This window comes from Zootoca vivipara, chromosome 1 (genome assembly GCF_965207765.1).
Source record: "Zootoca vivipara chromosome 1, rZooViv2.hap1.1, whole genome shotgun sequence".
Taxonomy (NCBI): domain Eukaryota; kingdom Metazoa; phylum Chordata; class Lepidosauria; order Squamata; family Lacertidae; genus Zootoca; species Zootoca vivipara.
Window position 1 is genome coordinate 55,797,993 of NC_142582.1, and position 131,381 is coordinate 55,929,373.

The 131,381-nt window shown below is 43.9% G+C and overlaps 3 protein-coding genes across 4 annotated transcripts; 2 read left to right on the top strand and 1 right to left on the bottom strand.

Moving 5' to 3' along the window:
* Positions 1-24,242: 24,242 nt before the first annotated feature.
* On the top strand, positions 24,243-40,778 carry LOC118089041 (acyl-CoA (8-3)-desaturase). The gene is made up of 12 exons (XM_035123400.3): positions 24,243-24,575; positions 30,188-30,298; positions 31,469-31,666; positions 33,810-33,911; positions 34,203-34,331; positions 34,566-34,623; positions 35,449-35,525; positions 36,290-36,387; positions 37,393-37,489; positions 37,739-37,818; positions 38,163-38,288; positions 39,340-40,778. The coding sequence occupies exons 1-12, from the start codon at positions 24,354-24,356 to the stop codon at positions 39,389-39,391; spliced, it is 1,350 nt and encodes a 449-aa protein (XP_034979291.2). The 5' UTR covers positions 24,243-24,353; the 3' UTR covers positions 39,392-40,778.
* A 13,989-nt stretch (positions 40,779-54,767) lies between these two features.
* LOC118089033 (acyl-CoA (8-3)-desaturase) lies at positions 54,768-84,209 on the bottom strand. Of its 2 annotated transcripts, XM_035123387.3 has the most exons (12): positions 83,634-84,209; positions 76,720-76,830; positions 74,609-74,806; positions 73,618-73,719; positions 73,342-73,470; positions 66,091-66,151; positions 65,139-65,215; positions 63,217-63,314; positions 61,052-61,148; positions 60,212-60,291; positions 59,138-59,263; positions 54,768-57,776 (listed from the first exon to the last, which is right to left on the bottom strand). In XM_035123387.3, exons 1-12 carry the CDS (start codon positions 83,820-83,822, stop codon positions 57,725-57,727), a joined length of 1,320 nt encoding a protein of 439 aa, XP_034979278.1. In that variant the 5' UTR covers positions 83,823-84,209; the 3' UTR covers positions 54,768-57,724. The 2 variants fall into 2 exon arrangements, with proteins under 2 accessions (XP_034979278.1, XP_060132906.1); XM_060276923.2 differs by lacking the exon at positions 74,609-74,806 and having other exon boundaries at positions 83,634-83,938.
* Positions 84,210-92,249: 8,040 nt separating this feature from the next.
* On the top strand, positions 92,250-120,350 carry LOC118089026 (acyl-CoA 6-desaturase-like). The gene is made up of 12 exons (XM_035123373.3): positions 92,250-92,774; positions 99,845-99,955; positions 103,653-103,850; positions 104,393-104,494; positions 106,515-106,640; positions 109,816-109,876; positions 111,036-111,112; positions 111,320-111,417; positions 113,078-113,174; positions 114,192-114,271; positions 115,004-115,129; positions 116,483-120,350. Exons 1-12 carry the CDS (start codon positions 92,568-92,570, stop codon positions 116,532-116,534), a joined length of 1,335 nt encoding a protein of 444 aa, XP_034979264.1. The 5' UTR covers positions 92,250-92,567; the 3' UTR covers positions 116,535-120,350.
* Positions 120,351-131,381: the final 11,031 nt, after the last annotated feature.

The following is a 131,381-nucleotide window of genomic DNA, read 5'->3' on the forward strand; positions in this document are numbered from 1 at the left end:
ATCCCCGAGCAACCTCCCTCCTAGTCCCGCCTTCCCCTTGACTGTTAGAAAAAGGAGGAGGAAAAGGCCCGGCCCGGGACAGCAGGAGACATCAAGGCAAGTGGCCTTTTTGTTGCCTTTGTTAAGCAGCACAGCGCCAGGGACTGGGCCAGGGGCTTTGGGCTTAGCAGGTCCAGATCTCAAACCACTGTCAGCTTGGATACAAAAAGCTTGAAGTTTCATTGTTATCATATACATATACTTTCTTTGTGTTTATTTGCTTCCTATTCAAGAGAATTACTTTATATTTAGTCAATATAGGCACAGAGTTAAAATTTTTAATGTTTTCTAATGGTGGTGTGCCTCGTGATTTTTTTTCATGAATCAAGTGTGCCTTTGCCCAAAAAAGGTTGAAAAACACTGTCTTAATGAGGCTTGGCGTAGAAGACCAATTATAAGTGTTAAGAAGAAGAAGAAGAAAGAACATACCAATCCTCCATAATCCAAACACCATGATGAGAATCTCTTTGAAGTCTGTTCTTAAACGCCAAGGACTGTACAATTCTGCAGGTTTTTCCTCAGTCTTCTTCGGTCCAGACTATGTCTGTTTGTTGTCCAAATCTGATTATTTTATCAAACAGATATTTCCAGCTATGAGAGTGGCTTCGGAGAGTGCCGGCCGTGTCGTGCTCTGGGACCCAGTGTCCTGCCTCTTGCACATTGCAAGCTAGCAATCTCGGACAATCTGCGGGTCTACGAGACAGTCCTCCCCCACCCTGGGGAGTCTGCCACGGCTAATTACCCCCATATCAGCCCTGAATTACTGGCACTGCTGGGGTCTGATCGTATGGGAGTCAGCCATTTCTCACCGCCAGAAACAGGAAGCCCCTACATTGGCGACATTCTTGAACATTGGATCTGATTTTTACCCAGATCCCTTGGGATATCAAAGTGCGTGCATGCATGCATGCATGCATGCTTCCCCCCCCTTCTGTCTCAGGCAAAATGGCAGGTAAGTGACCAGAGAAGTTGGTGATCACAGTATTTTCCCAAATGTTGCTGACCCCTGAGGTAGAGTTTATGTTCCTTAGGAAGGAACCTGTTTTTCTTATGTTCCTCTGTAAAACACCACCTTTATAATATATTAAATAACCCGAGTCTTAGCCTCTCTTCAATGGCAAATTTGGCCCAATGGGGACTGTGTGGTGCAGTGGTGGCTTCAGGGTAGGACTTTTGGGCAGATCTCCAAAACACTGTAATAGAATGAGCAAGAGAACTCTGAAATGCAGCAGAGCTGGCTTACTGCCTTTCAAAGTAGAAGAAGCAATGCAAGTTACGATCTAAATAAGAGCATTATAACCAAATAAGCTCATTAAGTCCATAGTCTAGAATTACCTAACTATGCCACTGGTGCTGCTGCATGCTATCTTTGCCTGAGATCCATTCCCATCAAACAAATATTCTCAGGTGTCTCACCTGTCGTATTTGACCCAACGCTATACCACCTTTGCTTTGGGCTAGCTGTTTTGTGTTACCATGAGTCAAACACTCTTTGTAATGCTTTCATTCTAATTTTGCAACAGTAATTGCTTGAGTAATGCTAGCCGTCGAACCTATTTCTAAACAAAGGATGTAATGTATTTGGATTTTTGAAATAGCCTTTGGAAAGTATTTCAAAAGAAGGGATTTTGAAATTGGCAGGAATAAATCAGCGATGTGACTTGCTGCACAAAGCAGACTCATCCTAGCAGTGTGGGAAGCTCTGTTGCCAAACATGTAATACTTCTCATATATGTGCAGAAATATGGGCCTTAGTTCTTTTCCAGTGAGTTGTTGCCCTGACCAGGGGTACTTTGTTCTGTTTGTCTCCCTATCATAGCAGCAGAATATAGGGATAATAATAATAATAATAATAATAATAATAATAATAATAATAATTTATTATTTATACCCCACCCATCTGGCTGGGTTTCCCCAGCCACTCTGGGCGGCTTCCAACCGAATATTAAAACAGTACAGCATTAAACATTAAAAACTTCCCTAAACAGTTGTCTTCTAAAAGTAAAATAGTTACTTATTACCTTGACATCTGCTGCGAGGGCGTTCCACAGGGTGGGTGCCACTACCGAGAAGGCCCTCTGTCTGGTTCCCTGTAACCTCACTTCTCGCAATGAGGGAACTGCCAGAAGGCCCTCGGTGCTGGATCTCAATGTCCGGGCTGAATGGTGGGGGTGGAGACGCTCCTTCAGGTATACAGGACTGAGGCCGTTTAGGGAGAGATCATCCTTCTTTCTAGTTTGGGTAGGTGAATTTCAGGCTGGTGGCATTAGTACAGAAGTGGCGCTGGAAAGACTAAGGGGGTGTAGAGGGAAGCTATGTCTAGGATTGTAGCTACCTGTGGGAAGAAGGAGAGTTTGGAAGCTGTGTTCCACCAAGTCACTCACTGTGGGTGCAGTCCTTAAGATAATGTGGAGAGGTGCAAATGGTTAGCATTTTCTTTCCCCTTCGCATATGATAATTAATTTAAAACATGTCATATGGATTCCAGTTTGTTAATCAGGCAACGCTATAGAAAGAAAATCCTAGCTACTTCAAACATTGTGAGAAAGGAAGCCATGGAGAGTGCCTGCTTCTCTACAGTGGCTGGAAATTCTTTTTAAACATTAACTAACACTTTGAAGTGACTAAGGTGTTTTGAACTAAATTTAAAAGATAATCTCTAGCTACTGCTGCAGAATAACAGTGATGGTGAAGGCTCTCTCCAAAGCCATGTCACCCAGAATGCCTCACTCTGCGGAGGTACTGTACCCTTTTCTTCAGAGTGAGGGAGAGAGGAGGGGGATGCAGCAAGACCATCAGTGCTGCTCCTGTGCTGACAGCAAAACGCTTTAAAAGTAAGGGGTGGGGAGGAAGGGCTGTGGTAGCAGCGCCACACCATGTTTTGCACCAGCCTTCTTTAATGACAAGCTGCTGAATCTTCCCTCGTTTCCGCAGCTATAAAGGACGCAGAAGACCTGCAATGCTCCTGTTTGGAATTCTGGCCCCTCTATTCCATTCCTCTCTAACTCAGCGCAAATAAGCACATAAGCGGCTTCAAGTAACAGAAAGAAGCATCACATTTTCACAGGTCAGGCTCTGCTACAGAGCGATTTCCCCTTTAGCTGCTTCTTCTGTCTGAGCCACCACTAATTATTGTCCTCCAGACAGAGACTTAATGTTCAGGTATCGCAAATGCCCACTGGCAACAGGTGTTTTTAAGCTTAACAGGGTTTTTTCTTCTTCAAAAAGCCTACACAAACAACCTTTCTTAAAACATCTTTTGATATAAATGAGGAGACAGTATCCTTTCTTGCAGAATAATCCAACGCGTCAGTCAAGTCCCTTATGATGCGGTGGTGTTGCCCAAGTGTTCCTGTGAGATGACTTTCTTATGCTTCGCATCACAGGCTACTGGACCCCCCTGAACCCATACAAGCCTTTCAGCCCCCCATCACTGTTTCAGTCCATCTCTATCAACCACAGTCACTCCCAGAACTTTGCCACCAGTCCCCACTCACTGGATGCCCTTCACAGACTCAAGACACTTTCTTCTTCCTGCCTAGCCCACCATTCCACTTCTCTTCTCTTTCTCAAAACTCTGATCCCCTTGGCCACAGTTGCCCAAACGGTCCAGAATCTCCAACTAATCCCTTAATTAAAAAAAGCACCCTTGTTTTCCCCAGGCAACTAGACTTTTGAAATATATGAAAAACCAAAACAGGAACATTGAACAAAGTTTTTGTCACAGAACATGAATATGCATGCATTTTCTGTAGCACACTGCCTGAAGAGAGCTGGAGCTACATTGCTGAGCCTGGATATTAAAGGCTCCCCTCCCTTTATAGTTGTCTCTGCAGGATTACAGTGAGAATAGGAGCACCACGCCCTTTTCGTTCGCCCAACGGAAGTAAGGAATGTTGTTTCTGCACCCACTAGTGAAAGGAGGACTTGGTGATTGCTGGAAAATATTTTTTTCATTGATGAGAGAGTGATTCGTGTATATATCTTCTTCCATAATTCTGTCCCAGTATTTATTAAAGACTATCTTTGACAGCACTAAGGGCTACCCACAACTCAGTTCTTAATCTTGATTAATTATTGCCAATCAAGTAATTGTTAATAGTCTTCACATTTTATTTCACTTTTTCCCAGGGCTGTTCATATTAATTCCTATAAAATTCTCCTTAAATGGTTTATCAAATTGAGCCTGCAACTTGTTGAGTGCATTTAGTTGGCTGGGGCAAAGGTTGCAATCATGTACCCACTTACCTGGAATAAAGGCCCATTGAACTCAATAGGACTTACTTCTGAGCAGGTATGTATAAAGGACTGGGCTGGACATCACCATTACCAGGGCCGGCTCTAAGGCAAGGCTGGGTGGTGCAAGGCGCCAGGGTGCCTGGCTGCCAAGGGGGCGCCGTGCTGCTGTGCCCGCAGCGGCCGTGCTGCACCCGCCAGACAGCTGCGCTGGGAAACAGGGCAGGGGGGGTCGCCGGAGGGATCTTCGCACCACGGTGCCAGGGCGCCAGATACGCTTAAGACGGCCCTGACCATTACTTTGTAACAAATCATAAAGACAATGTTGGAACAAATCAGCCACAACTCTTTGAATTATTCCTTTAGATTTTCATCTTTTAATTAAATGCTTGATTGGCTTTTACCCCGGGGTTATCAGTCCTCTCTGCTAGTGTTATATATGCTTTCTATGTTATTGCACTCTTTGAATTACAATTCTTGGGTCAGATTTCTTCATCTATTTCCCATGTTCATTAGTTGCTCCATATCTCTGGAAACCATTGCCACTGCCGCAGGGCACACACACACACACCCCGCCGCGTCCTCCCCATTTGTGGAAGATAACAATTTATTGGTTTGGTTCTGATTCTGGGGTGGATGTAAGTGGAGTTGTTCCAGCTTGGTTCCGTTGCAAGCCAACAAAACAGTTAGGCAAACATCTAGAAGAAGCTGGCACATAGAAGAAACTATCACTAATGATATTACTGTGCTCATTGGCACAGGGAGCCTTAGAGGCAGGGAGTTGTTATAGGAATTCTAAGAGCTCAAATACAGAACCAATGTTGATAATTGCACATGGTAAAACACACATGCCTAATTGTCAGATACTCATCGCTGAGGGATGGCTGATGGGCATCCTGATAATAATAATAATAATTTATTATTTATACCCCACCCATCTGGCTGGGTTTCCCCAGCCACTCTGGGTGGCTTCCAACAGAAATATTAAAATACAATAATTTATTAAACATTAAAAGCTTCCCTAAACAGATGTCCTTCAGATGTCCTCTAAAAGTCTGGTGGTTGTTTTTCTCTTTGACATCTGGTGGGAGGGCGTTCCACAGGGCGGGTGCCACATCTTATCAAATGCTAATGTTTTATGTAAACTGTACCTGGAACTAGGTATGTAAAACTGCTTAAATCTTCAGGAATATCACACCTTGGCTTCCCTGAGCCACAGTAACCCCGCCTTATGTGTGGTGTAATTTCTGGCTCTTTGTAGTGGGGACGTCCTTCTTCTCCACCCCAAAATGCAAACCCTTAAAAGAGATGCTTCTTCTTGGTTCTTCTGGGTCTCCCTTGCCTCCTTGCTAGGAGGGGAGGGAACTATGTTGCAACAGAAAAATAAAGATCTACCTTGCTCTCACTGCATCCTGCCTCCATCCATTCATCTCTGACCAATCATGGACTTAGGGGACTCAGTCCCCTTGGGGAGTTGGGCAGCAAAAGCCAACAACCCCTATTTTTCTATATCAGAGTAATCCATGAAAGAGAGGGAAATATAGAGATATGGGAATACAGTTTACTATAACTTAACCTCAGACTCCGTTTCCATTGTATGGGCTTAATCTTGAAACCAAAGAACTAATAATAATAGTGAACCCTGAATATGAACAGAGTGCCTTTCTTTGATTAGTTCATAAGCTCACATCACACCATTAAAATGGGAAGCTATTAGGTATTTAATATGACTTCCTGGCAGGCTTGTGTCCTGTAGGATGCACTGGGGGACACATGGGGAAAACATGGGATAAGCCTAGAATAACCAAGCCTCTCAAGGGACAAGAGTAGTGCTGCTAATACCTTCAGTAGAGAGGTATTTTGTCGGGCTCGGGTTCCCTCAGACCGTTTTTAGATAACTCATGGAAAGGACTAAAACTTTGAGAGCTATTTGTGAAAGTTTGCAAAGGCCTAGCAAACTGGGAGGAAGCTCCAGCTGTGGCAAAGTGCTGCAGCTAGACTGTTGGTGGGGACAGACTACTCCCCTGAACAAAATAATAATACATGACTCTGGTGCTTAAAAGCTAGCAGGACAAGTCTGAGGTGCTTGTTTTAATTTACAAGGCCTGTAACAACTTGGGTCCAGAGTACCTTAAGAATTGCTTGATGTTTCATGTTGTTGTTTAGTCGTTTAGTCGTGTCCGACTCTTCGTGACCCCATGGACCATAGCACGCCAGGCACTCCTGTCTTGCACTGCCTCCCGCAGTTTGGTCAGACTCATGTTCGTAGCTTCGAGAACACTGTCCAACCATCTCGTCCTCTGTCATCCCCTTCTCCTAGTGCCCTCCATCTTTCCCATCAGGGTCTTTTTCAGGGTCTTTTGGGCAAGGATGTTTCATAACCTTGCCCAATCACTGAGTGCTTTCGGGGAGTTGCTGTTAGTGGTCCCCATAGTTCAGATACACGGCTCTCAACCCCCAGGAGGTGCTGTGGGCCCAGTTCCTTGGAGCTCCCTACTGGCTGAGGAAATGATGATGATGATGATGATTTTATATCCCACCCATCTGGCTGGGTTTCCCCAGCCACTCTGGGCAGCTTCCAGCACATATAAAAACAATACAATATAAGACAACCTCCACCCTGCTGAACTTCCAGCCCTTGGTGATGGTTTTTCTATTTCAGCAAATATTTTAAATCAGATTATCTTAATAGTTTTAAGAGATGTTATGCTGTATCTGTTTTGCATCCCTCTTGGATACCACTTAGAAACTCTGGGTATTAAGTGGCATGTAAACTATTCAGTTCAATTAAATAAATAAAATCTCACCATCACTAAAATAACTTCTCATTTTCTAAAAGCTGAAACAAACCTAACAAAAGGGCTGCTTCATTTCTGGTGTGACTACGGCCTGATTTCTTGCAAGAATTTTTGTACATTAACCTGCACCCAACAATACACATTAGGTGGACTGATTTGGCAGGTGATGTCTCTTGCCTTTATTCGAAAGTGAAGGCTTGCATCACTTTATTCTTATGAATAATTTTATCAAGGGCGGAGGATGGTTGGATGCATTTAAGAATGCTTTGCAGGTGTTTTTTTTATAGTTTTCAAAAAGAAGCCATGGATTAAAATCACCACCTCTTAATATGTAAGCACATGCAACATATGAAGCAATATACTAAGCACTTTATGTTTTGAAAGATAAAGCTCAGCCTGCAGGCACTGAATCCAAATCAGATGCATTTATTTAAATGAAGGCAATTAAATTGGTGGTCTAAATTATCAAAGAAATAAGACCAATGTGAAGCTCCTTTTCCAGTTTTGGAGAATTGTGTTATCAATACTTTATACATTTTAAGGAGGGGAAATCCCTTAAACTGTGGTATCAAAAGCTGTGTTTAGTGCAGGCATCCCCAAACTTTGGCCCTCCAGATGTTTTGGACTACAATTCCCATCTTCCCCGACCACTGGTCCTGTTAGCTAGGGATCATGGGAGTTGTAGGCCAAAACATCTGGAGGGCCACAGTTTGGGGATGCCTGGTTTAGTGCATAGATGCTCACCTCTGAACATTGCTCATGTTGTAGTCCAGCAACATCTGGAGGGCCTTTTCCCAATGAGTGACCACTATGCATCTACAAATTAAGCGGATTTAGTAATTCCATCTTCTCGACAGCAGTATGCAACTCACAAAAATTGTTTGGCCATCATCAGGGATGGGGGAGAAAATTGATTCAGTTTGCATTCAAGGGCAATTCACATTTTCCAAAACAAAGTGAGAACCAGAACACAGCCATCCTTCAAAATTGACATGTTTTCGAATTTTGCAACGTAGTTCTCCAGCCAAGAAAGTTTCAATTTCTCCACCCTCGTCCTGCCCATTACTGATGACAAAACCAGTTTTGAACTGAGACAGCTTCCTTGGATTTAGGAGAAAGAAGAGCTGGGTGTCATCAGGATATTGGTGGCATTGAACCCCGAAACTCTGGACAACTCTCCCAGCATGCATGGGGGACAAAACAACATGCTGAAGGACCCCACAGGCCCTTAATGCAAGAGGATCTTGCAAGTGAGCATACCACAACTCATATTTAAAAGATGGTGGGAGGGACATTTTATTACATAAAATTGGAACATATATTACACAGAGGAGGGGGTGCCTCTTCAGAAAGAGCATACCTAGTGTGACACATGTGTGCATCTTCCCCCAAAAAAGAGAGATAGTAACCTTTTAGAAGAAGATTGGTTGACATGAGCCTTTTGAGTAATGACATGTTACTACTCCCTACTAAGATTAATTGGAATACTCTCATTGGTTTCAGTGTGGTATAGAGAACAATTTAGACTTCTCAAAAAGCCCTTGTCAAAGACTTCCAGATCGGTGGTCTATGATCTTTGGGGAGGAGAGTGAAAGAAAGAAAGCCTTTTCTATGTACTATACTGAAATAAGTTTTCATAGTTTTGCTTTCTTGGTCCTGCACATAAGTTATAGGCGATTTAGGTTCTTGTACAGCACTCTTCGGTTAGAACATTTTAAGTTCCTATACATATTAGAGAATATATTATTTTGACACTGTGATTGCATTCATGTGCACATTTTTTTTATAATAGGCTCCATTGAACTCAGTTGGACTTCCGGTTAAACTTGCATAGGATTGGGCTACACAGTGGGGTGGGGGGAGATGTGCTGAACTGAGTCTTTGACCCAGGTGGAAGTTAGTCTAGATTTGCCCCTTGAGAGGGGGAGAATATTCTGTTGGGGAAGCAGAAAACCTTGCACTGCATACCATTGATGGGGCACTTGGTTGTATATGACCCAATTTCATTTTCATGAATTAAACTCTAACCACTGCATAGTGGCTCTCTGTTGTCCTGTTGTGCAATGCTTCACTTTCCCCATCAGAATAAATCGAGGGCATTCACTTATATGGCAGGAATAAATGCATGCAATAAATGCAAGCAACTGAGACTCGGTCGAGATGGAAGATAAACTTTTCCCCTCCCTCTATTCACAGCTCCTGGAGTGAGAGTCAGGTCTTGCTTCCTCTAAACTAAATCCTCAGCTGGGACCTGTTTAGTTTGTCCCCTGATCAACTGCAGCAGCTCAGGGGAATTAAACCGCACCTACCCGGAGTTCTGTTTCTTAAGTCACATTGCAATGGCATACATTGAGAGACTCTTGGAAAGCTGGCATACCTGCCAAGTTGCTGTCAGAGAAATAGGGGACCGGGCCGGAAATAGCAGACCGGAAGTAGAGCTGCCGCCATTTTGGAACTGGGCAGAGCAGCATCAAAAGTCGCTTCTGAGTATGCTCCGCCCAGTTCCAAAATGGCCGCCGCGCCAGAATAAACCACGAAAAAACAAAAAAATCCATTTTTTCAGCTAGGAACAGCTGGAAAAATGGGGATTTCCCGGGGAAAACGGGAGACTTGGCAGCTATGAAAGCTGGGAACTGGCTTTTGTATCTGTAAATGGTTGCAGAGATATCTGCTGGACTCACAGAATGCCTAATTATGCAATTAGGACATGAGGTGCGGCTTGATGTTCCTGAGATTACATAAGGATAGGTACAAATATGCGCACACCTTGGGGTGAGGTCCTCTATTGTGCACTTACCTGAGATGTAAAAGTTACACTCCACCCATGTTTGGTAACTTGCAACATATTTCTGTGGTGCTAGAGGGATTTAACTTACTGTTTCAAGTCTAACAGTTAACAACAAAATAGATAAAGAAATCTCCTTATATGAAAACTGAAACTGTTGTGCCCCTACAAGGGTCAGTTATTAATCTGTGTATTAGTTTTAGATAGAAGGAATAACAACACTGGCCCTTTAAGAAAAGATAGAGAGTCAAGGACTTTGGGCAGCAGAACCGTCTTGTGACTCAAGACTGCTATCCCGGATTTATATTCTAAATTCACAAAGGCTTCTGCAGCAGCCATCTCATTCAACGTTACAACACTATCTGGTGTTGAAACATGATACTGCAGCTTTCCAATTTAAATACCGTATTGGCCCAAATATAATCCGCACCCACAAATAAGCAACACCTTTAAAATTCAGGGGGGGGGAGGCAATACCTGAATATAAGCCGCTCCCTTACAATTCCACAGGCTCTCACCCCCATTCTGTTTTAACATATGTCTGTTTCAGCAGCCAGTTTTTGTAAGGTCACAAATTTAAGCCACACTTTAACTTTTCAAGGTCGGAATTTGGGGGGAAAGTGTGGCTTATGTTTGAGCCAATACGGTATATTTGAACAAAATCATAAAGAAAATGGGAGTCCATTCTGAAAACATAGCCAAACAAGGGATGAGTCAGGGAGTAGCTTCTGATACAACTAATGGTGGCATAGAGTCTTCAGGTCAAAACAGCCTTAGGAAGCTGACCCCCAAGATGAGAGCTACCTTAGAGTAACAGAAGGCAAACCAGCTAAGGCGACCTGGGAAAAGTTGCAGAAAGACATTCTGGAGACTAATGGTGTAACACTCCTGGTGGATAAGTATCACCAGAGGACCCGCTTGGCCAAACACCTTCACAGATCGCTTCTCCACCATTTTTGTGCAATTATACCCTAGTGATACCTGCGATGAGTGGCAGCATTTCAAGCAGGTGAACGACCAGAGGGGCTTCACTTTCCATGAAGCCATGGAGAAGCGCATAAAGGAACAAGAAGCAGTGCTTCTCACAGAGGCTGATGAGGATCCAGATGACAAGGTTGCTGATGAACCAGAGCCACATTCTCAAGAGGGCGACCCAAGCTCCTCTACTTTTTTTAATATTAATTTTTCATTAATATCAATCCAATGGAGGCCACATTAATACAGTACCAAATCATGCCAAATCACAATACAATCAAAAAAGCCAATTAATCAATTCTGAATTCAATGTTTTTGGATGACTTCCCGTGTTCCGGTTATCTGTGTTCCGGAGCTGATGTTGATCTTTGAATAATAATTATTATTCAACTAGTGTCGTTCAGCCCGTTAAATAAACGGGCGCTAGAACATATGTGAGCGCTGCACGGAGCACCGGATTGAGGAGCCGGTCTGCGGAGTCAGCGCCCAGCAACGCCATGCTGGATTGAGGAGGCAATGCTCCGTGCGGCGTTGCTGGGTGCTGACTCTGCAGACCGGCTCCTCAATCCGGTGCTACGCACAGCGCTGATCAGTGCCGACCCAGCAGGCCACCGGATCAAGGAAGTGGCCTGCCGGGTCGGCACCCAGCAGCGCTGCACGGAGCACTGGTCTGCAGAGTCAGTGCCCAGCAGCGCCGCATGGAGCAGTGCCTCCTCGATCCAGCACGACGTTGCTGGGCGCTGACTCTGCAGACCGGCTCCTCGATCCGGTGCTCTGTGCAGCGCTGCTGGGTGCCGAAAGCAGCCCTTTCTCCTCCTTCCTTCCTCTCCCCCAGCCGCCAACAGGAAGGAGACATCCCGGGGTTTGGAGAAGCACTTGCGCAGCACTTCTCCAAACCCCGGGACCTGTCCTTGCTGGATGCACGCGCACACGCGCTCCCCCCCCGCCAACGCTCAGTCCGGCCAGAGCGGCGGTTGGCGGCCACAGGGAAACGGTAGGTGGGGGTGAGGAGTGTGTGTGTGTGTGTGTGTGTGCGTCCAGTCTCTGCGTCCAATCCCTGTGTCCGTGGGGCACATGCGCAGTAGCGCGGACACAGGGACACAGGGACTGGACGCAGAGACACTTGCACTTTATTATATAGGATAGGCTGAAATTGGTTCTAAAAGAGATAATCCACTATGATCAGACTCGATTCTTGCCAAGAAGACAAATGAAGAATAATATCAGAAATATAATTGATATATTAGAACATTTACAAGTGAGAAATGAAAAACAAGCAGCTTTAATATTTTTAGATGCTGAGAAAGCATTTGACAATGTCTTCTGGGATTTTATGTTTAAAGTTTTAGAGTTGCAGAGTCACTTTCATATAAGGAGTCAGGGCACTATATACTGACCAGTCAGCTAAATTGATAGTAAATAATGTTCTGACAGAGAATTGTAAAATAACTAAAGGAACAAGACAAGGCTGCCCATTGTCACCTTTGTTGTTTATATTAGTTTTAGAAGTATTGTCGCAAAGAATAATATGTAATCAAGACATTAAAGGTATAAGAGTGGGATAGAGACAATATAAAGTAAAAGCATTTGCAGACAATGTCGTGATATCTGTAGAAGAGCAAATAGAGTCAATCCCAAAAGTATTACAAGAGATTAAAAAATAATTGGGGAGGTATCAGGTCTTCAGATTAATAAAGAGAAAACCAAACTCTTGGTTAATGAATGAGAGTAAAAAATAAATTAATTGGCAAAAAAGTGTAAATCAAAATCAAGTAAGTGTTGGAAGTGTAAAGAGAAATAAGGTTATTTTTATGATATGTGGTGGTCTTGTAGTAAAGTTAAAGCTTACTGGGAAATGATATAAAATGAATTGAAAAAGATGTTTAAATAACATTTGTTAAAAACTCAGAAGCTTTTCTTTTGGGAATTATAGGGGCAGAACTACCCAAACTGTATAGAAATTTATTCATGTATCCGACTGCAGCGGCAAGAATGTTATTTGCCCAAAAATGGAAAGAAGAAGTAGTCCCGACGAAAGAAGAATGGGTACAAAAACTTATGGAATACGCAGAAATGGTGAAAGTTACCAGAAAAAGAAGAAATCAAGATAATGAACCTTTTATAAAAGAATGGAAATGGTTTATTGAATATTTACAAACAAACCGTAAACAGAAAAGAACATTAGCAAGATTATGATAACCTGCAGTTTTATAAGAGTATGCATTTAAAGTAGGTGAATAAATGATTAAGTTAATGCAGAAAATATAAAAAATAAATTTAAGGAACCGCAGACAGGAGGTAGGAAGTCGAGTTTCAAAACGTTAAAATGATTGTAAAATTATTGAAATGTATAAGATTTAAAATCATAAATATATATATATTTTACCGGAGAATTTCCCTTGTTAGTGTGCAGACGGTGTGCATTCCCTGTAGCTATGTGGCCACCTCTCCTGGCGCCGCTTCCCGCAAAGAACTGCACATGTTTTCAGATGCAGCGACTAAAGCAACAGCAGCCATGGCATTTCTAAGGGTGAAAGCCAAGTGCATGTGGGTTTCATCTTGGGAAAGGCCAAGCTAGCACCACTCCAAGGACACACCATTGCAAGGCTTGAACTGGGCAGTGTCATGCTGACAGTAGAACTGTCATAGTTGGTAGAAAAGGGACTGGATCTCCAGTTTGAGAATGTGACGCTCTACACAGACAGCAAGGTTGTACTGGTTTACATACCGTACACAATCAGAAAAGAAGGTTCTGTGAGCAACAGGGCGGAGAGCATCAGAAGGTCAATGCAGCCAGAACTGTGGCGATATGTTTCCACCAACCAAAATTCAGCAGACCAAGCAACACGCTCCATTCCAGCATCTCAGCTTGCTGGGACAACTTGGCTAATGGGCCCCAAGTTCCGCCTAGATCCAGACTACACAGCAGAGACTGAGGAGGCTCTCTACGAACTCTTATCCCCAGACCAGGATGGAGAAATAAAAGATCACAATTAGCAGGTTCAAGACTAGAATGAACAGTTGCTTTCCTAAACAGAGTGAGGAACTGGTGTTCCTAAGCCATTTGAATAATTTATCCAGTAAACCATTTCTATACATAGAACAGCGGCAATTAACCAACCTTCCAGAGCCTTGCAAAGTAATTAGATTTAATTGCAAGATCCAGAACAAATCATAAGTCACTTTGATGACGTGAGTTCTTATAGCTCATGAGATATTAAATACTTCCTTAATCCAAAGAGATTTAATACTGCAAAGTCAGTTATGCATATTGATCTGTCCTCAGATAGTCTCTTTTCTCTCATCTCTTTTCTCAGCTTCATGAGAAACCTGTTCAAATGATTGGGATTTTCCTGATGAAACTATCTAGCATTTGTTTGTTTGTTTGTTTGTTTGTTTGTTTGTTTGTGGAATGTATACCCACCTTATTTCTGTGATTGTAAGTTGCCTTTCAACTGTTTTTAATATTGTGCTTCAATGCACCTGGGACTTTGATGGTGGTGATTGTTAGAATTTATATACCACCCTATACTTGGAGGTCTCAGGGTGGTTCACAGGATAATATCAAATATAAAACAAAATACATAATCAAAATAAAAACAACAGCCTAATACCCCAGCCAAAAAAAACACATTTTAAAAGGGCATAGGATGTCAATTAAATCAACAAAGGCCTGGTTAAAAAGGAATTTTTTTGCCTGGCACCTAATGGTGTATAATGAAGGCGCCAGGCAAACTTCCCTGGGGAGAGCATTCCACAGACAGGGAGCCACCACAGAGAAGGCCCGTTCTCCTGTTGCCACACTCTGGACCTCTCAAGGAGGCCACACATGAAGGAGGGCCTCAGAAGATGATCTCAGGGTCCGGGTAAGTTCATATGCAAAGAGGCGGTCCTTGAGGTATTGCGGTCCTGAACCGTTTAAGGCTTTATAGGTCAAAACCAGCACTTGGGCCCAGAAACTAATTGGTAGCCAGTGCTGTCGGACCAGGATCAGTGTAATATGCTCAAACCGTCTTGAGCAACCTGGCTGCTGAATTCTGAAATATTAATGATAATTATAGTAATAATATCCCACCTCTTGACCTGAAAGGCAAAGCAACATACAATCAGACAAAAAACACCAATTGGATCATAAAATAAAACAGAAAACATCAATCAGCACAATAAGTGCAGCAAATAGTAAAACAATAATATTATAAATAATGAAACAGAAGCTAAGAACAAATAAAATAAACCAGAGGGATTGTATAGCACGAAGAGTCCAAGTGAATAGCTTCACTTAGCACATGCAAGATAGAATAGATACCAGCCAAAACACATCAGGTGAGAAAGTTACGGTACACAGAAAAGCTTTCTAGTAATCATCCATCTAATCCCACAAAGTGAGGAAGAACTTCTAAAAATGGGAAGGTTTGTGTGGTGCGAAAATGGTCCTTTAAGTAGGCAGGCCATTTTAAGAATACCACTAAAAGTATTTCAAATTCTCTTGGGTTATTTGAAAAATGTCCGCGCGAAATATCTCACTTTCATTAGAAACTTATTTATTGCAGCGAAAATATTATCCTACCACTACACACAGTATACACCCCAAATGAATAATAATACCGGTAGTAATAATAATAATAATAATAATAATAATAATAATAATAATAATAATAATAATTTATTATTTATACCATGATATTATTTATACCATGAACATGATCAGAGCGATTTAATAAAATATGGCATGTCTTCACTCTGACATCTGAACTTACAGAAATAGTAAGATGAAGAAACAAGCCAAAGAACAGTTTGAAAGCTTTTGGTCCCTCTTTATTAATTATAAGAATCAGATATTTAATTTTGATTTATTTAACACTCACTGCTGAAATAATATAAAAAAGATAGCAAACAATTAAAGGAGGAATTGCAATATTAGTAGTATATTATATTTCACGTTCTTTTCAGATGGCAAGTTGGAGTTCCCTCAACTTACTGGTGAGCCTCAATTTGTGGTGGCACATGGCTGAGGAAAAGCAGAACCTTTCCCCCCACAGCTCAGGTGTGCTTTTTGGCTGTGTTAGAGCCTCCTGGCTCTATCAGAAGGTTGGCAGTTCGAATCTGCACAACGGAGTGAGCTCCTGTTGCTCTGTCCCAGCTCCTGCCTACCTAGCAGTTCGAAAGCATTCCAGTGCAAGTACATAAATAGGTACCGCTGTGGCAGGAAGGTAAGCAGCGTTTCCTTGTGCTCTGGTTTCTGTCACGGTGTCCCGTTGCACCAGAAGCGGTTTAGTCATGCTGGCCACATGACCCAGAAAGCTGTCTGTGGACAAACGCTGGTTCCCTTGGCCTGAAAGCGAGATGAGCGCTGCACCCCATAGTTGCCTTTGACTGGACTTAACCGTCCAGGGATCCTTTACCTTTTTACCTTTACTCTGTCACCGAGAGCCAAACAGAGCCAGTGTTCTAGCTACCATGGCTGGCCCTTCAGGAGTGGACCTGAGTGGAGAACTCTTGACTCAGGTCTACTCCCAGGGTACAAAGAGATGTCCCTTGCCTTATGAAATCCAGCTGACTGAGCTTTCATTCTGGTGTGTAGGTGAGAGCCTTGGGACCCAGTATAACACTTGTGCTGCGGAAACTTCGAGGGACAGTCATGACAAAGGGAGGCTTGCAAGCCATCACAACAGAGATCTCCATGAGGGAAATTCTGGAGAGCAGCAGGGGTGCATGAGCTGTGAGTGGCAGGGCACGCCACGTGGAGCATTGAGGGAGTGGCAGACAGCAGTGAGAAAGAGCTTAGGAGGCACAAATGGCAGGACGGCCGCAGTCATCTAAGACAGTTAACCAATTTGGTGGCCAGAAATAGTCCTAAAATGCATCTGGCTGCACTTATTTATTTAGATTCTGAAAAAGCATTTGAGGAAGTTATATTGGCAGTTCAGGTCTGTTCCTTTTGGAAAAGCTTGGATTTCCTCAAGAATTTATAAAATGGATCAGAATTTTATACAACTCTCTGAAATCACAAGAGAGGGCAAATGGAATTCTTTCAGATCAGTTTGGCTTGGAGGGGGGTACAAGACAGGAGGAGTGCTCTCTTCCTCCACTGATATTTGATTTATGCTTGTGCATGTGCAGACATGTGCAGTTAGACAGAATAAGGAACCACACACAGTTTCAACAGCCTCATGCTGAATCAAACAATTGTGTCATCTGATGCAGGGATTTGTGTTGGCTCAAAGGTAGTAAGGGATTAAAAATGTTGAGAAACATATATCTAGTTTTGTTGAGCATTCATTCTGATCTGCTCGCAAGCAGTTTATTCAGGTTATGCATCCTGATTTGCATTTATACATCTTCCTACTGATTGTTTGGTTGGAAAAAGTTAAATTTCAAAATAAAATGGATTTGTTGGGCAAGAATGGCAGTGTTTCAATTCACTTGAATTGTGCATATCTTAATATCTAGTATGCACTTGAATCTCTCTTGCAAAATACTGACATTCTGGAGGCACCATAGTTCGTTATTGCCTTCCCTGACTTGCAAGTGGATCCCCAGAGAGACAAGAAGCCTAAACACTTTTGCAAGGCAAAGCATTGGAGAAGAAGCAGCATTATCAGAACCCTGGCCTGGATAAATTGGGTGATAAGGAAGCCCCTTCCTTACATATTTAGGGTATTCACATCTTGCCCACCACAGAATTCCCAGGGCAGCTATTGGGTAAACAAATTAAAATCCATTAAAAGTGTTTTTCCCCCATGTGAAAGAGATAAAACTGATTCAGGCTGAGTGATAAAATAAATTAAAAGGTCTGAGAAAATAAAAGGTATTTGTTTGGGGTGGCATCTCTCAGGAGGGTTTACCCACAGAAAATACCCTTTTCCCTGTAAGCATTTGGGGAGATCCTTGTGGTACAGCTCACCTGTACCCCTCCAGATGATGTTGAACTCTAACTTTCCTCAGCCACAGGTGAGCTTGCCGCAGCTGGAGGGGAAACAAACATGACTCTTCACCAGCTGCGCTCATCTCTGCCTCTTGGCCTCTCTCCTCCCACCCTCCTGTTTCAGCTTCTGCCTCTGATTCTGGACTTTTCTCTGCCACAGACTCTCCCAGCTTGCTAAGCCCTGCTACCTCTTCAGCTTCTCCTGACACCTCCTTTCCCCAGTGTTTTCCCTCTTCTCCCTCTGACCACTCACTGTTGTCCTGAGCTGATTCCTCTGCATCCAACCAATCCATTACACCCATTGACCTTCAACCCTGCGATCTACAGGCTAACACTAAGCATTGTGGCCAGGGTCTCTGTGTCTATCACAAATAGTAAGAGAGATGTGCCTAAGGTTTAACACTAGATTTCAGTTAACGCAGCTAATATAATCTGTCAAGCTCTGAGAGGAACATCATTCTCTGAAATGCTTAAGGGTAAATGGGAAACATAATATTCAGATGAGTAAATGTGTTGTGCTTTATAGCTTCAGAAAAGATTAGATAACAGCCCAGAAGCCAGGATGCAGAAGACTTCCTATACTGTATATCTAAACATTAGGACAGGTACCTACATCTATCTTTGTAGCTTTTGTTTCCCATGTTGTTGCCCCAATCTCAGAGTTAATATTTAGCAACAAGCTTGTGACCAATTTAATCTATGCTAGTTGGGATGGATGTTTTCAAGTCTGAGCCTGTATCCTTAAACACTAACAACAGTGTTGTTATTAAAATCATAAGGGCAAGGAACATACTGTATTTTAAAAACATTAAATTTGCCTTAATGTGTGGTATTACAGAACCTGAGATATCGCCCGGTATAATGAAATTTGCAATTCAAATTATGGGAGAGTAGCTAAAAAAGGAATGAAACAAGTCATATCAGAATCCCATTTATAACCTACTGTCATGTGACTCCAGGAACAACAACAATTGTCTTTCTTCAACTGTCCTAGTCTTTTAAAAAAAAATATTCTCAATATTCTCTTGTTATTTTCTTAAGTGTAAACTCAATGAGTCTTCTATTTAATTGCTTGCCTGGTTGTCATTGGAGACCTGCAATTCCATTCAGTCAAGTGCATGGAATTTCCTAGGGGCAAGTGATCATCTGGTAAAAGAACAGAGTGCTCTACTTCTCCTTTTCCTCTCTGGATCGCCATCTGTACTGAAAGCTCACTTCCTCCATAGCCAGGAAGGAAATGCAGCAGATGTCTTCCTCAGTTCACTGCACTTGCAGCCAGCTGTCAGGTAGGGTTGCCATATTTCAAAAAGTGACAATCTGGACACAAAAGTTTGCCCAAAGTTGTTGGTTTTTTTTAAAAAAGGAAATTCGCCAAAATCTAGACTTCCGACATGGGTTGCCATACATCCGGATTTCCCCAGATATTTAAGCAATTTCCACACAGACACTGTCTCCGACTGCAGTATTCACACCATGTCCAGGAAATTCCGGACGTATGGCAACCCCATGTCAAGGGACCAGCTCCCAACAGCCTAGGAGCTAGCCTTCTTGCTGGTATAGCAGTAGCTAGATGAATAGAATTGAAAACCAACCCTATAAGGTAGTATCACTGCTACCGCCTCTTAGTACAACAGCCTGGGCCAGGGGACTCCCAGAACCTACCAGCCTCCCACCCGCAGCAATGTGCCTGCCCCCTGGCGGTAAAAGGTGGCTGGAGATGAATGGGCACCAGTGGACAGGTGGCAGGTGGGCAATAGGCATGCAGCAAAAGAGGGGGAAAGGAGGTGAGCAGCATGCTCCTTGGAGGTCAGATCTGCTGCCTCCCAGCTGTCCAGAACCTGCCATCCTGAGGCAACTGCCTCACCTTGCCACATTGAGTATATGAGCTTGACAAGCAAAGCATGGCCCCACCAGTTTGTTTGTCACCCAGATCTACATGCCAAGCCTAAAGGGAACCCTCATGGTTACTCAAAGCCATCTAGCAAATAATGCCACATATATCTACCCCACCAGATGTTTTTAAAAATCCCAAAGAGACACACCAAAAGTAGATGAGAGAGCTTTTTAAATAAGATTATGGCTGATACATACAACCTGTAATTTGCATCATATAAATGAGAACATATTTTCTATAAAAATCATTATAGATATGTACAATTTAGATGTAGTTAAAATTTAATTCACAGATTCCTATATCATTTCAGAGGTAAATGTAGTGTAACTCTCCTAGCAAGTGTACTCAAGTGGGAACAGTGGTGTCCAGAACCAAAGGAGGGGATTGTGGGTTGAAGAAAGCCCATTTGCCCTCCCAGGCAGGCGGTTTTGTGGACAGGCGCTGAGCCACTGTAGTGAACCGGTGAATGGCAGGCTGGATCATCCACCTGCCAGCCTTTGACCTATGGTGGCAGGAGGCCTCGGGTGTTCCCCTGGGCGCAGGACCAACTGACCAATAGGGGCACTTGGCCCCATGCCCTGGGACAGGATAAATTGCGGCCTGCCACAGCAATTGGCCTCTTCCTTTTGGCAGATGGAGGGGATTGTGGGTTGAAGAAACTGCCCCCTTAACATGCAACCTGGATGAAAACCTGAGGATCACAATGTTTACCTGCTAATTAAGATGAGGATAACAAGTTGACGTCGTAGTATTCAAAACCAAGGACTTAACGATCTTTGGAAGTATCACTACTCAGAAGCAAGCCCACTGAACCGAACAAGTTGGAACAAGTTCAGTCAGAAGGCCTGATCTGCTCCACCAAGCTTTAGCTGGTGGCCCATGGGCCATAAACTCAATATTTTGGAGGGGGTAGTGATGCTACAGGGAGAATAGGGTGCAGGCAAAGGCAGGACTTGTCTGGCTTTCACTCACTCTCATTATGCTAGGGTGGCTGGAGAGATTTAATCTTCTCTGCATAGCCTGTGGCTGTAATAGGAATGAAAATCCTCACAGCATGGAAAGAAGCATTGCCTCCTCATCAAGTGATCTGCATGCATCAGCTGGGGGGGACGCACTTCTGTATGTGTAGGTCCTATGTGTATGCGTATGAAAGTGTTTTGTACGTGTCCCTAAATGTGTGTGTGTGTCTCAGACCCTCCACGTGTCCCTATTTTCCAGAGACATCCCTGATTTAGAGAAGCTGTCCCGGTTTCTGATTTGATCCCGGAATGTCCCACTTTTTCTTAGGATGTCCCTGTTTTCAGAAATGTTGGAGGGTATGGTGTCTGTGTTGTCTGCTGAAGTGATTGACCTAACCAGCCCCAGAAGCCCTGTGCAAGGACTTCCACTTGCGTAATGGGGTTTCCCCTCCCCCCCATGACCTCTGAAATTAGCTTGTCAGGAGAAACCCCCCCCCCCCAAAAAAAAGTGTACAGAGGGAGGAGAGGGAGGATCATTCTACAAAAGGAAATATTTATGCAGACTGAATGATTGGGACAGTGTGGTGTTGAATTCCATGCTGTGTGTGCATGCATGTGAGAGCAGGCACAAGAAGAGTTTGGATTTGATATCCCGCTTTATCACTACGCTAAGGAGTCTCAAAGTGGCTAACAATCTCCTTTCCCTTCCTCCCCCACAACAAACACTCTGTGAGGTGGGTGGGGCTGAGAGACTTCAGAGAAGTGTGACTAGCCCAAGGTCACCCAGCAGCTGCATGTGGAGGAGCAGGGAGGCAAACCCAGTTCACCAGATTACGAATTCACTGCTCTTAACCACTACACCACACAAAATATGGTGGCCACATCCACTTGGTGATGCAGATTCCAGAGAGTTGGGCAAGTGAAGTCAGTCTTCATGCCCAAATATGCTCCCCAGCCCTGCCGTAATACTATCGAGCAAATTGTCAGCACTAAACATATATTTGGGAGTTGAAGTAGCAGCAGTAGTAGTCATTCCTAACTATTACTATCCCATCTTTTTACTGATTTAGAGTAGCTATAGAGCTCCCATTAATCTGCAAACACCTGTGCATTTCTGGAAGTGTGTGTGTGTGTGACTCCACTGTTACAGCACAGGCATCTCAAGGGGTCTCCAGAGCACTGTCGTTTCTTGTTGTGTTGGATGAGTTTCAATTGGGAAGGCTCAAGGACATGAACAAGGTGCTTGGATTGGTCAAGGCAACCACTTTGGTCCACTCTTAGTCCCTCTTGGCTGATAAAAGGCAGCAGGGAGGGGACAATTATTAATGCCTCTTTGCAAGAGGAGCTGGTCCCTGCCTGCTTGAAGAAGGCAGTGGTTAGATCTCTCCTTAAAAAGGCCTCCTTGGATTCAGAATATCTAAGTAATTACCAGCCAGTTGTCAGTTCTTGTATGGGTGGTTGCCAACCAGATCCAGATGCTCTTGGGGGAAACTGATTTTCTAGATCCATTTCAATTGGGCTTCAGCACTGGCGGAGGAAGAGGGGTGCAGGGGAACGCAGTGCCCCCGGCAGCACGATCCCGGTGGGGTGCCATTGCAGCTGCCCCCCCTCCTGCACCGGGCGCCATGCCCCTGTGGGCGGTGCACCATGCGCTGGGACGCGCAACATGCCCCTGCGGGTGGTGTGCCACGCCCCCAGGATGCACACCACGCCCCTGCCTGCTCTCCTCCCCCACTGGGCTTCAGGCCTGGTTGGGTACAGAAACTGCTTTGGTTGCCCTGTATGATGACCTCTGCCAAGAGAGAGAGAGAAGGGAAATGTGTCCTTGATAACTCTCATCAATCCTCTCTGTGGCTTTCAGGACAGTGGTATCATTCTGGAGCGGCTGTCTGACTTAGGGGTGGGTGGTACAGCTTTGTGGTGTTTCCAATCCTATTTGGTTGGTTGTTTCCAGAGGGTGATGCTTGGGAAATGCTATTCTGCCCCATGGAGTCTTCAATGTGGTGTTCCTCAGGGTTCAGTCTTATCCCCCATGCTGTTTAACATCTACATGAAACCACTGAGTGGGGTTATCCGGAGGTTTGGACTATGTTGTCAGCAATATGCAGGTGACACACAGCTCTGCTTCTCCTTTAGATCTGCAGGTGTGGCAGTGGATGTGCTGGATGATTGCCTTGCCTCAGTAATGGATTGGATGAGAGCCAACAAACTGATGTTCAATTCAGATAATGTTGAGGTGGGTGGTTTCTAGACCAGATGGATGGGAGGTGGCCCCAGATCACTCCAGTGAGTGAAAAAGCTACGTGCTCTCTGAGGGAGCTTTTTTCACTCACTAGAGAAATATGTGACTAGGGATGGGTGGTTTTTTTATTATTATTCTCTCGGTTTCTCATTTCTGCAGCAACTTGCATTTTTAAAAAAACCTAATAAAAATTCATCTGGAATTTAATGTGAATTACTCTTAATACAATTTTATACACAATTTTGACTAACACACAATTGTTAGCAAATACGTTTCCCCAATATAATACAATTGTCTTTGTTATTTTCATTTTTATGCACACTTCCCCCTAATGTATCTATTTTCGTAAACAATGGTTGAAGAACTGACTTGCACAAGATTCAAAAAATTGCAGGTGTCAAAGTATGACTGTGTTGACTTCCAGTCTGTCGCGCTGGCGGAGAGAAGTAAGATAGGTAAATGGTTAAAAAGAAACTTTGGAAACTGCAATAATTAGTGATTGATAAGGAACTCAAGAGGGGGAAATGAGGAAGTCCGAAATAGTTGGATTAGAAATGGGAGAATATGATAATGTTTTATGCCTTTTTATTTTTAATTTGGGTCTTTTTCTTTCTTTTTTCCTCTATCTTTCCTTCACTCTTTTATATATAATGAATAAGAATGATTTAAAAATAAGGTTATGAAACGTGAGATAAGATGTAATTTTATGATATCTAGATGAGATTTAGAAATGGTAAGAGTTAATTATAAACAAGGATAGTAAGAAGGGGAAGGGAAGATGCTGGAAAAGTAAGAGGGGATATACATTGTCTTTTTTGCATTTTGTATTTTTGTATCTTTTTTTAAAAAAAAATCTTTTTCTTTTGTTTTTCTTTTTCCCCCTTTTCTCTCTATGTAAAATTCAATAAAAATTATTTTAAAAAAACAAAGTATGACTGTGTTTCAATTCTTGTATTGTTTTGCAGTGGGCAGATTTGGCTTTAAATGCAAACTTTAAATTTCTCGCCCAACCCTACCTGTGGCATAATTGTTGTGATTATATCTCCGCATTCTCTGCTCTTAATCCTGCTGCTTGCAAAAGGAAGCAATATTACTCTGGAAGTGATCAGTGATGGTGGCTGGCAAATATCAAACTTATGTTGTGGTGAAGCTAAGACTCTTGCACAATGCAGAGCACCCAAAGATAAATGGCTTCTATGTACGTGACGTGGCTGTATTCATTAAAGCAACAATTATTCACTTGCTCGTTCTCCCAGTTCTGAGGTCTCGTAGGTGTGAAGGATACACAGGCATGACGGAAAGGAAGCCAAGGGGAGGAGCAGGAGAAAGTCAACTGTTTTGAAAGAGAAATGCCTGAAGCAACAGAATGTCATGAGCAATTTGGATTGCTGCAACAGGTGTGTGTATCTACAGTATATAAACCTGCCTGAAACATGAAGCAGGTTGCTCCAACCTGGATAAAGAGTAGCTAGCTGGAAAAGCTGGCGCTGCACTGTCAGAATGCCTCCACAGTCAGGCACTGTTCTAGGGGGAAAGGAACCTTGCTTAGACGCTCCACAGCTTTTCACCTGGGAGGAGATAGGACTCCGCTCGGGCAAAGGGAACTCCAAGGAAGAGAGGTGGCTGGTCATCAACCGGAAAGTCTACGATGTCAGCAAGTTCTATTGGCGGCACCCTGGAGGAAGGCGCGTCATCAGCCACTATTCTGGACAAGATGCCACGGTGAGACCTTATTGCGGGGCAGACAGCAGTGGAGAAGGACCATCACCCAGTGGCAGAGCACATGCCTTGGATTAGGAGTAGGGAAACTGCAGCCTGTAGACCTGCTAGGGGGTCACATTTGGCCCATGAGGTCATGGCACTCTAACATCACTGGCTGGCATCAGCTGGTGGGGATGGGGCTCGATCCTGCTGGGTGCATCTTTGCCAGCATGTTCCCTGAAAGAAACACACTGGCAAAGCAGACCCTTGTAGAGAGCAGGATTGCACCCTCTGCTCAACAGCTGGAGAGGGGAGAGTTCAATGCAGGGAATGCATTGACAAAGCAGGCCCATCCCTGCAGCCCTCTCAGACGCCGGATGTCATCAGGAGTGGGATGATTGATAGATGGGTGGCCCCATCCATCTGTTGAAGTTGGCCTGAAGGGTGGAGAGAGATAAATAACTGACTCCCCCCCCCCCCCGAGTCAAAAAGGCACATCCACCCCTGCCTTACTTGGACCACATCCCAGATTCGATCCCTAGCATCTCCAAGGATCTCAGGTAGCAGATCTGGGAAAGACTTGTGCCTGACATCCTGGAGAACCACTGTCACAGCACTGTAGGCATTCAGGGCTAGAGGGACCATGGTTCTTCATATGCTAGCAATGTTTCCTTGGCAATTTTCTGTTATTGTGGGAAACAAGAGTTAGAAGTAGGATCTGAAGGCACAGAAAAGCCCACCGCATCATAAGCAGCTTGCTGGAGGAGGAAGCTAAATTCTGGCTGGGCATGGGTGACTACAGCTAGTCTGGAGGTACTTCTCAGGATAATTGGTTATAATTCTTTATACATGTCATTGCCTCCTTAAATCCCGCTGACTTCCAGGTGGTTTAAGAAGCCCAGGTGTGTGCAGGTTTACATCCTTACATCATACGGACTCAAAAGCAGAGTTATCATATCTAAGCATTGCCTGTGAGAAACTATGAGGATGTCTCCTCAGCCAAAATATTTGAGTAATGTTGAGGGAGGAAGCTAAGAGAACTGATGTAGCATCGCTGATATTTGTTGGGATTGTAGTTTTTACTCTTCTTGTTGAGTTTAACCCTGGTAAGTACACTTAGAATTACAGTCACAATTTTATATTTCACTACAGAATGTCTTAGCTTTGCAGAATATATTGGCAAGTTGTGAAATATACTAATCTGTTGTACACCTGAAATTAAAATTTAGAAAACACCACCTGAGATTGAGAATAGTGTAAAGGATGTTGAGTTTGGGATTGTCAGTTAGGGAGAGGCATAAGATAAGATAAGATAATCTTTATTGTCATAGTCCCCTTGCGGGAATAACAAAATTACTTGGTTACCACATCAACTCAGATAAAGCATTCCACATAATTCAAAATTACTACAAAACCCTAATTAAAACAGTGCAATATGATACAATATAACAAGTAAAATAAGATGACTTCAAAGTTCGGACTTTCCATTTAAGGCCAAAATCGCTCTAGAGAAGAAACTGTTCTTGAGACAGCTCATTCTTGCCTGCATTGTTCTATACGTATCTCCCTCCCGATGGCAGGAGCTCAAAGAAATGGTGACCAGGGTGCATAAATCCTAATGCAGTGATTTATGTTTTATTATGTGAAGCATATATATAATACAGCAATAAAATGAGTGGCATATTGACCTTGGTGATGTAAAGTTTTCTCATTTTGCCTTGGGGATGGTATCTTTTTCTAGCACTTTTCTTGCATGCCAAAGCAAGCTAAAGATATCCTAACCAAATGAACATTCTGGCACCCACAAAACAGGTTTATTAAAATTACATGTAACTGAAGTTGGTGTTAATTGACATGGTGCAATCCTAGAGCCTGTGGCTCTCCAAATGCTGCTGCAATATGACTCCTATTCTCCTATTCTCCCTGATGACTCGTCATGCTGGCTGAGCCTGATGAGCGTTAAAGTCCACCTAAATCTGAAAAGCCTGATGTCTACTCAGAAGTAAGCCTCACTGATTTCAGAGGGACTCACTCCTGGGTAAAGGGTGTACAGCGTTGCAGCTTAATTTGCATAAAACCTGGTGCAATTTTTGTCTGATAATTCTCATCCGCCTTGGGAGGAAATTCCCATGACAAAGAAATAGAGGTGGAGAAATACCAAGGTGCGCAAAGAGAGAAGAAGAAGAAGAAGAAGAAGAAGAAGAAGAAGAAGAAGAAGAAGAAGAAGAAGAAGAAGAAGAAGAAGAAGAAGAAGAGTTTGGATTTGATATCCCGCTTTATCACTACCCTAAGGTAGTGGCTAACAATCTCCTTTCCCTTCCTCCCCCACAACAAACACTCTGTGAGGTGCGTGCGGCTGAGAGACTTCAGAGAAGTGTGACTAGCCCAAGGTCACCCAGCAGCTGCACGTGGAGGAGTGGAGACGCGAACCCAGTTCACCAGATAACGAGTCTACCGCTCTTAACCACTATACCACACTGGCTCACAATGCAGTGTTCCAGTTGAAGGGTGGGGTTCTTTGAGAAATTCACATGTCCCCCCCCCGCCCCCAGTTTTAGTCCAATCATGCCCCCCATAGTCTTTTAAATGCAGCAACCCAAAGGGGCTCTGACCCAGCATGTAATTTGAGCATTGCCTCACGGGAAAAGTCTAGACTTGTGCCATGGGTTGCCAAACGTCCGGATTTTCCCGGACATTTAAGCAATTTACAGAAAGCGTTTAACTAATAATGCAGGCACTCAAATTTATGCACAGCCACCCTCACAGGGATCCAGAAAGTTGTGGTGGAGTCACACTGCCTAAAGGCGTCTTCTTTGAAGCGAGTAGCCAAACCAACTGTTCCCCTACTAAGTCCTTGGCCACCTGTTTAACACCCACAGGGTAATACGAGCAGGAGTGTCACATTGGCTAAGAGTTGCAAACATCAACTGCGTTCTCACATGTCTATCACTCCTTCAGATCTCAGAAGTAGTTGCAGCAGGTGCCAATGAGTTATTCAGTTCCAAGAAGATTGAGGCAGGCAGCCCAACTCAAGTTATAGATTTAAGGACTACTATTAAAAGGCTGGAACATGTCGATTATTTAGTTTGCCATATTTCTACCAACATTAGAGTGTGTGGGCAGGAGAGGATGTCAGTTGGTTTCTCTACCTCAGGCAGAAAAGATGCACTGGGTTCCTTCTGGGCAGGGGGGGAGGAATATATCCTCTCGGTTCTCTTGCTCTTCCAATCTTCCAATTGATTCTCCACATTTCTGCAGGAATTTACAATTATTATTTTTAAAATCCTCATAAAATTCTTCAGTGGTTTTGACCAGTGCCATTTTTCTGGGGAAAGGTGCCGGAACTCACCATGAACGTCTCTCTTGTTCTCTCAGAATGGCAGGTGCCGGAACTGAGTTCCAGTGAATTCTGGCTTAGAAAAATCCCTGGCATTGACTAATGTACACATGTTGTGATGCATTTGTGCATTATTATTATTATTATTATTATTATTATTATTATTATTATTATTATTATTCTCCACCCATCTGGCTGGGTTTCCCCAGGCACTCTGGGCGGCTTACAGCACATGTAAAAACATAGTAAAACGTCATTTTACTATTTATGCTATTTACATGAACATATTTATTTGTATGCACACCTTAACCTGATATATGCATCTTTGTAAATGTTGTTTGGTTCAAGAATGACATTGCAATATTCAGATAGGTGTGAATTTCAAAGGACGGCTGCATTTTGTTTATCGTATTATTTTGGAAACTGTGGGTTTATAGGTTTGAATTTAAATGCGAGCTGAATTTAACCCAGTCAGATGAGTGGGGTACACAAAATAGATAATTACTATTATTACATATTGACTTCCTCCCATATCCTTGCCTTCCTCCCATATCCTTACAACATGGACATGTGGCTGATGCCCGCAAGTAAGAATATCCCTCAGTACGACATGTGCGCACCATGCCCATTAAATCTCCTAATCTGATATGCCTTCACACTGTGTTTGTACCTCCTACTGGAATGGACTGGCTTAGGCCACAAGGGCCATTTAAAGATTCCTGGGTGTTTACCTTAGTGAAGACCTCACTTGGAAAAACAATATAACTCAGGTGGTTAGGAAGGCCCAACAGAGACTCCATTTTCTCAGGGTCTTGCGAAAGAGCAATGTTAAACAACAATTGATGACCTCCTTCTACCAGTCCACAATAGAAAGTGTCCTCTCATATTGTATCACAGTGTGGTACGTTGGCTTGACAGCCACGGACAGAAAGTCTTTACAGAGGGTGGTGAACACAGCACATTATATCATGGGCTGTCCCCTGAGCCGGCTAGATGACATCGCAAGGGATCGTTGCCTTAGGAGAGCGAGAAAAATTCTCAGGGATGATTCACACCCCGGCCAGCACCTCTTTAATCTTCTACCCTTGAGCAGGAAACAGTTTCTATCCGTGAGCTGCTGAATGGAAAATAATATAGTGCAACTGACTTTCAGGGTTGGTGTGTTGTGCGACAAGCACACAGAGTGCAATGAGATTGGGTGTTTGGGGAGGAGGCTCAGTTAATTTGCTGGCACCTCTTCTGAGTGAAGGCAGCCAATAAATTGTTGTTGTTGATGATCTTTACTATCAATCTTGGACCTCTAGTTTCTGTTAACTCATTTAACAGGAACTGTATACCAGTCTTGATTTGTGAATCACTGGCTTCACAAGTACTTACAGCAAAACATGAAACTTACTTATCAGAAATAAAATATAGTTGTTCATTATTATTATTTTTGTTGTTGTTGTTGTTGTTGTTGTTGTTGTTGTTGTTGTATTTATACCCCACCTTTTTCCCTGAGGGGACTCAAGGCAGCTTTAAAAAAAAAAAGAACCACTAAAGGCATAGAAAAAACAATAATTAAAAAACCATAAAACACTGATAAAATTAAAACTATATACATATATAAAATCTATTAAAACCATACCAATAATTACAATATAAGTAGCACAGCACCAGCCCTTTCATTAAAAGCAACTCATTTCATCATAGGGTTCCATGAAGAATATCCTGCCAGATAGTCCTTTCTAGAATGACCAAAAATAAAAATAAAAATGGAATGATCAACCCAGAATGAGCTTAGTGATCACTTACTGTCAAAAGTTCTTCCTGATGTCTGGTCAGGATATCTTTCATTGTAACTTTAATCCATTGGTTCAGGTCCTACGCTCTGGAGCAGGAGAAAACAAGCTTGCTCCATCCCCCATGTGACAACCCTTTAGATATTTGAAGATGGCAATCATATCTCCTCTCAGTCTACTCTTTTCTAGGCTAAACATACCCAGCTCCTTCAACCTTTCCTCATAAGGCCCTTGATCATCTTGGTTGCCCTCCTCTGCTCACATTCCAGCTTGTCAACATCATCCTCAAATTTTGGTGCCCAGAACTAGATACAGTACTCCAGGTGGGGCCTCACCAAGGCAAAACAGAACAGTATTATGACTTCCCTTGATTGGGACACTATACTGTACTTCTGTTGATACAGCTCTTTTCCCTTTTTCTTTTGCGGCATCACTTTGTTGACTCATGTTAAGTTTGTGGTGTACTAAGACCCCTACATTTTTTTACATTTGTGTGTGTGTGTGTGTGTGTTTAGGATGCCTTCACCGCTTTCCACAAGGATGAGGACCTAGTAAAGAAACACCTGAGCTCACTGCTAATTGGGGAGCTGGCACCTGATCAACCCAGCTGTGAACCCACCAAAAAAGTAAGTTTTCCATGTGGTGTGCATGGCAAAAGCCACTGGACTAAAATGCTTTACACGTTCTAATTGAGCAAAAGCACATTGTAGATACCAAAGAACTTAGCTGCAGGATTTCCCTTTGGTGGCTTAGGCCCTATGGATCCCTAAAGGGTACACTTTTCATGATGCTTTAGAACCTCAATATTGCTCCTCACCCCCTGTCCCGTGGTAGACACAGCCACCATGGAAGAGACAACCATAGACTTGTGCAACTGGGTAGGTGGTGGAGGGATCTGGTTGGATATTTAAATCTCTCTGCCTTGATCCTTCACTAAGCACCTGCCCACTCTTCACTGGTCACCAGTAAGGTTGTGTTTATGGCCCTGTCCATAAACCTCAACGAGTTGAAGGGTGAAGTCTAAAATGAGGAGATTTCCCGCACAATTTAGAACCCTGCAAAACTGAGGATCTAGATCATGTGAGGAGCAAAGGCATTCCCCACTTCAGATTTCATCCTCATGGAAAGAGATGAGGATAGCAAATGCGAAGACAGGCTCTGGCAGATGGAACGGACAAGTGGGTCTAATGGTCAAGAAGGCAGAGAAGGAAAACTCTGGTCCTCAACCTCTGCTGCCTTGTGGGATATCTTTGTTAGAAGGAAAGGCTAAGGAGTAAACCCTAAACAGATCCAGAGTGGAGTCCCTAAGATGGTTGAATGGTGTCTTATATGCCTCATTGTGGCAACTCCAGCAACCAAGCTGATGCCAAGCGTGTTGCTCTGTTTTCCTTTGGACCACATCAGCGAGGCTGAGAAATCAGGATCTTGATGTCTAGGCATTCCATTGTCTTTCAAGATAGACGGGTACCAACAACAGCACAGGAGGGATCTGGGTACCAAAACCTCAACTCTTACCAAAAATCCACTCATTTCATTACACTCCTTGAAGTTAAAGTGGAGAGAGAGCAGAGAGAGGTTTTCCACTGCCCCTGGTTAGACAATGCCCTGAAATCATCATGCCCCTCTTATCTTAGAGTCCTGTCCCATCCCGCCCCCTGTTGAAGGAGAGCTGACCAGCTGGCTTGACCTCTCTGTTACCACCGTGATTTCTCTAGAGAAAGCGTAGTAATGCTACAGTTTGAATCAGATGCCTGTACTTTGTGAAGGGGGAACTTAACCATGGTCACTTCTCACAGGATATGCTGATACAAGACTTTCGTGAGCTGCACAGCACAGTGAAGAGATCTGGACTCCTGAAGGCCAGTTACCCCTTCTTCACCTTCATGTTTCTGCATGCTTTCCTGATAGATATTGCATCCTGGCTCGTCATCTGGTACTTTGGAAAAACCTGGACCCCTTTCCTTATTGGTGTAGCATTGTTCACCATTGCACAGGTAAATGTGTCTGCATTACTGGGTGCAGCAGGACTTGGTCTGGACTATTCTGGACCAGTTCCCTGTCTTAGTGCTTTGTCATATCCTCACCCCCCCCTAAGCATTTGACAAACCTTGTGGAATTTCAGCATATCATAGTTATTAGCTAAATACTGCCTACCGTGACTTTCACACCCCTACTAAATGAGTTCTTTTTTTACTGGGAGTTATCAGGGTTCAAACATGGAAACCTGAGCACACAAATTTAATGTTACTAGCTAAAATTGGTATAGTTTATCAAAGTGGGAGTTCAAGGTACCACTTAAAACTACAGGTAAACTTGCACTTTTAAAAGCGTGCTCTGCTCAGCAACAGGCAAAAGCTACTTATTTTTTATTAAAAGTTTTAAAATAAGAAAATCTCCCCAAGGAGTTAATTTGTAGTCAACTTATTGCCCATTGTCCAGTCAATCAACATCCACTGTTCCGGACTACTACTCCCTTTTTCAAATCCCTACTTTCAGGAATTTGAGCCATACACCTGACCTTACTGACTGCAACAGCAGCTGGGAGGAACTAGCCAGGCATATAAATTTAGAGTGGGGTTTTCACAACTTGGGTCTCCAGCTGTTTATGGACTACGACTCCCATCATCCCTAGTTTAGCAAGACCAATGTTTAGGGCTGGTGGGAACTGTAGTCCAAAAAACAGCTGGAGACCCAAGTTTGGGAAACACTGATTTAGAGCAACCTAGCAAAAGGAGCTAGCTCCACAAGCTGCAGGGAGCCACAGCAGACAAGTGTCAAAGCAAGTTAAACAGCCAGGCAAATTCGGCAACAGGGCCTGGAAGCCAGAGTGCACTATGCTGCCTGACCTTTCCTTGATCTAAAGAAAACCTGCCCTGAGAGAACTTCTCCAGAGGTGGAGTGATCCTAGTAGTGGGCGTTTTAACAACTGGGTGTGTGGTCAGTGTGTAGGCATAAGATTAATTGCTTGCCTGATGTGAAGGTTGTGGATATCATCTGTCACCTAGATAGCGTAGTAGATAGTGATGGGGAGGATTCAGAGGTTGCGGTGCACATTGGCACAAATGGCACGGGGAAATGTAGTTGTGATGTCCCAGAAGCAAAATTAGGATTGTTTGGTAGAACTCTGAATGCCAGCAGCTCCAAGGTAGTTTTCTCTGCAATGCTGCTGGTTCCATGTGAAAGGCCAGCTAGACAGGCACAGCTTTTTAGTCAAAATGCACGTGGTCTCAATGTGTGTAAACAAGTATGAAGTGATGCCTGTCAAGGCAAAAATAAAATAAAATTCTTAATTTCACATGCATGCTCATGAGGTCTGAACTGGTGGAACTGACTATCTAGGAAGGAGACCTTGGAGTCACAGTAGATTGATAAAGATGTCAATCCAGCATTTTCTTCTTTATTTTGAGGCAAGAAAAGTCAGTTGTTAACAGAGAAATAGCAAAAAGTTGCTTCATTGGAAAGAGATGCTGGCACCCTTTGACGTTATGGTAGTGCTGTGTGAATTGCTTTTCTAGGAATTCCCACACACACACACACACACACACACACACACACACACACCCAGCTGTTGACCTTGAAAGGCCAGTGGCCATTTGGTAGAGCCATTTGCAATGGAATGGGTCCTTATCATAAATATTATGCCTGGCTAGTATGAGAAGTGAAGACCTGTGAGATTGGCCTTGTTTACATAGTTGTGGGCCTTTAAAAGTTACATCAGCCCTGTGGGATGAATCCATGGACTGTGTCACTGTGGCTTCCACGATGCTACTGTAATACTTAAAATCTTCCATTTCATTGTTCTGTTGTGTTTGAACTTTTATAAGCAATATTCATGAGGCAAGCCTTTTTTATTATGCCACCATGTGAACTGAGGATATATACCCATGCAGGAAGGCCTAGTGCCCTTTTCTATAGTACTAACTTCATGGGAACCAGTTCTCCTCGGGATGAAAGTGCCCAGGCTTCCTGCCAATTTCCGTTGCAAATGTGTGGGGAACTAAACAGGGACAGAGTGCGTAGGATAGCTGCTGTTGCTTTCCCCAAGTCTTGGTGAAAGAGTGAGCCATTTGTTCCTACTAACCCGCCTGTGGAAAATAGCCTATCAACATGTATTGATATTGCTTTTTTGCTTTCCAGATCCAGTATGGCTTTCTTCAGCATGATCTTGGGCATGTTTCCGTCTTTCAGAAGCCCAAGTGGAATAGACTGGCTCACCACATTGTGGCAGGAGTACTTAAAGTAAGAGCCTCGTACCGAGAGTGGGGTTTTCCCTGCTTAGAACTAATAGAAGCTAAGCAGGAATAGACTCAAACTTCCCGATAAATTCAGTTGGGTAACTTCACTCTTGATACTTTCATTGAATACTTTGTTGAACAACTGTGACTCTCAGGTCAACATCAGAGTTGCCATTTTGGACAAATTTTTTTCCCCAATTTGTGTGTCAGGAATAAGCACATAATGTAGTTTCCCCAGCCCTACCAACATGAATAATGAAAAATTGGTGGGATTTTCTTTTTATTCTGTGTGCAGGGAGGGCCCCCCAGCTGGTGGAACCATATGCATAACCAGCATCATGCCAAACCCAACTGCTTCCGCAAGGACCCAGATCTCAACATGCATCCACTCCTGTTCAGCCTGGGGAAGCCGCTCTCTGAGGAGGTGAGTAGACAGAGGAATGCACGCCATGAATAACAGACGCAGTATCTTAAAGCCATGGTTTGGTTTAGCCTTACGTGCAAACATGGCCATGGAAGCCGATTTCATGTTGCAAACATAATATCGTAGGCTTCTTTCCTGAATCAAATTTTATAAGAAAAAAATATGTACAGTGACAAAAGGACAGCAAAGTTGTGACCTATGTTTAACCGCACCGCTTCTGCTCTCCATTTGCAGCTTGGGAAGAAGAAGAAGAAATACATGCCTTACCAGCACCAGCACAAATACTTCGCCCGTGAGTCTCTCTCTGTTGTTTGCTACCATCAGCAAGGCTGTGCCTCTTTGGGGATTAGGACCGAAGCATGTTAGATCAGAGGCTGGAGGTTCTGAATAAAAATATGCTATAGGCAAATGGATAGATAGAAGAAATGTTAGCTTTACTAGTGTTACATAAACCCCAGTCTCTGAGCAGTGAGAGATTTCAGGCTCCCAGCTTGTATCTTAGGGTTTGTTTCTGCAGAATGAAGATCTCTGGAGATGGGGTGGCATTTCCCCACACATTTATACAGGCTGAGCATAAGAAAGAAACTTAACAGCATCAAAACACCAGCAGACCCACCCCCTCCAGTAGATTACGGGGGGGGGGGAACCAATTCCACAAAGCAAGTCAGGCTGCTCCGTCTCTTTTCAGCTTCAGTTTCAAAAGTCTTGAGGTTTTTGTTTTTGTTCTCTTTCTCAGACACACACTTTCATGACTTCACGTCCAGTCAGGGCAGGAAGGATGAAATTCAAATACCCTTGAGCTCCTATGGCAACAAATCACATGCGCTAGGCCAGCTCCTCAATTATGCCAAGCTTGACCATTTTTTAAAAAAAATTAAAAAATAATTGTCCATTTCTACAAATGCAAATCATACAGCTATAGAGTCACAGGGCTGCATGGGATCTTGAGGGGACACCCCTCCAACTTAAATTTAGCTCAGTATGATTGCTCCAGAATTACCTGGGAGATGAGAAATACCCAGAAATACCGTACTTGGGTGGCTTGGATAACTTGGTTAATACAACTGAAGGAAAATACTTCTCTTTGTTTTATGTTTGCTTCCCTTTTTGTCCATAGTCTTAGCCCCGATGACTTTCGTTATATTTGTGCAGCTGATTATAATACGCTTTGCAATTCAGAGGAAAAAATGGATGGTGAGTCATCTGTTTCCCCTATGGATAATAACATAATGGTGGAATGCAGATGTGGAATGCCCGCACTGCCTACAGCTAGCCACCAGAGTTGCATTAGAGAAATCATTCTTTTATTCCTGTGTCACATGAGTTTACTTTAATGAATAAACAGAGAAAGAAATCCACTTGGCCTGTGTATGTTGGAGCCAATGTCACTTTGGGGAGTAGGGTTGCCAGACTCAATAGAGGACAGGACTTCTGTGCCTTTAATTTCCCTGCTCTCTTTTGAGTCTAGAAACCTTAAAGAGAAACCAGCAGGCCCTTTGTTTTAATTTCCAAGCAAAGGGTCTGCTGGTTTCTCTTTAAGGTTTCCGGACTCAAAAGAGAGCAGGGCAATTAAAGGCACAGAAGTCCTGTCCTCTATTGAGTCTGGCAACCCTATTGGGGAGGGTGGAATAGATCTACAGTAATCAAGAAGACCCATATCCATGAGATTTTCATTTGTTCATTCCTTTGATTTGTTATTTGTAAGGCATTTATATACTGCCTTTCATAATATCCACCCCGGTGCAGAATCATGTGCCCCATCTGCACTGATACTGATCCCCTTCCATACCATGGAGGCAGTTCTTCTTAACATGATACAGTTCCCTGGGCGTTTCCAGACATGCAAACATTTCTCTGAGTCATATGGCATCATGGCCTTTGTAGCCATCATAATTGCACCACACAAAGGCAGCCGTTTTCAGTTGTTTTCATTGCCTTAACCCAGTTTTCTTTGGCAGGAGTTTGCTTTCATTGTGTTCTACAATATCCGCGTTTGTCTCATGTTTGTTCCTTTAATGGGATTTAAGAGCTTCATGGCGTTCTACTGGCTGGCCAGGTAAATAAACTGTATGCAAAACTCTCGTGGGTGGGGTGGGCCGGGGGGGGGGCTGTGCATGTACAAAGGGCTTTCTTTGCATCTCCAATTATCCCACCAGCGTGAACAGATCCATCATGCAGATGATCTCCCCTGGCCTGGCCTAGGGAAGCAGTCCAAGAAAGTGTCCATCAGCTACAAGAGAGACTGTTCCTCTTCCCCCTACTCTGCATTCAGATAGTTAAAAAAGTAAAATACAGAGATGGGTGGAATTCAGCACCATGCTATTACAGACATTTTGCCTGCACAAAGTACATCAGCTTGTGAGATGGAACAATCCCCCTCCCCTCCCCCCACATGCTGTTCTGGGGCTACCTCTGACCCCTCCAAGCTAATGTTGGGGGGGGCATAAGTGGAGGGGGAAAGCCCTGCTGTGCAAGCAGAAATCCTTGCACAAATTTATTACATTTGTTGAGTAGATTTCGCCCTATATGTTTCCAGCATTATATTTATCACCTGGTGTTGTTGTTGTTTTTAAAAAAATGGAAACTTCAGTATCCGTGCAATGTTCTTCTGTGACAAAAAGGTTCATTCACTGACATAAGAGGCTGCCTAACTATTAATAGACTCCTCTGGAGTTAGCAGTGCCAATTCGATGAAATACAAACAATAGGAGACATCTCCAAGGCAAAGATACCTTGGATCTGTAGTTTCTCACATCTTCCAGGCTCTTAGTGAGGCCTTGGTAAAACTACAAATCCCAGAGATATCTGCACTGGAAAATTCCCATAAGTAAGTCTGCTGGGCCTAATGAAGGCCCATGTAACATCTGCTCCTCTTATTCCCTTACTCTCATCACTCCTACGGGAGCAGAAAAGGAATAAGGCCTTGTAAGCGGAAGGAGGATGTAGAAAAAAACTTGCTTTGAAAGAATTCACCCATTTCATTCTGTATGAGGTGTTATTGGCCCATCTGACAGAATGGCGATGATTATTGTTGTGGTTGTTCTTGTGTTGATCTACCCAGGTTCCTAGAGAGCACTTGGTTTCTCTGGGTCTCACAGATGAACCACATTCCCATGACTATCGATTATGATAAGAATTTGGACTGGGTGTCTGCTCAGGTGAGTTAATATGTACTTTTTCCTCCCAGAGACAATAACTTTCTTTCATCTGATAGGTCCGGCCATCCATTTGCGCTTTCAAGTGCATGGCCTCCTTAGAAAGGGCAAGGTTACATTTCCGTTGAGGAGAGAGTGGTTCAAATGGCCACGTTGCCATGGTCACATTTGGGTGGGGTTGGTTCTGGAGGTAGCTGTTCCCCTTTGTACAGGGCCATTTAATGGTCTGTCTCCTTTCTTGTTCTCACTTAGCTCGCAGCGACGTGTGATGTGGATCAATCCCTGTTCAATGACTGGTACACGGGGCACCTGAACTTCCAGATTGAGCATCAGTGAGTATGTGACATATGGAAGGGAGACACTGGTACGGGGTGAATGTGTCTGGGAAAGACCTTCATGAATACTCATATTGCGTGGGAAAGGGTTAGGGAACTTCAACAGAGGTGGGATGGCTTCAGCTAACTGAAGGTTCTGCCACTGATTTGTTGTTTACATTCCCATCCCACCTTTCATCCAAGGAGGTCAAGGTGGTGAGGAAGGTTAGGCTGAGAGCCTGAGACTGAATCAAGTCACCTCCCCCAGCAAGGTGCATTTGAACCCTGGTATCCCAAGTCCTAGTGCGGCATTTTAACTTCTACACCACACTGATTCCCCATTTCTTCCTCTCTTTCCACAGCCTTTTCCCAACGATGCCTCGTCACAATTACTGGAAGGTGGCTCCTCTGGTGAAATCCCTCTGTGCTAAGCATGGCGTTAAGTACCAATGCAAGCCCCTGCTCACGGCTTTTGCAGATATATTGCAGTAAGTTCAATTGATGGCTTTCCCCCACCTGCCTTGTACCACCACCACCCCTCCAGCCCTAGCAGCCTTTTCGAAACCCTGACTTTAGGAACAGCAGAACCAGCTGGGAAGAGAGAAGTTGTGTAAATTGCTTTTAAGTTGTGTAAATTGCTTCTCAGGTTTGCATTGTGTTGATATATGCGCTGTGGTCCACTGTTATTTTTATTTATTATAGTTTAGATATTATTTATCTAATTTCTGTTCAGTTATTATTTGCTGGTATTTAATTGTCAACCTAGCAGTTCGAACGCACATCAAAATGCAAGTAGATAAATAGGAACGGCTACAGCGGGAAGGTAAACGGCGTTTCCATGTGCTGCTCTGGTTTGCCAGAAGCGGCTTTGTCATGCTGGCCACATGACCTGGAAGCTATACGCCGGCTCCCTCGGCCAATAATGCGAGATGAGCGCGCAACCCCAGAGTCGGTCACGACTGGACCTAATGGTCAGGGGTCCCTTTACCTTTACCTTTTAATTGTATTGTGTGCTATCATATCCTAATGGATATCACTTTATTGAATATCACTTTATTTGGCTTAAGTTGCAAGTTATGTTTTTATTATGACACTTTTGTATTGGGTCAGATTGTGTTATGAGGTGTGCAATCTTTTTTGCTTCTTCGCACCGCTTTTTGTTTCTGTACACTGCCTTGTGTATAGAATCATAGAATTGTAGGGTTGGAAGGCACCCCAAGGGCCATCTAGTCCAGGCATCCCCAAACTGCGGCCCTCCAGATGTTTTGGCCTACAACTCCCATGATCCCTAGCTAACAGGACCAGTGGTCAGGGATGATGGGGATTATAGTCCAAAACATCTGGAGGGCCGAAGTCTGGGGATGCCTGATCTAGTCCAACCCCCTGCAATGCAGGAATCTCAGCTAATCTCAGCTGCGGCAATACAGAAAGGCGGTATGCAAATTAAAAGTGAAATTAACAGCACAAGGAAGAAAGACAAGCACTATGAAACTAAGCTGAGGATGGTTACTGAGAGCCCTTTTCTCTTTTCTTTTGCAGCACGCTGAAGGAGTCTGGGGAACACTGGCTGGATGCTTATATCCACGCGTAAGGGGAGAGAGGACTTTGGGGACGAATTGCCTCGTGCTGAACTGTGATCTCCTGTGCTTCCTCTTCCCTGCCGCACACACCTTGAGCTCTGATCTCTGAAGCTTTAGGAATTTGAGGTGGGGCTGGAGCTGAACTTGAGCAAGAGAGAGAAAGGTGGCTTCTCTGCTGTCTTGCCCCTTTCTGTTTGTGGGGGGATGAAAAAAGGAAAAAGAGCCTTCATTCTGCTTTGAGACATTATGAAGAGACAGGGAAAGGGAAACAGTGTTTTGCTTTCTCTGTATTCAGCCCACCAGCCGCGGCAAGAAACAGGGCTAGGCGGGGGCGCCGGAGCAATCACCGCACCACGCCGGCCGGGCGCCCGACATGCTTAAGACGGCCCTGTCTGTATTTCCACCTGCAACAACAGTTTCAAAGGTATAGAAGGACATGCAGCCTGCCAACCATTCTGAGTCCGTACACCCTGATCGGTTCCTTTAGTAGACTTTGCATAGTCCTTTAATTGTCTCAGGCTCCTGACTCTGGGGTTGCAGCGCTCACCTCGCCTGGTAGGCTTTCCAGCTCTGAGGCCAATCTCTTCTTTCCCCTGCCCTCCCTTTCCAGTTTTTCCTCCTCAATGGAGAAATCCAGGGTTGTGCCATAGCTGTTATTGATCTGCAGCAGCACCATGCTCTTTTGAAACAAAGACACGAAGCACTGAAGACAGCTGCTGTTTTTGGGAGACAGTGTAAACCCAGAGGTTTTGCCTCCAGATAATGTGACAAAATACATAATGACACAACTAATGGCACAAATCCAACGCGTCCTTATTTTGGGGGTGGCCACATTTAGCTTCCAAACTGATAAGCACTCAGTCATTCAAGTTTCGTAATAAAGGGAACAATGATTAAGCAAGATCCAATTTTCTGTGCTTATCAGAAATCTTTTCCTTAAGTCCTAAGCAGGCTTCTTGAGCAAGCAAAGCCACTTTCCATTTCTCCCAAACTAAAGTTCTTGCCTCTCATGATAATATAGTTCAGCTTAGCATATGAAGTTGTCTGTACATGAAGATAATTGAATGAGACGCCTATTCTGGGCGGACTTGCCTTCAGAGGTTAGATGGTGGCAACAACCAGACAGAGGCAGGCCTTCTCCATGACGCAACCCTGATTAAAACTCCCTCCTATACTCTTTTTTAAAACAAAAAAATCTTTGAGGTGCAAAAAAAAAAAGTATACTTTTGGCAACCAATGGCACCATCTCTCTAGCTCTTTTAATGTCGTCGCTGCTATTGTCTTATTGTATTATATTATTAATTTATGTAATTTTGTTGTAAATTGTCACCATGAAGTCCTTCTATGGTAGAAGAGTTGTAAATAAATAAATTAAATAAATAAATTAAATAAATATAAGTAGCCTGCAAACGTGAATGTATGCTGTTTTGAAATTGATGGAAGAAACAACTTCAGAGATGGGCATGGTGTGAAATGACTGGGGAGACATGCACGTCAACAACGGACGTTTGATGTGACTGGGTACCATAGTTGCTGCTGTGCGAGATTTTGAAAGTAGATAACGAAATTTAATTCAAAATTTAAAGACATCTTTCTACAAAAAGAAATCATAAAAATTCAAACTGTGGTGTGAAAACCTTAAAAAAAAATAATCTAGGGGTACGTAGGATAATTCATTCATTCCTTGATTGCATACTGTGGATCTCATAGTCTTGGAGCCAGCTGCAACCACCAGCCATTCTGTGCTGTATGAAGCAGTACAATTATTTTGTTTGTCCTGAGTTTTCCAACATTCCGCTTCATTGAATGATTCTAGTACCGGTACCTGTATTATGAGAGACGGAGAGAAATGTCTCCCTATCCGCCTTCTCAGCACTGTGCATAATCCAGTAAGCCTTTAACATGCATTTCCCCCCCTAAACTACCCTATGTTATAACATTTCCTCATGGAGTTGTTCTTGGGGTGGATCTAAACTCAAGTTTTTAACGTTAGGAAAGAGTTACGGAAGGGTTGTGGTAACACAGAGGGACAAAGGACGCATTGCTCTTAATGTTCTTAATCTGTTATTAAGAGCAACCAGCAGCGTTTTGATGAAAATAAACCGACGAGGTAAGAAAAGCAATCTAAATTACAAGTACGCCCTATGACGTTTTAGTATGATATATCTACAGTAATATTATTGTACTAATGTTAAACAGGTCAGGGTAGATTCAGCCTTGATCACGGCATTATGATACAGGTATCGGCATTTTTATTCTCAGTCCTTTTGATCCTAACATGAATTTCACCTTTTTGACGGCTGTTGCACAGTGTGTCAACTAAAATAGCTAAAAAACTTCATTTTCTTTCTCGATATCTTGCAAAATAATTTTTTTTTAAACTCAACTTTTTTGTCTGGATTTTCACCTTTTGAAATTTGGCAGCTGTGACAAATTGAAGCACTTTTAAAATGTTTATTTCTGCCCGGCTGGCAAAGAGTTAACCCACCTCCAGCCTGACTGACATAGAACTCTGATGGGGGCGGGACTGTGCCCGGTTTGAAAGGAGGGAGTGTCGGTTTGGTCAGTTAGGAGGGAGAGGGAGGAAGGTGTGGTGTGGTGTTATGTGGTGGCTTGTATGAAGACAGTTAAGAGGCTAGGAAAACTTAAAGTTAAATGTTTGACTGAGTTTACTTTGTACAACTGGAACAAAGCTAATTAATAAATGACACGTTAAAGAATCACTTATGGTTTTAACACAATAAAACTTCATCTCTGTTTTTGCCAACAACAAGAGGTCCGTCTGTATTTTTCCAGCGAGGTACCAGGACTCACAGCCGTGGTGACTCAAGAGAGGGCAAAACTCACCTCAGGCAGGGAGGTGGTGGTTTGTGTCCTGAAGTTACACGGAGGAGGCTTAGAAGGGTAACCTGAGGTGCCAAGAAGTTGCCAGAGTGCATAGGGCAAACTTCTACAGTGGGGAATCCAACTGAGGGAGACCCTTTACTGGAGGCAAGAGGTTATTCCGTGGGACAGCCTAGAGTTCCTTAGGGTACCAGGTCACGCAGGCTGGAAGGCTCTCCTTACTTAGAAACCCATTAGTAAAAGGGGTTTATTTTTGAGGCGGCAGGACCAGAGGGTGGGTGTTTTCCCCTCTGGATTCCTGTGTTGCAGTGATAGTAAGGGAGAGTGGGACCAGGGTCGTCACATTTTTGGTGGCAGCGTCGTGATCGAAATTCAAAGCTCACGCGCCTAGTTTGGTTTGAGTCTGTCAGGATTTTCCTGTGAGGAAAATGACTCACGTAAGAAAACCCAGAGAGGCAAAAGGAGATGAAAGAACGGAAGGGGCTGAGGGAAGCCCAGATTCTCAGGTAGAACTTATGAAACTACGAATTGAGATGGCCAGAATTGAAAGTGAAAGGGAGAGGGAAAAAGCTAGAATTGAAAGTGAGAGAGAAAAAGCCAGAATTGAAGCTGAGAGGGAAAAGTTAGCATCTGAAAGTGAGAGGGAAAAAGCTAGAATTGAAGCTGAGGAGAGAATGCAGTCAGAGAGGATAAGGGCACAATTAGAACAGGACAGAATGAAGCTTGAAGAGATACGTTTGCGATCAGAATTAACTCGGAGTCCAGTTAATAATGATAGTATCGCAATTAATTTAAAAAGATTCCCCAAATTTGGAAAAGACGATAATGTTGAATCGTTTCTATTTACCTTCGAACGCGTTTGTGTGGAATTTCAAATACCTGAGGAGAACTGGATACTTTATTTAAGACCTCAAATTTGTGGGATACTAAGTGAAATTTATGCTGACCTGAGGGAAGAAGAGCTGTCAAGTTACCAAGTATTTAAGCAAAGGGTCAGGGTTCGATGTGGACTCACGGCTGAACAAAGCAGAAAGGCTTTTCGTGAGGCAAAAAAGGAACATAAAGAGACTTATGCCCAACTAGCTAGCCGCTTAGATAAATTACTTGACAGATGGATTCAAGGGAGTGGAGTGAAGAACTTTGATGAGTTAAAACAATTAATTTGTTTAGAACAATTTTTTAAGCAAATCCCTAGCAATTTACGTTGGTTCTTGAGGGATAAAAAGCTGAAAACTGTGGCAGCGGTTGCCGAGGTCTTAGACGAACTACAAGGTGATTTCAATGAAATAGCATTCCCAAAACACTCACAGAAGGGTAATCCATGGAGAAACAGAGAAATTAAAGACAGGCAAGAAAATTTTCCTGTCAGGGAATCAGTTTCTGACAAGACAGGGTCTAAGAAAATCACTTGTTTTTTCTGTAATCGTGAGGGCCATGTACGTGCCAGGTGCCCCCTGCTGGTTAAGTCGCAAACTACACCTTCTGCAGCTAAACAAGTAAAACTGGTAATGCAGTCTCAGGAAAATAGCTCGCCTCAGACAGAAGGCTCAGAGAAAGCGGACAGTCCAGCTGAGACTACTTCTAAGGTCTTACAGGTCTGGAGAGCTGAGCAGGAGTGCAACCAAGATTACATGGAGCCAATTGAATTAAATGGTCAGTCTTGTTTAGGTTTGAGGGACACAGGAGCAGAAGTCTCACTTGTCAAATCACAATTTGTTCCAAAGGAGCAGTACCTCAAGGGTCAGTCCTATAGTTTAAAAGGCATATGGGGCCCACATTTTGAAGTACCATTAGCTGAAGTTGATATTACCTACAAAGGATTTTGTGGCAAGTGGAGAGTAGGAATCCTAAATGAATTGGAGGTACCCTTTTTAATAGGGAATGACCTAGCTAGTCAGAAGCACCGTATTCAAGTGATAACTAGGTCACAGTCTCAAGTCACTGAGAGTAATCCTCCTGCAGTTATAGAGACACCCATAGATCCTGGTGAGGATGAAGGGCTGATTAGCGTGCCAGTGATCCAGGAGCACGGTGCCCAATTCTTGAGTGATCAAAAAGAGGATGAAACTATAAAAGAGCTGTGGGGTAAAACACAAAGTCCTACTGCAGAAGTAACTGTGGAGAACCCCTGCTTATTTACCACCATTGAGGGAAGACTGTATAGAATTTCTAGGAGGAGGAAAACTGCTGCTGTTTGGGAAAGGAAGAAACAGTTAGTGTTGCCAAGAGCTTACCGGTTGCAAGTGCTACAAATGGCACACGACGCACCCTCAGCAGCGCATCTAGGCATTAGAAAGACTAGTGATAGAATCCAAGCAAGATTTTGCTGGCCTGGGATGGGCAAAGACATCAAAGAGTATTGCAAGTCCTGTGTGATCTGCCAAAAAGCAGGCAAAAGAGCGGACAAAACGCGAGGCTTGTTACAGTCTATTCCTGTAATTACTGAGCCCTTTTCCAGAGTAGGAGTGGACATCCTCGGGCCTATCTCCAGAGTTACAAAAAGGGGGAATAGGTTTATTTTATGCCTCGTGGATTATGCTACGCGCTATCCAGAAGCAATACCTCTAAAGGACATTGACTCAAAGACTGTAGCAAAAGCCCTCATGTCGGTGTTCCTAAGGCTGGGATTCCCCAAAGAAATTATAACAGATTTAGGGACATCCTTCACGTCCAAGACCATGGAAGAGCTTTTAACTCTTTGTGGAATTAAGCATGTTAAAACTACGGCTTATCATCCACAGTCGAATGGCTTGACGGAGAAATTTAATTCGACCCTGAGCCGGATGCTAAAAACCTATTCCATCAATCATCCTAACGACTGGGATGAGAGGCTGCAACACTTCCTATTTGGTTATCGCGAAGTGCCGCAGGAGAGCACAGGGTTCAGTCCTTTTGAACTCCTATTTGGACGACAGCCACGAGGACCCCTAGACTTGATGAAAGCAGCGTGGTCAGGGGAGGAGCAGATCGACAGCCCTGATGTTGTGACGTATCTACAGGAGCTGCAGAGCGACCTCCAAGAGTTACGGGAGCAAGCTGCTCACAACTTGCAGCAGGCACAGCGTCGACAGAAGCAGGTGCGTGCCTTTATAGGAGCTATAGGTTATTATAGGCGTTTTATCCCCCAGTTCAGCACTCACGCGGCTGTGTTGAGTGACTGCACGAAGAAAAGCCGCCCGGACAGGATTATCTGGACCACACAGTGTCAACAAGCTTTTGAACTTTTAAAGGCTGCTCTGATGACAGAGCCCATTTTAAAAGCACCTGATTTCTTTTGCCCTTTTAATTTAATGACGGACGCTTCAGGTGTTGGTTTAGGTGCAGTGCTGGCACAGGAGGGAGAAGGAGGTTTTTTACACCCAGTGTTATATATCAGCCGGAAGCTATTAGAGAGGGAAAAGCACCTCTCTACCATAGAACTCGAATGCCTAGCGATTTTGTGGTCCGTAGGTAAACTGAAGCCTTACCTGTGGGGCCGAAAGTTTACCCTATATACCGATCACTCACCGCTGAAATGGCTAAACCAAATGAAGGGTAACAACAGCAAGTTAATCAGGTGGAGCATGCAGTTACAGGATTACACATTTGATGTTAAGCACATAAGTGGGAAGGAAAACATCATAGCGGACGCCTTATCCAGGTATTTTTGAGAGGTATAGGATGGTGCAAATTATTATATGAAATGGTGGGAACCCTAGCAAAACATTTGTGCTAAGGCGTTATAATCTGACACATGCCAAACATGATTTATCTGTGTACAAGTTTATGAGATGTTAATTTAGTTCACTTTGTAATATGAATGTTATAAAATGCATTGAAGTATTTTTAACCCCAAGCCCATTGCTTTGGCATTGCTCTAGTTAGTAAAGAGCAAGCCGACGCAATGTCTTTATGGTGGGGGGAGATATGTGACAAATTGAAGCACTTTTAAAATGTTTATTTCTGCCCGGCTGGCAAAGAGTTAACCCACCTCCAGCCTGACTGACATAGAACTCTGATGGGGGCGGGACTGTGCCCGGTTTGAAAGGAGGGAGTGTCGGTTTGGTCAGTTAGGAGGGAGAGGGAGGAAGGTGTGGTGTGGTGTTATGTGGTGGCTTGTATGAAGACAGTTAAGAGGCTAGGAAAACTTAAAGTTAAATGTTTGACTGAGTTTACTTTGTACAACTGGAACAAAGCTAATTAATAAATGACACGTTAAAGAATCACTTATGGTTTTAACACAATAAAACTTCATCTCTGTTTTTGCCAACAACAAGAGGTCCGTCTGTATTTTTCCAGCGAGGTACCAGGACTCACAGCCGTGGTGACTCAAGAGAGGGCAAAACTCACCTCAGGCAGGGAGGTGGTGGTTTGTGTCCTGAAGTTACACGGAGGAGGCTTAGAAGGGTAACCTGAGGTGCCAAGAAGTTGCCAGAGTGCATAGGGCAAACTTCTACAGTGGGGAATCCAACTGAGGGAGACCCTTTACTGGAGGCAAGAGGTTATTCCGTGGGACAGCCTAGAGTTCCTTAGGGTACCAGGTCACGCAGGCTGGAAGGCTCTCCTTACTTAGAAACCCATTAGTAAAAGGGGTTTATTTTTGAGGCGGCAGGACCAGAGGGTGGGTGTTTTCCCCTCTGGATTCCTGTGTCGCAGTGATAGTAAGGGAGAGTGGGACCAGGGTCGTCACAGCAGCCGTAGTCAACTAACATAACTGAGCATAAGGTACGGAGGGGATTAATTTTGTTGTTTCCACTGCTAAACAATTAGGAATCAGTTCTACTCCCTGATGTACTTCAAACTACCCAGATCTCTAGCAGTAGAGCTACTTTCTGCCCACACTTTCGCTAAAGTGCTGAAAGCTAAATATTGTGAAATAAATGTAATGAGATGTTACTCGTGAGAACCTTTTGATACTAAGCTGTGAACATTTCATCTGGAAAATGATAAAAAATAAAGAAAACCAATGCTAGCTCCCACAGCAGCCACCCAGACTTTTCCTGAGTATTCCCCAGACCCCAAGAAAGGCTCTTCAGGAATACAGTATTCTAAAGTGAGGGGATGGAGTTAGAACTCCCACTGCACAAGTAGCCTTCCCCTCACATAGGTTTTGAGTGCAACCCATTAATAATAATAATAATAATAATAATAATAATAATAATAATAATAATAATAATTTATTATTTATACCCCACCCATCTGGCTGGGCCTCCCCAGCCACTCTGGGCGGCTTCCAACAGAAGTATTAAAATACACTAATTTCTTAAAGATTAAAAGCTTCCCTAAACAGGACTGCCTTCAGATGTCCTCTAAAAGTCTGGTAGTTGTTTTTCTCTCTGACATCTGGTGGGAGGGCGTTCCACAGGGCGGGTGCCACTACCGAGAAGGCCCTCTGCCTGGTTCCCTGCAACTTGGCTTCTCACAACGAGGGAACTGCCAGAAGGCCCTCGGTACTGGACCTCACTGTCTGGGCAGAACGATGGGGGTGGAGATGCTCCTTCAGGTATACTGGATTAAACTTGGCTCTCCCAACCTGGTGCCTCCCTCAAGGAGTTTTGGACCACAACAGCCCCAGCCCATGGTAAGGAGGCTTGCCACATGTGACTTTGTGAACTACTTGGCTCATTTCCCCGGCAGTACCAAAACTTCCTATGCCATACCATCCATGTCAACAGAAGAATGCAATTACTTCACTGTTTCTGATCTCAGCGCCAAGGATTTTTCAAAAAGGATAAGGTGTTGTTGTTTTTAACCTGGAGATGCCAGGGAATGAAACTGAGGACTTCCGCATGCAAATGATGCGTTCAGCTTCTGAGCCAAAGCACTCTCCCTTGGGCATTTAGGGAAATAAGCCTGCCACTGAGGCACTGAGCACATCATATAAAGCAACACTGAACTCCTGGAAAAAAATCCTGGAGGACCGTATTTTCAGGCCAAGTTCTATGTAACTTTACTGTAAATAATAGCCAAGGTGAAATCTGAGCACCTCTGGAAATTAGGGGAGCTGTCCTAACAATACAGGCACACACACACACAGAGAGAATGTTTTATTGTGGTCCATAGACCAAAAGTGGGAACAAATTCAGTCAAAGGGGGCACATGGGGGAGGGTCAGTGACAGCACAACATTTAGAATAGCCAGGTGAAAAAGAGACCAGTGCTCTGTACCTTTAACAGATGAGTGGAAGAGAGAATTGCAGCCGCAGGTACAGAGTGCACAACTATTCTTCACTGAACACCCTAATGACATTCACTACTGGAACTGCCCAGTTTCCTCTGGCACCCAGGTTTTTTGAATTGTTCTTAGTGCTGGGGTGGGGGCAGTGAGAGCTTCTATTTTTGCCTTGCTGAATACGTACCGTAGCAAGTAAGAGAGTAAAAGGTAAAGGTAAAGGGACCCCTGACCATTAGGTCCAGTCGTGACTGACTCTGGGGTTGCGCGCTCATCTCGCATTATTGGCCGAGGGAGCCGGCGTATAGCTTCCAGGTCATGTGGCCAGCCTGACAAAGCCGCTTCTGGCAAACCAGTGCAGCACATGGAAACGCCGTTTACCTTCCCGCTGTAGCGGTTCCTATTTATCTACTTGCATTTTGACGTGCTTTCGAACTGCTAGGTTGGCAGGAGCTGGGACCAAGCAACGGGAGCTCACCCCGTCCCAGGGATTCGAACCGCCGACCTTCTGATCAGCAAGCCCTAGGCTCAGTGGTTTAACCACAGCGCCACCTGGTTAGTGCTGGGGTGGGGGCAGTGAGAGCTTCTATTTTTGCCTTGCTGAATACGTACCGTAGCAAGTAAGAGAGTACTGTACAATAATAGTTATGTATACCCAGCACCTGCCACTAGGTGGTGCTGTTCCATATGCTTCGTTCTTCCCTAGCGTTCTATGGCTCACCTCGTTGCTCTTCTTGCTGGTCTGTTGCGTTCTTGTAAAAGAGCCTTCCGCCCCCGGGAAGCTCGTATCCGGATAGAGCGGACCGAGCCCGATCAGACGAGTTCTATGATGTTGGGAAAGATTGAGGGCACAAGGAGAAGGGGCCGACAGAGGACAAGATGGTTGGACAGTGTTCTTGAATCTACCAACATGAGTCTGACCAAACTGCGGGAGGCGGTGGAAGACAGGAGTGCCTGGCGTGCTCTGGTCCATGGGGTCACAAAGAGTCGGACACGACTAAACAACAACAAAGTTCTATGATAAAGAGGTTGAGTTGGTTCTTCATGGACTACATGCCAAGCTTTTGATAGGCTTTTAAAACTTTCTGAAACTGAGTTACCTCCTCATAGACCATAAAAGCAGCTGATGTGTCTACTTGGGTTGTAATACACTGAATTGGTCCAAACCCTGTTGTTTGCTGTATGAAGGAAAAGCTAGTTAGACCTAGATGGTTACTTTGAAAGCGCCTTTGATTGGCCATTGCATGTGTAATTCTGTTTGCAAGCTGTATTTTGACATTCCACCAAACCATAGTTTGGTGTTGGTTTGCCATCAACGAGGCCTAGAAGCTTCTCCCCTCACATGTGCAGTAATAGGAGGAGGAAGTGCGCAACTCAGCTTATTCTCATAAACAAGGGAAATGAATGGGGTTCACCAAAAGAGCTGATTACAGTGGTACCTCGGGTTTCAAAAACTTCAGGTTACAGACTCTGCTAACCTGGAGGTAGTACCTTGGGTTAAGAACTTTACCTAAGGATGAGAACAGAAATTACACAGTGGCGGCAGCAGGAGGCCCCATTAGCTAAGTGGTATCTCAGGTTAGCCCCTTCATGGATCAATGCCTTGTCGTGGCGAAGGGGCTTGAATAACTCAGAGAAGCTATGAGCTATGCCATGCAGGGCCACCCAAGATGGACAGGTCATAGTGGAGAGTTTTGACTAAACGTGATCCACCTGGAGAAGGAACTGGCAAGCCACTCCAGTATCCCTGCCAAGAAAACTCCATGGACAAAGACAACAGGCATATAAAAGTTATGACGCTGGAAGATGAGCCCCTCAGGTCGGAAGGCGTCCAACATGCTACTGAGGAAGAGCGGAGGACAAGTACAAGTAGATTCAGAGCTGATGAAGTGGCTGGGCCAAAGCCGAAAGGACGCTCAGTTGCGGATATGCCTGGAAGCGAAAGGAAAGTCCGATGCTGTAAAGAAAAATATTGCATAGGAACCTGGAATGTAAGAACCATGAATAGAGGTAAGCTGGATGTGGTCAAAAATGAGATGACAAGAATAAATATCGACATCCTGGGCATCAGTGAACTAAAATGGAAGGGAATGGGTGAATTCAGTTCGGGTGACTATCATATCTACTACTGTGGGCAAGAATCCTGTAGAAGAAATGGAGTGGCCCTCATAGTCAACAAAAGAGTGGCAAAAGCTGTGATGGGATGCAATCTCAAAAATGACAGAATGATCTCGATACGAATCCAAGGCAGACCTTTTAACATCACAGTAATCCAAGTTTATGCACCAACTACCGGTGCTGAAGAAAGTGAAATTGACCAATTCTATGAAGACCTACAACACCTTCTAGAAATGACACCAAAGAAGGATGTTCTTCTCATTACAGGGGATTGGAATGCTAAAGTAGGGAATCAAGAGATAAAAGGAACAACTGGCAAGTTTGGCCTTGGAGTTCAAAATGAAGCAGGGCAAAGGCTAATAGAGTTCTGTCAAGAGAACAAGCTGGTCATCACAAATACTCTCTTCCAACAACACAAGAGACGACTCTACACATGGATATCACCAAATGGGCAGCATCGAAATCAGATTGATTATATTCTCTGCAGCCAAAGATGGAGAAGCTCTATACAGTCAGCAAAAACAAGACCTGGAGCTGACTGTAACTCAGATCATCAGCTTCTTATAGCAAAATTCCAGCTTAAACTGAAGAAAGTAGGAAAAACCACTGGGCCAGTAAGATACAATCTGAATCAAATCCCTTATGAATACACAGTGGAAATGAGGAACAGGTTTAAGGATTTAGATTTGGTGGACAGAGTGCCTGAAGAACTATGGATGGAGGCTCGTAACATTATACAGGAGGCAGCAACGAAAACCATCCCAAGGAAAAGGAAATGCAAGAAAGCAAAATGGCTGTCCAACGAGGCCTTACAAATAGCGGAGGAGAGGAGGCAAGCAAAATGCAAGGGAGATAGGGAAAGATACAGGAAACTGAATGCAGATTTCCAAAAAACAGCAAGGAGAGACAAGAGGGTCTTCTTAAATGAGCAATGCAAAGAAATAGAGGAAAACAATAGAATGGGGAAAACCAGAGATCTGTTCAAGAAAATTGGAGATATGAAAGGAACATTTCGTACAAAGATTACCATAATCAAGGACAAAAGTGGTAAGGACCTAACAGAAGCAGAAGACATCAAGAAGAGGTGGCAAGAATACACAGAGGAATTATACCAGAAAGATATGGAGGTCTCGTACACCCCAGGTAGTGTGGTTGCTGACCTTGAGCCAGACATCTTGGAGAGTGAAGTCAAATGGGCCTTAGAAAGAACTGCTAATAACAAGGCCAGTGGAAGTGATGATATTCCAGCTGAACTATTTAAAATTTTAAAAGATGATGCTGTTAAGGTGCTACACCCAATATGCCAGCAAGTTTGGAAAACTCAGCAATGGCCAGAGGATTGGAGAAGATCAGTCTACATCCCAATTCCAAAAAAGGGCAGTGCCAAAGAATGCTCCAACTACCGCACAATTGCCCTCATTTCACACGCTAGCAAGGTTATGCTTAAAATTCTACAAGGCAGGCTTAGGCAGTATGTGGACCGAGAACTCCCAGAAGTGCAAGCTGGATTTCGAAAGGGCAGAGGAACCAGAGACCAAATAGCAAACATGCGCTGGATTATGGAGAAAGCTAGAGAGTTCCAGAAAAACGTCTACTTCTGCTTCATTGACTATGCAAAAGCCTTTGACTGTGTCGACCACAGCAAACTATGGCAAGTTCTTAAAGAAATGGGAGTGCCTGATCACCTCATCTGTCTCCTGAGAAATCTCTATGTGGGACAAGAAGCTACAGTTAGAACTGGATATGGAACAACTGATTGGTTCAAAATTGGGAAAGGAGTACGACAAGGTTGTATATTGTCTCCCTGCTTATTTAACTTATATGCAGAATTCATCATGCGAAAGGCTGGACTAGATGAATCCCAAGCAGGAATTAAGATTGCCGGAAGAAATATCAACAACCTCAGATATGCAGATGACACAACCTTGATGGCAGAAAGTGAGGAGGAATTAAAGAACCTTTTAATGAGGGTGAAAGAGGAGAGCGCAAAATATGGTCTGAAGCTCAACATCAAAAAAACCAAGATCATGGCCACTGGTCCCATCACCTCCTGGCAAATAGAAGGGGAAGAAATGGAGGCAGTGAGAGATTTTACTTTCTTGGGCTCCTTGATCACTGCAGATGGTGACAGCAGTCACGAAATTAAAAGACGCCTGCTTCTTGGGAGAAAAGCAATGACAAACCTAGACAGCATCTTAAAAAGCAGAGACATCACCTTGCCGACAAAGGTCCGTATAGTTAAAGCTATGGTTTTCCCAGTAGTGATGTATGGAAGTGAGAGCTGGACCATAAAGAAGGCTGATCGCCGAAGAATTGATGCTTTTGAATTATGGTGCTGGAGGAGACTCTTGAGAGTCCCATGGACTGCTAGAAGATCAAACCTATCCATTCTTAAGGAAATCAGCCCTGAGTGCTCCCTGGAAGGACAGATCGTGAAGCTGAGGCTCCAATACTTTGGCCACCTCATGAGAAGAGAAGAATCCTTGGAAAAGACCCTGATGTTGGGAAAGATTGAGGGCACTAGGAGAAGGGGACGACAGAGGACAAGATGGTTGGACAGTGTTCTCGAAGCTACGAACATGAGTTTGACCAAACTACGGGAGGCAGTGGAAGACAGGAGTGCCTGGCGTGCTATGGTCCATGGGGTCACGAAGAGTCGGACACGACTAAACGACTAAACAACAACAACAACAAAAGAGCAGGTGTGTGTTGTCAGTCTCACTGTTAAAGATCTTCTTGCTCCCATAAGGGTGGTTATGTGTGAAATATATGTAGGGCTGCCTCTGAAGACGGTTTGGAAACTTCAGCTAGTGCAGAATTCAGCAGCCGGTTGCTCAGCAGAGCAAGGCAGTTTGAAAATATTACACCGATCCTGGCCTGACTGCACTGCTCGACAATTCGTTTCCAGGACCAATTCAGAGGGCTGGTTTTGACCTCTTATCAGAGAAGTTAGATCCACAAACTAAGGGCCTTCTGGAGGTTCCCTCACTGCGAGAAGTGAGATTACAGGGAACCAGGCAGAGGGCCTTCTCAGTAGCGGCACCCGCCCTGTGGAACGCCCTGCCATGTCAAAGAAATAAACAACTACCTGACTTTTAGAAGACATCTGAAGGCATCCCTGTTTAGGGAAGTTTTTAATGTTTGATGTTTCATTGTGTTTTTAATATTCTGTTGGAAGCTGCCCAGAATGGCTCCAGCCAGATGGACGGGGTATAAATAAGAAATTGTTATTATTAATATGGAATTTGATAGTAGCTGCTTGCATGCTCATTGTACAAAGGTGGAAAAAATAGGTCACCACCAACAGTTAAAGAATGGGCAACAAACATTTGGGAGGTAGCAATGATGTACAGTACAAGCTTATGGTAGTGATCAGAATGAGAGAAAGCAGACAAGAAAGAGAAATAAAATTACATGCAACCCTCCTATTGAATTTATGAAGAATAAATATAGTATAAATGTGAGTGAATATAAAAGTTTTCCTGTGTGGTAAAATATTAAGTGTAACATTAATGGAATGTAGGGTACGGCAGCGGAGAAACGTCACCACACGTATTTATTAGGAAAAGACACCCACGCAATACACTTCAGTGTGTCCAGTCAGGTGACATGCAATTTTATATTAGATTTTCTTCCTTTATCAGATTATCCTTCAATTGGGAAAATCAAAATTTAGCAGAGGGAAATTGCAGGCTGCCACTAAGATGAGCAAACAAAGGCACAAGCAGCTTCAAACCCACATGAAACTTGAGTGGGATGGGATTCAACTAAGTTGCTGCATGCGTGCAATAAGGTCTGCCCATACAATAGGGTTCTCCTCTCTCTCTTCCCATGTGTGCCCCCTAAATCTGCTCTAGATTGTTGGGGGGCGGGGAAACCACAGAACAGTTTCAAGGAGTGCACAGGGGTAAAAGGTGGAAAGTCCCATTGCATCAGCAGACCTTGTTCCCCGTGTGCATACCTCACTTAGTGATATGTTGAATTCCAGTTCCGCCCATGGTATCATGCCATTCCAAATGTGAACATCAGAAAATACTGGTTTCAAAACTTCTCAGAGAGCCTGCTCAGGTCAGAAGGACTGATGGCAGAACCATCCACACAAAGGAGCCCTTTCTTGCTAGTGATGCATGTATGTCTGCCAAAGGATCATGGCCAGGAGACACAATCGTCCGACACACTGAATGTGTTTGTTGGGGAGCAGGGTGTATGGTATGAAGCAAGAGAAGAAGGAAAATGAACAGAATGGTGGGAAAGATTAAAAAGATGCACACACGGTTTGCTTCACCTACTCTTATTTATTCAACACTCACATTAAGTTTTTTTTGTTTTGTTTTTTACAGTATGGTTACCCCCATCAAAAAATTCACACGAAAGAGAATACTGTATGTCCAGAGTTTTCATCCATGGGGGAGACAAACACTCCTCTGCCTCCAGCCTTTCCATCCTCTCTTAATAATAAGCGCAGGGGTAGTGGTGTTTTTTATCCTATGCCACAACCCTGCAAAGGCCACTTCTATAATCAGGAGGGCCAAAGTAGACAAGGCAGTAGAGATATGCCTCTTTAAAAAATGACAAATAGCAGCCAACTACCTGAAAAGTTAATACTTGTGCTATTTTCCCACTGAATAAGCCATTCAAGTTGCTTTTATCGCCCCTTTATGGGTGCAGCCTGTGCACATTTACATTTTCCCTAATGGCAAACAGCAACTGGAGTGAAGGGTGGACCCCCATTTAGATTTTGGACACAAACACCCGCAGCTCCTATTTGTCAAAATTTAAAGAAACTCAAGATCCAGTCCTGGTTCTCCACCACCGCATCTAGTTTGGCGTTGTTGGCAGTTTTTGGGAGACGGCAACATGTGCAAACAGGAAAGGTTTATCGGAAGGAAGGAAGCCAGCACATGCTGCTTATATAAGATCAGCAGATAGTGAAGATTGGAAGAAGAAGAAAGGTTGGCATCAACTCATGGAAGGAAAGACTAGAGGTTGAGAAAAGAAAGATGCTTCAGAGTTAGGGCTTCATTTTCAAAGGAACATAATGCCAGGAGCAACTCCACATGTCTAATCCGGCAGATGAGCTTTTTCATGTTCTACAGATTCTATCAAATGGCAACATAAGGCTATGGTGGCGATCCAAGGCAGCATGCTTTTTCTCCAAAAGCATTCCTAAGAGGCACACTATACAAGAAAGAATCAGAGGTGGCTTGTTTTGAAGGCTGTATCACCCTTCCCTCTGGGCTGGAATGTTAACGCTTTAAAGCAGGCATCCCCAAACTTCGGCCTTCCAGATGTTTTGGACTACAATTCCCATCTTCCCTGACCATTGGTCCTGCTAGCTAGGGATCATGGGAGTTGTAGGCCAAAACATCTGGAGGGCCGCAGTTTGGGGATGCCTGCTTTAAAGCTTGCCAGTGGGTGACCACTCCTCTCTAGAGCTAAGGGTCTTGTCTCAAAGCACCAGGCATTCATATGGAAAACTAATACCCTGTCGCTGGGAGGTTTGGCAACTCCATTCTAACAGATTTTCATTATGAATGGATTTCTGGTCTGCTTCTCAGCTTACTCTCCTAATCACTGCTATGCATATAAACCCAGGGCTTTTCTCAGCCAGAACTCACTGGAACTCAGTTCTGGCACCTGAATCATTGAACTGCAAGGCAAAACCCATTTTGTGGGGAGATACGTCTCCATATGGTCTCTCCTTCGGAGAATCGAAGTCTCACTTTATTATTTCTTATTATGTTTATTTATTCTATTTATATCCCGCCCTTCCTCCTGGAGAAGCCCAAGGCAGCAACTTGGGTCTGAACCTTCCTACCATCTGCCTTTGGACCAGGAAGAACAGAATGATCCAGGAGATACATCTCTTAGCTGTTAAGAGAAAGTTGATAGCACTCAAATTGTTGGGGGGGGGGACGGGGGGCGACCAATGTCACTATGAAGTGCCATTTGTTTTCAGTAGCCAAACTGCCTCAAGGATACGCATCCCAGTTTCACCATAAGGGAAGACATCTGTGTGAATAAGAAGCCATGAAAGAATTACAGACACCCCATGGTGGCTTCCCCCCCCCAAAAAAAACTACGATAATTGCACAACTAATCAGACACCAAGTGAAATAAGCATGAGAAGATTCAAACTCTTCCTCCCCTCATTCCCAATTTAGAGACAAGGAAAGACCATGACAACTTTGAGAATGCCTGCTCTGGACTTGTGCTTTAGTTGCTGTCACCCCCTCTGTTGTAGCAGCAAATACCCCAGAAGTTTAGTCCTATTTGTAGAACAGAATTAGTCTAATCAGGTATGTGATCTAGAAACAGCCCTTAGCAACCGAGCAATATAGAAAGAGTGCAGTTCCAGTTGTGCGAAAGTATATACTATTTGTTCTCGAGGCATATCAGTAGCTAAGCTGAGAGACTTGGGCACTCGTACTCCCCATTTCCCTCTGGAAGTTTGACCAATAGCCAGACCGGACATTCATTATCCCCCTTTCAAAATGTGGCCCTGTGGAGCGGTAGTAGTGCCACGTCTGTAATTAAGGCACTTTTTTGTCTTTGTGAAAAGTACATCTTGGACTCAGAAAGCCTAGCCCAGACTGCTTTCCGTAGTTAAGATAGGCTGGCCATTCTCTAGCCTGGCCTGGAATGTGTGTGTGCCTGCTCTCTTCTCACAATCACCTGCACAACAGTTTGGCACCTGTTGTCTTCTCTAGTCCCGGCTATGCCTCATTTCCCAACTTCAAGCTTTCGTGTCCTAATCTGATCTTTCAACCACCAGCTCCTCAGATCCTGCATTTTCTTCTCCTTCCCCAGGCCTTCTCCTCTCCACCTCGCTCATCAGACTACATCCACATCCTCAGTTCTTTTTTACTCTACGAGGGAGCCGGGCAAGCTCGACTCCAGGGTGACAGAAGCCTTAAAAGATCCCTAATTAAGATTTCCCTTCTACATACAAAGCAAGTGAAATGGCGGCAAAGAAATGAGCATCGTTTCCTGGTCCTGGAGAGTTCTTCCTGGTGAACGTGCACATCTGGAAAGGTTGCAGTATCTTCAAGAGCAGAAAGGAGGAGAGTGAGGTGCATGAGTGAAGAGAAAGGAACAAGACTTCTTGAAACATCATACTCAGTCCCAGCATTCAGCTCAGACAGCTGCCCGTGGTTGATTAAGCCAGGCCTCTGCTCTCTTCAAGATGCCAGTGGCAGGAGGCAGCAAGGGTGAGAGATGTCCCCTGCTTCTTATTTATGCAAGTACGCATCGAGCCAGAGCTCCCCTGAATCCTTCAGAGAACTAGAACGAGGATAAAAAGGGTCAAGTCAGGAAACACGAAGAAACAAACCAGAAAAAGAGATTTGATATCGAGCCGGAATTCTCAGGGCACTATAGTCATTGAGTGAGCATGTTGAGATAGGAAATAGCCCATAATAGAGCAGCAGGGTGGGGTGGGGGTGGGATTAAAAGCACAAGGAAGGATGCAGCACCCTTTCATGGAGAGAGCCACAGGGCTGGTTCACACATGCAGGCTCATCACCTGATTGCTGCAGCAAATGCTGTATGAATGAGCCATTCCAGGTGAGACAGGACAGAACTTTCAAGTCATCTCAGAGCAGTTCTTTTCAGCAGGCTCAGTCCACACACTTTGTCTGAAAGTTTTGAGGAGCCAAGCAGTCAAGAGATGCAGTAGGCATGTGTGAACTAACCCACAGAGCTCAGAATCCACAAATGCTTGTTTCGACTTTGCCACCATGCTCTTGCAAAAGCTCAGGCAAACTACTTTCACTAGCGATGATGATGGCATTGACTATTGGCATTTTTTATTAAAAGTAAACTCAAGGAGACTTACACTATGTACGGTACATAAAATACAATAAAGTACAATAAATTAACATTCATATCAACAACCTTCCCAATTAGCTTTCCACCTACTCAGTGCTCATTCAATGAAGGCTGTCCTTTTTTTCTAGGATGTGCATATTCTACAGATCTCCTTGCATATTGTGCAGGAGTTATGCTCTAATCACGCACTGATGCCTGTGTTGTTGTTTTTAAAGCAAGTTTCTAAGCCTTATGGTCAGAGAGGAATATTTGAAGGGGGAGAACCAAAACATAGGCAGTGCCAACATTTTCAACCTCCCCCAACCTGTGTTCAAAGTGCTTTTTAACAACGGCATTAGATTTCAGTGGTTTCCAGTATCTATTTCTATTGGCTATTTCTGGCAGAGGCTGACGGGAGTCTTCTGCTGGGCCACACATTTCCCATCCCTGACTTAAGTGTGTGCATCTACTTTGCATAAACTTGGCTCAGAAATGTTCCGATTCCTTCACACCAAGTTTTGATGTGTTTTTAGGAGGAGGGCAAGCAGAATGTATGCAGCCCTGATTATGATTTCTACAACAACTAAGAGAGTGCTGAAAACTCTGAATGTTAACAAATATTGTTTCCCCAGAGCATTCTTCCCAGCTGTCTGTTCACATTATTGGAAGCAATGGCGGAGACTGGAGGTCCCATATTATTTTTTTCCCCCCTTCTCTTTTCTTTTTGTGCCCTTTCACAAGATGTCGGTCTGATGTGTCTCCCCACACACAGGGGAGCTTTCCTTCCTCATGGGACTACAAGGGGTGCTGGTGCTTTCACATTCACTGATACTTACTGTACAATGTCTGCAAAGGCTGTGAGCAGAGGCTTGGACTGGTACTCTATGCCGTGCTTTGCGCATATGGACTTCACCAAGGGGGTCACCTTGTGGAAGTTGTGTCGAGGCATGGTGGGGAAAAGGCTGTGGAGAGAGGGAGAGGGGGAGCTGCCAGATCGGATGGCTTCCTCAGAGCTCTAGAGAGCCTTCTTCTTCCTGAAAGCCCTAAACAGGGCCTGTATACCTGAAGGAGCATCTCCACCCCCACCATTCAGCCTGGACACTGAGATCCAGCACCGAGGGCCTTCTGGCGGTTCCCTCATTGCGAGAAGTGCGGTTACAGGGAACCAGACAGAGGGCATTCTCGGTAGCAGCACCCGCCCTGTGGAACGCCCTTCCATCAGATGTCAAGCAGCTATCTTAATTTTAAAAGACATCTGAAGGCAGCCCTGTTTAGGGAAGCTTTTAATATTTAATGCTGTATTGTTTTAATATTCGATTGGGAGCCGCCCAGAGTGGCTGGGGAGACTCAGCCAGATGGGCGGGGTATAAATAATAAATTATTATTATATTATTATTGTTATTATTAGTGTGTGCAATACTTCTTTGTGAAACTTGCCCAATCACTCACAAGAAAGCTTAATGATTTCTTCTGTAAACAACTGTTGCAAAAGGCCTTGTCCTAATATTATAATCATAGCTTTGGGTCCTCTTGCATTGCCATGTCCTGGGTGCCTGCCTGGTCCAAGGCTGTTTTCACACAGGAATCCAACTTTGCAATATCCCTTGTCCAGCTCTGCTTCCTCATTATACCCAAAGACTACCCACATGATGCTTCTTCAGCAGTACGTGAAGCCCCTACAAGCTCAGTCGTCCACATGACTGAATCACATGTATACCATAAAGGACTCCAGGCTCTTGAATTGTTAGGTATCTTATGAGGCCTCCATCCTCTTCAGCCCCCTACAAGTCACTTACTACTGCATGAAATAAGCCTCTCGGGGAACTAGATCCCATTCTTTTTCTAGGCTTCATATTAGCTGATGTCCTTAAGACACCTTCCATCTGGTGAAAAAAGCAATATATACTCACTGGTGCTCAATTTGGAAGTTGAGATGCCCACTGAACCAGTCATTGAACAGGGACTGGTCTACGTTGCATGTTGCCTGGAGCTGGAGAGAGAGAGAAACTATATTTAAAAAGGCACCACATGAGGATATTCTTGTTTCAGTTCTAGCTAGGCATTCCAGGGAACTGTGACATACCCTCAACTCCCCATCCTAGTCCTTAGAATAAGAACAACAATAATAAATAGATGGAACTAACAACTGGGAGCAGTTTACCTATCAGATCGCCGTGCCCCACATGGGCCTACTTGACCGCAGGGCTGTACAATATATGTCTGTGTGAATGCTGGCAAAAAACCTCAACACCTCATATACCTCCCCAGTTCCCATGTCAACCACAGAGGGTCAGCACAGAGAGTAACACCGTTATTGCATGACTTCTGGGGCCCAAATGTGAAGCATGTGAGCAGCCACCCCACCCACCCATGACAAAATCCCATGTGTGCATTAATTCTAAATTATGAATGCAGTGAGAGCAGTAGGAAGGATGGGTTAGGGCTTCACTGGACATGGGACTCATAACAAGCAGCAATAATTGATGGGAGTTCCATGTGTTGACACCAGAGGTATAAAAGTTCTGGGTCAGGAAGTTACTTGCAAGCATTCCTGTTATTCCTTTCTCTAATCTTCTTTTACTCCCACAGTCTGTCCTCTTTCACCCTCAACCCAGAACATCCTGTGAAGTTATTAGTATTCCGTCATAACCCTTCCAGTCACTCAATTATACTTCAGCTCCTAAGATGCTAGGCACCTCCTGTATAAGTCTCATATCTATGATCATAACTGATGGAATCGTGCACATTACCTGGGTTGAAAGCCAGTCCACATTCTTGTCGTAATCAATGTTCATTGGAATGTGGTTCATTTGTGTCACCCAGACAAACCAGTGACTCTCTATAAATCTGCACAAAGCACAGAAGTAAATTATTGTGTTTCCATCCAACCAAACCCACACAACCTATGGAAAAGCACCAATACTTGACTGAAACAGCTTCAAAAAACAAAACAAAAACCACACACACCCCATGGGACTGAAACTGCCTTGGTCGCGCTGGTCGATGATCTCCGGCGAGCTAGGGACAAAGGTGAGAGCTGTTTCCTTGTTCTGCTGGATCTCTCAGCGGCCTTTGACACCATCGACCATAACATCCTTCTGGACTGTCTAGAGGGGCTGGGAGCTGGGGGCACTGTCATACAGTGGTTCCGCTCCTTCCTCCTGGGCCGTGTTCAGAAAGTGGGGGGGGGATGAGTGTTCAGACCCCTGGGCACTCACTTGTGGGGTGCCTCAGGGTTCCATTCTTTCCCCCATGCTTTTTAATATCTATATGAAGCCGCTGGGAGAGATCATGAGGGGGTTTGGGCTGGGTGTTCATCAGTATGCAGATGACACCCAGCTCTACCTTTCTTTTAAATCAAAACCAGTGAAGGCAGTGAAGGTCCTGTGTGAGTGCCTGGAGGCGGTTGGAGGATGGATGGCTGTTAACAGATTGAAGTTGAATCCTGACAAGACAGAAGTACTGTTTTGGGGGTACAGGAGGCGGGCAGGTGTGGAGGACTCCCTGGTCTTGAATGGGGTAACTGTGCCCCTGAAGGACCAGGTGCGCAGCCTGGGAGTCATTTTGGACTCACAGCTGTCCATAGAGGCGCAGGTTAATTCTGTGTCCAGGGCAGCTGTCTACCAGCTCCATCTAGTATGCAGGCTGAGACCCTACCTGCCCACGGACTGTCTTGCCAGAGTGGTGTATGCTCTGGTTATCTCCCGCTTGGACTACTGCAATGCGCTCTACGTGGGGCTACTTTGAAGGTGACCCGGAAACTGCAATTAATCCAGAATGCGGCAGCTAGACTAGTGACTGGGAGTGGCTGCCGGGACCACATAACACCGGTCCTGAGAGATCTACACTGGCTCCCAGTACGTTTCCGAGCACAATTCAAAGTGTTGGTACAGTACTGACCTTTAAAGCCCTAAACATCCTTGGTCCTGTATACCTGAAGGAGCGTCTCCACTCCCACCATTCAGCCCGGACACTGAGATCCAGCACCGAGGGCCTTCTGGCGGTTCGCTCATTGTGAGAAGTGAGGTTATAGGGAACCAGACAGAGGGCCTTCTCAGTAGTGGCACCCGCCCTGTGGAACGCCCTCCCAGCAGATGTCAAGGCAATAAGTAACTATTTTACTTTCAGAAGACAACTGTTTAGGGAGGTTTTTAATGTTTGATGCTATACTGTTTTTGATGTTTGGTTGGGGGCCGCCCAGAGTGGCTGGGGAGACCCGGCCAGGTGGGCAGGGTATAAATAATAAATTGTTGTTGTTGTTGTTGTTGTTGTTGTTGTTGTTATTATTATTGAAGGGGAGTAGAATGCCACAATCCAAACAATATCAAAACCACACCAAGCAAAGGAAAACTAATCAGGTGGGGAAAGATGTAGAGGAAGGGTGAAGATTAAAATTGTTGCTGTTGTTTTAGAATGTATGTTCAACATTAGTCAATACAAATCAGTAAATCTTAAACATCATTTATGGCTGGCGTATGGCAGTGGGGTCCATGCTTCTGGTGCAAGCTTGTGAGTGGAATCTAACTGACTGTGAGAGCAGGCTCAGGGAGGGGTGGCTACTTCAAGTTAGTATTGCAGGAACAAAATACCTGCTGTTCTGGTGGGCAGAGGGATGTGGCCAGGTAAGAGCCCAGACTGCTGTGACCCTGGGGAAGGTGCAATGCACCTGTGCGCACAGAAACACAATGTGTGTGTGTGTGTGTGTGTGTGTGTGTGTGCGCGCGCGCGTGTGTGCATACACACATACCATGGGGCCCCTCTCAATACATGGCTCATTATCCTGGAAAAGTTCTGTTTCTTGACCATGCCAGAATGTGGTACTGCAGTGCAAACAAAGATCTTTGACTTGGGAGAGACTATGTGGTAACCCCAAATAACTGGTTATGGTTAGGGTATGGATCCAAATAAAACTCACCTGAGCAGAAAGAAGAGACCAAGGAGACCCTTCAGTTCCAGTAGGTATGAGTAAGTCAAAAAGAAACGGATGTAGAAAGTCACCATCCAGGCCAGATCCTGTCGCAAAGGAAAGGATGAATGCTCTGCAGAAGGCCATGGCATAGTGCTGCACACCTCCCCCACCAATTTGCTCATGCACAGTCTCAGAGGCCACCTATGCAGTCTCCTATCACTAAACCTGTGCTCGCCTTCAGTCTGATATACTGAAAAGGTAACAGCCCAGATATCTCCCAAAGCTATTTTAAGTGTCCACACACATGCTTAAACCTGTCTCGGTCAGGAAGTTTCTTACACGCATTCCTGTTATTCCTCATCTAATCTTTTTTCACTCCCCACATCCTGACATCTTTCTGCCCCTCCAGGCCCAATTCAGAGTGATGATTTTTACCTTTAAAGCCCTAAATGGCCCAGGACCCAAATACCCCATGCATTGCCTCTCCCCATACAAACTGGCCTGGGCCCTGCAATCATTATCTATTCTAAGCCCTTCTTTATGTGCCTCCTCCATGAGAGATCCGGAGCGTGGCAACATGAGAGTGGGCCTTTTCTGCAGTGGCTCCCCACTTGTGGAATGCTCTCCCTGGGGAGGTTTGCCTGGCACCTTCAATACATATCTTTAGGCAACAGGTGAAAATGTTCCTTTTCAACTAGGCCTTTTGCTAATTAAACACTCTATGGCCTCTTAAATATGTTGGGGTTTTGTTTTGTGCTATTATTTTATGAATTTTGTGTTTTTTATGTTGTAAACCGCCCAGTGATCTTCAGATGAAGTGAGGTAAATAAATTTAATAAATGATAATAGCAATAGTAATAAAGTGTAAGTTTAGGAAAGTGCAAGCTTAGCCAGGATTAAAGCAGACTATACTGTTTGGCTCCCAGAGGATCCTAACTAATTTCCCTTACTTTAGATTTATTTTTTTATTTTTTTATTTAGGCATTTCTCTACTACCCAACGAACCGTGTCCTTTGGACAACTCAACACTTCTTCTCTAATCCCCTGATACCATTGCCCACACTGTAAAATTGTGCAATCCACACCTCTGATTTGCTCACCCTTGTGATAACTATCCCTCCTGCTATAATAGGACCTGCTCTCAAGGGAGACCATCTCTGTGATCAGGTAATATCCATTTACGTATATAAATCTATCACCTGGAGCTGAAAAGGGGCACTGCATCTCAGGAACTGAACCATAACTCTTGAAGAGGTCGTTCTGTTGCGAAATTGCAGTCCTTCAGCTGTAATGTAGCAATTAAGCCTTGACCGCAGTCAAACTTTAACTGGAAATACCTAGCGGCAAACTAATTTAGAAAGAGGAAAAACCTAAACTGAGAAGAGCCCTGTGTAGAGGAAATGTTAGCATAAACACTGAAGAGTAGCTTTTAAGTCTTCAGTTCCAGTTCATATTTTTTAAAAAGAATGAAAGTGCAGCGTTGCAGCCTCAGCGACAAAGAGCCGAGGAAAACAGAAAGCAGGTAAGCCAGGCATGTCAAACCTGCGGCCCTCCAGATGTTTTGGACTACAATTCCCATCTTCCCCAACCACTGGTCCTGCTAGTTAGGGATCATGGGAGTTGTAGGCCAAAACATCTGGAGGGCCTCAGGTTTGACATGCCTGAGGTAAGCTAAGCAACTTGTGTGAGTTTAGTGACATGGCCATGTGCTAAAGATCTCCCCTCCCTATAGTTTCACCTTTTTTTCCAGCCCGAAAGACAATACATTGTTGGGAAACCAAGAATGGGTGTAAGGAGGTATGTAGAGTACTACAGAGTGTTCCATTGACAAATGTGTGGTGCAACGAGCTCCTAGCTCTCGTGGAACAAGCCTGTTCCCTTGATGCCAGGGCAGCTGATCTGGGGAAGCTGGGCTCAGGCATACTCACCGCCCATTGTTTGCGCTGGACAACAAAGTAGAAGATGTACCACTGCAGGTAGAGAGGCACCAGAGCTGGTGGTCCAACTAGGGAAGAATTCAGAGAAACAGTCTTGGTTGGCTCAAAAGAAATGAGTGGCCCAAGACAGCAAGGCCTTCAGCTTTGTCGTGTAAGCATGTCATTTTCTCTCACTTTTCCCTCTCCCTGCTCTACCTGACCAGAGTGGTGTTTTTTTTTGGTCAGGGCACAGATTCATTGGTTTAGCCCAAACAGCAATGGTGCCGACTCCTGCTAATCTTTGCATTTGGTGGATCGCTACGAACCTCAGGTGCAGGGTCAGACCAAGAACCCTTGTGGGCCATTCAGAGGTACAGAGGCAGAGCATGCTGGAGCCTAATAGTTATATCCAGATATTTGCTCTCAGCTGTATGGAGTGCGCATGTGCGGCACCCCGTACAGACTGCGCATGTGCAGCATCCCGTAAGGAGTGCACACATGCGGCCCCCTGTAAAGACGCCCGAATGGATGGCGCGCGAGAGCAGCAGCCTGTATGGATGCCATGCAAGCGGCGCCCCTACTGACTGCGTGCGCCCTCGGCCACTCTACAGCTGGGGGGAGACAGGGGCCATCTTGTCACACACGCGCACGCACGCACGCACGCACACACACACAGAGTGGCACTTGGGCGGCCCGCCCCCTCCGCCCCCCACTTCGTACGCCCCTGACCAAGGGCCCACCTAGTCCAGCATCTTGTTCTCACAATCGCCACCCAAATGCCTTCGGGAAACCTGCAAACAGGATATTAGTGCAACAGCGTGCTCCCCACTTGCGCTCCCCAGAAACTGGCAGACATTCTGCCTCTGGTACTGGACGTAGCACACAGCCTTGCCGTCCATAAATTTGCCTAAAACCATTTTTGAAGCCATCCAAAAAGCCATTGCAGAAAAGAAATTATACTCACGGATGAAGAAGTATTTATGCTGGTGATTATAAGGCATGTACTTCTTTTTCTTTACACCAAGCTGTAGGAGGGAGAAAATGGTCACAAAAAGTGCTATAGATGGATGAATCAGTTTATTTCCACTTTCATTTTTGCATGATTTCGCCCCTGAGTCTGTACTGTTTCTGCATTACTCTAGTCTTCTCAAAAACACAAAAAATACATGCAAACACTTATTTGAATATGCATTTCTAAATATATTTTCTCTCAAAACACATGTTAACTTATGTTGATTATTTTTTTTTTTAGCTATGCTCAAACATTTGGGGAAGGGCATAAGCTGGTGGAGAACAAAGTTCTGTTTCACATATTAATCCAGGAGGTGCAGAGGGGCAACAGAATTCACAAATCTCTAATTTGTCAAGCATCCTTATTCCAAGGCAACCACATGATCAGCATATACCAGAACCCCTCTTCCCAATACAGTCATATTTTGGAAGACAAACAGAATCCATTCTGGAAGTCCGTTTGACTTCCAAAACATTCGGAAACCAAAGCTCCTGCAGCCAATCGGAAGCCACGGAAGCCCCGTCAAATGTTTGGCTTCCAAAAATAGTTCGCAAACTGGAACCAAAATGTTTGAGAACTAAGCTGTTTGAAAACCAAGGTACGACTATATGATAATTTTGTGTGTGCACTGAGCTTTTTATATGGTAAAGTACTGAAACATTCAATCTCTCACCTATAGTTTGAAGTGATACAAGGGAAGGGACCTTGCTCAGTAGGAAAGTGAACAAAATGGTCAATTACTGGCATTTCCCAGCCAGGGTTGGGAAAGCCTCCTGTCTGAAATCCTGGAGAATTGCTGCCCATCGGAGTAGGCAATAGGGAGTTAGATCTGGTCTGGCTCAGTATACGATGCTTTCCTTTGCAAGTTCAATATAGATTACATGAGTCAGCGGATGACAGGCTTCCAACATGGTACTGTGCCACTTTTCCCAACCCCGGAGGCTCTGCCCAGAGTCAGACTGGCTAATTGCTTGCTCTTCATTGGCTTGATACCTCCATAGCTGCCAAGTTATCCCTTTTTTTAAGGGATTTTCCCTTATGCTGAATAGGCTTCCTCGCGAGAAAAGGGAAAACTTGGCAGCTATGGATACCTCAAGTCTTTCTAACTAACCTCCACAGTCTGGCTACCTTATCAATGGCTGAGCACTTGCTGTGCCTGCCCAGCAGCTCCACCTGCTGCTCACTCCAAACCTTTCTACATTCAACCTTGTTTGCAATTTATGTCCACCTCCAAACAAAAGCACAAGAGCATCAGGCTCTGTTCTCTTTGCAACACCCCCCATTGCATTTTCAAACCTGGCCCTCGGATCCCTCCTCACCACTCACTCCTTCTTCCCCAGTTTCGTCACCCAGCCTGTGCAAGCTCCCACTCCTTCGCTGCTGCTGCTTGTCATTACTAGGAATATTCATGATTCACCTCAGAAGGCACTTGTAGGGAATAACTAAATAAGGAGAAGAATGCATTGTACACTGAAGTAGCTACGAAAATGGATAAGGTCAAGATGGAGTGAATCAGGATAGACCGAAAGTAATTTAGCCAACAGGAATTAATTCCAGCCTGATGAAACAAACACTTGGGTCTCGACCACCCAGAACCAGGGCCAGTGCTATCATTAGGCCAACTAGGCAACCGCCTAGGGCAAAGACCTGAGATGGGTGCAGTACTGACCTTTTAATGCAGATTAGTTTTTGTTATATCTTCTAAATTTCTGATAATACTTTATTTTTGTTTTCTATTTTGGACATAGTTTCTCAAAGCTCAAACTTACAGAAACTTACACAGGCTCAACAACGTTGCAAAAGAAACTAGTTGGCTTGGCAACTACGGTATATGACTTAAACATGGTCAAGCTGCAGCACTTGACCTGAAGGAATGGGTGGCAACATTTGCAAAGGAAAAGGCATGCAAAGGGAAATTCTGATGTGCCAGAAATTGAAACTTCGAAGATACTTGCATTTCTAACATCACAATTCACAAGACTATTCCAAATGATTGGTGTGCTAAAACATTTTCTTTTGTATTTGAGAAAGATAATCAAGGATTGCTGTATTACTTATTATTGCAATTTAATAAGTTTCAAGTTTTGCACTTTTAATTTTTTCTACAATACATCTGTTTTTTGAAAATTTAAGTTAGCAATTGTGTGTGTGTGTGCAAGCAGTTACCTATGGTGCAAAATAGCCTGGCACCGGCACTGTCCAGAACTATATATGCTGTGGGTCTGAGAAACAGGTGGCGTCCCAAAAGGGCAAATATAGTGCATACATATCATTGAGAGGCCAGACCAGAAGGAAAAGGAGGAGAGAGAGCTTGTATATTACAAAGGCCAGATTTACATATTGTTATGGTAAGAACCTAGACAGCATCTTAAAAAGCAGAGACTTCACCTTGCCTACAAAGGTCCATATAGGTTAAGCTATGGTTTTCCCAGTAGTGATGTATGGAAGTGAGAGCTGGACCATAAAGAAGGCTGATCGCCGAAGAATTGATGCTTTTGAATTATGGTGCTGGAGGAGACTCTTGAGAGTCCCATGGACTGCAAGAAGATCAAACCTATCCATTCTTAAGGAAATCAGCCCTGAGTGCTCCCTGGAAGGACAGATCGTGAAGCTGAGGCTCCAATACTTTGGCCACCTCATGAGAAGAGAAGAATCCTTGGAAAAGACCTTGATGTTGGGAAAGATGGAGGGCACTAGGAGAAGGGGACGACAGAGAACGAGATGGTTGGACAGTGTTCTCTAAGCTACGAACATGAGTTTGACCAAACTGCGGGAGGCAGTGCAAGACAGGAGTGCCTGGCGTGCTATGGTCCATGGGGTCACGAAGAGTCGGACACGACTAAACAACAACAATGGTAAGAATGATGGCTGACTGTTACTTTGTCAGGCAAATTTCTAGAAAACAGTGCTGTCTCGATTGCTGATTTTTAAAAAATGGGATATCATGATTAGGAGCGCCTGGTAGCTGAGGATCTCTCTTGTTTTTAAACTGAGATGCCCACCAGAGTTTGGAAAGGGTATGTGTGTGCATGGAAATGAAAGACAGGCAGACAGGCAGCAGTGGCAGGTGTATAAAACAAGCCCGAAGGAGGCCCCCAACCCACTCACAGGTCCTTGTATGATCAGTGGAAACATTTGGTGCTGGCAAGTATTAACCACTCTCAATTCCAACCTGATAATTGCCACCTGCCCAGGTTTTAACTTGTCTCAATTAATTTTAAGATGTATTTTAATTAATGGATGACTGTTTTATGCATATTGTGATGTTTTTATGATGTTAGCCCCTCTGAGCTTGGCCTCGGCCAGGGAGGGTATGATACAAATAAAAATAATTTATTATTATTATTATTATTATTAAGAGAGGAAAACTGGGATTGTAAAGTGGAGTAGGGGGGAACAAGTTTCCCTCTGGGGGATCTTCTGCCTTGTGTGAGCTCCTGTTTGCCTCCACTTATCCTTTGCTCATATAAAGCAAATATTACAAAAACATCCAGCACTGTGCAAGAGGATTTCCGCTCACACATCAGGACTTCCTCTTCTCCCCCTGCACTCCCCCCCCAAAAAAAATCTGCTGTGGAGGGTCTCCCAACCTTCTGGAGCAGGTTTTGAGACCGCACGGGTGGCAGGAGAAGAAGGGGAAGTTCCACTGAGCACACAGGAGTCTGTTCCACGAACAGAACTGCAAGGTTGGATACAGGCCTTAATCTCCAGGGCTCCCTCATCAAAGTCAATTAACACAGCAGTGCAGGCCGTAGACCTTTCTGCTGTTCTGTGAAGAGGGGAATGCATAATAACATTCATTGGTTGTTGTTTTATAACTTGTTGGAGTAAGACACATACTGGAAATAAGGTGATTGCTAGCAACCGGCATACTTTGCTATGAAGTTTCTTTCTCTGGCAAGCAAGCAAGTTTAATGGATGAAAGGAATGTCTCAGACAAAGGGAGCCTTTTGAAATACTACCATGCACCAAAGTAATCAAAGCAACATGGGCTTGAATGGAGCTACTGTGGATAGAGATTTAGGTGAATTCTTTCATGAATAATCTAACCACTAACAAAGCAGGAATTTTTTTAATAGGATTTATTATTATTATTATTATTATTATTATTATTATTATTGGTCAAGGGGAGGTAAAAGAAAATGACAAATAAGCCACTTAAGATAAAAAAATTATGAGACTATGTCAACAATCCTATTTATATTTACTCCCCCTGGAGAAATAGTAAAAATCCTGAGATAGAAATGTCATATTGAGATTCACGGCTGACAGCCTGCCAAGCAGCAAATATGCATAGCTGCCAAGTTTTCCCTTTTCTCGCGAGGAAGCCTATTCAGCATAAAGGAATTTCCCTTAAAAAAAGGGAGAACTTGGCAGCTATGAATATGTTTTAATGTTGGAGAGGAAAAGGGAACTGCTATCACATGCTAGTGTCAGGGGAGACTGTAAAGGTAAAGGTAAAGGTACCCCTGACCATTTGGTTCAGTCGCGGACGACTCTGGGGCTGCACGCTCATCTCGCATTATTGGCTGAGGGAGCCAGCATACAGCTTCCGGGTCATGTGGCCAGCATGACAAAGCTGCTTCTGGCGAACCAGATCAGCGCACGGAAATGTTGTTTACCTTCCCACCAGAGCGGTTCCTATTTATCTACTTACACTTGATGTGCTTTCAAACTGCTAGGTTGGCAGGAGCAGGGACAGAACAACGGGAGCTCACCCCATTGTGGGGATTCAAACCACCGACCTTCTGATTGGCAAGCCCTAGGCTTTGTGGTTTAGACCACAGCGCCACCCGCATCCCTTTCATGGGAGACTGTAGGAGTCCTCAATGCAGGAGGTAGACATTGAAAAGGGCATAAGAAGTTTGTCACTGAGAGATGAATGGGTGGACATTCCATTGCCACTTATTGGTGTATTGAACCATCAGTCTGCCAGGCTATAGTTTTGATTGGGAGAGGAGTTGGTTGCAGTGAATAAAAAGCCACACTTATATATCAGAGAATTCTAAAAAGAGAAAGTTTGGGGTCAAGGGGATTCGTCAAGAAGAAGAAGCAGAAGCAGAGCTGCACTGGAAAATCTGAAAGAGGTCAAAGGGGACAGCAGAGGGACAACTTAGCCTAGACTGTCCAAATGACGGCAAAAGAATTCATGTAGTAGAAACTCATGAAGAAAGACCTGGAGGAAGAGGAAGACTTCTGAAGTGACGCTTCAAGAAAGTCGGCGTATGTTTGATATAAGGTGAGCTCAAGAAAATGTGATGTCTTCAGAGACTGCCAGCTTGTAAACCTCTTCTGTTCTGAACCTTTGTCAGTCTGGTGCTGACCAGAAGAAAGGCTTCGGTTCAATAACATCCAAACAAAACAGTGAGTTCCAACTGTGGACAAGTTAACAGAAGACAGGGATAGGAAATCTGTAGCCCTCCAAATGTTGTTGGACTCCAACTCCCATTATCCCAGATTATTGGCCAAGTTCGCTGGGGCTTATGGAAGTTGCAGAGGAGGTGGCAGGCAATTTAAATGAAATTAGCCCTGTTAATTAGGGAAGCAACCTAGTTCAAGATGATTGCCAACTCCTTAGGTTATAGCATCAATTAAGTGTACTGAACAAAGCCTATTTGAATACAGTCCAACCATTAATACTTGTCCTAAGTTTTTTTTTTAAAAAAAAGAATAAGTTTTAGTACATTGGTTCAATTTAAATAACCTCCTGGTCTTTATGTCTCAAGCCTAAAACCTATCCCAGCTACTAGGAAAAGAAAGGAAAATACAGTATGTATATTTTTACCAGGAATGGTTGATGACAGTAGAAGATAAGGAACAAAATGAACAAGCTGGGTTATAACATGTGATACTACATTTTTATAAATAGTTAAAACCTCCCCAGGGAGTTAAATAGCAGTTTGATTTGATTCAAAAGGCTCCTCACAGCACAGGTTGTATTGTTGTATTATTGTATTGCAGATTTCATACAAAAAAGAAGAAGGATTCTTTAAACAAGATATCGATGATTCGTTATCAGATTTCTCAGGACTTTTGTTTACTTGAAACCAGCTGCGGAGGATTTCAGTTTTGACTTGAACAGAACTGGTGGGAGGCAGCATGTGCTTAAACCTTCCTCCTCACGTTATTTCCCCAGTCTAACCCAATCGTGCAACCCAAAGTTGTGGTTAAACTCTGGAGGCGGGGAGAGAGAAATAAAGGATGGTACAGGTACCCAAAATCAGAGCTGCAATACTTGCATCCTAGAAACTGTAGAGCAGAGCTTTCCAAACTGTTCATGTTGGTGAACAGTAATTCAGTTCTCCTACCAAACTGGAGGTTAAACTAACCCTTTTCCAGCCCCAGGAGAAGCGCAGGGAGTAGTTGTGCGACGCACCTAAACACTGCAGCCGACACACGGACATGTCATGACACAGTTTGGAAACCTCTGCAGTAGAGCTATGCAACGGACAATATTTCATGTACTCTTCAAAATGTATCAGCTAGATACAGATTGCTACTGCTTCCATTAGATTTGTAAAAGTATTTATATTAACATTTTATTTCATTAAGGGCTTCCTACCAGTAAAATAACAGAGAATTGTGTTTGGCGTGAGTTCAGTTTTAAGTGGCAGATGATTTTCATAATTTTGCCCAGCATAGGTTATTATGAAAAATCTTACCTGCTCTACTTTTGTTTTTAAAATATTCCAAAAAGCCACCATTCAAATGAAATTGAGTAGCAACTTCTGAATCGTAACAAGGGGGTCAAATAAAAGTCAGTAAACCTTTCAAATTGCAATAGCACTTAACTAGGATTAACATATTTGCTTAAGGCCTTAGCAGAATCTCTTCTGCCTCAAGTCCAGAACTTGTTTCCCAATGCAGAAACAAATAAATTCTTCTGAGTCAATATACTTAGAAACAGGCCATAAATCTGGTAATGATTGCAAAACTGTGAGCATGCATATAACTTCTTTTAAAATATGTAAAGGAATGTCACTTTGGCTGTGGAATGTCTATAAACTTCTTCTAATCTCTCTCTAAGATTTGGACCTCATTCTGCCTTGATTCAATTAAATTTAAGCAAGGAATCTGCCTTATCCAGGCCTTCCCCACAGTACCAAAAAAAAAAAAAGCATGGCGATGCCAATCTAATTTCAATGTATATAGCACCACTTCCTTCCCATTCCCCTGCCATTTCCAAAATATTGCAAGACTCACCTCTACAGAGAGTTTCTTTCCCAGCGCAAAAAGCAAAGGATGCATATTGAGATCAGGGTCCTTGCGGAAACAGTTAGGTTTAGCATGGTGCTGGAAATGCCAGTGATTCCACCAGCTAGCTGGTGCCCCCTGAAGAGAGAAATAAATAAGAGGTCTAAACTAGACTCTTTATACTTTGCCCCACATAAAGGACACGGCAAAGTCTCAGCCGAAGGGGTTCCGTCATTTAATACCACTGGAGTGATGCTAAGGAACAATCCCAGCTCCATTACTCACCTTCAGATGTCCAATCACAAATTTGTGAACCCAGTGGTTCCACTTAGATTTGCCAAAGACCGAAAGGTGTCCCAAATCATGCTGCAGCCAGCCAGCTTGCGCCTGGAAAACATCAGTACCACAATGCCACAATGTAAAATACATGCAGCATTTTATAGCATAAGTAGCAACAGAAAGGGGAAAGGACCTATCTCCACCCAAGGGAGCTTTACTGACTGAAGTTTGTCAATGAAGGGAAAAGAGAAGGCAGGGAGAGCTCAGGACAATATGGAGAAAAAGTGCCATTAATATGCATATGAACCAGTGACGATCATCAGAGGCCTCTTTCACGAGACTTCTGGAGTTTGGCAACACGAGAACGGGCCTTCTCTGTGTTGGCTCCCAGTTTGTGGAATGCTCTCCCCAGGAGGCTCACCTGGCACCTTCATTACATATATTTAAAACCATCTCTCTACAACCAGGCATTTGGTTGATTAACATTCTATGACCCTTTAAATGTGTTTGCGGGAGGGGGGGATAATTGGTTTCTTTTTGCTGTATTATTTTTTTTGTCTTCTCATTTTTTGTTCTTATGTTGTGAACTACCCTCTGATCTTCAGCTGAAGGGCAGTAAACTTTTTTTTAAACAACAACAACATGCATAGACTTTGTTGTGACTGGAGATAAAGACAGAGGAATTAATCCAAAAGCTTGATGGAGTGATTTCAAAGAAGAGAGTGAGATAGCACCCCCAAGGTGCTTTAAGGAGTTCCTAGCTTAAGCAGAGTGTAGGTGAGCGGAAAGAATTCTTTGAGGGTAGGAAACCTTTGGGCAGCCATGGGTGGTAAGCTGGAGAAGCAATGGTTACAAGAAGCCAGGAGGAAAATAGGCACTTTCTAGAGGGATCTTGCCTCCCCTTGTGCTGCCTAATGTAGCTAAAACTGTTGTCAATCCTGCCCTCCCCCCAAACCTGGCCTGTTCATTGCCCTGTTCTGTTTGATCTGTATGTTACCTGTACAGTGCCAAGCAGCAATCCAGAGAAGAGGAAAGGGACCAAGGATGGTCCAAAGTACCAGAGGCTGAGCCAAGCTGCCACATCCAGCAGCAAGATGTGCATGAGGTACAGGAAGAAAAAGAAGCGGTTGGGATTCAGAAGTCCCATCTTCTCAATGGTAGCACGGAGCTCACGGAAATCATCTACATGCAGTTTCTGTGGAGAGAGATCACATTGCAGTTTTCTCTCCTCTGAAAGGGGACCTCATCCAACCTCCTACAGAGAGCATGCTGAAGTCCAGCTTTTCTATCTCTAGAACCATCCCAGGGTGAGGCTATTGTTAGAACCTAGATCGTGCTTCCTCAACCTTGGCCCTCCAGATGTTTTGAGACTACAATTCCCATCACCCCTGACCACTGGTCCTGCTAGCTAGGGATCATGGGAGTTGTAGGCCAAAAACATCTGGAGGACAGAGGTTGAGGAAGCCTGACCTAGATAGTCTCACAATTCATTTTAAAAGACACACATAAACAGTTGTACACAAAAAGGCTTTGAAAGGTCAATGTAGTATAGATTCTGTCTAAAAAAGTTAAAATACCCCTGACTGTTAGGTCCAGTCTACATATGTGCTAATGTATACTTTTTATCAAAATCATAATACAGTAAGTTACTGGTGCTGAACCATTGTTTTGATGACCATTCAGTATTCTTAATGGCCATGTTAAAAACCAGTTCTTAACAACAAAAGATATCAAGGCAAAACCTCAAAACTGTGCTGCGGCATAGTAAACTTTAGTAAAGCATAATGAAATGTGCCGTGTGTTTCAAGATACATGTTCTTCAAAGTCAAAGGAATACAATGAAGTATGATACTTCATGCGGTGAGACATGGTGCTTTTTACAATTATGCCCAAATAAGGTATCAAAGTCTATTTCTTTGCCCCTGGAGAAGGTATGTTCCAAAAAATTGTTACATATCTCTGGACATGTCATACTTCTTATTATACTTTATTATACAGTACTGTGTTTCATTACCATTTTGATAGTAGTAGGTTTGCCAGTAGTGTTTCTTTTTCTTTCTTGTGTTCTGGCAGTGCCCTCATCTTTCTTCAACTGAAAACTAGTTCTTGCCCCTCACCCTCAACTACTGTAGATCCTTTTGGTGTAGCTCTTGTTTTGATAGGCCACCCAGATACCTTTCCACTGGCTTCATTCATCTTGGTTGACTTCAAACCCATGGGCTGTATTCAATGAGATAGTTGCACATGCAGAACTACGTGGCTTCCACCACCCCCTCCTCCCATGTGCCCCCAATACCATCCTTAAATCTGTTCCAGAGGGATGGAGGATTTCCCAGAACAGATTTAGGAGACATACATAGGGAAGAAATGGGGAGACTAGACTATTGCACAAGGAGAAATTCACCTGTTCTAGATGGGGTTGCCCTCACCTCAACAGAGTCAGTGTGTAACTGGAGAGTACTCATGGATTCTAATGAGTGCTAATTCACAGGTTCAGCTGGTTCACCAGCTATTATTGTTTCTGGATCAGGATAGACTAGCCACTGTTACCCATGGATTACTGTAATGTGCTCATTGTGGGTCAAAAGCTACAGCTAGTGTAGAATGCTGCAGTCTGGCTGCTATACAGTAATCATAGACAGAATCATACAACATCAGTGCTTAAGGGATTTCACAGCCTGCTTACATACTGGTGGTACCACCAATGGTTATGGCCTCTTTGGTGGCAACACGTGGCAGGGTCTCCTCTGTGGTGGCACTACAACCATGAGACATTATCCCATTGCAGATACCATTGGTCCCCTCTTTCAGTTCCATCTGATGACACATATTTTTATAAGGGGGCTGAGACTTATATATAATATATAATATATAATAAGCTATATATAAAATATATGGAGTTCTTGTGACTGACCATCAGTCTCACCAACCCCAACATGTCCTGTGATGTTTAAAGATTTTAAGTATTTCTAATATCATGTAAGGTTCTAGATATTGTAGTATACCAACCTGCAATGGGCGGTCTCAAAATAAATCACCAACAACAACAATAATAGTAATGATATTACTATATCATTTTTGTTTGATTGTTTTTTAAAGGAAACTTACATTTTTGCTGGGTTCAAAGCTGGGCTGATCTGCTGCAAGCTCCCCAATGAGCAAGGGCTTCATGTACTTTCTTACTAGAGTCTTGTCCAGGTGGAATGCTGTGAAGGGATCCTGAAAAAACCACAGTGGAATGATGTGAGTAAACTAGTGGTGCTTCAAGAAGGCGGAATTTAAATGTTAATTTTAAAAATGTCAAGAAATGGGCATGATGCTATTGGCATCCCTAGGTCAATGTGGTGAAATCTAGCTAGTGAAGCTTGCTGGTCCCATTCTGCACTACCTAAAATATACCATATACCTTCCAATCCAAAATGGCTATATTGTTTCATTAACTTTTTCCTTGAATTAGTAAAGTTTTTCAGTGTAGGACTCTCTCATTTCCTCTAGAAGCCTTTCTGTTGTTGCTGAACTCTAATTAGCAGTCCAGCCCTGACAGGAGTTGTAGTCCAACAACTGGAAGGCCACAAGTTCCCCATCCCTGCTCTAAACAGAGACCTGTTAGTCATATCCTGACTATTTTCTCTTATCCAAATAATGTTCTTTTGTCTCCTCTTCCAAAAATCCTCTTTCACCTTCTGACTTTGAGTTTCTCTAAAGGCTGCAGCTACACATTCTGGCACATATGGCATTGGCACAGATACTGATGGTCCTTCAACTGATTTCTAGCCTGGGCACTGGTTTCCTTGTTCCTGTGCTTTTATTTATTTTTTAAGGCATTTGTTCCTGAGACTTTCTGAGGGGCTTCAAGAAGACAACTGAAAGTCCTGGGTAACAGTTACTCCTTCTGGTCACTAGGTGCCGCTCTAGAAATGCGTTTGCATTTATAAACCAGACACTATTCTTTGCCTCCCCAAGAACTGCATTTACAACTGCCTGCCTGCTTTCAAATAATGCCCACATCAGTCCCAAGGCATTTAAGATTTTGCATTTGTGGGGTAGGTGAAATAGAAGACCGTTCCCATTATATACTCCATTGTCAGCTCTATCAAAACCCCAGAGATATGTTTTTGGAACAGATGTTGGCATCGCTACAGGGACAGAACCCTGATGTAAAAATATGTTGGCTATTATCTGACTGCAACCCACTTGCCACATATAAAACAGCCTGATTTGCAAAGGCCGCTAAAAAATATTTGTGCTAGCTACATAAAAGACAATTCTGTAAATTGTGCAGGGATTCATTAATTTGATTTAATGTAAATGGATATATATTTGAGGATCTCTTTTAATAGGTTTTATTTGATTTGCTGGACCTGTAACTGGATTTGTAATGGCTTTTAGTCAAATACAATAAATGATTGATGCCTGCCAACCATTCATTCAGTCCCTGAGTGTTGTAAACAGGACAAAGCTGGGGATAGGGTTGTGTAGAAATACCAGCAAATAACCCATATGTTTTATAAGAACATGTGAATTTTCCTGGCTGTTACTAAAAGGCCTCCCAACCCCAATCTAATATTGATTCAGATACATATAAGAAGGCAGAGCAAAACTTCGAAATTCCACATTCCTCTCCATGTGCTATTTAGCTTGTCTGTATAACAAGGTGCCAGCCCTACCATAAGGCAGAGTGAGGCAGCCACCTCAGGCAGCAAATGCTGAGGAGTAGGGAGGAGGCAAAGCTGTGTGTGCCACATGGCCCGCCCTGTGTCACCTAAACAAGCCTGTGCCCTCAAGTGCAATGGAGCAAAAGGTCCCACTGCCAGGGTTCAAGTTAAGATGTTCAAGTCAGTGTGGTAATTAGGTGCACAACCTGACCAAGGAGCCCTAGGTGGCATATTTTCCACTCCACACTGTATCCTCGCAGCAATCCACTGTGTTTCAGGCTGACTAACAGCATTTCCCAACCTTGGGCCGCCAGCTATTTTTGGACTACAACTCCCATCATCCCTAGCTAGCAAGACCAGTGGTCAGGAATGATGGGAATTGTAGTCCGAAAACAGCTGGAGGCCCAAGGTTGGGAAACACTGGACTAAGAATTTGAACCCTGATCTGACACACTATCCCCTCCACCACAATGTCCAGGGAAGGCATGCCAGACTGATACCCAGAGAGAACTTGCTGCAAGACAGACCCCCCAAAATAAAATAACAAAACACCACTAGTAATCACATACAGCTCCCAAGTTAAAACAGTACAGAGGATCATCAGAGATCTACAACCTCTCCTGGACAATGACAGCTCTCTTTCTCAAGCTCTGGGAGGAAGACCTTTCATTGCCTACAGACAGCCACCCAATCTTAAACAACTCCTCACCCACAATAATACCACCACCAGACTGAACATGGACACTGGTACCAGAGCCTGCAATAAACCCAGATGCCAACTTTGCTGCCACATACACCCGGACAACACCATTACTGGCCCCAACAACGTCAAACATACCATCTCAGGACTATTTAATTGCTCATCTTCTAACATTGTGTATGCCATCAAATGTCAACAGTGCCCTTCAGCTCTCTTATTGGACAAACAGGCCAAACCCTACGCCAAAGGATAAATGGACATAAATATGACATCAGGAATCACAAGACAGAGAAACCAGTAGGAGAACACTTCAGTCTCCCAGGACATTCTATACAAGATCTCAAAGTAGCTGTCTTATTAGAGAAAAATTTCAGAAACAGACTGGAAAGAGAAGTTGCTGAATTGCAACTCATTACCAAGCTTAAAACCATGGAGAGACCTGGTCTGAATAAAGACATTGAATTCTTATCTCATTATAAAATGATGAAGCTATCTTTAGCCATCTCACCCCTTGCTTTTTCCTGCAAGACCAATTGCAGTCATTAACAGTCGTTAACAGTCGTCAACAGGTTTACCACTCCTATCAGCCAATCACCCATTCCCACCACCCTTCTGATGTTTTAAGCTGTTTAATATTGTCATGTCTGCTGCCCTGGACTCCTTTGGCAGGAAGGGCAGAATATAAATCGAATAAATAGTAACAACAACATAGTGTCAGTCACTCTTCTGGTCAAGCGATGCAAGGACCTCAGGAAAGAAGCTAGTTTCTTCTTGTCTAATATAACGCCTCTGCTGTTGACACCCCTCAGACTGAAAATGTCCCCTTTCTAAAAAATCTCTGTATTAGCTTTTATTCTTTCCTTCTTTTCCATGATACTGTACAGATCAACACATGCTATCCTTAATTTGTGTGCTTTTGGATGGTGCTGGCCCTTTAAGGCTGGCCAGGAAAATGTTTTATAATGCAGCTGATATAACTACTTCCAGCGCTCAATGTACGAGAGAGAGAGAGAGAGAGAGAGAGAGAGAGAGAGAGAGAGAGAGAGAGAGAGAGAGAGAGAGATTGTATCCCCTGTTCCTAAGTTTATCTGAATCCTGGGAGTGGGGAATGGTCTTTTCCTGTTACTTTTCTCATTGGAAGGGGGAGAGGGGGTGGTTCCTAGGCTGATCTGTAGATGGTGGTACCATAAGATTCAGCCAATCCTCACAATGGCTGTTGTAAAAACCCAGCAGTAATGTAAAACGGAGGGGAGGGAGGCGATAGAGAGGGACCTTGCAAATCACCTTCTTGGAATTGGAATAGTTAGCTGGGCAGCAGGACGTAGAAGGGAACCTCTCATTTTCTTATATTTTTTTAGATTTTACACACACACACACACACACACACACACACACACATGAACTATAACAGCTTTTTTGCCAGATGAACAGTATTTCATCTTTGTTTCCAATTGCACAAGTGTTAAGCTTTCAGCATGTCCTCAAGGCTGCTAAATCCAGACTAAAATACATGGCTTATTCAGAGTCAATTCACACTGCCACGATGCACATTGCCAGATGCATTTTTGTGTGTCTGGATTGTGCTATGTACATGATGAGTCAGACAGCTGAGCCATTCATCACAAACACAAAATGCTGTTTAGTATGCCACCCCTATCATTTCTAAAAAGGCTAGAGTGGCTGCACAACCAGTTGAAATGTGAGTTTGTGAGAAGTGGTTCAGACAGAAACCTCACTGTAAGCACAAGACTACATGAGTTCCATAAAAAGTACAGCCACATAAATGCTACGTAAACTAGAGGTCCGTTAATCCAAGCTTCTGCTGTTCTGGGATCCCATCAGTGAAGTGAAGTAATGACTTAGGTTCAAATCAGAGCTTAGCCATGACTGCAATAAATCTATGCTGTGGTTGGGTTTTAAACCCAGATCAAATACTTCTACATGGTTTTCCACTTCAGCTCTCCAAGGCAAAATACAAAGAATAGCAGCCAGCCCTACAAGGTGGTTATGAGGATGTGCAAGAAGAAAATGGCATTACATGACTTGACACTTACAGCTTAACTAACATTAACACACAAAATAAATAAAAAATCCTTCCAGTAGCACCTTAGAGACCAACTATGTTTGTCATGACAAGTAAGTAAGTATGACAAACTTAGTTGGTCTCTAAGGTGCTACTGGAGGGATTCTTTTTATTTTGTTTCGACTACGCCAGACCAACACGGTTACCTACCTGTAATTAACACACAATGCATGCAACAAAATCCCGATAGGCTCATTTACCTTTTAGACAGAAGCCATTTCTGGAGGAGGAGATTTGGGGTGGAGAGCTGATGGGATTGGGCAGAAGGGCACAGATAGTACAGTACTTAACCTTTATCAAACCTACTGCTTCTCCACTTCCCTACGCCAGTACAGTGCCCCCATGGTGTTACAAAGCATTAAACATGCATTTGGAATCTTAACAGGTATTTATTGTATCTATCACAGTTTAGTATGAAGTGTGAAATGGCCTGCAGATAAGTGAATGCTCCCCACTTCTCTTTCCACAGAAAGGTTTGAAAGCTCCCGTTTTTATGGTTAACCATGGTTTGTTGCTGGTCCAAACTATGGTTAACTTTTAATAAGGATTGGTTTCAGGCAAATCGACTTCACGCCATAATTATCAAAGTTAAGATTTTATTAATCATAATTCCAAGTCTGGATGGCATTTTAAGCTATGGTTATGCAAAGTGGGGGGACAAAAGGGAGGCACATTAGGCTTCCTGTGGCTTATTCCTGGTTGCATATATGTCATGCTAAACTTCAATTTGGTACATGCAAACAGTGGGGCAGATTCACAATACTAGATGTCACTGCCACTTGCCAGGAAGGTGCTACTAAAGGAATTTTTTATTTTACTTGCCAGGAAGAAAGGGTGGTGGTCAGTGTAGCGCAGACCCACCTGCAGGAGCTCCAGATTGACTCCATCGTGTGCCTGCAGCACACCATTCTCCCTACTACCTCCCCGCCTCCACTGCCAGAAGGCTAGTGCTGTAGCTCCACCCCATCAGGAGAGCCACTTCTAATGTGAACACAAATAGAACACTGCATAGATGCCTAATAAGCAGGGCCAGCCCAAACACATTTTGCTGCCTGAAGCAAAGGATAATTTGCCACACACATATACACCCAGATACTGACTAGACTGGCAATTGAATCTTACTTCAGTTCAATCCTTGCAACAGGATAGCATCCTCCAGTGCAACCAAGGGTAGCAGGATGGTTATGGGGGTGGATGACTGGCCTGCGGCACACATAGCTCTGGTCTCTTAACAGAGGAAAATGTCCAAGAGAAATGGCTGGATGCGTGAAGCCACTGCTGCCCCACCAAGCCTCTGACACCTAAGGCAATTGACTTGCTCTGCCTACCGTAGTAAATGCCCTAATAGGTTGCAGTCATCATTTTGAAAAGTTATCCTCATTCTCAAGTTGGTACTTGTACAAGATGGGAAATTAATGTATCGAGGAGAAATGGTCTGCCTAGCTCTCTCCCTGACCATGTTAGTTTTTTATGGGGGATATTTGAACATGCTTTGGGAAGAAGAGTGAGACATATAGAGGAACAAATAGACATTGTACAGACATACAAACTAGCAAAGCACACAGGCCAGACACCATGCTTTCCCCTCTTCCACAGTTCCTGGTCTCTCACACAAAAGGCATATATTCATTCATAGCCTTCTCATTTTTGTCCAAGTCCTACAAAAAGGATGGGGAGCCTGTGGTCCTCTAAACATTGCTGGACTCCCAACTCCACCCCAGACCACATGGCCTATGCTGCATAAAGCTGAAGAAGGCTGGGAGGCCAACAACACCCAGAGGTCCACAGGTGATCTGTCCCTGCAACATAGTGAATGTACTGCATGTTCTTACAACTAGAAAAGTGATCACTGTGAGACATGTGAAATAACAGTGTTTCTGAGCATGTGCAGTGTTATTTTTCTTTCTCTACCTTCAGTCAGAAAATGTAATGCAGGTTCCATCCCTCACCATAAATACATGGGCATAGATAGGATATTTGTTGGGGGGGCAGGACTTTGGGGGGCAGAACCAACGTGATTGGTCAGTTAATTATTTCTATTGTTTAAATATTCATCATTGCCTATGGCAACTCCTGTCCTTTTGAGTATAAAACACAGCCTCTCCAATGAGAAACCCCTGCAGTGTCACTTCAGGGCTAACTCCAGGGCCCTCGGTGTGGCTGAGTGGGCTCCAGATGTTGGAATCCGAAGCATGGCTTTGCACTGAATAGCTCAGTAGGTAGAGAATGAGACTCTTAATCTCAGGGTTTAGGGTTCGAACCCCACGTTGGGCAGGGGCTTGGGCTAAATGACTCACGTGGTCCCTTCGAACTCTACAATTCTAAGTCCCGGAGATTGCTTCCCAGTAAAACAAGTGTAGGATCGGATCGCAACAACGATCACTTCTCCAGTAAAGCCCGCGCAAAACATCACACGCATGCTGCTGCCCTATCCAGTAACCTTATTCCTCCAGACATCTCTCGCCCTCCAGCCCGGCCCCTGAAACATGATCTCCGTCCCCACCGCTCGCCCGGGAAAGAGCTCCCCGGCTTCGCTGCGTGGGGCATCCCCTCCGGCGCCCCCGCTCTCCTTCGGCCCCCTCACCGTGGCGTCCTGCCCCGCATAGTGGCTGATCACGCGGGAGCCCCCCGGGTGCCGCTTGTGGAACTGGCTGATGTCGTAGACCTTCCTGTCGATCACCAGCCACCGCTCCGGCGCCCTGCCCGATCGCAGCTGGATCTCGTCCCACGTGAAGAGCCGCGGGGCTGCCGCGGGGATCTCGGCCTCCGCCATCTCCGCCGACGGCTATCACGATACCACAGTCAGTGACCCCCGGGCGGCCGAGGCGCTTCTGCCCATCCAGCGGCGCCGAGCAGCCGCTACCCCCGAGCGCCCAGCCAGTCGCGCGCTCCGCCCGTGACACGCCTCTCCGCGCCCGGCTCGGGAGAGCCCATTGGCCGGCCGCTCTGCCGGCTCGCTGAGAAAAAGAGAGCTACGGCTTTATTGTGCAGGAAATCCCTCGCGCGCATTGGATGCCCGCTCCCTCCCGCCGCTGCCTGTGCCCCGGCAGATGCAGTGCTGCGTAATCCCATGGCCTTTGTTCGTGCCGGTCCCGTTCCGGGTGATATTTGGCAAGCCTTTGCCCTTTGCCAAGATGTTACATAAAAAAGGACTGCGGGGGATGGGGATGGTGCGCGCGCAAATAAGAACTGGTTGCTGTCTGGGTGGCTTCTGAGAAATTCCATGGTCCTTCAATAACTGTTTTGGAAAACCCTAGAACCTCGGACCACTCGGAGATTTGGGTGGCATGCAACAATACAATGTGCAGCACAGAATGAAAAATGCCAGCACAGTTGATCTGATGGCAAACCAATGTGCAGCCACTGCAGCAGATCCGAATCTTACCTGCACCGTCAACCGATGCCCATTAAGTTGACCCTGCAATGCCTTTCTCTACCCTGATCCTTGTATATATCACTATAAGGCGGAGCTTGCAGGGCTGATGCAGCCTGGGCCAATCAATCTGTAAGGAAAGGGTCACACTTTCAGACGGACAAAACTGAGCAGGAGGGAGTCAAGAAAGCACTGACCTTAGAGTCACAGTGCTAGTTCTAAAGCATCACCTGATTTTCAAAAAGACTATTATACACGTGCAAAATCTTCAGACTTCTTTCTCATTTCCTTGCAGCAGCCAATCTCTTTCTCTCTTGCAACAAACCAGTAGCTGGTATCTGCTGCATGATGCCCAATAACTACTTTGCATAGACAGAAAATATATATCACCCATAGAGACAAAATGTTACATCATCCCTTATAGAAGGGGTGCCCAGCCTAGGTGTCGGGTGCTAGTTTTCTAGTAGTCAGCCAGAATAAACAGTGCTGAAACTGGAGGCTGGAGGAGAAAATTGCAGGGCGACTTGATTAGTAAGCAATCTAGAGCAGTTTGCTACTAGTCTTCTTCTTTCTTTCTTCTTGGCGATCACTCGTAGCCGAGTAAGATTGTCTTCCATGAACACAGTCTTAACAGTGAGTCCGTAAGTAACTGTAGAGGCTGACTGGACCCACACATCCTTCCACAGTGGGGACATAGTTGATCATGGTGAAGGTTTGCCAAATCTGCCTTCCTCTTAGCATGTTTCTCCAACTCCTTGAAAGATTCCATCAATGGTGTCTCCAAAAAAAATACATATCTTCTCGACAGGCAAACTAATGCCATTGTACAGGAAGAAGCAAAGACCACCAGTGTCAAAACAATGATTCTTCAACATCAACTTTGTTGGACTGGTCATGTTGTGCGGGTGCCTGATTATCTTCCAAAGCAACTACTCTATTTCAAACTTAAAAATGGAAAGCATAATGCTAGTGGTCAACAAAAGAAGTTTAAAGACTCTCTCAAGGCAAATTTTAAAAAATTTAGTATAAACACCGACAATTGGGAAACACTGGCCCACAAGTGCTCCAATTGGAGAACAGCCTTTGCCAAAGGTGTAATGGATTTTGAAGACACTCGTAAGACTGGTCCAAAGAGCCAATTCTTTCACACTTAATACACACAGAGCTCCAAAGGACCTCACACAGCCAAGAATAAGGTAATTGTTATGAAAGCAACATAAGAAGAAAAAGCAGCTGCTACTATATGCCCACTAGCATCCAGCTGTGGCCATCTGCATTTACAGTGAGTTCATCTCCGGTGAAAGGTAATGAACAGAAACATACCAGAATAGACTGCTGAATGAACTCTGCTATTCCAGCAAAATATCTGATTGCTTTGTTATCTAGTGTGTTGCTCACACTTTTTCAGTTTCTGTGTGAATAACTTCATTGATGCGACAAAATCTATAAACTGTTGCATGTAGCTGCAAAGTACATTTTCTGAGCAATATTAGGATGAATGGCTGCTACAGACCATATATGTTCTGCATGACACATTCTGATTAAAACAAGCACAATACCATGATTAGCTATCTGGCAAGATGTGTGAACAAGCCTCAGAAAAACATTAGATTCCCATTATCATCATATCTCCAGCTTCAAATCCTGGGGTTCATGCCTTCATTTGTATTTGCCTGATCTCATTTGAACAACTGAATTCCCCAACTGCATTCATTCATTGATTCATTCATTCATTTGGAACTTTCCAACCCAAATGCCATTTATTTCATTGAGAAAAATGTGAGTTAAATCCCTCCTATTTAAATCAAAACTGTGGCTGAATGAGTGCCCACACATTTACTACACTGTGCAATGTTGTTGTTTTTAAAACTATTTTTAATGTTTATTTTTTCCTACACTTAAGAAAAGTTGACCCATCATGGGACTCCATTGGATGCTAACATTAAAATGCTAAAAGCAGTAGAGGCTCACCTGGCTCAGCTGGCTGATAGCATTTCAGATTGATATATTTCAATCCGCTCCAGGTCTAATCAATTTTATCTTTGCCATTTTTTATTTATTTTCCACGTAGCATAAAATGTAAACATAGTTGTGTTGGCGCTTTAGGAAAATTCCAATGTCATTAAGGCTTCAACATCAGACAATTTATTTCCTCCCGCTCCCCTTGTTCTATTTACTATCTATGAAGAGTTCTGGATAGCTCAAAAAGCTTACAACACTATTCTGTAATATTTTGATTGGTCTAAGAAAGGAATTGGAATTAGTTTGTATATGTTTTAAATATGTATTATTGTTGAGCTGTTTTATTGTATGTATTTTAGATTTCCTTTGTATTCTTCTTGTAAGTTGTTTTGAGAATCTGGTTTCTGTGCAGTCTTAAATACATAGTAGTCTTCTATTTAGTCATGTGTTGCACAGAACAACTCCTCACCTGAGCTATTTCCCATGTGGTGCTTCTGCATACAGTGGTACCTCGGTTTATGAACACAATTGGTTCCGGAAGTCTGTTCATAAACTGAAGCGTTCATAAACTGAAGTGAACTTTCCCATTGAAAGTAATGGAAAGTGGATTAATCCGTTCCAGACGGGTCCACGGAGTACTCAACCTGAAGCGTACTTAACCCGAAGCATGGGTGTAATTGGTTCCGGAAGTCTGTTCATAAACTGAAGCGAACTTTCCCATTGAAAGTAATGGAAAGTGAATTAATCCGTTCCAGATGGGTCCGCGACGTTCGTAAACCGAAAATTCATAAACCGAGGTGTTCATAAACCAAGGTTCCACTGTATTGGCAATTAACTTGTAAAAATGAAACATTTTACTCATTCTGTAGAAACTTACTATCTCACAAGCAGTTTTCTACTCATAGCTTAGCTATGCAATTTATGCAATCAAATGCCCATGTGGCACATTATATAATTTTTTTGATTGATTTATATATTCATCTATCTTTTATCAAAAGGAACAGACTACCCCACCACCAATTAATTAAATGGCTTGGATTTATTCTTGTTTATCTTTGCATCTGAAGGCAACACTGTTTAGGGAAGTTTTTAATATTTAATGCTGTATTGTTTTTAACACTCGATTGGGAGCCACCCAGAGTGGCTGAGGAGACTCAGACAGATGAACAGGGTATAAATACTATATATATAGTATTCCAGGGAGTGCTCCCTGGAAGGACAGATCGTGAAGCTGAGGCTCCAATACTTTGGCCACCTCATGAGAAGAGAAGAATCCTTGGAAAAGACCCTGATGTTGGGAAAGATTGAGGGCACTAGGAGAAGGGGACGACAGAGGACAAGATGGTTGGACAGTGTTCTCGAAGCTACGAACATGAGTTTGACCAAACTGCGGGAGGCAGTGCAAGACAGGAGTGCCTGGCGTGCTATGGTCCATGGGGTCACGAAGAGTCGGACACGACTAAACGACTAAACAACAACAACAACAACAACAACAACTATATATATATATATATATATATATATATATATATATATATATATATATGCTGTTTGTGCATTCATTATTGCTTATGTGCTTCTAGCTTATTTTGGAGAGGAGAAAGCCTTTCAAACTGCAATTGTAAACTGCACTCTCTGAGGCTTACTTCTGAGTAAATTCACTGTTGATTTAATTTTTAGGACAATAGAAAAGTAAAAGGTAAAGGTAAAGGGACCCATGACCGTTAGGTCCAGTCGTGGATGACTCTGGGGTTGCGGCACTCATCTCGCTCTATAGGCCGAGGGAGCTGAAGCACGAAAATGCTGTTTACCTTCCTGCCAGAGCAGTACCTACCAGTATTTATCTACTTGCACTTTGACGTGCTTTTGAACTGCTAGGTTGGCAGGAGCAGGGACTGAACAACGGGAGCTCAGCCCTTCACAGGGATTCGAACCGCCGACCTTCCGATCGGCAAGCCCTAGGCTCTGTGGTTTAGACCACAGCGCCACCCACATAGAAAAGTAGGTGAAAGGAATAAATTACTGTGACTCAAAAGAGAGATGTGGTTTATCAAGGCAGCCACTCTAGGTTCTTTCCCATTTCTCTCTCTCTCTCTCTGCAGAATGACTGCTTTCAGACTACTAACATTCGAAACTCTGAAAACTGTCCCCATTTTCTATTAAGAGGAGAAGCAGACAGGAATACAGATAGCCAGAACCCTGCTTCTTTGGAATTCTGGAAGCTAATGTAAAAAAGCTCAACTATGCATCTGAACTGGTATTCTCTCCAACATGTAATGAGTCACTAACATTGGCTATGTGACTACATTGTAAAATTTATTACCACTAACTGACTCCTGCTACATTGCAACCATGTTACGTTTTGAAATGGTGGTCTAAAACAAAAACGACTTCTACTCTAACCAGCTTTTCTATGCTAAATAGCCACCTCCTTTGTCACTCAATGATAGATTTATTATAAGGTATTCTGGGGTTGTGTTTTTAACTTCATTAATATCCTGGGTATCTATCTGCTTCCTTTCTTAGGAGACAGAGATAGTAGACAAAGACAGACAGCCATTCCTTATCCCCCAGAGAGGTTTCATAGATACTGCATATCATTGGCCGTGGCACATACATCACTACAATATCTAGTAAACAGGATCTAGCAAACATTTCCCAGAGCCGTGGACTGGGAAATTGTTCTATATGTGAAAAGTTTGTATCAGGCAGACAAACATTTTTTAAAAAAACCTTTAGCTTTACAATGTTTCAGTGTAGCCAACTATGCCATGAAGGCCACAGCAAATACCCATGGTGATTGCATATAAGAACCTCTGACATCAGTACACTGGGTTTTGGACTGAGATGCCTATCTGAATATGAGGCAGCATGGCTGTATGAGGCATATTCCTCAATACTAGAGATTAAATGTACCTGTCTCAAATAAATCTGTTAAGCATACTCCTCCCTGCCCCCACCTCCGCATTTGATTTCCTCTATCTTATTTTTGTTTCCTCTTCGTATTGTTCATTCTTCCTCTCATTTTCTCTCTGTTTGTAATTCTCAGCCTAATTATCCCGCACATAATCCTCCAACTCAGTGCCCCTCTCCTGCTTTCTAAGACACAGCATCTTTTGTTTAATCAAAGCTACTCCATACACTTTTCCCAAGCTGCAGTTACAATGTGCGGCCTTTTGCCTATTTGGCTACCAACACTATCCTCAAAAGTAAATACAGTGAATTCATTCCCCTTCTTAGTCTTCCTTTCTGTGGCTGAGGATGAGTGCCAAACTCAAGGCTTTGACACTGGAGAGAGAGGTACAAATACTTCCCAAACATGCCAGAGGGGTGGATTATATAATGACACTGGTAATGCTGTATAAGACACTGCCAGGAAACATGACCTTTCCCAATTTTTCGGTATGAAATCAACCCCAAGAACTGAAGAAACCCTTCATGCCAAATGGTGTCAACATGACACAACTGCTGCAGTGTTATCAGAACATTTGAAAGCTCTAATCACAAAACAAAATTTGAAACACAACTGAAACCAATAAACCAATAGCAATCTATACAAAATACAAAGAAGATTAGAGACAGACAAAAAAAATTAAATGTGGCCTCCAAAAGCTTAGAAAAAATTGTGAGACTTAATTCATTGGAAACTCATTCATGTTGTAGCCAGCCATGTGTCCAAGGAGAGAGTGTGCCATAACAGGGGCACCACCACAGAGAAGGTCCCACTCCAGGTTTCCTTGCAATGGGTCATCCCTGTTGGTAGGACCACAAGCAGGATTCCCCTGATTTCAGGGCTTGTGCTGGATGATATGAGAAGACGACAAATAAGGCTACTTTGATCTCTGTATAGCCATTACTGTCAAACAAGCTATACCTGGAAATAGGCACCTGAGTCTCAAATGACAAAGTTGGGTCCAGGAGTGCCACCCACCCTAGCTATTATGGACCTGCTCTTTCTGGAATGTGGAAACACTGTCCAGAGAGGGTTCAATCCTAAATTCCTGGACAAAGTGCCTTCAACTTCAGTTTATTGTCTGGCCCACATCCAAGCAATTATTTGTACTTAATTCAAATAGTTTGCCCACAAATTGTATGTAGTGTCCAGGAAATTCTGGGAAAGTCTTCAGATCCCTGTAATGGTGCAGTCATGGCCAGTGGATAAGAGCACAGATTTTTCTCTGAATCAGTACTAATTCCTTCCTGTGATACAGGTAGGTAGCCGTGTTGGTCTGGATCGAAGTAAAATAAAAAAATTCCTTCAGTAGCACCTTAAAGACCAACTAAGTTTTTATTTTGGTATGAGCTTTCGTGTGCATGCACACTTCTTCAGATACAGTGAAATGGAAGTTTCCAGGCACTTATGTAGAGAAGGGGTGGGGAGGGGTGGGGATGGGGAGGGGGGATCACTCAGAAGGGTGGTGGAAATGGGTGATTGACTGACTGATAGCTGTTGATGACCGCAAACGACTGCAAATGGTTTTGCATGAAAAAGCAAGGGTTGAGATGGCTGAAGATCGCTTATCAAGATCGCTTATCTGTGTCCCACATACTATTAAGAAAGTCTGAATGGATCCCATGAGCATCTGCAGCTCACTCAAATCCCCCAAACACTTGTCTCCTAGAGAGGAGCAAAACTTTTTGCTGAAAAGTAACAGGCACTGTTCTAAGGGTGCCTGTATGTGGGTGCAACCGAGAAAATACACAAAAACCAGGATTTAGAAAGTGTAATGGTCATTTCTTGCAAGAAATGATGAAAGCATACAAATCACAGTGCAGCAGAGGCATACATTGGTACCTTGGTTCTCAAACGCCATGGTACTCAAACAACTTGGAACTCAAACACTGCAAGTAAGTGTTCTGCTTTGCAAACTTTTTTTGGAAATTGAACGTGCTCCATTTTGAGTGCTATGCTTCCATTTGGAGTGCCACACTTTTGTTCAGAGTGTTACGCTGAGTGTTAAGCTTAGGTCTGTCTGTTTTTGCTATTTGTTTTGCGTTTTTGTGGCTTTTTTGTTTTGTTTTGTGACTGCATGGAACACAGTTGTGTGACTTAATCCATTTTCTATGATTGTGTGACTTAATCCATTTTCTATGGGAAAGTGCGCCTTGGTTTTGGACCGCTTCGGTTTTTGAACGGACTTCCAGAATGAATTAATGAATGAGAACCAAGGTACCACTGTACTTAAAATTGCGAGTGCATTTGGCATTCCAACATATACACACTTAGAAGTGTGCATGCACATGAAAACTCATACCAATGACAAACTTAGTTGGTCTCTAAGGTGCTACTGGAAGGAATTTTTATTATTATTTTTGTTTCGACTACGGCAAACCAACAAGGCAACCTACCTGTAACTAGCTGGGGAGATAAGAAACTGACTTGAGGAGCAGATTGGGACTCTCTTAGTTCTTAGGCTGAAGATAGCGGGTAGGCAAATCTGCATAATTTTAAAAACTCTTCTTCGTTTTGTGTGTGTGGGGGGGGGGAGAATCTTTTCAGGAAGCCGGCTGCCTTATGACAGCTTCGTTTCTTGTGCCAATCTGGAGACAAAGATAGGCGCGTTGGCGGAAGGCGCGAAGCTTTCCTTGAGGCGCGCGCTCGCTCCTCGTGCCTGATGCTGCCTTGGTGGCTGGCGCCCTCGGAGCTGCCTCTGGGAAGAGACCTGAGCCAGCGCCGCGAGCCCCGCTCAAGCACTGCGGCGGCCCGCTGCACAATATCAAGGCTTCTTCAAGTTTTAAGCTGAGGTCAGCCGGCCTTCACCTTCGAAAGATTAGCGCCAGCCAATGGCAGAGCCCCGCTTCGCCGGCAGAGAGCGGCGATTGGAGGAGGAGCTCTGCTGATTACCCTCCGGAATCCTCGTCGGTGATTCATGGAATGGGATGGCGAGGCTGAGGTTCCCCCCTGGCTGGCTGGCGCAGGGATTATTTGCGAGGGAAAAGTCCGCCGCTGCAGCCTAGGGGGCACTTCAGAGCAGGCGGCGGAGCCGGCAGAAATTGCACAAGGGCTGGCAGGCAGCAAGGCGAAGACAAAGAGCACGCGGAGGGGGCGGCGTGGAGTGGGGGGCGGCGCAGACGGCGAATTAAACCGGAGTGGAGAGGCGGAGAGCCTTTCGCCTCGCGGGATTGCCAAGAAGCGCAAAGGCGAGCCGTCGAGCGGGACGACGAAGCAGCGCGGGGCCGCTCATGGGGAAAGGCGAGGAGCAAGGCGGGATGTGCGGCGAGCGGGAGGAGCCGAGCCCCTCGTACACCTGGGAGGAGATCCAGAAGCACAACGTGCACAAGGACAAGTGGCTGGTGATCGAGCGGAAAGTGTACAACATCACCCAATGGGCCAAGCGACACCCGGGGGGGCTGCGCGTGATCAGCCACTACGCCGGCGAAGATGCCACGGTAAGGGACTCCGGCTGCCGGTCGGTGCTGCTTGCAGGGCGCAAATGGCTGCTGCCGCCCGGCTCCTATGCTGCCGCTCACCTGCTGCTGCTTTGAAGGAGGGAGGGGACCGGCGGCAGCCGCAGGGCTGGGAAATCCGCAGCGCGGAGTTCGCTGCAGCCGCAGGGCTGGGAGGAACCGCCGTTTGGCATGAAACGGACTGGATGGATGCAAAAAGAGAATGGGGTGCTTGCAAGCTGGAAGGTTGCCGGCAGCTGGGAGGCTGCAAAAGGAGCATTGTAGCAATGCAAGAGCGGGGAGGAGAGAGGTTTGCCTGCAGGCCGGCCAAAGAGCTGCGCTCGGGTGGCTCTTTATGCAAGGGCTTTCCTGAGACTCCCCCCCCCCCACGTAAGGAAAGGAGCTGGTGGCGTCCTCCCCTCGCCCGGGCAGCTGCTTCTGCTTCTGCAGCTAGTGGTTGGCTAGCCTCATTCCACCCCACCGCGCTCCTGTTTCAGTAACGGCAGCCGAGGAGGCATAGCGGCGGCGGGAAGGAGCAAAACCAGGATGCCTCTGCAAGATGAGTAGCTGCGGCTCCTGAAAGCGCAAGCTGCAGGGGAGCAGCCGGCCAGCGGAGGCTTAGGGCAGGAAGCTCAGCGCGGGGAAGCTAGTCGCGTGTTAAGAACTGTGCGGTTCAAACCAAAGGCCCGTCTCGCCCAGCATCCTGCTTCCCACAGTGGCCAGTCAGACCATGTCTCTGAGAAGCCCACAGGCTGGACATGGGCACATGAGTTGCAGCTCTCCCCTGCTGCTATTCCCTAGCGACTGGACTCCTGAGGCCTGCTGGTCCTGGAGGGAGTCTGTTTGTTGGTGAATTTGTCTCTATCCTTTAAAAAACAGCCACCGTAGTTGGAGGTCCTCCTCACATGTTGTAATAGTATTCCATAGTTTAACCATACAAGCTTTGAAGAAGCACTTTTGTCTATCCAGGTTCTGGTTTACTGGATTATGCCCGTTGCCAGGAGAAAATGGGTTTGGGGAAAGTGGCCAACCAGATGCATGTGGGAAACAAGTTGTATATGTGTGTGTGTGTGTGTGTGTGTGTGTGTGTGTGTGTGAGAGAGAGAGAGAGAGAGAGAGAGAGAGAGAGAGAGAGAGAGAGAGAGATGAATGAAGCGGTAGAGGGAAGATGTGGCAGAGAGGAGGGGAAGCTGTGCTCCTTCTCGCTTCTGACTTTAGCTCTGTCCACTGCTTGCATGCGCCCCCTGATCACTTTCCCTCAAGTGAAAGTGGTCCTCAGCTTCAAAAAGTTTGCCCTAACTGCATGCCATTAAGATAATTGTATACCACTGCGTCTCTCTATTTGACTAGACTTCCTTTATGCCCACCTTTCTAGGATTGCTTTTAAAACCAAGCACCCCCTTCCTCTATCATAGCTTAGAGGCCACATCTGCACATGGCATCCTCCATAGATTTGCTTGGCATGTGCATTCCCCCTCCCATGGCCCTTTGGGCTATCACGGCCTACTGGATGCTCAGCATCTTGTTGTATCCCAGCCCTATTTGAATGATCAGAAACTTTTTCTTTAGCCTCATTCCATTTGGGGATAATTCATTCTGAACTGGACATTTCCCCAGCTTCTGCTGGCCTTCTCCCAGGGGCCTGCAAGCTTTTAGATACCAAGGGCCATTTATGTTCAAGAGGACCCACAGTGGGAAACAGAAAACTGAACTAGATAGGCCTTTTGTAGGAGGTCTTTTTACCTCTTTATCATTTCAACCACCTGGATGTGCCCATTAAGAGAAGCAGGGAGATTAACATTGTGTGCCAGCAGGTGGGATGGAGAAGGTGATGTGACTCAGAAATGTGTTCCAGCTGCGTTTTCTGCTCTGGAAACCTTTCCTCAGGTGAATGTGGGTTGTAGTTACCTGATGATGGAGGAAAGCCTCTTTGGATGTGCTCAGAGGCACTGTTTTCTACTTTCTTCTTCCCTCCTGTTTCTGAAACTGAAGGCAGGGGAAGTATTCAGGACCTGAGAGGCACTGGGGACAAATTCTAAATGTGTTACAGCTGGTTGTGATCACTCATGGGAAAGTGAATCACCCTAGCAATACTCAGAGCATCATTATTGTTTTCCACCATCTCTATTGATCATACTGCTTGGGGTTGATGGGAGTCCAGCATACCTGGAGCGCTGCAGGTTCCCAGCTTTATTCTCAGGCTAAGCCCCGGTATCTAAAACAAATCTTCGGAAGTGAGGATGAAATCACACATTCATGTAATGCAGCAAAGTCCACCTTCAGAGGTGGCAGGTGAGTATGCCTTTTGTTCTCCACCCTTCTACATGCATGTCAGACAGCACATGTACCAGTAACTTCTAGGAGTGTATTTGCAAACAATGTGTTAATCAAAAGCAGCCACAGGCTTTCACATATAGAGAAAACATGTGAATTTGTATCGAGTTATGGCTCTGTTAAGTCTCTCTTGTGCTTCTCCATTGGTTGTGTGTGTGTCTGTCATATGGGGTGAACAAGAATTGTAGCCAGAATGGATGTTTTTGGCCAGGTACCTTGGCTGCATGTTTCTGTCTGTGGTTTCTTCTGTCCACTGTCCATAAAGCACTTGCTGCATTTTGTGTTCTTGGGAAGAAGTACATGCTTTCAAATCAACTTGTCATTCTTCGAAACACAGCCATCGTGTATTAAAATAAATTGGTCCAGATGTCCTGCCAATCTGCAAGTTTTATTGTTAAATCATTTACATTGTAATTTTCATTTCCCACTCATCTCTGAACTTCCCAAACTGTGAAACACACAGTGATTCTATTGTCTTTGTTGTCTTAAATCACAGTGGGGGTTTTCAAAGCAACATTTAAAAAGAAGACTGAAGAGACACAATGAGCTGAAATGTCTGGATTGTGTGATCCTGTGGAGCAACGTTTTAAAAACAAATTACCTCCTTTATTTTATGTATTGTTGTGCTTCTTAGTCTCAAAGCAACTTAACAATACAGTGGACGCTCGGGTTGCGAATGTGATCCATGCGGGAGGCACGTTCACACCCTGCAGTGTTCGCCAACCCGCAGCGCCGCGTCTGCACACATGTAGATCACGATTTGGTGCTTCTGCGCATGCGCAAAGCACAATTTAGTGCTTCTGCGCATGTGTGAGCACCGAAAGACCATAGAATCATAGGGTTGGAAGAGACCACAAGGGCCATCCAGTCCAACCCCCTGCCAAGCAGGAAACACCATCAAAGCATTCTTGACATATGCCTGTCAAGCCTCTGCTTAAAGACCTCCAAAGAAGGAGACTCCACCACACTCCTTGGTAGCAACCACACTCCTTGGTAACCCATTCCGGTAACCCATTCCTTGGTAATCCATTCCGGTACTTCCGTGTTCGGCGTGGTGCGCAACCCGGAAACATGCAACCTGAAGCATCTGTAACCCAAGGTATGACTGTATATAAAAGGTAAAGGTAAAGCGACCCCTGACCATTAGGTCCAGTCGTGACCGACTCTGGGGTTGCGGCGCTCACCTCGCGCTATTGTCCAAGGGAGCCAGCATACAGCTTCCGGGTCATGTGGCCAGCATGACAAAGCCGCTTCTGGCGAACCAGAGCAGCACACGGAAACGCCGGTTACCTTCCCACTGTAGTGGTACCTATTTATCTACTTGCACTTTGACGTGCTTTCGAACTGCTAGGTTGGCAGGAGCAGGGAGCGAGCAACGGGAGCTCACCCCATCGCGGGGATTCGAACCACCAACCTTCTGATCGGTTAAAACCCATCTCATATCAGTAAAAGGTAAGCACCACAGTAGAAGCTGGTGTAACTACCAAAGGCCTAGGTAGATAAAAATGTCTTAGCCTGAACTGTAAAAACCAAGACACCAGGCATGTTTCCCTGGAGAGAACATTCCACACACAGGAGGAACCACCACTGAAAAGCCCTGTTCTCATGTGACCACCTTCCACAGCTCCCTTGGATAAGGTACGCTCTGAGCTGATTCATATTGGGAGAGGCAGCCTTTGAGGTATTGTGGTCCTGAGCTGCATATGGCTTGATAGGTCAAAACTAGCACTTAATTGAATTGGGAAACTCATCAGTAGCCAGTGCAGTCAGGCCAGAATCAGTGTAATGTGCTCAGACCTTCTGGACCAAGTCAGTAATCTGGCCACTACATACTGCACTAGCTGTAGTTTCCAAAGTGTCTTCAAAGGCTGCCCAATGTAAAATGCATTGCAGTAAACTAGCCTAGAGGTTACCAGATGCAACAGTTTCCCAACTTGCGGAAGCAAGTTTGATTTTCTGCATTCATCAGTGGGAACTGGTGGCTCCCAGCTTTTGTCACTGGTTTAACTGCATTGCCCTTTCATCCCTTCTAGGATTTCTTTCTCCTAAACGTTGCACATCCACTACAAAGCCATCAGTCTGATGGACCAGCACACGTGCCAGTGTTTGTACTTATTGGGGGGGGGGCGCGGACACAGAGCCAAATCTGCAGCATCATGTTCTTCTTCCAAGTGTGTTGTTGAAGGTGACCATTGCTTGCTTGCCACCATAATTATATTTGAACTTCAGAAGTGTGGCGACAATCAGGCCTGATCATACCCTTTAGGATGTTGCAAGCTAGTTTTTCATTTTGGGTGAGGAAATGATAGAGACTTATGGTACCCAGGGCCGTCTTGAGCAGATCGCGCGCCCTGGTGCTGAGGGGTGGAGATTGCTCCGCCGCCCGCCCCACCCTCGCAGAGCGCAATTGGTTTTCGCGCGGCTTTGCCGCGCGGCGCCCTCCTTCCCACGCCGGCGCCCAGCTTACCAGCCACCCGCCATGGTGCACTGCGCCACCGGGGGTCTATGTAGAGCCAGCCCTGATGGTACCTTGTATTGTGTGTGTGTGTAGTATGAGCAGGTAGCAAGCAAGCTGATGGTACAAGCCCCAAAGTCACATCGAGCCTTTGAAGCTTCCGCCAGCCAATTCCAAGAACATAGGACTGTCTCCTGTTTGGCCAGGTTCAGACTGCATAAACTCCTACCGGTACTGCAAGTGTGACTTCATTCAACATGCATTTTTGAAGCCATTTAGTGCTTCCCAAGGAGATGCCACACTTGCTCGCCATCTGCTAGCAATGTGTTCAAGAACCTAGAAAGACATGGATATCTGTTCAACAAAATAGCATGGCTGTTTTGCAAATGTGGTATGCATGCAGTATATGAGTCTGACACCTAAGTCAGAAAGGCCTTTGGCCCCAGAATATGATCCCAGTAGAGGGCTTGCCAGGTCCTTTAATCCAGTGCTAGCAAGGTACGGTTACTGGGTTGTAATGAAGACCATTAGTTGGTTCCCAGGAGGCTCATATTTTCCCCAGCATTAAACAGTGCTGATCCAGTATCTTTTGTAAGGCCAGTTGTCATCTCCCTAAACACTTGGCTATTTCTCTGGTGGGCATTGTGTGACTCAGCAGCAAGCTTCCCTGGCTTTCCCCCCCATCCCACAACCTTTCATTTTCCTTCCAAGGCACCCTACCATTTGTTTTGGGTATCAGAGGGGGTTGAAGTATGTGGGAAGGGTTTCTTTCCATAGCCTTTTTCAGGTTTATACTCATTTCAAAAGGAGGAGGAAGTCCAGTGATGACGCAGCCAGTGTTTTGGCAGGGAATGGCACAAAGGGCCTGCCCACATAATGGTTGTCTACACTCCTCTTGTTTGGCTTTGTATTATACAGTGCAGATAACTCTCTCACATCTGATCCTCTTGCAGTGACAGTAGGAGTTTTGTGCTGCAGACTGAAAATTGTGCTCTGGTACCCCAACAATGCCTGTTCACCACATGGGAACATTTGGTACCAATTAAAGGTGAAGCCTTCATTTCATGTAGACTCTGGAAGTTAATGAGCACACCAAAATGTTCATTGTCTGGGTGTGCCCAGCCTTAGATTATGTTGCCGCAAGGTAAATTAGCAATGCACAAATTTAAGCAAGAGGGTTGTCTGCTGGGAATTAGGAAGGAGTTTGGGATTTTATATGGCTCTAGGGGAAGATAAGGAGTTGGAAATTTCCCTCAGTTACAAATCCTTTAGGCCTATGAACATACATGTTCATTTCTTGATGACTGTAGATTCAGGTAGCAGCTTGCACACACAGATCATACCTGGTGGTAAAATTTCCATGGTGCCTCACATTTATGCTTTAACAGCTGTCCTTATCAGTATATTATTTCCTATCTTGTTTTCTCCTTTCCAGCTTTTTCTAATTTATTTTCTCCTTGTCCCCTGTTCCAGTGCTTTTCCCAAGTGAATTAAGCTGATGAAGCTAATCTTACTAATTAAAGTTTCCTTTTTTCCCATAAGCAAGGACAACAAAGGACTCATAGACAATGACTTGAGTCAGACCAGTCCCTAGGAATAAAGCACCACAAGATTAGGATTCCTAGTTCTGCCACTCACTCACTCTTTGGCTTTGAAAATATCATGTTGCTTTCTGTTTCCTTATCTACTAATAATTATGCTGGGAGATGGAGATTTTCAATGTTATATACTATTTTATATCCGTGTGTGTGTGTGTGTGTGTGTGTGTGTGTGTGTGTGTGTGTGTGTTTTGGGAATCTGTAATCAGAAGGAATATTGTTTGATTCCTGAAGTAAGGCCCCGTTTGTACAATACATATAAATCGGCATCGCCACCTTAAACAGTCATGGCTTCCCCTAAAGCAGGCATCCCCAAACTCGGCCCTCCAGACTACAATTCCCATCATCCCTGACCACTGCTGTTAGCTAGGGATGATGGGAGTTGTAGTTCCAAAACATCTGGAGGGCCAAGTTTGGGGATGCCTGCCCTAAAGTGTAGTTTGTTAAGGGTGCTGAGACTTGTTGGGAGACCCCAATTCCCCTCAGAGAGCGACAATTCCCAGAGTTCCCTGGGAAGAGGGATTGGTTATCAAACCACTCTGGGAATTTACTCTGCACTGGCTCATCCATAAGGATTTTTGCACGTAGAAAGAAGTTTCTGGATTCTAAGGGGGAAATGATTATGAGAGATAAGAAAGCGTGGGTAACAGCTCTTTGAACAGCAATTGTGTATTTCTTCATTCTAGGATGCATTTAAGGCCTTTCACCCTGATCCTGTGTTCGTGAGAAAGTTTCTTAAGCCATTATTGATTGGAGAACTTGCCCCAGGAGAACCCAGCCAAGACAGAGGCCAGAACGTGAGTAAGAGCAGTTTTTCCTATATGTTCAGTGAATATTTAAAGGACGGCACTGGGCTGTTTGCAGAAGGGCTTTCAAACAGCCCTCTGGTTTTCAAAGGTTCAAGGAGCAGTGCTGGGAGGGAGAAGTTGTTTCCATAACCACGGTTTCAATGGAAACCACTTTCCCCTCTTGGAGCAAGGCATGTTCCCGCCATCCATCAACTGATGGACGATGAAAGCATGTCTTGCTCCAGCAAAAGAGCAAACAGGAATTCCCCTTAAAGTGTCCATTGTTCCTTTAAGGCTCTGTCCTTACTTGCCTCACACCTAATGTCATATATGATGTCAAGTGCAGGGTGAGTGGATATGGCTTGGCCAAAACAACCTTGCGACCCAAATAGGGATGCCTAGCAGGCTAAGTTTGGCCCACAGGCCAGATGGTCTGCACCCCTGATCTAGAGTCAGTTCTCCTTTTCGTGTTTTACTCTACATTAGTATTTCTCATGAGCTAATTCTGCAAAGTGTGTCACAATATTTGAAATGGTGCTTTGGAAGACAAACATTCATTGGAGACTGAAGAATTGCACTGAGTGTCGGAAGGGGAGTATCTTACAGACAATCCAGCCTATCCCAGGCAAATCTGTTTAAAAGCTGAAATCATTTATCCCCTGGGAGAAACTTGGTGAAGATGAATTAGTAGGGCTCCCTTTAATTTTTTTTAAATATGGTAACCCTAGCCTGGCTTTTGCAAAGTGCAGTCCTACCTCACCAAGCTCTGGGAGTTCTTTGTGTGTGGATAGGCATGAACCAGTGACAGTGGCATGCACGTGGAGGATGCAGGCACAAATTCAATATTTTCCTGCAAAGTAATATACCTTGAGACTACACAGGTATACTGATCAGAGTTTAAACTAGTCTATGGCTACCCAAGAAAGAGAACAGGATTGCATTAGAAAACACAGAAAATATCAGCACAATGATTATGCCGTAACACCAGATTCAGGGTTTCTGTGTAGACATTTCTATAGGGCCATAAAATACATTATAGGATTGAGGTGTCAAAGAAAGGACAGAACATATATTTGATTCATCCGAGGATTAAATACTACCATCCAGAACTGTATCAAGGGTTGTAATACAGTGGATATTTGACACTGTAGACCAATAGGAAGAACTGGTACTGCAAGACTTCTTGGGTTTCAGCTTGCCTTTGCTTTATTTGAACTGAGATACTATACCCCAGGTGGTGCTGTGGTTAAACCACTGAGCCTAGGGCTTGCTGATCAGAAGGTCGGCGGTTCGAATCCCTGTGACGGGGTGAGCTCCCGTTGCTTGGTCCCAGCTCCTGCCAACCTAGCAGTTCGAAAGCACGTCAAAATGCAAGTAGATAAATAGGAACCGCTACAGCGGGAAGGTAAACGGCGTTTCCATGTGCTGCTCTGGTTTGCCAGAAGTGGCTTTGTCATGCTGGCCACATGACCTGGAAGCTATACGCCGGCTCCCTCAGCCAATAATGCGAGATGAGCGCGCAACCCCAGAGTCGGTCACGACTGGACCTAATGGTCAGGGGTCCCCTTTACCCTTTACTATACCCCTGGAGTCTACTGCTACCTCCTTTTGCTGTATGTGGGGGGGAGTTTTAGGGAAGGTGGAATATTTAGTAAACTTCAGGTTTAGAGGTTTCCCGTTTCTCAAAGGGGCTTAGGACAATATAAGCCCAACCTACCAACATTGACTTTGCTTAATAAATGCTAAATCTTAGAATCCTCCAAAAAGAACTAGGACAATGATTTGATGGAAAATTATGACGATAATTCCACCACCACCCAAGGTCACACAGTCTGAAAAGAAAAGAAAAGAAAAGAAAAAAGAAAAGGAATTGTAAAGAATAAAGCATGAGGCAGACACAGGTTTGCAATTAACTTTCCATTTGAAAACCACCCCTAGCTATTAGATGAGCTGTTTTGTTAGATGCTTTAATGAGGAATGGGGAGGGACACATCTCCAGAGACATGTGGCTTCAGGAGTGCTTCTGACTGTCTTTAATGTGCGGATAATTTATTATTTATTTATTAAGCTTATTAGTTGCTAGTCACCCTAAGGTCTCCAAGCGACTTAACATTAAACAAAAGTACATGCAAATGCCATACAATTGGGGGGGGAAGGGTTTACGATAAAGATAAATGTAGTCCTGAAGAAAGCAGGCTGCAAGAAACAAGCAGGGAGAGAGAAGCGGGGGGAGGGGGGAAGAGCTATTAGAAAATAAAAAGGGAAACACCAGAAGGAGGGAGACAGGAAAAAGAGCCAGCTGGAAATAAACTTGTGTCTTTTACACATACACACGCAGAGAGAGAGATTAGCTGAGTTGCTATTATGTCACAGAATCAATATTCTGAAGGAAAACCTCACACAAGGCCTAGGTATAGAAGAGGATGCATACAAGAGAGGCAGGGAGGAGGAGGGGTAGTGTTGCAAAGAAACAAAGAGCTCCGAATGTAAATTAACCAAGTAACATAAAACGTCCAGAGAATTTTCATGGGCCTGCCAGGAGCCTGTTCCCAGAACAACAGGCCACATACCAAACCAGTTGTCCATATATATATTCCAAACGATAGGAAACCAGCCATGCGTAGATCTCTCATAATCTGAAATTTTGAGCTCTGGCCTGGAGGGCAGCTTTGCAAACAGGATCCACAGATGCCTTTCCCATCGGGCCCCACGTCGCCGTGTCACTCAGGGCCCCTCAGATCCCAAACGCTCCGGCTATCAATTATTCAGGCACTTCGTCCCACTTGGCTGATTGCAAAAAGGAAGCCCTTTCTGCTGCCTCTCGTTCTTGGATGACTGCATTGATGACAGCCAGCCGGTGTCTGAACATTAACCTGCAGGTGCTTCTGAGCTGCTTTCCCTCGGGAACACCACTCTGCAGAGCTCAGGGCTTCCTATGCCAAAGGGAATAGCGGTTCAGACTACATTTCAGCAGGTGGCAGGCTTTCCTAGAAAGCTAATCAGAGACTCTTCCATGTGGAGTTCAATAATGGCAGACCAGATTCTCTGAAAGAAATCTGGACTAGTCCCCCCCCCCCCCCCGTTGCAAAGCTGCTCTAGGGTGCATTCGCAGTCGGTGCGGTGCAATGACAAACCCTGAGAGTCTTGGGTGCTGCTCGCTGCAAACAGAGGCTGTGCTGTTCCAAAATCTATTGCCGCAGAAAGGGGTATTTTGGAAAACAAATTGGGGCTGCAGGCAGGGGCAGTTGGAAAATGGTTGAGTTTTATGCTGCAGTATTGCCACAGTTTTGCAGAACTGAGTTTGCCCAACTATCTACAGACTCCCCCCCCCCACTTCACCCCAGTTTCCTTAGGAAACTTCAGCATTGTACCCTTGCCAAGGTTATAATGACCCTTTCTTGTGTAGTTTTTGGATTATTGTTGTTTTTTAAAGGAGGGGGGAAATAGACAAAATAAATTGGGGGGTGTGTGTGGAAATGGCAGGCACTTCCTTCACTCATGGGTGGGCTTTTCTGGATGTTTGTGTGTGGGAGGGTCTGTTTCGTGTTCTTTCTCATCAGGAGAGATGCATTTGTACAAAGAGGGAGAGCCATCTTGCTGTTGCCAAAAATGCTGGCATATAATTTTCTTTTACAGTATTTGCAATCCAGAGAAAATTTGTGTGTCTAGAGGACCTCTTTTAATATCCTTTATTTCTACTTTGCAGTCTCAATTGGTGGAAGATTTCCGTGCCCTGAGGAAGACAGCAGAAGACATGAACTTATTCCAAGCAGATCCTGTGTTTTTTTCTCTTTACTTGGGCCATATCCTTGTGATGGAGGCTCTGGCTTGGCTTATGGTTTCATACTGTGGTACTAACTGGATTACAACCTTCCTCCTTGCCATCATCCTTGCAGTTTCCCAGGTGAAACTTTGTTCTATGGATATTGAATGGGCAGCCATCTGCCTCCTAGTTCATCCATGCCTTGAAAGCTGCATACTGTCACTGCTTCAAAAAGGCACTGAAGATAGCATGAAACAACTTGTAACTTGATAATTGCCAATCGTTACTGGAAGGGTGGGCCATCTTTAATACTGTGTTGTGTTTCGTTCCCTATTACAATATTATAATACAACTGAATCAAAATACCCTCAAAAATAAACCTACAATTTGTATTGTAATGAAACACAATATGTAAGAAATAAAATAAGCAATAAAAGAACAATTTTAAAAAATCATACAGCATTTAACACAGCAATTACAATTGCTAGAACAGGCAGGGAAATCATTCAGTGGTCCACAAAGCCCTGCAACAATTTTCAAGTGGTCCAGGGTGGGGTGAGGGAGTTTGGGAACCATTAATGTAAAGGAAACTGAAGAGAAAGCACTTATAGTTAGGTTTTGATATAAAGCTTCTCTTAGGGGTGCCTTTCCTCTCTCTCATGATCATTCGCTTTCCTCCCAAGGCCCAGGCTGGATGGCTACAGCATGACTTTGGACACCTCTCTGTGTTTAAGAAGTCTGCATGGAACCACTTAGTTCATAAGTTTGTGATCGGTCACTTGAAGGTAAGGTCATTTCCCATTAAGGAAATACAGTAGCTGCAGTAAGATATGATGGGGTTAAGGTGGCAATCTTTCTCCTGGTAGGACTGTGTCTTTTAAAACTGCAAAACTGACAAAGATCCCAAGGATCATGCATTCCCCATCACTGGGAAGTGCTGTGCCTGTTGGAATTCTGCCTGTCATGCAGCTTTTAAGGGAGCAGGACAAAAAGAGCAGGACAATCTTAGCTGGAGGCCAGCTTACCTCACTCTTCCACGTGATAAAAAACAGTAAATTCTAGCTCTTGTGTCTGATTGCTTTAGCAAGGAATAAGCTGAAATGAATCTATTCTAGATCTATTCTGTGGGTTGTTGTGCACACAGAGGGGTATAGCTTGTGAACTGAAATAAATGTGTCTCAAGCAATATATATATTTTTAAAAATGCGCTTCAAAATCCAAACCATTAGCCACAGTCAAACTTGTATGACTATATTATTCCCTTTAAGTTTGTTAAGGAATCCTGATGGAGAATTGTAAAATAACTAAAGGAACAAGACAAGGCTGCCCGTTGTCACCTTTGTTGTTTATAATAGTTTTGGAAGTATTGGCTCAAAGAATAAGATATAATCAAGATATTAAAGGTATAAGAGTGGGACAGAGACAATATAAATTAAAAGCATTTGCAGACGACATGGTAATATCTGTAGAAGATCCAATAGAGTCAATCCCAAAAGAATTAAAAGAGATTTTTAAAAAATTGGTGAGGTAGTAGGTTTTAGATTAATAAAGATAAAAACCAAACAAACTTTTTACAAATAAACTGTAAGCAGATAAGAACACTGGCAGGATTATTGTAATAACCTGCAGTTTTATAAGAGTATACATATAAAGTAGATGAATAAATGAGCAAATTAAGTTAATTTGGATATGCAGAAAATATTAAAGATAAATCTAAGGAACTGCAGAAAGAGGGGGAAGGAAGTCAAGTTTTGAAATATTAAAATGATTGTAAAATAATTTAAATGTATAAAATTGAAAATAATAATGGAATCAGTGTGTGGACATTGCAGGATCAAAGTAAACAATGAGTTTGTGCAGAAGCATATCCCACCTGTTTTGCCCGAAGTGAGGGATTTTATAAATTCAGAACTCAGAAGCTGGAAGATCTGAGTCCAAGAGATTTCACAGTAAATACAATGAGTTTAGAGGCTCAAGAGCTCAAGGTGAGGAAATCAGTTCTTGCAAGAATCCATTAATAGGCTGAAGAGCTATGGCAGAAGATAAGGATCGAGCCAATAATAGTTACCACCTTTTTAACCAACAGAGGGCCTGTGCCTGGCAGGCAAGCAGCAACCTGACACACAGATGGAAAGCAGATTACGGTAAGCTTTTCCTGGTATGGAGATAAAGTGCCAGGAAAAGCTTTGTTGCTGCAGTTACCAGGTGACTGTTAAAGACACAGAGCAGCAAGACTAGCATCACCTGGAATGGACATTCATGGCCTTTCTTTTAAGTGCCTCCTTTCAGATTCTCATTCAAGAACACTAACCATGGAGCAGTAAGGAATGCTGGCTGGAGCAATTTATCCTTGCCACATAAAATCCAGATAAGGCTTTTGGGACTGGCTAATTTCTCAATAATGCCCACATTGTTTGCTCCTAGCTGTAGGCTTCCTTGCTTTTCTCTGGGGACCTCCAGGGTCTATGAATAGGGTGTTGTACTTGCTTTCCATAAACATGGCCTGGGGTTGGAATTGAAAGCTTCGTTGTGAGCAAAGGCTTTCTGTCCTGAGTTTTTGGAAATGATCTGGAGGAGCACCAACAACCAGCTGATGAGCAGCAAGCTGGCCTTCTGGTCCGGCGTTTGGTACTCAAACCTCAAGAGGAAAAAGGAGCCAAGAGTTCGAGGGAGCCAAATTGACTATTACACCTAATTCCCAGCCCCTTTCATTATTATAATATTGCATGGCATCTTTTTGTGTACACGAATGTATTGAAAAAGCAGAGTCCCCCATGTACCGTGCAAATCTTTTTCCCCCTGCAGGGTGCCTCAGCAAACTGGTGGAATCACCGTCACTTCCAGCACCATGCGAAGCCAAACATCTTCAAGAAGGACCCAGATGTGAACATGGTACACCTCTTTGTCCTGGGAGACACACAGCCTGTCGAGGTAAGAAGAGGGGGGGTGAAATCAAGTTGCGTTTACACTGAAGCTGTTTGTTTCCAAGAGTTGGGAACCTGCTTAGCATGTTTGTGGGGGTACGGGAACCCAGCAGAGTTATGTGGCACCTCAATGACTAGGAAACAAAAGGGGCAAAACTCTTTCGCAGGCCAGTTTATCTGGACTTTGTGACTGGTCAAGCTTTGTAGGGAAAAACTGTCATCCATATTCTAATCCATGGCTTAATGCTGACCCTACCAGTTTTAGGGCTCTGAATTTCATACCAGTTGGATATGAATTAAATGTTATGGGTTGTATCAAACAAGGCTGTCTCATTAGTGCAAAGACTTCCACCCATGTGATGGGACTTCCTCTCCCTGTAAGCCTCTTGCCCCCCCCCATCTGCTCTGGAGGATTGGGGGAATGCAAGGAGAGAGAAGGGGGAGGAAGTCCTGTTGCATAGCGGAACCCCTTGTGCTAATAATGGGATGACTTCATTAGGCACAACCTTGGATTTGGATGACAGAGCCACTGACTGGGAGACTATCCACAAACAACGATAACAACAACATGGTTTTATTATTATATTAGTTATAGGCTGCTTTTCAGGGCTAGCCCGCCCAAGGCAGATCACAACACATTAAAATACAAATTATTAAAACCATAAAATCATAATCTACAGCACAGCACACCTGAAAACATGGTGTTTTGCACAGCATCACCAGAATAAAACTGACCAATCTTCATCCAAAAGCTGACCGGGGGAAAAAGTCTTTAGAGTTCTCCTAAAAACCAGTCACATCTTGCGTTGAAGGCTGTTTCATTCATGTATGGAACTGGCCATTTGGTGCTACTGTTAAATAGTGAGGCCATCCTTCCTACAATCATACTTCCATGTGATAGCAAAGTTTGGCTACTCTACGTGGCTGGTTTGCAGAAGACTCACCTAGAATGAAGCTGCACCTTTAATAATAATAATAATAATAATAATAATAATAATAATTATTATTATTATTATTATTATTATTATTATTATTATTTATACCCCAGCCACTCTGGGCGGTTTCCAACAGTATAACAACAACAACAACAACAACAATAGTAAAGCGATAAAACATAAACATTAGAAACTTCCCTAAATAGGGAAAGCTCTAAGGAAAGCTCACTGCCTGCTTTGAGGACTGGATCTTGCCAATATTGTCTACACTGACTGGCAGTAGCTGTTCAGTGTTTCAGATGGGGGACATTCCCAGCCCTGCCTGGAGATGCTGGGGATTGAAACAGGGACCTCCTGCATTCAAGGCCAGATGCTCTCCCACTACTCTCCCACTCTTAGGTGTGCACTTATCCTCAGCTAAAGATGTGACTTGCAAGAGCACACCTGCACCTTCCAATATGAGAACCACCTCTAAGAAAACAGGAAATAGACCTCCTATAGGTGGGAAAGAAAAGGGGGCAGTAAGATGTTATTCTTTGATACATTTTTTGATAATGTTGGGGCGCTGCAGCTGTATGTTGCCCTTGTGATGGGTTGTTTTCTTGGAACACGTTTGCTCTGGTTCAAAACTGCAAAGAATGATCTTCAGCCAGTAGAAATAAACACAGTTTTCAGTGGAGCTCTGCAAAATGGTTGCCACGGCAACCCTGAATTGGCAACGCTCTGTGTGCTGTTGCATCACATACTAAGAAGATGCTTGCCATTAAATCCAAAGCCTCAGCCGGTAGGAGTGCACTGAATATTTTCAAAGTAAACAGGGATGGCGCAAACTGGGCATGGTTGTGTACAGGTTGTGCCTTGTGTCGTAGAGGAATGCTGTTTGATCATGGTGTCTAGGGCGCTGTGTGCCCTCGAGGAACACTGCTTGATTTGGCCTGATTCATTATGTTCAGACAAAATTAACACCGGTCCATTTCCAAGCTGATAATTGTAGCCTTATCTACAGGTGCCTGAATTTGCTTGCTCTCTTCTTAGCGTTGTGTCTGTCAGATTGTGAGCCTGCAGGCACAGACTGTACAACGTGCAACATTTAAAAATAATATCATTATTTATAAATGGTGATTATGATAACAATAATAACAACAAGAGCAGCAATAAAAACTGAAAAATGGTTTAGCAGAACATAGAAAGTTGTGAAGATGAAGAGGCTGGTTTTCCTTTTTTCCATGCACATAAGTGTCAGTATATCATCCGGTCCATCTAAGCAGAAAATTGGCATTCATCTGACCTTTGCGAAGGTGAAGCAATTGGTTTGAGCCAGCAGACTCAAGAAATACGTGTGCTGTTTTCCAACTACAAACCTTTAAAAGAAAGTGGTGTCATTTCAGTTTTCCAAAATTGAGGAAAGAGCCACCATACTGTGAACTGTGGAGAATGGTAAAGGAGTTCTGCCATCTCCACTATGCATAGAGCCTAGATCCCATCTTGCTAAAACCATGGTTTTGGAAGCTCGGAATGATTGCTGGGGACACATTCCCCTCCCTCAGTCCCCCTTCCATTTCCCCCTCCCATATGCTGGGCGGGGTATAAATAATAAAATGATGGTGGTGGTGGTAACTTGTTGCCTGATGAATTCTTACCACAGCTGACAAGAAAAGTGGATATTTAAAAACCTGACTGTATTTACCGTATTTACTTGAATCTAATGTTCACCTTTTTTGGCCAAATTACATTTGCGCATTTACATTTGCCAGCATATACTTTTTTGTTTGTTTCAAGGTTTTGAAAATTGAGGCGCACATTAGATTCAATGGCGCATTAGACTCAAGTAAATACGGTACTGTATTAGGGGTTCTTGTGGGGGTTGGGGGAATTATAGAAGAAATGAAACGTAATAACAAGTGGGCTTAAATGAGTGGATATAATCCTCTATCGTCAGAAAAAAGCTTACAATATTGTGATACAAATACAATTTCAAACACTAACAAAATCAATATGACAACAATACAAGAAGCATAATAACAATTTAAATAACTGTCCACTAAAACAAAGACAATTACAATCAGACTTGCTCCTAGGCAAGTGTACCTAGGATTGTAACCCTAACAGGCTTTCTGAAACGGGAAGGCTTTGAAATACACCTAAAAGACCTAAAAGGAAAGGGAGCTTGGCAAATCTCCCTGGAAAGTGAGTTCCACAATTGTGGAGCTACCACTGAGAAGGTCCTTTCCCCCCCTTTTTCCTCAGTATGGAAAGAAGAAGCTGAAATACTTCCCATATAACCATCAGCACGAATACTTCTTTTTTGGTGAGTATCTCCATATCCTTTCACTTTCCTACATGTAGGTGCAGGCAGGAGCCTGCTTGTAATTCCTTTGTGATTAAAGAGTTATTCTTTATTTCATAACAAGCCCCTCCCTGTGTAGGTATTAAGAGCCCTCCTGCTACATTTCTGATGTGCAGCAATGGGATAGATCTCCTTTCATTCACTTCTGAGCGTTCATTGTATTCCATATTTAGAAACTCATGGAATCCAGTCAGAACCATGCCACATATCTCTCTCTCGACTCTATCCTTTCTGCCATTGTTTCATTTTTATCCCACCCCTCCAACAATAAACTCAAAGCAGTATACATGGTTCTTCTCCCCACGTACTCCATTTTATCCTCACAACAATCCTGCAATGTAGGTTAGGCTGAGAAGTGACTGATTGCATCCAATGATCTTCATTGCTGAGTAGGGATTTGAACTTAGGTCTTGGGAGACCTAGTCCAACTTGCTAACTACTGCACCACACTAGCTAGTGTGGCATAAATGATGCAACTCCACACAACTCTATTAAAGAAAAGATGGAGCGCCATCATATTTTTTACAGGTGGTTCTTGCAATGTGAAGAATAAGTGTTATTGGTCTATAAACTCTAGTTAAACTAGGAACAAGATATGTTATTGCAGATCAAGGAAGAGCTGCTTTATTAAAAGCAAGCATCAATAGAACTCTCTTGGGACTACAGCATTTCAGAGTGTCATTTTTAAATATTTCCACATGTCAAAAATTCTCTGTACCCAGAGAGCTAGCTATTCTAAAACTGAGGTGCTAGTTCCTACATTCGGGGATTCATTTGTCCTAGTGGATAATTCAAAGTTAGCATTACCCGCCTGGACTTTGAAGTGGTTCAGAATGCTAGTAAAAATGGGTGGTTGCTGTTTTCTATATAGCTGAACTGGTTGCAAGTAGAAGCACTGGGCCTTCCTGGAATGGCACAGAGGTATCCTAGTCTCTTTAACATCTTGAGATGGTGGATGGAACGCAGACTGAAACAGGAATCTCTTGCTATGTTTTCCCAGAGTGATAGCACTTCCCTCCAGACCCTAACTTTCATGTTAAGGTCATTGTCCAGCCGCAGGGTGCCATTTTATGTTTCGTGCCTGCCTGCCTCCTCTAATACCTTCTGGTTTTCCTTTCAGTTTTTCCACCTCTCCTCATTCCAGTTTACTTCCAAATGCAAATCTTCATGACCATGTTCAGACACAAATTCTGGGCGGTAAGTGAAAGATCTTCCGTATCCTGCATTGCCTTCATTAAAACCCATTCATTCCACTGGAGTTGAATGGCCTGGGCCACTCCAAGGAGATCTTCCTGGGGGAAATGAAGAGGCATCTCTCTGCATATTCTGTGGAAGTGAGCACTGGTGGAAGGAGGGAGGCAGCATTATCCCTTGCAACACGTAAACTCTTCCTTTTCTCCTCAGGACCTGGCCTGGGCCTTCAGTTACTACCTACGCTATTTCACCATATATATCCCCTTCTATGGAGTCCTGGGATCCCTGTGTCTCCTCACCTTTGTCAGGTAGAGTTTCCCTCTTGCTGAACCTCCTCTTTCCAACAGTGGAACCAAGGAGTGTCTTCAGAGTAGCCTAATCACACTGTTTCTACCTCTTTCCGTCATCCATCTTTGGTCTACTACGCTGTATTATCTTTGCTGAGTTGTTCTACCTCAGGCTTTGTTGCATCCCATCCCATCCCACTTATTGCTCCCTTTTAGCTCTCTCTTTCTGAGGGCATGTTTCCCTGTGAGCTTGTTTACTGTACACCAAATGCTGTGCCGTGAATGCAGAGATCAGAGGAGCAGGACTGCACAGTTTTCAAAAGTGCTTCATTAGTTTTATTTATTCAAGAGTTCTCAAACATTCAACACATTCACACATGTTCTGCAGGGATTTAGTTACCAGAGATGGTTGCAAAGCATGTTTGGATCTGTTCTTTGAACTAGAAGGTTTGGGATTGCATGGCAAGCCTCAGGATTCCAAGGTCTTTTCATTGTCACCCTCATCATGGTGCTTCTCGTTCTTAAGAATGCAAGTTCTTTTGCATGGATTTTCATGCCCCCACTGGGGTACCTCTAGGCAAATGAGTACAACTTTCCTGAAATGTGACATTCTTCTTCCAAGGAATGTTGCGTTGCCATCCCATACTCCAGTATTTTCAATCCTGTGTATTTCAGATAGCCATCAGCAGCTGTTCCTCTGATAACAGCTCACATTCCTTCAAAAAAAACCCCATTCATTTGTCTTCATTTATGCATTTCTGAATTGATCCTATGACAAATAGTAATATTATTAAGGTAACAGTATGCAGAGTGTGTGTGTGTGTATATATATATATATATATATATATATATATATATAATCAGACTCTTTGGATAAATGACAGTCTATCCTATGAATCTGGTGAACTCCCCCCATTTAGCAGCCCTGTGCTTGAGGGGAATCTGTTAGTGTATCTGTGTTAGGCTGTTCAGATAAGCTCCCATTATCAAGTGAAAAAATAATCATGTACGAACCAGTCCTTTCTGCTGCTATAATTGTCACTGACGAAATCCCTTGGAGAAGATACAAAAAAATGTCAAGCAGTCCAGTGGAAAATTCCAGTTTCACCTCCTTCCCAAGTACTGTTGCCAGGAGTAAATATGAGAAACACAGTCTGCTATGAAGCTGGGGTGTCTATTGTTTGGGGGTTTTCATAGCCAGGTCACTACTTCTTTGAGCTGATTAAAATACAGGCTACCTGGCTGCAGCAGGGGCAGGGAATTGATGGCCAATAGATGTAGTTGGACTTCAGCTCCCATTAGCCACACAGCCAGCATGGGCAATGGCTAGGGATGATGGGAACTGCAGTCCAACAACATTCTTTTATCCCAAATGAACAGCTGTCTTGTCTCTGCTTAGGACAGAAAATGAACATGCAAATTATTAAATAAGTAAATGGAAAGTGTCTCACAATATAGAAAGGGGAAGCAACATGCCAATTACCCTTTCCACCGGAAAACCTAGCAACCACTAAGATGTTCGTCTGTACAGAATGGGGGAGGCTTTCCTTTGATTATTCAGGCAAGAATTCCATTTCTCCTGCACTAACAGAGCACAGTTTTGTCCAAGGATTAATCTATCCAGATAGACGAGGCTGAATTGTGTGGTTTTTGTCTCCCCCCCCCCTTGTCCTTTTTTAAGGTTCATGGAAAGTCACTGGTTTGTATGGGTCACACAGATGAATCACATCCCAATGGAAATTGACAATGACAAGCACAGAGATTGGCTCAGTGCTCAGGTAAACTGGGTTGCTAAAGTAAACTACTGAAATCTTACACAGCCTTAACGAGACAGCAAGCGCCACTGAACCTGGTGGGATTTCTGATCAAACACGCATGGGATGGCACCGTGGTTTCTAAAATCATGCTGGGGGAAAACGTAAGCCATTGTGTCCGTGTCATGGGATTCCTCTAAAAATAAAGCTAACTGAGGAAGTTTGGTGCTCTGCAGTCAGCGGGAGTAGCAGATGGTCTCTGTCGATGCACCCACATAGCGCCCAGCAGCTTCCCCCTTCTCCCTCCCAATAAGGAGCAGTGACTGCTGCTGGTAGGCCATATGCAGAGCAGCAGCAACCCCCTCCTCCAATTGCTCCTGACCTCTGCCATAACTAACCCTTAAAGTTACATTTTTGGTGGGAGATAGCCCATTCCCCATTGATATATGGGTGAATGTCATATTTCTAACAGCTGCACTACAGACTTCTGTGAAGTTCTTTGCTGCCATCTATAAAAGGTATATTTGAAGTGGCTCCCAACCACATGTTATAACTATTTCCAACGTTAGATTTCTTGGTTCAGGCTTCCAAAACTGATGGGCCTATTTAAGCATTGCAGTGGCCATGGGAAGAACATTTGCTTAAATTAGATGGCCCTCATTTAAACATGACTATTATTTCTTAATTTATTAAACCTCTTTGTGCCAAAATGGGCTTCTTAGCAATTTTGAAAATATAAAAACCAGTGACACAAACATTGAAATATAAACATTCATAATTAAAAGAGGGAATAAAACAATCCCCTTAAAACAACACGGCAATTAAAACCGGAGACTGGTAGAGAGATCAAGGGAATTCCTGTGTAAACAGGTGCAATCTGAGACTTCCTTGGATTGTGGCTTTAGAGTAGAAGATGGCAGAGTGTGGCATTACAACCATAGGCAGTGAGAGAAGAGAAGAGCTTGTTATTAAATCCACTTGATCTGCTTCCAAGTTTGGGCTTCATTAAGATTCACTGTTTCGTCTCCTTGAATTTTGCAGTTGGCAGCTACCTGCAACATTGAACAATCCTTTTTCAATGACTGGTTCAGTGGACACCTGAACTTTCAAATAGAGCACCAGTAAGTATGCAATGTTTGGGCCTGCAGGAACTTTGCTAGAAAGAATAGACCCTATAAGATGCAATAGAAACCCCCTGGGGGAACTGGAAACCCATAAAAAAGGAAGGGCGAAGAGCAAGGTACAGTAATTATTACCTTGTTGTTATTTTTGAAATAATTCTTTCTATCCCACACTTGCACACTAAGTGGCTACAGTGCCTAACAGCAAAAGAACATAAAATTACAATATGGTTTAAATAAAACCCCAGTGTTAGATACAAAAAGCAGAAAACAATTGCTCAGGAAGTTTGGATGACTTCTGCTAATGTTTCAGTGCTGGACTGTCTGCGCTGACCACACACACACACACACACACACACACACACCAGCCATGCACTCACGCAGCAGAGTGGGTTGGCAGAGCCTTGAGGTGATGTACAGGGAAGTTCACCTTCAAGCTACTAGATGAGGAGGCTACTTTTGAATGCCTTCCCATGTTAAAAAAATTATTGCAAGTAAAACCCAGCATCAGGGACTAGGGTTCTAACCCAGATTCCTCCATACAGTGCTAGTTTTCTACCAGCAGAGACCACCCATCTGTAGTCTGAAGTGGGTACAGTCCATTCTTCTACTTCTAGAGTTTGCTGCTTATTCCTGTAAGCAAACATGCAAGGCAGTGAGTGCAGCGCATTTCCCCAAGGACAGAGTCTATGGAGGTCTTCCTCAAGCTTTCTCCTTTCTGTTTTACCATAGCCTGTTTCCCACGATGCCGCGCCACAACTACCACAAGATAGCACCATTGGTGAGGTCCCTCTGTGCCAAGTACAATGTCCCTTATGAAGAAAAACCTATCATGAAAGCATTCTCAGACATTGTTGGGTAAGAGAACGGGCGGGGATTTTCAGTGTGTTCACCTAGCACAGGTATAGGCAAACTCGGCCCTCCAGATGTTTTGGGACTACAACTCCCATCATCCCTAGCTAACAGGACCAATGGTCAGGGATGATGGGAGTTGTAGTCCCAGAACATCTGGAAGGCCAAGTTTGCCTATGCCTGACCTAGCACATCTAGAAAAGCTGGCAAGACATCGCAAGGCTGTATATCCTTGGCAGAACCTTCAACCAACTCAACTGCTGTGCAGACATTTGCCCCAGACATGTATAGAGCTGGGAATTCTCAGTGAGCTTGGCCTGTTGACATTACCTTGCCTATTCCTTTTAAAGCACAGTAGTTGCCATTGCTCAAGCCAGCCAGCTTTGCTAGGTTGTTATGAAAGAGAAAAATAAGGAAATAATGTATGTAGAGTACTGCCCTGACTTTCACGGAGGTAGGGCAAGATGCAATTGACAAATATAGCGTTTAGAAGAAGAAGAAGAGTTTGGATTTGATATCCCACTTTATCACTACCCGAAGGAGTCTCAAAGCGGCTAACATTCTGCTTTCCTTTCCTTCCCCACAACAAACACTCTGTGAGGTGAGTGGGGCTAAGAGACTTCAGAGAAGTGTGACTAGCCCAAGGTCACCCAGCAGCTGCATGTGAAGGAGCAGAGACGCGAACCCGGTTCACCAGATTACGAGTCTACCGCTCTTAACCACTACACCACACTGGCTCTATACTCTATTTGTTTATGAAACAAATGATATGCTGGAACCTAGTAATGGAAGGAGAAAAGGAGGCAGTACTGGAATGCCAGGCACCTTAACAGGCATTTAAATGCTCCTGCGCAATCCACTGGAAGAACTGTCTAGGAAGACAATGTGCCTTGATCATTAATTAGCTAGTGGAATTCACAATTTAAGTATAGGTTGTTATCAACAAGCCCTATAAATCCAGTTTTGGGAAGAGGAGTGTAGCCCTATTCATGTTTTTACTTGCACGTAGGGCGCCCATATATAGCAACAGGAGTAGGATTGCCATTGACACTGCATCCACCCTTGACCTTTGCATGTTGATTGTGGAGGTCTGAAAGCGAGACTTCATACAAGCAGCTGCTCCTGCGGAGGGGCTGCATGTGAACAGGATGCTCACACAATTGTGTGCCCTGCTTTGTGTGGAGAGTTTGCTTTCCAGTCCTCTGAAAAGGTTGGGGGGGGTGCACTGACAGGGAGGCAACAGGACTGAGAAGCATGGCCCCACCCTGCACGTGAGTATCCTGTGCACAAGTAAATGCAGGAACAGGGCTCTAGAATTCATGCCAACACTGGAATGCCATGCCTCTTCTTCCTCCACAGGTCCTTAAAGAAATCTGGAGCACTCTGGTTGGATGCCTACCTCCATAAATGAAGCTGGATTTCAACAAAGGGGAGGTGTTAGGCAAGGGGGGGGCTGGGGGTGTTCACATATGTATTCCTATCATCCAATTTCAGTGTGTATCTGTGTATACACAGCTTGAAGGGAATTTCCTGTATTTTAAAATTGATGCTGGGGTGGGTTCAGGGGACCTATTTAAAATTGGAGAGGGTTTCAGACAGGTCAGTTAATGTCCATAGAATCTGAATGGGAAATGCTGATCTGAACACGTGATAGCTGAGAATTGGCCCAGTAGGGTGGGGGGGGGAGTATTTTGTGAAGGGAGGGTGAGTGAAGAAGCAAGTAGGGAGAGATACTCTCCTGTTCCTCTTCCTGAGACTTACTACTTACTATTATTACTGTCCCAGACTCTCAGGTACTTGATCCATCTACACAGATTTTATTTTTCAAAGCAGTCAAGCTTCTGCAGATGTTTGAATCGCAAAACAATCATGACTGGCTCTTTTTAATAGACTTGGGTCCCATTTCCCCTTAATGATGCTGAAACAAGAGGAGAGAAGGCAAGATAAGTTAATCTTTGTGATAATATCCATTATTTGTGAAGTGCCTCTGAATGCAAAACTCATATAAAATACAGGCCTTGCATCATAGGCTTACATAGAATCTTAGCATTGGAAGGGACATTTGAGATCTTCTCATCTGACTCTTGTTAGCCTCCAGCTGAGACAATAAATGCCAGAAGCATGGTTTTTTTTAAAATAAAAACAACAACAACCACCCAGTAACAAAATATTGTCACCAATCTAATGGAGAATTGCCGTATATTGGGGGGATTCTCTGCTCTCAGCTTTTTCAAAAGGAGATCTGAAAGGCCCAGGTCCAAGCAGCTAGGCCAGGTCTGTCTCCTTTGCTCAGAGCTGGTCCTTTCCATGTACGCATGAACATGTATGCAGACTTCTCTCTCTCTCCAGTTGCCACACTGTTTGAACAAAATTCCATATACCGTACTTGTTTTGCCTTGACCTTTCTGCAGGCCACTTCCCATTCTCTGCAATGGGGCTGCATATAAACTGGTGTAGTTCCCATTCGCCCTGGGTCAGCTAGCCTGATCCAACTAGGGACCACGTGTGCAGGGAAGCAGGCTTTCCAATGTGCGCTCCTCACCGGATGGGGGTGGTGCACTTAAATGGCTGCTGCATGCATGATTCACCAGTCAGGTCTGCGCTTATGCAGTTCCAGAGCAAATGCAGACCGGGCTTCAGGATGAGAAGCAGGTGCCATCGGTTTAGTCTTCCCCCACTTTTCCCGGCCTGGGCAGCTGACTAGCTTTATTCAGAGCTGTGTGTGCATGGGCTTTAATTGGGCCACTTTCTTCTGGGCCCACAGGAGCATTCTTTCTCTAGTCTCAGATTTTTCAAGGGTCTGTCATGAAACAAGGTACTCTCTACAGCCAGGTAGAGACATGTATAAAGATCAGGATTTGTTTCTGGATCCATTAACAGTGACAAGATCCCAGGTAACTCGTGTACAGTGTTGCTACATAGTTCAACTACCTTAGGTGATTTTCCTCCTTTTTTGCAGCCTTGTCTAGCTCATGATCTCAGTAAAACTAGCTCAGATTTTTAGGAAGCATGCCTCTTGCCATCCATGCAAAAGTCTGTTGGTCATATGTGGAAACACCCAGGTCACTCTTGGGGCAGCAATTAATAGCGTTGGGACAATGGAGGAGGCCTAGGTTCACTCAGCAACGAAGTTTTTAGGGCGACATGAGGCCAGTCATTTTCTCTCACCCTAATTTGCATCACAGGAATGTGAGGAAGAAAATGGAATAAGCCCACATATACTACCCTGAGCTCCTTGGAGGAATGGCAGGATATAAATCAAATAAATACACCCATGAGAACATGCTTCCAGGGGTTTCTGGGACTGCTCTCATGGGTAACCAGTTTATTCTGTGAGCCAGCTCAATGGGCCAGAACCATGAGATGTGTGAATGAGGCATGGATGGTTTCTGGGACCTTTCCCACAATTCATGGATCTTATACTTTCTGCTGACAATTCTAGCACTATAAATAAAGTACACTGCTCATCCACTTTTTCTACTAATGACCAAATTTAAATGCCAGCGGGCCATTAGTAGAAAGACACCTTGCTGCCCACACCCAGTGAAATTTTGGGTTAGTCCTTACTAACTAAAAGTTAAGGAGATTGCAATTATTTCTGCTTCTAATGCCTATTCAGTGCCTCTTGACTATTTGGCAGGTATTATAAATCTTACTTGCCACTGGGTATGTGTAGCTACCATACTTTATTCAGTAGCATTTCTGCTGAGGATCTGGAAACCCCTGGTTCCAGAACTGAAAGGAACATTCCATATTCTATAACCTTGATATATAATATAGGAAGTAAACACCACAGTGTTAATAGCACAACTACATATTGCCTTAACCTACCTGGACATAATCAAGCCAAACTTGAGTATTAAACAAAAAACACAACTGAGCAATTTAAGCATGTAATTAAGTATTGAATCATTACATAAGTGCTTCAGTTTGGCTGATTCATGCCCTCTGCCTCTTTCCATGAATGCAGTGCTTTTTTTATTAAAAAAATATGATGTGCCAGTATTCATATATTGATAAAAGTGCCGTGGGTGCCAGCACAAAATGGCTGCCATGGGCAACAAAAGAGAGAGAGAGAGAGAGAGGTGCTGGTGCTGCAAACTAGTAAATACTGTCACAAAAAAGCCCTGCATGAATGTATTTCAATTTCTCTGCTCCAGCAGGAATAACCACCCAAAAATGTACTGTAGCATCTCCTATGCAGTCTTCCAAGAGGACAGCTCACTTGGTCTGAAGTCTTCTGATTTTCTTGTGGTTCTGTTTTCCCAACCTTTGGTTCCAGAACAAATTCTATCATACTTGTAGCAGCTTTCTACCTTGTTTTGCTCCACCCCAGCACCTTCTAATCTTGTATTCCATCTTGCTCAGGTGATTTCTTTTTGCTTAGCCACAGAAATCTGGGGATTCAGCCTTTTCAACTCAATAGCCGCCTTCTATAGCGGCTATTGCAGATGAGGGCAAGTGTGGGGAACGTTTTGCCCTCCAGATGTTACCCGGCTACAATGCCCATCAGCCTCAGCAAGCACAGCCAATGGGTGGAGATGATGGGGCAACATCTGGAGGGCAAAAGGTTCCCCACACCTGGCTTAGGGGGAAATGCAGGCTGCAATCCTATACACACACTTATCCGGGACAAAGCCTGAATGAATTCAGTGGGACTTCTGAGTAGACACGTATAGGATTGTGCAGTTAGTGGATTATTGAACATTTAAGCAGGAGAACCTGTACTGTCAATGACCATAGCTGCCAAGTTATCCCTTATTTTAAGGGATTTTCCCTTATGCTGAATAGGCTTCCTCGCGAGAAAAGGGAAAACTTGGCAGCTATGCCAATGACTGTGGGGAATGGCAGTTGCATCCTCTGATAGTGATAGGTAGGTGTTCTTTAGAATAAACAATGTTGCTGGGACAATCCACACAAGTAGGGGTCGGTATGCAACTTATACAGAGCAATTCCTTTAGTGAAAATGTAGCAAGTGCTAAAGAACATAGGTACAGGAAGGAGCCTAAAATAGATATTTTTTTCCTCTTGACTAAAACAAGCCCCAATGGCTGTCTTTATTCAGACCATTCTTAGAATCATAGAATTATAGAGTTGGAAGGGACCACGAGGGTCATCTAGTTCAACCCCTCTTTCGCCCAAGTTTCATGCTCTATTGACTGAGTTTGTTCATGAAAACAGCACAGAATTGCGTGATTGAAATAAACATTAGCATTTGCATTTGGGAGATACTTTGTGTGTTGTGTTTCATTGCTTTTGCTGAAAGACAATGTTCCACTGCTCCCCAGACATTAAAGCACTGATTCTTAACTAATCTGCATGTGTGTTAATAGGTAAGTCGTGACAGTTGTAAATACTAGCAGTCCTGTGTTCACATTTTTTGTCAGGTTCTCTTATCAAACTAGTCCTGAGTCAATTATTTTCTGAAAGCCGTGTTCCTTCTTGTCTTAGAGGGTCTTACAAAACATTAGCACAAAGTATATTTGTCCATACTTGCAAAACATGCGTAAAAACTACGTTTACTTGGGACAAGTGCTTAAATGCTCTCTTTTACCAATGACTTATCAGTCCCTGCCTAATCTAATATCAAAATCCCCCACTCAATGAAAGTTGTTTGTAAGAAAAAATAAAATTGGGACAATATTTATTTATTCTGATCACAGGCCAAGGTGGTGCTATTCGGTTCCCAGGCAGTCACCCACCCAGGCACTGACCAGACTCAGAGCTGCTTAGCTTTGCCGTCTGTATAATGCATGATGTTAACATGGACTAAAATCCATTCCTAGGTGATATCTGAGCTGGACAAAAGCATATAAAATTTCCACATTGAGATTGTATTTCTAACTAGATTACCCAGGATATTCACTGAGATTCATCAATGCTATTGGACAAATATAGCCTTCGGCTTGTTTTAAGCAATGTAGAAAATCAAAGCTTTCATATGGTTTGGCAAAATTAAGCAATTAAGTGTGCTTACATGGAAATAGAACACATGCTTGGGAGGGGGTCCATCTTGTCTCCTTCTCCAATCAAGTAATAATGTAATGGTATGTTGAATATTTTGATGGTTTTTTTTTTCATGAGGAATAATGATTAAATAAGTGAAGAACGGGATATGTTCTTGCTGCATTTCAGCCATTTTGTTTGGCTATGGTATGTCTCGAGTGATGTCTACTTAACGAAAAGCAGCGCATGTTCTGGGAATTGTTGCTTCTGTAGCAGTTGGAGGGTTCAAAGGTGAAATGGAAGCAAGCATTCCATTCTGGAACCCTTGGGAAAGGGGATCAAAGGAGGAGGGGAGGAAAGTTGGGCTAAGTAGGAAAAGTAAAGGCATGTGAGAGCAGGGAAGTATTAGATGTAATGTGTGAGAGGGGGAGATAGTAAAATTAAATAAGACAAGCCAGTCTTCTTCACTCTTTAGGGTGTAAACAGTGGTGGAAGGATGCACCAGGGGCAAAGAGCGAATACATTCTCAAAAAAGCAAAGTCAGTTGTAGCCTCTCTGGTCTAGATTTGGAGATCATCTTATGCAGGATGGGCTGCAGATTCACTCCCCTACTTCACAAATTGCTAAAAAGCAGAGTAATGTATGTGGTACAGTCCTCCCAGGACTTGCCCACCTCAGAATGAAAGTGTAGTATTCCATGTTTTCATGCTCAGCCATGTCAAACACATTAATGCACATGGAAAGTTAAGCACGCCGAGGATAAACTTTGTTCCATGCACTGAGGTTGTTATTCCTTTCAGTTATAACATCTGAGCATATGACAAAACGTAAAATCTAGATTCAGCAAATGAGTCCTGTCAATGGAAGACCTAAGGGCTTCCACAATGGGGCTTGCTTCCCAGGGCACACTGCGAAATTGGCTCTAGGGGGTTTGGAAGAACCCTCAGAACGGTGCAGCAGGGGAGGAGAAGGTAGATTGTGCCATCTGGCAAGGCAAAAGGCTTGATGGAACCATTGCCTTAGCATTTACATCGATTGCGTACCTCCTTGGATCTCCCTCATGTGGCTATCAGTGATACAAGAGCAGTTGAAAGCTGCTAGGCTGCAAACATACCACATTAAATATTGGATTAATAGAGCAGAATTTGGGCACTAGATATTAGTAATGAAATATCCACACAATCATGGGTTTTAATTGTTAAGTCGCCAAATGTTTAGCCTCAAAAGCAAAAGCTCATTTTTCAGCAGCTTTCCCCCCATCCCATTCAATCTTGTACTTTGCAGGCTTTTTTTAAAAAAAGAAAGAAAATGAGTTATTCTAACAAAACCCATAAACCTACAGTGTGGTCTAATGGTAGTCAAAGAGGGCTTTCTTTACACACAAAAGCTCCAATGTGTATCAGTCCCTAATTCAATTTTTTCTGTTGTTAGGAAATCAATTTACCTATTTTTTAAATGTCTGCTGTTAAGCTCAATAAAATCATAGCTTTTGAATATGTAAGTGGTTTGTGTCTTAATTATTGCATCTTAAAATATCTAGTGTAGACATCCAAACACATTGTGATTTCTTCAAACACAACCAGGAATGTTAGGAAGCACTTACTGCCTCTACCTAACTAACCTAAGAAGGGTTTCCCATGTTACTAAAATTGTACCAAGGCTGAGTGTGATTCCTTCTTTACATGAAGAAAAACCTTTGCAGCTCCTTAAAAAAAAAAAATGAACCGATTGATTTTGAGCCAGATGTGGATTCAATAATATTTTGTTGGATCCAGTATCACTAACTTATGCCCCATTGATCTCAATAGGACTAAAGCATTACTAGCTTAGGCTGTAACCATGATCTTATATCTCCAAGTGCTCCGGGGAAAAATAGGACATCCTGTTTTTTCATGCAAGATCATGGCAGCCTAAAAACAAGAACCCCAAATATCTGAAAAACGAGTTTTGGGGCATCGCATGCAATCACGGCCCTGAAAAAGCATTTTTTGGGGGTGCATCATGTGACTTACCTGGATGATGCACGTCCCGGTTTTGGCTCTGGAAAAGTTGGACAATATGTAATCTTTGGCCAGCAGAAGTGGGATTTGATAGATTGCTGCATCTACAGCCTCAGCAGGGCAGGAGGAGGAGGGAGCAAGGAGAAAATACCGCTCTCCATACTGCACCTGCTCCTATGCCTGATTGGGCCTGTTGTCATCACTCAATGGTAACACAGTCTGCACAGGATCCAGCAGATCCTGTGTCTGCCCCATTTCCCCCCTAAATGCCCTGTTTCAGGAGTTTCCACTGGTGCTGGTAGCTTCTGCCTCCTGTTTGGCAGACGAGAGAACTTTCAGCCAACAATGGGCTGATGGGCTACGTCTTGCAAGACGATGTAGGGGCAAGGTGCTTAAAGACACCCATTGAATTGGGGCCCTTTGTGAAGTGCTCAAGTACAAAAGGCAACAACATATTGCAAACTTCAGAAGCGGCAACATTTGCAAATGTAATGAAGCCTTCTTCCACACCTGCAGCAAAGTCAGAAAATTCAAGAAGGATTTTCCTGTTGAACCAGAAGACATGCTGTATCTCTGATGGTGAACTGTATTGCAACTCTCCTAAACAGGAAATCTGTGACTTTCAAATCACACTTTTTTAAAAAAGGACCCAGTGACCTCATTGTGGTGTAATCGCAGTGGCAGGAACACTGAATTGGCTGTGCCACCAAGCACTAAGTTTCCCATGCCTTGTGCCTCACAGTAAGTGACAATGAAGCTCAGCATTGGGAAACCTGGTGTGCAATGCCGCCTGCCTGTCCCGCTCTCCCTGCCGCCATCCCTGTTGTCAGCTGCTGGGGAAGGGTGTGCACGCAAGTGCTTATATTCTTGGAAATAGCATACAAAAATGCATTGCATGAGAGGAATCTGCTTGTTAGACTGTATGTGCAAAATGAGCTTATTGGGAGAAATTTGCACTAAAATGCTGACAAATTTTCACAAGGGTATTTTTTTTAAAAAATACAGATTGCTAAGGAAGGGGGGCGAACTGGAAAAATAAGAAACCAAGAGAATCGAAGTGGACAGATTTTGTCCATCCTTGCCTGAGCGTAAATCTCATTGAATTCAATAGACTGGACATGGTTAGGATTGCATTGTATGCCTGGATCTATCCGATGAGACATATTTCTCTTGCTGATGGAACAATGAAGGATAAGAAGTTCGGTTAAATCCGAACTGATATTTCACTTCAAGAAAAATCCTAAGGTTAACTCTCTAATACGATTAAGTTAGAAAGCTTATCTCATTGTAACAAGGGGACAGAGGAAGGTTGTTCCTGGGCTACATTATTACTGCTCTTTCATGGACAATGTTATAGGTTATGTGTAGGATATATTATCCCAAGTCTGCATAAACGCCATACATTTAAAGCACATGGCTTCCCCCAAAGAACCCTGGGAACTCTAGTTTACCCACCACAGAGCTACATTCCCAGCACCCTTAACAAACTACGGTTCAGATTCGTTGGGGGACGTAATCTTTACAAGTGCTTTAAAGCAGTGGTCCTCAACCTTGGGCCTCCAGATGTTTTGAGACTACAATTCCCATCATCCCTGACCACTGGTCCTGCTAGCTAGGGATCATGGGAGTTGTAGGCCAAAAACATCTGGAGGCCCAAGGTTGAGGACCACTGCTTTAAAGGCATGATGTGTACTCAGCCTTAGGCATACAGTATACACTTTGAAAACATTGCCATCCCATTGTTAGCACAAAAGTAGGGTTTCTCTTTAAAAAATCCCTCGTAGTTTGTAAGATCCTGCTTGAGTTCTTGAGGAGTCAAGACTTTTCAGCTAGGGTAGTATACTGCAGGGAAAGTGACCTGTGGCAACCCAGAGGTTGTTAGACTACAAGTCCCATCATGCCTGCTCCTTGGTTATGCTGGCAGGGAGTGATGGGAGTTAGAGTCCAGCCACACAGGCTCAGGTCCAGGGCTACAGGTTCCCCTCTCTTTTAAATTGAACTCTCTTCTGAGCAAAGCTGTCAGAAATGGACTCTAAGCAGACTACAATCCCATGCACACTTGCTAGGAAGTAAAGACCTACTGATTTAAGATCCAAGTAAACATGATCAGGCTGCCAACCTCCAGGAAATGGGCAAAACCTTTTTAGAATCATAGAATCATAGAATCATAGAGTTGGAAGAGACCACAAGGGCCATCCAGTCCAACCCCCTGCCAAGCAGGAAACACCATCAAAGCATTCCTGACAGATGGCTGTCAAGCCTCTGCTTAAAGACCTCCAAAGAAGGAGACTCCACCACACTCCTTGGCAGCAAATTCCACTGCCGAACAGCTCTTACTGTCAGGAAGTTCTTCCTAATGTTTAGGTGGAATTTTCTTTCTTGTAGTTTGAATCCGTTGCTCCGTGTCCGCTTCTCTGAAGCAGCAGAAAACAACCTTTCTCCCTCCTCTATATGACATCCTTTTATATATTTGAACATGGTTATCATATCACCCCTTAACCTTCTCTTCTCCAGGCTAAACATACCGAGCTCCCTGGGTATGTTTTTATTTCAAAACACTTTTATTAATTTCATTTCAATTCCAGTTTCAGACAACTGATACCGGTAGTTTGATTCGCATATGGCTGCAACCTTATACACACTTACCTGGAAGTAAACCCAGTGGGGCTTACTTCACAGTAGCCATGCATGAGATGGTGCAGCTGCTAAGTGCATTTGAATTACGGTGAACGGTGGTTCGAATGATGATTGGAATTGTCATTGTGGCTTTATTGCATTTATTTTACTAATATAACCCACCTTGAGCTTTCATGTGAGAGAAAAAGGGAGAAGAAAACTTGAAAGGGCAAAGAATTTTTTCCAAACCTGAACCCCATGGCTTCTTGGGAACCAGCTGCAACCAGGTGGGTGCAGCTATTGGCTGGCTTTGGTGGGGTGACTGCACATTTACATAAATCCCAGTTCACAGTGGTTGACTTTAACCCTCCTGTCCTTTGGAGAAACAGCTATGTGACAGCACAAAGTCCAGCTGCCTTGACAGGTGGGGTGACCGCTCCATTTCAGTGGTTATTATCTGCTCTTTATCGGCCAGATAAATAACCCAATAGGCCTTGTTTAAACACCTAACAACTGAAAGCATGCCCAGTCTCGGTCAAAGAAAACTGATCTCCTGCTCCAACAGATAATGATGGTACAAGGAACAGTGCCATTGGAACCAGCAGCAGCAGATCCCTGAGCATCTCAATCGTTAGCCTGGAATTGTATCTTCCCAGCCTCCAAGTTCATGCATGTTTTGAATTATTTACTTCCTTTTAGATAGCCCCTTTCAGCCCTTAAAAGGGTCTGAGGTGGCTTCCACTTATAAAAAAAAGCAAGCAATTTAGAGAATATTTATAAATCCAAGAGCATGAAAACAGCACATCGAAAACCATCAGAAGCGCAGCAGGGAGAAAATAGGCACAAAACACATGGCAACATAGAATGGTTTTCACAGAACATCTAAAAACTATAAGAAAAAGAATCTCCCTAGAGATGGAGTTCCAGAACCTGGGTGCCAGAACCGGAAAAGCCCCATCATATGTCCCACAACTGCACCACAGTAGATGGCAGAACATGGTCAGCAAACTTTTTCAGCAGGGGGCAGGTCCACTGTCCCTCAGACCTTGTGGGGGGGGCAGACTATATTTTGGAAAAAAAATATGAACGAATTCCTATACCCCACAAATAACCCAGAGGTGCATTTTAAATAAAAGGGCACATTCTACTCATGTAAAAAACACTAATTCCCGGACCGTCCGCAGACCATCTTGAGAAGGTAATTGGGCTGGATCCGGCCCCTGGGCCTTAGTTTGCCTACCCATGACACGGAGCTTATTTCTTCTCCTAATACAGTCTTCCATCCACGTGGAAACTTGCTTCCTCTTTCCCTTACCGTTGTAATTAACATTGCACTGTCCCATCTACCAGAGTTCTTCAGCTTGAAGGACATAAGGTATCCTACTGTTGACCCAGGGGGCAGCACCCATGTTCTATGGCAGGGGTTCCCAACAAAATTATCTCGAGGACCCCTCATCGAGCCGCTATTGTGACGAGGACCCCCGTTAATTCCTAATCCTAAAATTACAAAGTGAGAGCCAAATTAAGAGTCTTTGTATATTTTATATTTATACATTTTTTTACAGTTACAACAGAGTACTCCATCAGTATACAGTTAGTTTTAATTTTCAGTTCTTAATGAGATGAGCCACTTTTTAACCAACGGTCCATTTTTAACTACGCGAACTGTAGCTTCCGCGAAAAACAACGCTGTGTTTACAAACACTACTGTTTTGCAAAGAGGCAGCGCGCGGCAGGGAGGAGGGAGGGGAATGGAGAAGACAGGGGACCTGCGCAGTAGCGCACAAATGAAGCCGACGCGCGCAAAGCATCTTGGGGAGGTGAGCCTTAGTAGAATGCGCGCGCTGCCTCTTTGCAAAACAGTAGTGTTTGTAAAGCGCCACCTAACGGCATACAGCAGAACTACTGCCTCTATCTAATTCTAGTTTTGCGCTAGACTCTGCTCATGCAGGAAGCGGCCAAAACAAAAAATCTGTTATCATACAAAATAGATTTAATATATTTTTTAGCATCTCGCGGACCCCTGGGGGTCCGCGGACCACCTGTTGGGAACCACTGTTCTATGGCACCACTAGAGACAATGCAGCATTCGCCAGGCTTACCTCATGAGGAACAAAACTAGAGTGCTGTTTGCAGGTAGGAGAAAGGAGGAGGGCTACAGAGGAGGGCTAAGGCACTAAGATGGGAGACTCCATGCCCTAGGTCTAGTGTTAAAGCCAAAGGTGCCATCTCTGAGTCAATAGCTGGTCATCCTCCCTGTGCACTGTGAAGAGGCACAAGAGGTAGATTGGCTTCACAGACACATCTCAGTTACTACCTGTGCAGCTGCATCCATATTATTTCCACCTTGCACAACTGTAATAAACTGACTAACAATTTTCCCTTCCAACTCTACAATTCTGAATCTATTACTGTATTCCCCTATCATAGCACTCAATACCAGCTGTCTGAGGTGGCTACCTCACTCTGCCCAGTGGCAGGGCCAGCCCAAGAAAAGGAAGCTCATTTACTTCCATTCTTTTCCTATGAGAGACTGAACAACGGATCTCATTTAATTGTTCTTTCTCTTTGTTTTCAAGCAGTTCGTTATTTATTATGCCTTTTCCCTCATGAGGTTGCATTTCCCTCAGGAGCAGCCACAGCTGCCAAAGGTGTGGATTGCATTGCTTTTGGGCCTCCTGTGGGGAGTGGGTCAAAGTGCTCGGTGTTATGTTCAAGGAAAAGATAAATCATTCAAAAGGGCCAATCACCTTTTGTTCTGGACTGAAAACTGGGTTTTGCTCAGCTTTGGAATAAAATGCCACACTTTGTGCCATCTCCATTCATAAATGAACGTTCTTTTCTGCAAACAGAATCTTAGCTGAGGGCCAAGACAAGGCATACATAAAAAAGGCTCACAGGTTTTGAACACTCATTGTTCCCTCATGAATGTACCTGTGTCAATTTGCTCTGATACACTACAGGCATACGTATATCCAAAAGAGAACTAAAACACACATTCAAGATTCGGTCTTTTTTAACATGTACACCTGTCTTGGCCTTCAGTTCACCCTAAATAGCAGCACCCATGCCTCTGTATCAGAGATGGCCATCAGGGAGTCTACGGGGAAACAATTTTAGTTTCTCTCAGTTCCTCATTTTCCCCAAGTTTAAGTTCAGTTCTTCACATTGTTGCATCAGTTTGCTGAATTTTTCAACAAAAAAACAAATAAATTATGAAACATCATCAGTGACTGCCTACTCTACACTTTTTTTGTCAGCAAGTCTCCCTAATAAAATCCATTTGTGTATGCTTTTCTCACTATGTATGCATTTCATGCACAATTTTCCTAAAATACACATTTTTGTATACAACGTTGGAGAACTGCTTTGCAAATTTTGGAGAAGTGTGAATTTTGAAGGATAACTGTGTTTCAGTTCACATATTGTTTCAGGAAGTAACAATTACATACGTTTTCATTAAAACGCAAACCAAACTGAATTTCTCCTCCATCAGCTTTTGCCAGTCTGGAGCCTCCCAGATGTTGTGGACTCCAATTCCCATCCAGGGCCGGCCCTACAGCCAGACTGCGTGGCGCAGGGCGCCAGGGCGCCCGCCTGCCGCGGAGCTGCGCCCACGGCAGCCGTGCTGTGAGCTGCGCCCGCCCGGAAACGGGGCGGGGGCGCCGGAGGGATCCGTTGCACCACGGTGCCAGGGCACCAAATATACTTAAGACGACCCTGCTCCCATCCATCCCAGCCAGTAGCAAAGGCTGGAGAAGTCTGCTCTAGACTGAGCTAGGAAATGCTATACTTACAGATTTTCCCAAATGCAGAAGCAATCCTGGAGCTGGACTTAATTTTTTTACCAGTACAGTAGCTACTGCTGAACCAAACTCTACAGGGTTCCCTTTCCTTCCTCAGACCCCTCCCACCGTCACCATATGTTAAACTTCAAGCTTACTTCCCTGTTACTTCCTTGTAATGCAAATCTTGGTCTGCGTCTCCAAGGGCAACCTGACCTATTTTTACAAAGCCCACCTTCTTTCAAATCTATTCAAGTCTTCCACATCACTGAGACAGGGAGGCACGGGTCACACCAGGCAGACCCGGAAGATTAGTGTCAGTGATTACATCCAGACCCGAAATCCCACATAGAACTGACATTAAGTACGCACATGTGAACACACACACACACACACACACAATGTTCTCACAATACAAAGCAAATCTCTTCAGATACAGTATTATAATACATAGGTCAAAAACAAATCACCAGCATCTCTTCTCAGTCTGCACAAATAAGCACAGGTGAATTTCATCCTGTGGCTGTGACCTACACTTTTCCTCCTGCTCCCCTGAAACCACAGCCAAAGGCGAAGAAGCCGAACACTGGCATAACAGAGATGACACTGGAGAAAAAAGACCCCCCCCCAAACTGAATGTACAGGTATGAAATAAGAATGGCAAGAGATGCATTTATAAATTTAACCCTGATACTACTCCATCTTCTGTGTGCAGTTTCTTTGCAATTTGAGATCTATATCATGGCAAAAAAGAATGTGCATTTGTATGGATTGTGGGATTTTGTTTTTTAAATCTGTATTATTGAGCTTAAAAATCAACAACATTGTCTAACCTCCCTGCAGACAAATCAGAATGAATGCTTATTTATTTATTTAGCCAGCATCTTCTAACCTCCCCACAAACTTTGTGCAAATAAATTTGGATGGATACTCCTTTTATGCAAACTACTTGCATATTAAGCTTCTTTGGGTAAAAGGGTGGGATATATATTTAGTAAAATAATTAATGTTGAATTACATTAGGGCTTAGTCCCCAGAAAAGTGACTATAGGATTGCTGATGGAGAGGCCATTTTGTTGTCCATGAATGTGTCTATTTTTTCAAATGCAACACAAATCACATCCCATGAGTTCCATTCCCTAAATGTAAATGCCATCTGTTTCAGATTATTTTGTTAGAATAGTAGATTTCCCAAATAAACAAAAAATAATAAGATGCCCAATCCAGAGAGATGAATCCATGGGATTTAAGAATGACTTACCTAGGATTGCCAACCATAAAAAAGAAAAAGCAACCTTTTACCTTGAACTCCAGATAGTTTGACATAAAACAGCAGGTGAAGTTTTCACAATCTGGGAGATAAGCATTTGCACCTGCTAATATATGTTCTGCAAGAGGATCCTGGGACTGTAAAAAGAAGAAGATAGATATTGTAACCTCAAACACCCTCTGAATTCAGGCCTCAGCATCCCTCACAATTTAATATTTAGCTGCAACTTAATCAGCAGAAATTTGCTTTTATTTATTTCGGTTTCATAAATCAATCACTGTAGCATATTTAAATATCTCCCTAAAATAGGATGCAGAGAAAGACTTAATTTAAACTAGGAAAACTTCCTTCACATCCAGAATTGCTATTTTTGTTGCCTTTGGGAAATAAATTACTGCCTTGAGACTGAAAATGCTGCCTTTTGTGTTTTTGTTCAGCTGCTTGATTTCACAAAAAGGGGGGTGTACTAAGATGAAGTCTGCATCTTGCTAATTTCAAATTAAAGGAGTGACTATTGCAGTTTGAGGACCTGCCCCCCGCGAGAAATAAAGACACAGTGACACATGGATTTGAGTTAATTGGTAAAATAAGGCCACAACTTTATTGGTTAGAGCAAGTGAGAGGTATTGGCTTAGGCATTG

Excerpts from the sequence above, each read along its gene's own strand:
- LOC118089041 (XM_035123400.3), top strand. The coding sequence starts at position 24,354 with ATGCCTCCACAGTCAGGCACTGTTCTAGGGGGAAAGGAACCTTGCTTA. Across the intron at positions 30,299-31,468 it reads GCTGTGAACCCACCAAAAAA|GATATGCTGATACAAGACTT; the intron begins GTAAGTTTTCCA and ends CACTTCTCACAG. Across the intron at positions 33,912-34,202 it reads TTGTGGCAGGAGTACTTAAA|GGAGGGCCCCCCAGCTGGTG; the intron begins GTAAGAGCCTCG and ends TTCTGTGTGCAG.
- LOC118089026 (XM_035123373.3), top strand. The coding sequence starts at position 92,568 with ATGGGGAAAGGCGAGGAGCAAGGCGGGATGTGCGGCGAGCGGGAGGAG. Across the intron at positions 104,495-106,514 it reads TTGTGATCGGTCACTTGAAG|GGTGCCTCAGCAAACTGGTG; the intron begins GTAAGGTCATTT and ends TTCCCCCTGCAG. Across the intron at positions 113,175-114,191 it reads GAGATTGGCTCAGTGCTCAG|TTGGCAGCTACCTGCAACAT; the intron begins GTAAACTGGGTT and ends TGAATTTTGCAG.
- LOC118089033 (XM_035123387.3), bottom strand. The coding sequence starts at position 83,822 with ATGGCGGAGGCCGAGATCCCCGCGGCAGCCCCGCGGCTCTTCACGTGG. Across the intron at positions 73,471-73,617 it reads TTGTGATTGGACATCTGAAG|GGGGCACCAGCTAGCTGGTG; the intron begins GTGAGTAATGGA and ends TTCTCTCTTCAG. Across the intron at positions 60,292-61,051 it reads TGGACTGGCTTTCAACCCAG|CTCCAGGCAACATGCAACGT; the intron begins GTAATGTGCACG and ends CTCTCTCTCCAG.